Source organism: Cyanistes caeruleus, chromosome 21, assembly GCF_971803275.1.
Source record: "Cyanistes caeruleus chromosome 21, bCyaCae1.hap1.1, whole genome shotgun sequence".
NCBI lineage: Eukaryota > Metazoa > Chordata > Aves > Passeriformes > Paridae > Cyanistes > Cyanistes caeruleus.
This window is the reverse complement of record NC_141721.1, coordinates 496,181-631,995: the sequence shown is the minus strand read 5'-3', so window position 1 is coordinate 631,995 and position 135,815 is coordinate 496,181. Positions and strand designations below refer to the sequence as shown.

General features: G+C 59.1%; 6 protein-coding genes and 1 long non-coding RNA gene across 39 annotated transcripts in view; 3 read left to right on the top strand and 4 right to left on the bottom strand.

The window, feature by feature from the left end:
* Positions 1–31,571, bottom strand: part of LOC111937628 (S-adenosyl-L-methionine-dependent tRNA 4-demethylwyosine synthase TYW1) — a 50,004-nt gene extending 18,433 nt beyond the window's left edge. For 2 of the 16 annotated variants that reach the window (XR_015278580.1, XM_086859992.1), the window contains exons 1-13: positions 31,063–31,534; positions 28,828–28,976; positions 28,082–28,222; positions 27,432–27,533; positions 26,658–26,852; positions 25,981–26,262; positions 25,143–25,250; positions 21,085–21,190; positions 13,898–13,950; positions 11,160–11,278; positions 9,368–9,477; positions 6,270–6,447; positions 2,500–2,635 (exon numbers count right to left, since the gene is read on the bottom strand). Coding sequence is in view for 13 of the 16 variants with exons in the window: in XM_086859992.1 (XP_086716118.1) it covers positions 2,500–2,635; positions 6,270–6,447; positions 9,368–9,477; positions 11,160–11,278; positions 13,898–13,950; positions 21,085–21,190; positions 25,143–25,250; positions 25,981–26,262; positions 26,658–26,852; positions 27,432–27,533; positions 28,082–28,222; positions 28,828–28,962 (1,665 nt within the window). In the remaining 3 variants the exon portion in view is untranslated. Of the gene's footprint in view, positions 1–2,499; positions 2,636–6,269; positions 6,448–9,367; positions 9,478–11,159; positions 11,279–13,897; positions 13,951–21,084; positions 21,191–21,359; positions 21,450–25,142; positions 25,251–25,980; positions 26,263–26,657; positions 26,853–27,431; positions 27,534–28,081; positions 28,223–28,827; positions 29,002–30,424; positions 30,494–30,665; positions 30,715–30,864 lie in introns of those variants that run through there. The other 14 variants (XR_015278581.1, XR_015278579.1, XM_086859986.1 and 11 more) reach the window with 14 other exon arrangements.
* On the top strand, positions 30,962–37,657 carry SBDS (SBDS ribosome maturation factor). Of its 3 annotated transcripts, XM_086860000.1 has the most exons (6): positions 31,433–31,587; positions 31,935–32,448; positions 32,588–33,083; positions 33,744–33,944; positions 34,483–34,647; positions 35,275–37,657. In XM_086860000.1, the coding sequence occupies exons 3-6, from the start codon at positions 32,751–32,753 to the stop codon at positions 35,401–35,403; spliced, it is 828 nt and encodes a 275-aa protein (XP_086716126.1). In that variant the 5' UTR covers positions 31,433–31,587; positions 31,935–32,448; positions 32,588–32,750; the 3' UTR covers positions 35,404–37,657. The 3 variants fall into 3 exon arrangements, with proteins under 3 accessions (XP_086716125.1, XP_086716126.1, XP_086716127.1); XM_086859999.1 differs by lacking the exons at positions 31,433–31,587; positions 31,935–32,448 and adding an exon at positions 30,962–31,152 and having other exon boundaries at positions 32,954–33,083; XM_086860001.1 differs by lacking the exon at positions 31,433–31,587 and having other exon boundaries at positions 31,639–32,347.
* Positions 37,658–37,995: 338 nt separating this feature from the next.
* LOC111943794 (coiled-coil domain-containing protein 183-like) lies at positions 37,996–43,548 on the top strand. 2 transcript variants are annotated; one of them, XM_086859997.1, is made up of 14 exons: positions 37,996–38,191; positions 38,275–38,396; positions 38,525–38,596; positions 39,283–39,450; positions 39,571–39,675; positions 39,816–39,923; positions 40,524–40,652; positions 41,091–41,148; positions 41,225–41,325; positions 41,582–41,742; positions 42,093–42,252; positions 42,355–42,474; positions 42,650–42,746; positions 43,346–43,548. In XM_086859997.1, exons 1-14 carry the CDS (start codon positions 38,092–38,094, stop codon positions 43,453–43,455), a joined length of 1,611 nt encoding a protein of 536 aa, XP_086716123.1. In that variant the 5' UTR covers positions 37,996–38,091; the 3' UTR covers positions 43,456–43,548. The 2 variants fall into 2 exon arrangements, with proteins under 2 accessions (XP_086716123.1, XP_086716124.1); XM_086859998.1 differs by having other exon boundaries at positions 38,030–38,191; positions 39,248–39,450.
* A 5,145-nt stretch (positions 43,549–48,693) lies between these two features.
* SEPTIN4 (septin 4) lies at positions 48,694–56,490 on the bottom strand. 3 transcript variants are annotated; one of them, XM_086858953.1, is made up of 12 exons: positions 56,363–56,490; positions 54,465–54,764; positions 54,153–54,246; positions 53,953–54,039; positions 53,072–53,195; positions 52,581–52,715; positions 52,388–52,505; positions 52,009–52,110; positions 51,551–51,647; positions 51,306–51,468; positions 49,099–49,198; positions 48,694–48,851 (listed from the first exon to the last, which is right to left on the bottom strand). In XM_086858953.1, exons 1-12 carry the CDS (start codon positions 56,396–56,398, stop codon positions 48,792–48,794), a joined length of 1,416 nt encoding a protein of 471 aa, XP_086715079.1. In that variant the 5' UTR covers positions 56,399–56,490; the 3' UTR covers positions 48,694–48,791. The 3 variants fall into 3 exon arrangements, with proteins under 3 accessions (XP_086715079.1, XP_086715078.1, XP_086715080.1); XM_086858952.1 differs by lacking the exon at positions 56,363–56,490 and adding an exon at positions 55,011–55,228; XM_086858954.1 differs by lacking the exon at positions 56,363–56,490 and having other exon boundaries at positions 54,465–55,291.
* Positions 56,491–64,881: 8,391 nt separating this feature from the next.
* On the bottom strand, positions 64,882–72,541 carry LIMK1 (LIM domain kinase 1). Its single transcript, XM_086858951.1, has 16 exons — positions 72,396–72,541; positions 71,464–71,560; positions 68,810–68,948; positions 68,327–68,436; positions 68,061–68,252; positions 67,508–67,613; positions 67,242–67,426; positions 66,987–67,170; positions 66,822–66,908; positions 66,511–66,642; positions 66,339–66,398; positions 66,175–66,240; positions 65,923–66,079; positions 65,773–65,828; positions 65,245–65,402; positions 64,882–65,153 (listed from the first exon to the last, which is right to left on the bottom strand). The coding sequence occupies exons 1-16, from the start codon at positions 72,451–72,453 to the stop codon at positions 65,003–65,005; spliced, it is 1,938 nt and encodes a 645-aa protein (XP_086715077.1). The 5' UTR covers positions 72,454–72,541; the 3' UTR covers positions 64,882–65,002.
* A 1,747-nt stretch (positions 72,542–74,288) lies between these two features.
* Positions 74,289–98,505, bottom strand: ELN (elastin). 13 transcript variants are annotated; one of them, XM_086859190.1, is made up of 40 exons: positions 98,303–98,503; positions 92,397–92,450; positions 91,994–92,020; positions 91,786–91,818; positions 90,417–90,461; positions 89,805–89,894; positions 89,456–89,515; positions 89,288–89,353; positions 89,161–89,208; positions 88,105–88,176; positions 87,888–87,914; positions 87,609–87,680; positions 84,858–84,884; positions 84,383–84,448; positions 84,137–84,181; positions 83,788–83,868; positions 83,377–83,436; positions 82,605–82,709; positions 82,480–82,521; positions 81,977–82,114; positions 81,852–81,893; positions 80,462–80,599; positions 80,337–80,378; positions 79,634–79,771; positions 79,509–79,550; positions 79,126–79,269; positions 78,985–79,041; positions 78,675–78,824; positions 78,542–78,589; positions 77,373–77,537; positions 77,126–77,179; positions 76,866–76,988; positions 76,653–76,700; positions 76,225–76,266; positions 75,996–76,034; positions 75,594–75,620; positions 75,155–75,196; positions 74,932–74,958; positions 74,800–74,850; positions 74,289–74,680 (listed from the first exon to the last, which is right to left on the bottom strand). In XM_086859190.1, exons 1-40 carry the CDS (start codon positions 98,379–98,381, stop codon positions 74,631–74,633), a joined length of 2,706 nt encoding a protein of 901 aa, XP_086715316.1. In that variant the 5' UTR covers positions 98,382–98,503; the 3' UTR covers positions 74,289–74,630. The 13 variants fall into 13 exon arrangements, 12 of the variants coding, with proteins under 12 accessions (XP_086715316.1, XP_086715317.1, XP_086715320.1 ...); XM_086859191.1 differs by lacking the exon at positions 75,594–75,620; XM_086859194.1 differs by lacking the exon at positions 84,383–84,448.
* A 393-nt stretch (positions 98,506–98,898) lies between these two features.
* LOC147649584 (uncharacterized) lies at positions 98,899–103,066 on the top strand. Its single transcript, XR_015278529.1, has 2 exons — positions 98,899–100,825; positions 102,772–103,066. It is a non-coding gene; the product is annotated as an uncharacterized LOC147649584 (long non-coding RNA).
* Positions 103,067–135,815: the final 32,749 nt, after the last annotated feature.

The window sequence follows — 135,815 nt, the reverse complement described above, 5'->3', positions numbered from 1 at the left end:
AGTGTGTGATATCCTAGCACAGGCACAGGGAACCATTTCCTTCCTTGATCTTTTTTAATAAGGGAAAAAGCCCAGGTGTCTGCTCCACCTCTCCCAGGGAGCCCTGACCCCGGTTCTCCAGGAAATCCTAATCCCCTTGAAGCAGAAGAAGAGTGAGGGCAAGGTTAGATGCCAGATCTGAAGCTGTGTTGTGTGTGATGTCCAAAGGCACAGTCTGAGCTCCTGGCAGTGCCCGTGAGCTGCTTCCTCTGCTTTGTGACCCTCCTGGAAGGACAGGAAGGACAAGCTTCTGCTCCATCATCAGCTGGCAGTGCCACACCACCCCCTGAACCTGCAGGGCTCATTCTGCTCCGTGCATGGCTCCAGACTGCTTGAGAGAACACTGGCACCTGGTCCCTGCAGGTCCAGCAGCTCAGCCTCTGGCAGCACAGCAAGTCCTGCCCAGCCAGCCCATGCACGGGACAGGATCCATCACGAGGCACTCAGGGAGCTGCAGACAGGGGAGCTGACGCCACTCCAGGGCTGGAAGATGTTCCTCAGAGCAGGAGTGACAGCAGGGACCTTCAGCCCAGAGCTCAGCAAGCCCATGGACATCCATGGACCAGCAGCCACCTGTTCAAGAGCTGTTTCCCCCTGCACAGGAGGCAGAACTGGTGCCCTGGGCACTGCCCAGCCCTGCCCAGGCTGCCCAGGGAGGGGCTGGAGTCTCCCTGAGCGGGGATATTCCCGAGCCCTCTGGACACGATGCGGTGCCCTGTGCTCTGGGCTGGCCCTGCCGGAGCAGGGAGGTGGCACCAGTGACGCTCTGTGCCCCTGCCAGCCCGGCCCAGCCTGGCCCAGCCCGGGGTCCTGGAAGGTGAAAAGGCCCCTCAGAGCTGCTGCCAAGGGATGTGAACCATGAACAGGACACGTGCTGCTCTGTCCATCACCATCCTCTATCCAGCTCTTTCCCCAGTGTAGAAATCCATGAGTACTTTGTCACACTGGGTCACTGCATCCCCATTCCGCTTCTCAGCAGCTTCCCCCAGAGCTCCTGCTGTCCCCACGTGTGATGCTGCCTTGTGCAGATGAGCAGGGCTGCCAGAGCAGGGTTTCACCAACTGGAACAACCATTAATTGGCTCTTGTGCTATCAGTGTTTCAAGGACCCTTCAAAGTGCAGTTGCTTGGAGGAGAAAATGCACCTGCTAGTGGAGCTGCTTCCTCCTCTCCTCTTCACCTTGACCAGGGTATTTTTAGCTGTATGGACAGACTTGCCAATACTTTCACCTTCAATTGTTTGCAAGGAAACTTCTCCCAGTAATGAACACTCAGGGTCAAGAGAGGCAGCAGGAAATAACTGGTGGGCAAAAGCAATTTCCCAAAAGGCTTTTTCAGTATTTTCTGCCCTCAGTATTTTAGCTCCCCTTCTTCCCACAGATTTCTCTGATGACAGAGAATTTAGTTTGCACTTGATTTTAATACCCTCAGAGTTTGGCCTGAGGTTTAGCACAAGAGTGCTGTACCTCCACACACAAAGCACCTGACCCCGCTGCCCACATGCCTTTGCAGCAGAAAGTGCCACTCAATTCCTCTGAGTCTCACAGATCCACTAATCTAAGTTCATTTGGCAGAGAATGGTCCAACACTGTCATCTGAGAAGGCAGGAAAACTCATTATTCCAACAAAAGCTCATTATTCAAAGGCAACCGTCTCTCTTGGCTGTTCATCCCAGCAGGTAAGGTGACAACGTCTGCCAGATCAGTAAACACAGCCCTGGCTTCCATCAGAGCCCAGGAGCAGGAACAAGAGAGGCAGACATGCCTGTGAGGCACTGCTCTTATCCATTCCTGTGCTGCTTCATTAATTACTCCAGAAGTCAGCAGTCACACAGAGCCTGAGCTGACACCAGCCCAGGGCCCTGCTCAGCTGAGCCCAACACACCCAGGGCACAGCCCCCCTGCTGCTGTGCTCAGATCCCCTGGGCTGGGTCAATCCTCCAGAAAAAAGCAGATTTCTCTGCAACAGGAGAGTGACAGGGCTACCAAACTCCAGCACACACATTTTAATGTCCTTTACATACTGCCATTTCAAGGGAACCTCTGAGAACCAGAGACAAGGAACATGGGATTTACAATTTCCCTGAATTTCCAGCTTTCCTTCATAGTGTAACCCCCTTGTTAGGAAATCTATTATTTGATAATCTCTTCATCCCTCACAGCACCTTTTATTCACAGCATTTCATTTACTGCCCCGTTTGACACACACATTCTGCTCTGGAAAACCACCCAAACCTGCTGCACTCCACACACCTGACAGCCCCAACCATGGAAATGTATTCCCAACACACCAGGACCCTCTCCGTGGTCCCTCTTAAAGCCTCTCAAGGCTTCCACTTCTGCAGAAAGTAGAAGCAGGTAAAGTGAGATGGAAAAAAAAAAGGTGTGGTGAGTCAGCAAAGTGTAGAAGGAAGGAAAAAGCCATTTAAAAGCCATTTAAAAGTCCATTCTTAAGTGTGTACCTTTTCAGCCAAGGCCTTTAAGCTGTCTAGAAACCTCTGCCAGAAGTCCTTGAAGAGGGGTCTGTCAATCCTCCTCAGGCTCTCCTTGGTGCTGGCATCCACACTGACATAGAGCTGGGTCACAGGCTCCAGCCTCCTGCGAAGGGAAAAGGGAACTGCTGCTGTCACAAAGCTGCTGCTGGAGTTTGTGCTCTCCTACAAAAGCAGGAACAGGAACTGGACACCATTTCCAGGGAAAGTTCATCTCTTGGGGATTGGGCACAGCTGGGACTGGATGATCCTGGAGGGATTTCCCAACCTCAGGGATTCTGTGATTAAATTCAGCCAGTTCCCACTGCTGGACATGCTGAACTCCCCTGGCCTGCAGCAGGATCACCAGTGACATTTTTGAAGGGATCTCAGAGCTGTTGAGAAAATAAACCCACACACAAACCAGCACCGTTTTCTCCTTCTGCTGCCAAGGCTCTTATTCCACAGGAATGCTGGACAGAGCCCTTCTGGTCACAAGAGCTGGTCCCAGCAGCTGGGAGGCCAACACTGGGAGCTGCTGAAGGGACCAAACCCCCTGTGCTGTGGGATGAGCCTCGCTGGAGTCTGACCCCTCCCATAAATGCCAAAGGAAGAAAGGAGAAGCAGCAACAACACAGCCCATCGGCAAAAGGATCTAAGGGATTGAGAAGAACCTAGAAAGGAGCTCCCTCAGAGTCCCAGGATCCCTGAGGCTGGAAAAGCCCAACCTGTGTCTGATCCCCACCTTGTCACCAGCCCAGGGCACCAAGTGCCACCTCCAGGGACAGGGACACCCCCCCAGGATGGAGACAAACCCTTCCCACTGGCAGGAGTGACGGAGGCAGGGAGTGTGACACAGCCACCCTCTGTGGCATCTCACCCCGGGGGCTGCAGCATCCACAAGCACATCCCAATGTACCACAGAGCTCTCAGCATTTGGGGGCAGCATTCTGGGAGTGCTCTGTGTGTTTGTAATGAGCAGGCACCAGTCCCAGCTTCATTTCACAGCTTCATCTCCTCTAGAGAAGATGACGAGAAGTCAGAAGCCATTGCTCAGCTGCCAAACAGTGCCACCTAAAAATACACTGTCACCCAAAGGTGACCTAGGGACAAGAACTGGCCAGAGTGAGACTGATCAGAGCTCTTTGAGTCCAGAAAATTCCACTTAATGTGGAATTCCACTCAGCCAACCATCACAACACATTCTCAGTGTGTGCATTTAAACAGCAAAGTGAAATAATCCAGAACAAACTGAATATTTCAGGTTAAAATCTCAGTTTTGTAAACAAGTTTGTCTGGACTGGCAGCCCAAAGCCACAGACTCCAAAATGACCAAATGTTCTGAGCCTAAGTGGATTGAAGTGCTCAGTTTCCAGGCACACTCAGCCAAACTCTTCCTTTACTCAGTGCTGTCTTTGCTTAATTAAAAGGGCCCTAGTGAAGATGGAGCAGGTGCTTCACAAAAGAGTTGCTGAGAAAAATCATCTCAAAGCTAGAGACAGGCAGGAGCCAGCCTCTGTCAGCTGGGGAAATGAAGGAATCAGAAGTGATCCCAGGGAGGGGTTTCAGCCCCAGACAGGAATGGTCCCCAGGGCTGGGAATCAGCCTGGATGAGCTGGGCACGTTCTGCCAGGGGGAACAAGGAGAGGGGGCAGCCATGGGTGCAGTGAGAACAACACTGCTGTTCCTGGGACACAGCTCCAGTGCAGGGTAACAGCAAATCCAGCCCTGTGCTACCAGGATGGATTTTTGGTGTCAATTTCCAAGCTAGCTCAGACACCTGAGATGAAATCCAGGAGACCAAATCCATGGCATTTACACATGGATCTGGATAGAAATCCTGAGCTGAAACCTTCAGCTGAGCTGTGCCACTCAAATAAATTGACTTCAGGCCTCCAGGCCTGAGGTGGCTTCACCAGGCAGGCAGGACAGAGCCCACGAGAACCAGGAATAGCAACATCAAAAATGAGCATTTGCTGGTGAGCATTAATAATCATTATTGGTATTATTATTGACCATAAACACAAACCCACCCATGAGGGGGTTTGTTCACAGCCACGGATCAGAGACAGGAGCCAGGTATGGGTTCAGTAGGAGCTCACCTGGTGTAAAACCTCCCTCAGTTCATTGTGAGTCTGTGGCAGGTGAAGCTGCAGCCCAAAGAGAGGAGGAGGAGGAGAGGAAGGCACAGGGGGCACCCCCTGGAGCCCCTGTCCTGAATCCAGCAACACTCCAGGCCATGCTGCCCTCTCCCAGAAGGGGTTGGGAGGGACCTGAAAGCTCATCCTGCCATGGCAGGAACATCTCCCACTGTCCCAGGAGCTCCCAGCCCTGTCCAGCCTGGCCTTGGGCACTGCCAGGGATCCAGGGGCAGCCCCAGCTGCTCTGGGCACCTGTGCCAGGCACTGCCCACCCTGCCAGGGAACAATTCCTGCCCCAAATCCCATCCAGCCCTGCCCTCTGACACTGGGAGCCGTTCCCTGGCTCCTGTCCCTCCATCCCTTGTCCCCTGTCCCTCTCAGCTCTCTTGCACCAGAGGTCACCCTGCCCATTGCAGGATGAACTTTTTGATGACAGTTTCTCTGCTGACAGCACAGAAGTGAGCTGGATGCCTACTTCAGTTCCCATATTAAGCAAATCATCTGCTTTGATGAGCCAAAGATCAGTTGCAATTTTTAAGACAGCAAGCCTAGCATTTTATCCCCTTCTTTTTTGTTTCTTTTTAAAAAGATTCAGCAGATCCGAAAAGTGCAGCTTCAAAATAGTGTGTGCTCTCTTTTTAAACTGCTATATTTAGGAAAGAGCAATTTCTATCTACCAGGCACATAATACATGACTTAAAGTAACTTGATTACACAATTATTCAATCATTTGGAATGCCTTTGTAGTGTGTAATTACTCACTCCCAAACTGCCTGCGCTCCCCCCTCAGTGCCAGGTTCAGACCACGAGGAGTGCAAAGGAAGCAGTCCCAGGAGCACTGAGAGGAGCTGGCATGGGCTGGGTGACACAGCAAGGCCACCCTGCCCACAGCTCCCACAGCTCCCACAGCTCCAGGCCTGGATTTGCTGCTCTTCTCAGCTGCTGGGATCGTGAGGAGCTGCATTTCCCCACGTGCTGCACTTCCTTGCCACACCGCTGCAGAGTTTGGAAACAGCAGCCTGAATGCTCCAAAACATCAGGAAAAGGGATTCTTTACCTTTGTAAAGACTCTGAAACAGTTCACTTAAGTGTTTGGAAGATTTCATTAAAGTCCCTCTGAGGGAGGTTAAGTGGATCTCACTTTGCTGATGAACACGTGCTTGTCCCCCCTCCTCATCCTCCTGGGGACACTGGGCTGGACAGAGCTTTGGGTCGAGCTTTACAGCTGCTCTTCTGGGCTCAGAACAAAGATCAGCCCCAAGAGGCAGCCTCTGAGCTCAGTGCCCTGCTCTGTGCCCTGCTCTGGCAGAAGGACAGAAGTTCTCCCTGCCCCAGGCACAACCTCTGCTCCCCTCCTGCCACACCTTCACAGGTGCCACATTCCAGCTCTTCACTCCACAAGCAATCAGCGTTTGTTTAGGAGGGACAGAAAAGAAAATCAAACTGAGGGGGAGAAAGGGATGAGAAGGAGCATGGGGAGATTGAGGTTAAAAGGGAGATTTTTCATTGCCAGAGCTCATGCTGAGCTGACTCTGAGGGGGCACTAAACGGGATCAGGACACAGGTCAGCACACCAATGTTCCAGCAGGAAGTTTAGCAGGAATTTCCTGCAGCTCCTACCTGATCTCCTCGGGGAACTGAGCGTTGGTGACCAGGAAGGTGGAGATGCCGTGCTGGTGCAAGAGCCTGACGAAGCGGTTGATGTGTGGGTACATGATGGGCTCCCCCACCAGGGACAGGGCACAGTGCTTCACTGCCAGGGCCTCCTCCAGGAGAGCTGCCTTCACTCCTGACACGCCTGGAAACGGGACAACAGCCTTGAACCATCAGTGGATGGGGCAAGCTGCTCTGGGGGAAGGTGGCCCTGCCCATGGCAGGGGCTGGAACAAGATGATTTTTAAGGTCCCTTCCAACCCAAACCCTTTTGTGCTTCTGTAACAAATCCCCCACCCAAACACCTGTATCCAAAACACACCCTGGCACAAGGAGGGCTGAGAAGAGCAGCTGGAGCCTCCCAAAGCAGAGGGGACACCAAGCCACAGCCAGGGAGCAGCTCTGCAGCACCCAGAGCCTGGGGCTGGCTGTGCCCTGGGCACTGCTGACAGACATTTATGGTAGCACCTGAGCCAAGGTTAAACATTTGAGCCAAGCTCTCCACTGCTGAATGCTGAGACACACACACACAGGACAGCTCCATGCCAGCCCAAGCAGGTGTGCTCAGCCATGGTCCCCAGAGAGAGCAGCTCCCCAGCACAGCGAGGGGCTGAGCCCAGCCTGGGAACACAGAACACGCAGCTCCACAGAGGATCAGAAGAAAAGCCAGCACATGGCACAGTCCTGAACAGGCAGAGACCTTTCAGAAGAGGAAAACATGCAGAGCTCAAGCACAGCATCCGTGTGAAAACACCAGCTGAGCCCCACTGCTGATGCCCACGGGAGGGAGGGAGGGAGGGGGAGCTGGATGCTCCTCCAGCCCACCACACCTGACCAGGTGCTCAGGAGCCCAGATGAAATCAGCTGCCTCCAAACAAGCTTTTGCTCCAAATCCATCACTTCACATTTCCCTGACATGCTTTGATGGACTGCAATCCTATCTGAGGCTTTAGATTGGGGGCTGGTTTGTTTTAAAGATAAAAAACAAAGCCTGGAGTGTGAATCCAGGTCCTCAGCTCCCCTCTCGCTGCCTTGACGCTGCAATACAGAAAATTACAGCTCAGCTGCAAAGCCCAGATAAAAGAGGTGTTTGTGGATATTGCTCCAGCCTCACGTAGCAAAGCTGGTTTGGAATCAGAGCAGGGCTCAGTGCAGCCAGGCTGTCCTGAGGAAGTGACAGGACTAATGGTTATTCCATAGAAACCTGACAGTACTAAATGAGAGCTTTTTTGGAGAAGAAAGCAGCATCTCCAGCACATGCTGAGATTAAAGGACTAAATTTCACATTCCTAAAACTACTGCAAGTCAGTTTTGGAATTAATTAATTTCTCTCTCTCAGCATTTTGCATCTGGACTCTCATAATTACCTTGCCAGCTTTATAAGCAGAAGAACAAAATGCCAACATCCCCTAAAGTTTGAGTGGAACTTTTCCCAAACAGTTTACACCAAACCTGGCAGATCCAGGCAGAGGAGGGAGTGGGTTTGTACACAACCATTTCAGCACACAAATCACCAGCCAGGCAGGGATAAACTGCCCAGGACTGCTGTATTCCAGGAGGGCAGGGACTCTCCTGAATCCCTATGGCCCTGATCCTCCCATCAGCTCCCAACAGAGCACATCTCCCTGGAAAAGCTGATTCCAGCTGCTCCACCAGCCTGGGAAAGGACAGCAGCAGCTGGCACAGCACCCTGGGGAGGCTGGGGCTGACCCTGGTACCCCTTGGAAGGACCTGAGCAGCACCACAAGAGCCTGGGGGACAGGGGGATGAGGGACCTGCTCTATCCATGCTGATCCATGGTTACTCCAAGGATTTCCTAGGACAGGCCACGCATTTCTCTTTGGGTTTTTTTCCCTACATTATCAGACTCCCACTCTCCCAGTCCTGAGTTATGTTTCCATCCTTTGCAAGGGCACAGGGATTTACAAGTCGCTTCCCAGAAAAATGTATCCATCAAATAAACTTCCCAGCCTCGCTCCCTATCAGTGAGGTGTCTCTCCATCATTTACCCACCAGAGAACTCTGGGGCTGTAATGGCTGTGCCCTCCAAACCCAGCACAAACTCTGCTAACACTACAGCACAAGATGATTTATCATCACCCACAGGCACCCAGAGTACAGAGGGCTATCCTGCAGGGTATCCTAAAGGAGAAAGGAACACAAAAATTCTGTTCCTGCAAAGGAAATCTCATTTTTACTGCAATGGGTTGAATGAATAAAGCACCAGATGAGCTCACCAGTTTCTGTGGCCCATGGAATGGGTGTGTTTCCAAAATGACAGCCAAGGCCAGGGCTCATCTTGCACGTTTTATGGCTGTTCCACTCCATTTGTGCTGCTCACAGGCAGCTGGGGAGAGCAGAACCCTGGAGCTGTCCTGCCAAGCTGGCCAGCCCTGCCAGCACACACAGCTGACCCTGGCACAGCAGCCAGATCATCACATTTGGGAAATAAAACCCCAGCCTTCTCTATAGTTATAGACACAGAATAGCCCCAGGGAATTGCTGTGGGAAGCAAGCTGCTTTCCAGAGGTGCTCTGGAAACTGCAGCTTCAGTCACAACCACGGGTACTGAATAATTCCTGAAAATCAAAATCCCCTGCTTGCTGCTGTTTCATTATTAATGAGACAAACACAGCCCAGAAGTTCCAGGGCCAACACAAAGCTGGGTATGAAGGCTAGCAGTGTATTTCCCGTCAGGTAAGAGCTGATTGCTTTTGCTTCCTACCCGGCCTCACTCTTCCAGAGGAGCCAGGATCCCTCATCCTCCAAGCTGGCTTTAACCACTGGGGAAGGCTCTGTGCACACCCAGGGAAAGGATTTGACAACTACCAGGATACACCAGAGGCAACTCCACTCTACTCCCTGCAGGCAGCAGCACACACTCAGCAGCTGAGACTCATTTCAGAAAACATCAAATGTGCCACAGCAGTTTCGTCTCCCCCTCTTCCCGATATCCTGAACCTCAGGCCTCCTTCCCAAGGGACCAGGGCATTCTCCCCTGCTCTGAAGATGTCACTGCTGGTTATCCTCTAACAGCATCGGGGTGGGGACAGAGGAGAAGTTACCTTTGAACTGCCTGATCATGTTCTGGTGTTTCTCCATGGCCTCCTGCAGGATCACCTCGGGCTGGTCCATCTTCCAGCGCCACTCGGTGCCCACGGGGTTCGTGTGGTGTCTGAGGGAACAGGGGACAGTCACTCCCTGCCACTTGGAACCCACCTGGAGAACTCACCTGCCACCTGGGCTAAACATCAGCTACAACCAGGAAAGGACACACCAAAGAGATCCCTGGAATTCCAGCCCCTGGAATTATGGGAGGAGGAAGAGGGAGACCACAAAAAAAGCTTGGCCAATGCACAAGCCAGCCTTGTTTAATGTTCCTGCTGGTACAATCTGAAACCTGACTGTACCTTTTCTTCTGCACATGCTGAGAGCAGCAGCAGGAGCCCAGCCTGGGCTGGGCACTGACCAGGACTGAGATATGGAACCTGAATGAAATGTTTTCCCTAGCATGGGTAAAGCCACCCTGGAGCAGGCTGGATAAACGGGCTGCCAGGATCACAGGGTGCCAGGGCTGGATATTAAGAGAAATTTCTTCATGGAAAGGGTGGTCACAGGGCAGTGGTGGAGAGGTTTAAAAGCCCCATGGATGTGGCACTTGAGGACAGGGTCTGGTGGCCTTGGCAGTACTGGGGAAACAACTGGACCCAGGGATATTAGAGAGCTTTTCCAACCAAAATAATTCTGTGACTCTCTTCCAATTGAAACCTTAACGATGGAAGATGCCCCATGCTGAAAAGCTCCTGCCAACTCTGAGATGCTCCTTTTTAAGAGCAGACTCTCCTGAAAGGCAGGCAATTCTCAGTGTCCTGTGCTTCTGTCCACCCACAGATTTGTTTTCAGTTTCTTCTTAATTTTTAAAATACCTTAAGTACTTCTCCTATGAGAGATTATTAATTTTTAATCTCTGTATTTCGCAGGGCTTACTGTGATGCCTGGCTTTTGGCCACCCACTGATTTCGTGTCTGAACACAACTTCAGTTGCTGTCTACAAGCACAAGCTGAAAACTCCAAGCACAGGTATAAGCATTAAAGTTACAGCAGAAGAAATACGAGCCAATTTCTTCACAGGATATTTTACTCTGTCTGATTTGCCTCCTCCTCAGATGCAAAAGTAATAAACCCTATTAATTTAAATCTTATTTAGCTGTTCCATCTCTCCACACTAATTGACTGGGCTTTGGACACTGAGCCAAAGACCCTCATCAGATCAGGTCTGCTGGGTGCCTGTGCTGCAGGGAGGTGTCACAGAGCTCCGAACCCACACTTGCTCTAATTGATTAAAAGATTTGCTCACTTGCACATTTCCATTTAGGCAATTTAGCCAAAGAGACACAGCCCCAGTGAGAGCAGCTGGGAGCGGGGATGGAGAGAGGCAGAGTCCCTTGGGGATGGGATTATGACTGGGGGTGCTGCAGTGATTCAGGTGTGGGGTGTCCCCCTCAATGTTTTAATGGAAAGGGGGATCGGGGGGCTCTTGTGGCTCTGCACAATCCCTGGCAGGAGGGGACAGCCGAGGGGATCAAGGACAGGGTGGGACTGGATGATCCTGAATGACTCCTCCTACCTCAGTGACTCTGGGATTTATCAGCTGCTGTTCTAGGAAGGCATCAGCTACTGAGTGATCACTCTTCACTCCTTCAGAGCAATGGTGGGAGTGCAGGTACCTCCAATATGGGAAACAATCCCATTTCCAAGGACACTGCTCAGGGGTTCACCCCACACAGGCAGCACAGCTGGCTCAGGAACAGCTGGCTGTGTCCCCCAGAGCCCCACCCTGCCCACAGGGTGCCTTACCTCCAGCAGAAGACACACTTGTTGGCACAGGCCAGGCTGGGGGTGGCCTCCATGCAGCGGTGGCTCTCGATGCCATAGAAGGTGTGCTTGTAACAGCCCCCACGGCCCCGCAGCATCGACTGAGGGCAGGGAACACAGCAGCAGGGTTACAACTCAGCTGGGGCCAAACTGAGGCTACACACACACCACGAGAGTTACAGACCCAGCTGGGGCCAAACTGAGGGTACACACACACCACGAGAGTTACAGACCCAGCTGGGGCCAAACTGAGGGTACACACACACACCACGAGAGTTACAAACACATCTGGGGCCAAACTGAGGGCACACACACACCAGGAGAGTTACAGACCCAGCTGGGGCCAAACTGAGGGTACATACACACACCAGGAGAGTTACAGACCCAGCTGGGGCCAAACTGAGGGTACACACACACCACGAGAGTTAAAATTCATCTGGGGCCAAACTGAGTGCACACACACACACAGGAGAGTTACAGACCCAGCTGGGACCAAACTGAGGGCACACACACACACCAGGAGAGTTACAGACCCAGCTGGGACCAAACTGAGTGCACACACACACACAGGAGAGTTACAGACCCAGCTGAGGATACACACTGAGTGTACACACACAACACACCACGAGAGTTAAAATTCATCTGGGGCCAAACTGAGTGCACTCACACACACAACACACACACACCAGGAGAGTTAAAACTCCCCATCTGAAGCCAAACTGAGGGCACAGCCATGGATCTGCTCCTTCAGCCACCTGTGAGCTCAGTTCCAGGCTCAAAGCCCCGAGCAGGGCTGAGGGACACCAGTGCCACCTGCCCTGAGAAATTCCCAGCTCCCTATAGAATGTGACCCTTCCCGTGCACTCTCGCAGCCTGACTGCATTCAGGAGGTCACACTCATCCCTGTGTAAGAGCAGAAAGAACTCTAAGCTGCTCAGTCCCTTCTCTGGCAGACCCCAACACAACAATGTGCTCTCCTGCAGCTTTTCAGACTCAGCCCAGAGCAGGTGAAGCCTCTTGAGCTGCAGGAAGTGTTCCTGGAAAAGCTCACTCAGGAGCAACAAGGATCCATTTCAAGGCTGTCCTACTGAACATTCCATTCTTTTCATTTATCTGGCAGAGTGTTTCTTGCAGCACTAAATTAAATAAATGCCCTGACCTTATAAACCCTCATTTACAGCCAGCAGTGGCTCCAGCAGGATGCTGCTCTTCCCTTCCCAGCACAGCCACAGCAGCTTTCCCAACAGGATTCAATTCCTATTTAACATGCAGGCTGCTTGCAGAAAAGGCTGTCTTTTATTAGCACAGTTAAATAAAAATAAATGAGAAAGAAACTTTACTACTCTCAAGAGAAAATCTGAAATATAACACAGCAGCTTTTAATCTGCCTTCCTCTTCCTGGAGAGTCCTGGTGATCCAGCAGAAAGAAGCAGCAGGGAAAAACCTACAGTTAATCCCTAGCTGGTTGTACAGGTGGAAGATTAAATGACATGGAAAATGCTGTTGATTCTACCCATTCTTCAAATTATAGAGACTTCAGGAGATTCACAAATTCAGAAGAGCGAGTCATATTTGGCTTTTCCTAAGGCAAACAGACTCTTCCTAAAACATCCAGGGTTTCTGGTTTTTTCTGCAGTTTGACAGAACCCAATCTCTTCCATCTGAGACACCTCTATGAAACTCTGCTTAATCCTGATCCTGCCAGCTCTGCTCCTGCTTTCCTCTGATACAAATCTCCACAAAGGCTCCTGAAGACTCTCCCACACTGGTGTGAACCTGAGGCAAAGCCACTGCCTGGAACCAATCTCAGCTCAATTTATTACAAGACTTTACATTCAATTCCTGCTTAAGCTAAAAATAGTGTGGGCCCATCTAAGCACACAGAGCTGCTATTTATTTTGTGAAATGGCTTTACAGTGCTGCATTAAAGTCTGGGTCTGTCATAAAAATAGGTTCTCTGGCTTTCTCTATCACAACACTGAGGTTTGGCAAGTTTTTCTTTAAACATTTCATGATCACGTCTGCCACTGAAATGACAGGAGAGAGAAATGGGTGTAAGAGTGACCAGCAGAGCAGCAGTGGAGTCAGTGCATCCCTGACAGCCCAGGGTGGGCTCTGTGCTGCTCAGGACAACGAGGCTCCTGATGAAACACCCATGGACACCAGGAGCTGCAATAAAAACCCCCTGCAGCCCACTCTGGGACGGCACCCTAAGGGCTCTTTCAAAAATAAACAAAGTTCATCACGTGCCAAAGGAGAGCTCAGACAGCAAGGACTGATCACTGCCACAGCACAGGAATTACAGATGAGCTGACATCTTAATGAGGTGCTGATTCCAGAGCTCCCATCCAGGGATGCTCAAGGGTGCAGGGTGGGTGAAGGGGCTGGAGCCCCAGGAGGGGCTGAGGGAGCTGGGAAGGGGCTCAGCCTGGAGCAAAGGAGGCTCAGGGGGCCCTTGTGGCTCTGCACAAGTCCCTGGCAGGAGGGGACAGCCGGGGGGGTTGGGCTGTGCTGCCAGGAACAGGGACAGGAGGAGAGGGAACGGCCTCAGGCTGGGCCAGGGGAGGCTCAGGGGGGATTTTGGGGAAATTCCTTCACTGAAGGGGTGGCCAGTTCCTGGCACAGCTGCCCAGGGCAGGGTGGAGTCCCCAGCCCTGGGGGGCTCAGCAGCCCTGTAGCCTCTTTGTATTTATGAAATGAGAAAAGGAAACAGAGCGTACCTTTGTCCATCGGCAGAGCTTCACTCCAGAATGGCTCCCAATGAGTTTATAACCTCAAAACAAAGCACAGATCATCAAACAATTGAGTTCAGCCTGCAAGAACTGACACACAAAGTACACTAAGTGGTACCCAGAGTGACTGACACCATGGACTCAACGCTGCTGTTCCCCACCAGCCCCAGGGTGACAGCACCAGCAGTGGCACCCCAGGACCTCGGCCAGCTGGAAATGGTTTCTTTTAGCAAGACGTGTGCTGATACTGCTGAGCCTGCTCTGAGCCAGGTGCCCAGGGGACTCCTGCACGGCCAGGACGGCAGAGCCTGTCCAAGCCAGGCTGTGAGAGCAGGACAGGGAACCAGGAGCATCTCCCTGGCCCCAGGCCATGCCCCAGAACCCGGGATCCTGGTCCCAGCCTGCAGGATGGGAGCTGATTCCCAGCACAGCTGCGAGGGCACAGGAAGGGAACACAACCAGGGCTCAGCCTGAACCCCACCTGAGCCTCAGCAGTGCCACCCTGCTGGTTCTGGGGCAGCCACGGTGAGGGAGCTGCTCCTCCACAGCCAAAGGAAAGCTGGGCTCAGATCAGCTCCTCATTCCCCAGCCAAGATAACACAATTCCATTCCAATGGGTCCAGCAGGATTAATTGCAAAACGTTTGTTAAGCACTAAGTGCTATTATTACCCAAACTGCTCAAGTGGGGTTATATTCCTCTTTGAGAAAACTGCTTAGAGGCCAATATGTCTGAAGGATTAAAAGTCCCTTCAGAATCAGCATAAAAATAAGAGGGATTTGAGACGCCTGGCTGTGTCCCTCACAGTGGCATTCACACGTCACTGGCCTGGCTGTCCCCAAACTCAGCACCTCTCAGCTTCCTATTGCACCCTGCTGCTCTTATTAACACTTTCAAGGGAAGGAAAAATATCAAATTTTAGCTATCAAGTCTTCTTCCTGCCAACCAGCACAAACTAAACAGGGAAAAAGCCCTCAGCACAGCAAACTGGCCTTCAGCTCCTCCACAGAGCAGCAGCACAAGAGCCCTGCCCTGCTCAGGTGTCCCTGAGCAGCTCTGGCACAGCAAGGTCCCAGCAAGAGCAACTGCATCCCAAAGTGCCTGACACCTGCAAGGACACGGAGCCAGCCAGGAGCAGCAGATGCCACAGCAGCTGCAGCAGGCAGAAATTCAGCTGTGCAGGCAGACAGGGCTGACAGGGAATCCAACCATGCTCTGCTCCTGCCACTCAAACCCAGCAGGGACCTGCCCAGGCTCCTCTGCCCACTCCACCTGATGGTGTTTGATCCATCCCCTCACACTGAATATTCAGGCACAGTGACCTCTGCAGTGAGAAGGGCTGGAGAGGGGCTGGGGACAAGGGATGGAGGGACAGGAGCCAGGGAATGGCTGCCAGTGCCAGAGGGCAGCGCTGGATGGGATTTTGGGCAGGAATTGTTCCCTGGCAGGGTGGGCAGGCCCTGGCACAGGGTGCCCAGAGCAGCTGGGGCTGCCCCTGGATCCCTGGCAGTGCCCAAGGCCAGGCTGGACACTGGGGCTGGAGCACCTGGGACAGGGGAAGTGTCCCTGCCCTTCCAGCCCAAACATCCAGGGATCCTGTGACAGCCCTGCTAAGACAGTCCCCAAAGCCACGTGCAGTCTTGGGGACACTTTCACCTCCGACTGGCTGAGAGCCAGAAGAGGCTGGTGCAGGTTCCAGGGGCACAGCCACACACACACAGCTGAACGTGGCTGGAGCCCAACACCTCCCTGCCCTGGCTCTGTCCTGCCTCTTTCTGCAGCTTTGCTCTGCAAACAGCTTGTCCAGCAAGGTCTAATCTCAGCTGAGAGCTCCCTGCCCTGCTAAACTGTGTGTGCTGACAGGATTTGTGGATGAGAGCTGAAAAGGTGCTGCATTCATCCTCCCTCTAACACAGCTGTCCAAGGCACACTCTGCTGCTGTCACCCAGCACAGCCCAGGCCTTATTTTCCCATTTCTCCAAATCCAGCACCAGCAGTCATATAAGATTATTTTCTCACAGATCACTCGTCAGTAACAGCAAAATGGCTGCTTTCAAATGGGTTCTGCAGAAAAATTACATTTGAAATAGGACATGCCCACCCAGATCTGCCACTGAGCTGTTCAAGGGAAGAGGCTGCAGCTGAACTGAGCAAGGTGCCAAGCTCCAGAGCTCCTGCATTTTCTCTTGAGCTCCTTACATCAACTTCCACCATGTGGAGCACCCACAGGTTCCTTTAAAGGCCAAGAAAACTGTACATGTTCAACATCAAAAGAGTCTTACAAACAGCAGGCAGCTGTGAGGATGAGAGGGGGGTTACTCATCTCTGTCACTGCCAGCTGTGGTGGCAGGAGGGAGCAGCAGAGGTGGGCACAACTCCTAAAGCCACAGAACTGGGAGATGTGTGGTCACCCAGCGCTGGCTGCTGGCCATGCCAAGCTTCTGACACTTGGGAATGAGAGGAAATACCAGAAACCGAGGCTGGACACTTGTTCCACCCCTGCTGCAGGGGAGCTGAGACTCTCCAGCACTGCAAAGCCTTGCTCCAGAGCAGTCTGGGCCAAAAGAAAGGACAAAAGGTTAAACAAGAAACTGGGAGTGTCCCAGAATCACAGAACTGCTCTGGGTGGGAAAGCCCTCTGAAGTGATGGAGCCCAACCATTGCCCAGCACTGAGCCCTGTCCCCAGGTGCCACATCCACAGGGCTGCCAAACCCCTCCAGGGGTGGGGACTCCATCCCTGCCCTGGGCAGCTGTGCCAGGGCTGGACAAACCTTTCAGTGAAGAAATGTTCCTCAATATCCAGCTCCCTCAGCCCCTCAATGTCCTCTCTGCAGTGAGGGCCCCAGTCTGAGCCCAGGACAGGCTGAGACCTCAGCAGTGCCAGCACGGGGGCACAGGCACATCCTCACTGCAATGTCACAAATGAAACGTGCAAAACTGTCACCAAAGCCAGCCTGAGGGGCTCCAGCCTCACGCCATGGCCATGGTGGAATAAGACGAGCTTTAACCTCTTTTCCATCCAAAGCCAGTCTGGGATTCTGAAATTCTTTATTCCCAGAAAAACTCAAGAAATCTGCAAGCACTTGGTGTTTTTAAGAGCTGCACCTCAGGGCCAGCTTTGGCTGGAGTCTGGAATGTTCTACCTGCACAAGTTTCCTCCTGACCCACCCAGAAGAAGCCCAAAGGTAACAGCCAGAACTGCTGGCTGCTGCGAGCTTCATCTCTTCTCTCTTTTCCTGAGACACTTTTCAGTCATTCAGGGCACATTCCCTTCTCCACATTTCCATTTGTCTGAACTGTCCCCTTGTGTGGGGTGAGTGTCACATTACGAAGATAGGACAGCAAATTTTACCCTTGCCTGAACATATCCTGTACTTTGTTCCAGCTTAGACTTAATTTCAAAGCCCAATACTCTCCAAAGCCCTGCCAAAACCTAAAACAAACCAGAAAAAAGGATTCACCTCAAATATAAATGTGTTTATTTTTATTTTCCTCTGTTATACATGGGGTTATTCTAGCAGCTCTGGTGACACATGAGAGAAGAATCAGCCCCCTAAATGTGATTTTGCCATCTCCTCTGCTCCTGCTCAGGTGCTACAGCTGTGCCAGCACATCAGAATTTCAGTCAGCTCTCCACCAGCTCCTGGCAGCTCTCACACAGTGGGGCTTAAGCATTTTCTTCTGCCTGGACTCCTTCCTTCTACCTGCATGTTTGCCCATTATTTACAGACATTTCCTAAGGAACTTTTCTGTGCCTGGGTTTGGTCACTGTATTTGTTCTGCTCACCACGAGTAATTTGTTAGTTAGCAAAGGAATTTTTAATCTGCCCACAGGCAGTATTTGATTTGTGTGGCACATTCTGGGGACTGCAGCAGTGTCAGCAATCCCAGGGCCAGCTGTGGGCTGCTGGTGCCACCTGGAGTTAAACAGCTCCTGCCAAAGCCTGCCAGACCCCAAACCCTGAGCTCAGAGCCTGCAAACTCCAGCCTGTGCCATGCCTTGGGATCCCATTTCCACACACTGAACACCCCAAAGGCTCAGCACAGGGAGCCAGGCTGAGCTGGGCACGAGAGCTGCAGGCACTGCGAACCTCAGCCCAGGAAGGGCCAGCAAAAGCCACCAAAGCTTTTAAAAACCTCAGCTCCAGCTTGGTGAGCACTTCAAAAGCCCAGCCTTCAGTATTTTCCTGAAGTCAGCCTCTTGCCTGCCCTTCCCCACTAAAAGGCACAGGCCAAAGCACAGCTTTAGCTGCAGCACAGAGTCAGAGCACAAGTGGCTGCTGAAGCCCAGGCTGTTTCAGATAAGAGCTGCCTCTTAATGCACCACTTGTCTTTGGAGACAAGTAAAATAGAGGTGTGCTGGGCACCCTGGGGCTAAATTGTAGCCTTCCTTAACCAGTAAGGACAGAACTAACTGGACTGCAGCAAAACTGTCCTTGTGGGACACAATAATTTATCCAATGTCAGCCAGGGTCAGCTTTTGGCATCATTAGCCCATTCCTGCTGTGCTGCCAGGCAGGGACAGCAGGGATTTGTTTGGTTCTGTTACAAGCAGGAGAGAGCAAAGCAAAGACCATGGCAGAAACACACTGTGAACAGCTTCAGAAATCTTGGAACCAGGGACTGGTCTGACCTGAAGGGACCCAAAGCCCATCCAGTGCCACACCTGCCATGGCAGGGACACCTCCCACTGTCTCAGGAGCTCCAAACCCCATCCAGCCTGGCCCTGGGCACTGCCAGGGATCCAGGGACAGCCCCAGCAGCACCCTGTGCCAGGGCCTCAGCACCCTCCCAGGGAACAAGCCCTTCTCACCCTGCCCTCTAGCATGAAGCTGCTCCCCCGTGGAGCCTCCTTGGCAAACACTCAGCTCTCAGGGCTTTGGGCTCGTTGCTCCTGTCCCATTCCTGCCCCACTGAGGGAAGTGCGTCAGCGCTGGCCTGGGGCTGCTGCACAGCCCCTGTGACACAGCAGAGCTGATGGAGGTGCCTGACACTGAGACACATCATGTCTGAGCTCCAAATAGCTCAGGCAGGCAGTGAACAATCCCTCTGCCAGCTGCCAGCATCCAGCAGGACGTGGTTGGCTTCAGCCAGACCATCAGCATCAATAAAACATTTGGCAAATCCAGGAGCAGCTGTGACTAATGATGGCACCAACCCCAGCAGGGCACAAAGTCATGGTCAGTCCCTGAGTCATGAACAGCCTGACTGGAAGGGACCACAGAGATCACCCAGCCCAGGCCCTGGCCCTGCAGACACCCCAACAATCCCACCCTGGGCGTCCTGAGAGCTCCTGCAGACACCCCAACAATCCCACCCTGGCCATCCTGAGAGCTCCTGCAGACACCCCAACAATCCCACCCTGGCCATCCTGAGAGCTCCTGCAGCTCTGGCAGCCTCGGGACCATTCCCTGGGCAGCCTGGGCAGTGCCAGCACCTCTGGGGGAAGAACCTTTCCCAAAATCCAACCTAACCCCCCCCTGACACACAGAAAGGTGTTTTGGCTGGGCACTGATGGAAATGGAATTATGTCTCTGGCTGGGACTTCCAAAAGCAGCTCTTGCTGAGTACCTGTTACCCAGGTATCTGCAGCTCCAAGGGCTCACACCTCTGCAGCCCAGCGGGGAGGCTGCTGAAGCCAACATGCAGTGCCAGGGCTACAATAAAAACCTTTGCCTAAGCACTGCTCCCTTTACCTCCAGGAAGGTAAATTGCTTTGAAGGTGAATCTCCAGTGAGCACCCACCATGGTCTGAGGAGATGCTGCTCCAAGGAAAACCTCTGTTATGCAACTGCAGGATCAAAGAACAGCTCTCCCTGAACCACTAATGCTCATCTTCCTTCTCTTGGGCTAATTATGCCCTCAGGGATACTCTTGAAAAGACACTGAGCCTACACCCAAAGAAACCAGTTGGTACAAAATAAATGAGATAATCTTTTGACTACACTGCACTTGTTATTTTAGGGGAAATGATGCTGAGGGAAGAAGGGAATTGTTTTATTTTTGTAGCCACAAAAGCCTTCCTGGTGTGTTATTTACAGGAAAAAAATGTTACATGACATAAAAAAAAAAAGCAATGCAGCTTCTCTTTTTCACAGCTGAGTGACCACTGAAGAATTTGGTGAGCAGCAGAGGGAGAGCTGAGAGAGGCAGCTGGGCTGTAACAGTTTAGAGTTTTTGAAAGTGCAGATTTATGGAAGCAGATCCTGCCAGTGGCTCCAATCCTGGCACGAGCATGAGCACTGCAAGAAGGGAGAAATGGGGACCCACTTGTCTGGATAATGAATTCCCATCCCTGGAGTGCCACCAGGAAATCAGAGCTCTCTGGGGAGCCTTTCTTGAGTCAAAAGAATTACACAGGAAGGTAACCTTCCCTCCAGCACTGCTTTATTTTCCAAGTGGCCACTTTGTATAAAAGCACGGTTCTATTCCCACCCAGAGCAGCAGGGAGTGGTGGGACTGAGCCAGGGGAAATGCTCCCAGCAGCACACACAGCACAGGGCCAGCACACACAGCACAGCACAGGGCCAGCACACAGAGCACAGGGCCAGCACACAGAGCAAAGGGCCAGCACACACAGCACAGGGCCAGCACACACAGCACAGGGCCAGCACACACAGCACAGGGCCAGCACACAGAGCACAGGGCCAGCACACACAGCACAGGGCCAGCACACACAGCACAGGGCCAGCACACAGAGCAAAGGGCCAGCACACACAGCACAGGGCCAGCACACACAGCACAGGGCCAGCACACAGAGCAAAGGGCCAGCACACAGAGCACAGGGCCAGCACACACAGCAAAGGGCCAGCACACAGAGCAAAGGGCCAGCACACACAGCACAGGGCCAGCACACAGCACTGCCCCATCCCCTGCTTTCTTCGGGAGTAACCAAATAAACAAAAACAAAAGGCTGCCACCTTAAACACAAAACCAAGTAAAAGATAAATAAAATACAGTCAAATACATGACAGAGTATCCCTCTGTGAGCACATCCCAACCCCCTTGGACACGTTCCTGTGCTGCCTGCTCTGGGGACTGGGGATGTCCAGAGGCCCTTCCAGCCCCAGCCATTCCTGCCTGATGGAAATTCCCCCCTCCCACCCCGAGCCCCTCTGCCAAGGGCAGCACCAGGGCTCTGAGCTGTGCCCCAGCTGCTCCGGGCAGAGCCTCACCTTGTTTTGTGAGTGCCTCCCTCAGGGCTGGGGTGATCATCTCTCTCCTCTCAGCCTCCTCCTTCCTCCAAGCTCCAGCAGCTCCTGCCTCCAGCTCCCGCTCTCTCTGTTGGAAGACAGGGAATTACAGCCAGTTCCAGGCAGGAATCAGCTGCTGGGCTGAACAGAGCCCAGGGCCCCACAGCAATTCCAGCTCCCCTGTAACCCTGCATCTCACCCCTCTCCCCATCAGTAACTCAGGACAGTAAACTGCAAAAGGAACACTCCCAGTGTACCAGATTTGTCCCACCAACACTGCAATAAAATTCCCAAGGATATTTTAACCAGTAGGGTGTGAAATCTCATCCAAGAGTGGCTCCACGTTTCAGGAGTGCTCAGTAACCAAACCAGGGTGTGCCTGGAGTGCCACTGTTAGCTCACAGAGACAGCAGCCACCTGCACCACCAAAATTCAGCCCCAGCAGGAAAGGGCTGCTCCCCCTGCCCCACAGCCCCCTCCAGCCCAGGGAAGTCTGGCTTCCAGCTGCTCCCACACTCAGCTAAGCCCTGGGCATGAGTTCCAGATACTGGGATAAAGTCATAGGCAGGAAAAGCAAACCCTGGCACGTAACAAGTGGTGACTCCCCTGCTGTGTGAGTGTCACTGCTGAGACTTTATGGGTATTTATTGTTTCATGTCTGCACAAAGAAGCATCAAAGTGGAAATAATTACTTGGATATTTCATGCAACTTGTAATCTGTCAGTCCTTTATGGCTTTTATGGAAGGAGTTATGGATAAACAACAAACAAAAACCAGCAGAGGACATTTTGTCTTGACAACACTGAGGCTATTTCACATCCAAGCCTCTCTTGTGCCAAAGCCATGGAAAAGTTAATGGAAATGCTTCCAGTTTGAGTCTCCCACCAACTGCCAGCATCACTAAGGAAACCAGTGCTCCTGACTTGCCAAACTGCTCTTCACAAACAGGGAGAGGAGTCTGGCTGCTGCTGCACATGAACAGACTGGCTCTGTACCTGAGCAACATCTCAGGAAATAAAAAGGGCCTCAAAAGAAAAATTCAAATATTAAAACACACACACACAGAGGTTCAAGGACAAAACAACTCCTAATAAACACTTGAGAAGGAAATTGGAGAGTGAAACATTTAGGAACAGAGATTATTACCTTCCCTACTCATTTTGGATAAAACTGTGCTCACAGTCTCAGGGATGTTGTTCAGAAATGTGTTTTTCAACAACCAGTATCACAACATGGTCCTTTCTAAGGGAGAAAGCTGTATCCACCTTCCACTTCCTTCCACTCCGCTTCCTGAGCCCTTAGACAGACTCCATTGGTTTCTGTAACACATTAAAACTCCCCTGGAAGCCTACATCTGATAATTAATTGTCATTTAACGGGTTTTAAAGCTCATTTCTTGAGCTTTGATCTTAATTTATCAGCAAGACTCCTCAACAGTAAAATATTAATATTGCTGGGAAAGCTTCATGCATAAGGAAGGAAGGAGATAATAGATGAAAACTTCGTGTTCCAAGTGTTAAACACAGCACTTGTCGTGCCACGAGCCATCACCTGCCCCAGGCCAGGTCACTCTGTTTTACCCTGCCCTGTGAGACCAGGACAAACTCCTGCTGGGGAATGGAATTCACTGCACAGGGACTTTTACTTCCTTGCTTCATAAACCTTTCAGATCTGCTATTGAGGGTTGGAGAGAAGGGAAAAACGTTAACTTTGCACAAAGCAAACTTCTCCAGTTGTGGTGATTTAGTAGAAAGCCCTGCAGTAAATCCAAGGCAAATCGTTGCCTTTCCATAACAAATCAAGCAAGCAGTGACAAGAGCCAGTTTTTCAGGCCCTTGAAATATTTCACTGCCAAAAACTGGAGGTGCAGCTCACAAAGGAGTGAGCCCAGAGATGAGGAAAACCTCTGGACCCACCCCAATTCCTTGGGAGGCTCAGCACAGATCCACTGCAGGCCAGAAGGGGCTGGTTCTGAATAGAGGCAGCTGAACCTCGGCTGTGATGCCCTGCTCTGCAGCTGAGGGGAAAAGGAATCCCTTCCCTTTCCCTCACACAGGCAGCACAACAGGCAGAGGCAGCACATTCCCAAGGCAAGGAAAACACAACTTCCATGGACCAACAGCCCCTGACACAAGTGAGGGCATCAGCATTCCCTGCCCCAGCACAAATCCCAGTGCCAGTGCTCCAAAGGGCTTCCTCCAAACCTGCCTTCCACCCCCAGGGGACCAGCAGGAGCTGCCACTGCCACTTGTCCCCCTCCCTGAAGTGCTTTCTGCAGAATGTCCAGGTGCCCGACAGCTCCCCGTGTTCCCCACTTCACCCATCACTCTTCAAACTCATCCTGCAGGGGGGAGGAAAATAAAAAAGGCACCAAAACTCCACACAAAGGCTGAGGAAGTTGGGGCTGCTCAGACTGAGGAAGAGGAGGCTGTGTGGAGACCTCACAGCACCTCCCAAGGTCTGGAAGGGCTACAGGGAAGGCAGAGAGGAATCCTGCATCAGGAACTGGAGTGACAGGACAAGGAGTAACAGGTTCAGTCTGACAGAAGGGAAATTAGGGTTACAGACTGAGGAGAAATTCTTCCCTGGCAGGGTGGGCAGGCCCTGGCACAGGTGCTCAGAGCAGCAGGTTTGGAGCAGCCTGGGACAGTGGAAGGTGTCCCTGTCCTTGGAACCAGATGAACTTTAAGGTCCTTTCAAAGCCAAACCACTCTAAGATTCTCTAAATTAACTTAATTTAGCACTTCTAGCCTCCTGGCTCTATTGACCCATGTGCCATGGCAGGGTAAAAAAAGCTCCCTCAAAAGCTTTTACTCTCAGAAAAAAATTTACACCCAATTATGCCTCAGCTTCTTTCCCACTTAACCTCCCAGTGGTCAGACAAAGGAAACCCTTGGCCTTGCCCTGATTTACAGCCTCATCCAGCTACAAGCTCCAGGATCTTTTCCCAGATGAAAAGCACAAGCATTAAGCAAACAGGAACACAGCAGGGCTGGAGCCAGCACTGACAGAACAGCACTGAGGGAACGCTGGCCAGGCTGTCAGGAAAAGCTGCCTGGCAGCAAGAAGGATTAGCAGCACTTCCCCAGGGGCTGGGGAATGAACTGTTAAAGTTCATGAATTACACGAAGAGGAGTTAAAGTTCAGGGAGCAGAGCTCTGGAGGCAATGCCCCAGGGACAGGACAGCAATGCTGGCAGCTCCCCTCACTCAGCCTTGTCTGCCAGGGGCACCTCTGACAAGAAACACGGGGGGATTTGGGGAGCTGATGGGACAGCAGGCTGCCCACAGGAATGGCATTCCTTTCCTTACAAAACACAAGGGGAAAAGGGAGCCCAGTGCCCCATTCACCCCTGAACACAAGCACAGCTGCTCAGTGTCCTGGCTGTCCCCATGTCACTCAGGGGTGCTCAGTGTCCTGGCTGTCCCCGTGTCACTCGGGAGTGCTCAGTGCCCTGGCTGTCCCCATGTCACTCAGGGGTGCTCAGTGCCCTGGCTGTCCCCGTGTCACTCGGGGGGTGCTCAGTGTCCTGGCTGTCCCCGTGTCACTCAGGGGTGCTCAGTGTCCTGGCTGTCCCCGTGTCACTCGGGGGTGCTCAGTGTCCTGGCTGTCCCCGTGTCACTCAGGGGTGCTCAGTGCCCTCCCTGGCTGTCCCCGTGTCACTCGGGGGTGCTCAGTGTCCTGGCTGTCCCCGTGTCCCGGCAGGGCTGGAGCAGTGCCCAGGAGCTGCTGCAGCAGCCGCCGTTCCCTTCTGCCCGCTGACCTCTAGTGGTGAGCACAGAGGACACAGCAACCATGTTCTCCACGAGCAACTGCGGTCCTTTCTCGCTCCAGAGGGAAGCCAGAAGGTTCCCCAGGCTTCCCTCACGAGTGGCAGCACACAGGCAGATCCCAGCTCCGGGACAGGTTCTTCAATAGCTCATATTTTACTCCCCCTCGAACCAAACCCTACAGATTCAAATCCAGCCAGTTCATTTGAATCAGTCCAGCTGCTCAGTGACCAGGACCTGGCCATTCCATACCCCCTCTAACAGCAGTACCTTTGCTTTCTTCATGTGGCCCATGATAGTGCCAAGATCTTCAACATCGATAACAGAATCTGTGCCTCCAGCTTCCTCCTCACCACTGCTTTCAAACAATTCCTCTGCCTGTGGGAGAGAGCAGAGAAAAAAACTAAGAATTTATCTCACTGTTAAATGTAAAACTAGGCTCACCAGTGAAATGAGCTCTCCTCATCAGTAAAGACCACTGAAAATAGACAATAGCCTACTAAAACCTGTAGGATGGATATGGAACCCTGAACCCCCTTAAAACCAAGTGTCTTGCTGACAGCAAGATTTATTCCTCCTGCAGCAGCCAGCACTCCCTAACCCAGCCAGAAGAACCACTTACTTTCCTATAAAATTCAACCCAGCAATAACTTCCAACCCACAGTTTGAGGGAGGATTAAAGTGCCATAGCAGCTGTGGATCCTGCACTGGAGAGCAATAGAGTTGATGTCTTAGTCAAAATCTGCAATCAATGAACGCTCCAGAAGAGAGAAATGATTACAGGCAGACACACAGAAAGGACATACAGGGCTTGCTCAGGTAACACGCCCCAGCTGCCTTTGGAAAACCCTGGGATGCTGGCAGAGCAGCTGAGCATCACCAGGTTAATGGCTCACAGGGAACTGAACACTCCCCTTGGCCTTGGTCCTGCTGAGAACCCAGCCTGGCTCCCTGGAGCATCTGTGCCCAGCCAGGATGAGACTCCCTCATCACACAAATGCCATTCAGCCTGGGTCTATCACTGATCCTTCCATCTGGACTGCAGGAGGAAGGGGAAGAGCCAAACAGTGCTCCAAATGAAATAAAGCCTCGAGGATTGTGGCTGTACCTCAGTATCCTCGTGTTCCGATGTCCCAGGTTCATGGTCCGAGCTTTCCTTGCTCTGCTTCCCTGAAGATTTGCACTTTCCTTTCTTGCACTTCCCACTGCAGGGCTTCTTTTCACCTTTGCAGAGCACCTGGAGCCGAGTGAGGAATTTGGCTTTCCAGGCCTCAAAGTCAGCCTCGATGCTGCCGTGCTTGCTCTGGGCCACGTTGCAGTCGCCCTCAGCCCGCGTCATGATCCTGCTGGCACCGAGCATCCACAGCCACCTGTCCATCCTCCTTCCAACCTAGAGCAGCAGGAAGGGCCAGAAAGGAAATCAAACCAGGCCCAAGTGCAAGCAGCCAGCCAGCACCAGGATCAGCCCTGGGAAGAGCCCGTGAGCTGCATGGCACTGCAGGGCTGGGGAGTCCCTCAGCACAGACACAGGGCAGCCTGAACAGCACCACACCACCTCAGACTCCAGTGGAAAATCCCCCTGCTGTCCCTGGGGTGAAGGGATGCGCTCAGGGAACAGACTGCTCTGTGTGGTGCTCGGTGGTCAGAATGGTGACATGTGTGACACACAGCCCCAGCTTTGCAGAAAGCTTTCAAAGCTGGGAAATGAACTCAGGGTCGAAGCACTTCATTCAGCTGAGGCTCTCAGGGAGCAGAAGCCAAGCAGGGAGCTCAGGGGACACTCACTGTGTTGTAGTGATCCACATAGGCCGAGTTCCCCAGCCCGAACACTGCGTATCTCAGGCCTTGCAGGAAGCTTTTCCCAACACGGAAATCACTGCCTGCCTCTTCCAGCCACTTGCAGAACCAGGCTGCGCTCTCCGGGGGCTGCCCCTCCGTGTAGGTGGCCACCAGGAACACACAGATGTTCCTGCTGCTTGTCTGGTCACACAAACAGGACAGGAGAGAAAAAAAACAAATCACTGCATTTTCCAGAACTTTCTTTTAAAGCAGAGTCACAACACCCAGGCAGCTGGGAGAAATCAGAACACAAGGCTGTCTCCTGTTGGGGCGGGATGGTTCAGGTGACAAAGCCAAGGGTGCTGAACAACCTGCACAGCACCTTAAATTGGCACAGACAGGTCAAGCTGAACAGGGATACAGTGACAGAGCAAAACTGGACATCCAGCCCCATCAGCAGCTTCCTGCTCTGGCTCTGAACCTCGCCCAGGGGTGCAGGACACTTGGGGCAGCCACTCTCACACAGCTCACCCGACTTACAGAACCGGCTCTTACAGAGTAACTGGCACAGCAAAACATCCAAGTGGTGCTTTGAAATGCTCAAAATGTAGTTTTTTTTCTGTTGAAGGCAGAATTTGCATACATTTGCATAGGTAGGGAAGCAATTCAACACAAAGCTTCAGGGATTTCCAGAACAACAGGAGGGAAATACAAGAGGGAAACAGCCTTGACAACCCCAGGAAATCTTGTACCTATTAGTGGTGTTTATGCCATACCCACCTCCTCTGCTAAGCCATCTTCTGGATCATAGTCTCCCATGTTAATGACTTCCACAGGCAAATTGAGGGACATGACAGCTTCAGCCAGAGCTTTGGCAAATCTCTGAATAAAGAAACACAGCAAGTTATCAATTACTTCAAGCCACACAAGCCCTGCTCAGCCACAAGACTTCTCCCAGCACGGGAAGAATAATGACACAGGAGGCCTGGACACCAGCACTGCAATTCCTCACATTAAAACAAAAATGGAATATATTGGCTGAGAGTTACAACATTATAATGACTAATACATTATATCACAGACTAACACATTAATTCACAGATACATACACAAATTACATTTCTTCTTGAGAAAGCACCAAAACCAGCACATCTCTCTATGAAGCCTAGCTAGAAAATTAAAATTATAGTGCAAGAGTGAAATTTTAGCTTTATAATCAATCTCCTCTGCATGCCTTGCTTAAAGGGAGGATGAAAATTGTTACTTTTATTTAATTTTTCACTTATTTTGCATGTTGGGCCATGATTGTAACAAGGTAATGAATGTGCAACTCCCAGATCTGTACCATGGGCAGTGTTCCAAGGCAAAGTTCTCAGATCCCAACAATATTTCAAAGCAACTTCACAGATGTCCAATAAAAGTACAGATACCTTTGCTGTGCCAGTCTGAGAGCCATAGAAAATCTTCACTCCAGCAACATGGACCTCCTGTGCCTGGGGGGTGGCACATCCATTTCCCAGTTTGTCTGCTGCTCCCTTGGGGGCAGAGGGATTCCCATGGGATTTCTCACTCTACAAAACAAGAACTGTGTCACACCCAGTCCCTTCTCCGAGGACTCAAAATTCACATCCTGGGGCCACTCTCAGCAATGTTAAAGCATTTTGTTTCCTCTCACACCCAGACAAACACAGCAGGACCTGTTTTCCTGACCCAGGCCATGCTACAATACCCACTTCTCTGGGAGGTAACAGGATCCAACCTCCCAAATGCTGTAGCAGATCTTTACCCACCTGCACAAGGAGGTTTTCAATTCCTGGATGGCCTAACCCCCTCCCATCCCAAAACCAGCCCAACCCTGTCATTAGCATCATGAAAACATGAAGGTGCTAACAACGGGCACAAGCAGAGGGGTTTGGTGACAGAGCAACCCATTCTCCCAGGAAGAGTGTGAGGAGTGTCCTGCTGAGCTCTGCCCCAGCATCAGAGCAACAAGAGCATTTAGTGACCCACAGACACAAACAATCCAGGCTGAGGATCATAACCAGATAACCAAACTACATTTGGGACTTGCAATACCCTCAGCAGGCCCCCAGCAGGTGCCTTTATCCAGTAACTACTGACTTCCACCCAGGTTTTTGGGGTTTTCTCAGAGAGAAGTGCTGACAGGCTCAGTTACCTTCCTTTTGATTCTGGTGGTGGTGAACTGAATGACAATCCAAAGGCTGATCCCAAAAGCAACAGCAGAATAGATGTAAAATCTGTGCAGCCATATGGACACCAGGCAAGTATGGAAGTAGCTCCACGCATCCATTGAGACATCTAAATCTGGAATGTCACAGATTCCTACAGACTGAATATGGAATGAGCACACAGAATAATCACACAGTACCCACAGCCCCACATCATCAGCTACTGCCATTCCAGAAAACAGCTTCTGGCTAAAGACAAGGCACTAGAACTGAATCAAGAATCCTCAGGTGTGTCAGCTGAGCTCCAAGCTAGCATTCCATGCTGTCAGAGGGAAACTGGGTTTTTCCCTGATAGAAAAAGCAGAAAAATACTTGTGCTGTCCAAATGCCTGAAAAGAAAAAGTCCTTGTGAAACATTCAGTGGATCATACTGGCTTTAGGTTTACACAAACCCAACAAACGCAGCTCTCTGGAATGAGAAAGCTGGAGTCCAAGGTGGAAACCACCTGCACAGAGCTTTCTGCTGAACACAACCCTTGCTTACACACGTTAGACATCACACTGACTACAAACAGAGTTTCAAGGGAACATTGAAACGTGGACTCAATTGGAAACACTTTCACAGAATTCTATGATGCAAGTGAAGTTTGACTTGGAACCACCAAGATGTTTCAGGTTGGTTCAGAACATTCATGGCACAGGGCACAGCCAGGAACATGTGGGAACATCTATTTCATATGGAATATTCAGGCACTCCAAAAAGGCTGGTTTGTGATACTCATTGACTGAGGAACACAGCTCACACCCTCCTACTGTCATCTGCAGCTTACATCTTGTTTTTACAGATATCAGCCAAGAGCACAGAATCCAAGTATTCCTCAGAATCCAAGTATTCCTCAGAATCCAAGTATTCCTCAGAATCCAAGTATTCCCAAGAGGCTGGAAACTCGTACTGGCTGTTACTCAAGTTACCAGAGCCAAGGCTTAAGGGGATGCACTTCACCCCTCCAGCAGCAACACTGAGACTCACAAAAGAGCCAAGAGTACTTGCCCAGTGTTCCCAGTTTTACCAAACCAGCTACAGGGATTCCCTTAACCTCTATACAATCTCCTCAAATGCAATAGATGCTACATCTATTCATGACAATTTCAGCTCCAGAACAGGCACACACACACTCGCTATTATCCCCTACAACAACTCCACACCCCCTTGTCAGTATCACCCCTACACACACATCCCATCCTCCTGGTTATTCCTCCTCTCAGGGTTAATTTAATGCCCCTCTTTCCCCAGACACCCACAGTTATTACCCCACCTTCTCCTGCCTCTCAGGGTTATCATTCCATCACCACGCAATACTGAACACCGGGTACCTCTGAGTTACAACCCTGTACACCGAGAGTTAATAAACACCCCACGGGCATTACCCTCACCTCCCTCCAAGCATCCTCTCACATTTATAACCGCACACTCAGGGTTATTATATTCACGGCTATCAGCCCCTACACACATTATTATCCCGCACACACGGTTATTATATCCCCCTTCACGGCTTTCAGCCCCTACACACACACAGTTATTACCCCGCACACACGGCTAGTCTGTTCCTGCATCCCGGCGCTCACACACACATAAACACACAAATAAATACACAAATAAACACACACACACACAAACACACAAATAAACACACACACACAAACACACAAATAAACACACACACACACAAACACACAAATAAACACACAAATAAACACACACACACGCACACAAATAAACACACACACACACAAACACAGCACCCCGGCTCCCCCCGGCACTGACCCGTTCCCCGTTCCCCGTTCCCCGCTCCCCTCACACCGCCATGTGTCGGTACCGGTACCGTTCCCCCGGCACTGACCCGTTCCCCGTTCCCCGCTCCCCTCACACCGCCATGTGTCGGTACCGGTACCGCTCCCCTCACCCCGCCATGTGTCGGTACCGGTACCGCTCCCCTCACACCGCCATGTGTCGGTACCGGTACCGCTCCCCTCACACCGCCATGTGTCGGTACCGGTACCGTTCCCCCGGCACTGACCCGTTCCCCGTTCCCCGCTCCCCTCACACCGCCATGTGTCGCCGTCGCTCCCGCCCCTTCCGGAGCGGCCGCCATCCGCTGCCGGGGCGGAGCGGGCGCCGCCACCATGTCCATTTTCACCCCCACCAACCAGATCCGCCTCACCAATGTGGCCGTGGTGCGGGCACGGCGCGCCGGGAAGCGCTTCGAGATCGCCTGTTACCGCAACAAGGTCATGGGCTGGCGCAGCGGAGCGTGAGTTCCCGGGGAGCCGGCGGGGAGGCGGCTCGGGCCCGGCGTGGGGCCCGGGGCAGGGCCCGTGCGGGGACCCGGCTGCGGACGGCTCGTTCCTCGTACCCGAGGGGAGCCCGTGCGAGGGTCGGCAGGGCCCGGCTGTGGGACAGGGGTCGGCAGGGCCGGGCTGCGGGACGGGGGTCGGCAGGGCCGGGCTGTGGGACGGGGGTCGGCAGGGCCGGGCTGTGGGACGGGGGTCGGCAGGGCCGGGCTGTGGGACGGGGGTCGGCAGGGCCGGGCTGTGGGACGGGGGTCGGCAGGGCCCGTGCGGGACCCGCTGTGGGTTCGGGAATCGTGCGCGGCCCCGGTCCCCAGCCCTGACCCCGGGAGGAGGCGCCGGGCCCGTAACGGGAGCACCGGGCCCAGGCCGGGGCAGCGACAGCTCTGTCCTGGACGGTTCCAGCTCTGTCCTGGACGGTTCCAGCTGTGCTGGAAGGTTCCAGCTCTGTCCTGGACGGTTCCAGCTCTGTCCTGGACGGTTCCAGCTCTGTCCTGGAAGGTTCCAGCTGTGCTGGACGGTTCCAGCTCTGTCCTGGACGGTTCCAGCTCTGTCCTGGACGGTTCCAGCTGTGCTGGACGGTTCCAGCTCTGTCCTGGATGGTTCCAGCTCTGTCCTGGACGGTTCCAGCTGTGCTGGACGGTTCCAGCTCTGTCCTGGACGGTTCCAGCTCTGTCCTGGACGGTTCCAGCTGTGCTGGACGGTTCCAGCTCTGTCCTGGACGGTTCCAGCTCTGTCCTGGAAGGTTCCAGCTGTGCTGGACGGTTCCAGCTCTGTCCTGGACGGTTCCAGCTCTGTACTGGACGGTTCCAGCTGTGCTGGACGGTTCCAGCTCTGTCCTGGACGGTTCCAGCTGTGCTGGACGGTTCCAGCTGTGCTGGACGGTTCCAGCTCTGTCCTGGATGGTTCCAGCTCTGTCCTGGACGGTTCCAGCTGTGCTGGACGGTTCCAGCTCTGTCCTGGACGGTTCCAGCTCTGTCCTGGACGGTTCCAGCTGTGCTGGACGGTTCCAGCTCTGTCCTGGATGGTTCCAGCTCTGTCCTGGACGGTTCCAGCTGTGCTGGACGGTTCCAGCTCTGTCCTGGACGGTTCCAGCTGTGCTGGAAGGTTCCAGCTCTGTCCTGGATGGTTCCAGCTCTGTCCTGGACGGTTCCAGCTGTGCTGGAAGGTTCCAGCTCTGTCCTGGACGGTTCCAGCTGTGCTGGACGGTTCCAGCTCTGTCCTGGACGGTTCCAGCTCTGTCCTGGATGGTTCCAGCTGTGCTGGAAGGTTACAGCTCTGTCCTGGACGGTTCCAGCTGTCCTGGAAGGTTCTAGCTCTGTCCTGGATGGTTCCAGCTCTGTCCTGGAAGGTTCCAGCTCTGTCCTGGACGGTTCCAGCTGTGCTGGACGGTTCCAGCTGTGCTGGTTCAGCCCAGCTGTGGCACCAGGAGCTGTTTGTTCTCCTCTCTGAACACAGCTTTGCTCCTGGCATTGCTGCTTTGCTGGGGGGGGACCTTGGACAAGGCATGGAGTGCCACAGCAAGGGCCAGTGGTTTCAAACTGCCAGAGGACAGGGATAGATGGAATATGGGGAAGGAATTGTTCCCTGGCAGGGTGGGGGGCCTGGCACAGGGTGTCCAGAGCAGCTGTGGTTCTCTCTGGATCCCTGGCAGTGCCCAAGGCCAGGCTGGACATTGGGGTTTGGAGCAGCCTGGGACAGTGGAAGGTGTCCTTGCCCATTCTGGGATTTTTCTGAGTTTTTTACATTTGTCTCTATTTCTAGGGAGAAAGATCTCGATGAGGTTCTGCAAACACACACAGTGTTTGTCAATGTCTCCAAAGGCCAGGTGGCAAAGAAGGAAGATCTGGTTAAAGCATTTGGGACAGATGACCAAACAGAAATCTGTAAGATGGTAAGTTTCACACACTGCTTTATAAAACATGTGAGAAGATCTAGTCATGCAGTTAGGTCAGTTTCTACTGAAGGGTGTTTGTAGAATGCTGCTATAGGTGAAAGTGGTATTTAAGAAATGGGTAAAAAGGAGCAGGAGCTGTGTTTTATAGTTTTAAATTTGGCATATGCATGTGGCTGGAAAGAATTCTGTCTAAGACACAACTTTGCATGCACCAATGTGTCTGGACACAGCCAGGCACAGTGAAGAGTTTTTCACAAAAGATAAGTTATTAAGAATGCAGAGAAACCAAGGGGACAGCTGTTTAACTTTGGAGAGTTCACTTAGGTGTTAGTGACAGATCTCATTTCTTGGACCTTACTCACGGGATATGAACTGTGAACTTGCTGTGGGTGATGAAATTTCAGTAAATCTCTTGAGTCAGCATTGCCGTGGCAGCCAGGAGGGACATCCCTCTCCTGTGTTTCTGTGGTGAGGTTTTTTTGTCTGAAGCCTTTCCAGTGCTGTGTGTTGTAATGATTCACATTATTAATTTGGTTATTGTTTGCTGCATTTCAAGTCTCACCCAACCTATCAAGCAGCTGTCAAACTTAACAAAGTTACTCGACTTGTCACTCTTCAAATGCACGATGTTCATTACCCAATCTCTGTGTTTTGCAGATTTTATCCAAAGGGGAGCTGCAGGTGTCGGACAAGGAGCGGCACACCCAGCTGGAGCAGATGTTCCGGGACATCGCCACCATCGTGGCTGACAAGTGCGTGAACCCCGAGACAAAGCGGCCCTACACGGTGATCCTGATCGAAAGGGCCATGAAGGACATTCACTACTCTGTCAAACCCAACAAGAGCACGAAGCAGCAGGTGAGACCAGCTCCTGCTCTGGGGTGGTGCTGCCCAGTGTAATTCCTCAGCTCTCAGCCACAGAGGGATCAGCAGAGCCCCAGGATCTGAAGCCTGCACAGGGATTACTGTAGCCATCTGGTGCTGCAGAGAAGCAGCTCCTGAAACTCAGGCAATTTGTTTGCTGAGATTTCAGGGAAGGAAGGAAGAAAGAAAGGAAAAAAGCCAACAGTGATACACTTAGAACAGAAATAAAAGGTTTATGATTTATGCTCATTGAGGTGGTATATCAGGTTTACATGTGGGCCACATGGGTTTGTGGTGTTCTGCAGTATAGCTATTTAATTTTATTTCAGACAGCTTTTAAGTGTTCAAAATGATCACAAACAAGAAGTCTGCCTTTTCTTGTTAATCTGTCAAAGGAGCATGATAGCAACCTCCCTGCAGCAGAGTGGCAGTGACCAGAACTGAGGGATGGCTCTGAAGCTGGGGAAAAGGTTCGAGATTCGGGTGCTGGGTTTTAAGCAGGTCTGTAAATGCTCTTTTTATTGTCCAACAGGCCCTGGAAGTGATCAGGCAGCTGAAGGAGACCATGCAGATTGAACGTGCTCACATGAGGCTGAGGTTTATCCTGCCAGCAAAGGAGGGCAAGAAGCTGAAAGAGAAGCTCAAGCCACTGATTAAAGTTACTGAGAGTGAAGATTTCCAGGAACAGCTGGAAATTGTAAGCAAAAAGCAGTCCCTGGGGTTCAGGTTTGATTTGAACTACACATACGTATTTTACTGGGAGATTAGGTCATGGATGGAAGTTGTTTAGATACTGCAGGCTTTCCAGAGATCCTGAATCAGAGCTGCAGTTGGGAATTTTGAATTTCACACAATCCTAGTGATGTGGGCATGAAGCAGCCTTTGGTATCCAGAGATTGCTGCTCCAAGCTGAGGAGTGCACAGTGCAGTTCCTCTTAGCAGTAACCATCCTGCAACACTGATAAGATTTTCTCCTATGTGGAATGTTACTATTATTTATTTGGTGGCTTGGGTTGGGATTTTAAGAGTGGTTAATTTTTTTTTAAGAAGTTGGTGTGAGGTAAAGCAAAATTTGGTATTAAAATCTTCATATGAGCAGATTAGAATCCAGCAATCCCAACTGGCAGAAGCCATGTCCAGCATGGGGAGCTGGAACTGTAGAGCTCTGTGGAAAGATTGTTGCCATACAGAGCTGGTGAACTCTTCAGAGTCCTCCTCAGAAACTAACCAAGATTGTTTTAATGAGAGTGAATGTTAGGCCTTGGGCTGGGGCTGATGGAATTCCAACATTCTTGGCTGACTGATGAAATGTGGAACATTCCAGGTGTGCCTTATCGACCCAGGCTGCTTCAGGGAGATCGACGAGCTGATCCGCAGCGAGACCAAGGGAAAAGGATCCCTGGAAGTGCTCAGTCTGAAGGATGTGGAGGAAGGAGATGAAAAGCTTGAATAACAAAACCTTCCTGCAGCAGATCTGCTTCAACAGCCTCCCTGCAGTGACTGCTGTAGCCACTCTTCTGTTAGGCCTTCATGGTTTTTTCCAATCTCCTGCTGCCAAATATTTCCTGATACTAATCCTTTGGGATTTTTCCATGCAGTGTGGGTTGGGTTTTTTTTATGGTTTTACACTTGCTTGGTTTACAGATGTCTTTGCCCGTAAGAAGATTTTGTGTCAGAGTTGCACTAATGAGGACTCAGTTAGGGTGTGGTAGGAGGTTACTCTGGCTGTGCTTTAGTTTCAGGGTTGCTGCTGAAGAGTGTTGGAGTGATTTGGTGCCAATTGTTTGTACCTTCAGGTTGTCAGTGTTGAGTGGGAGATTGCACTGGTCACCCAGGAGTGGCTTTGTATGTGAGGAGAGGGACCTTGAGAAAAGAGAGCTGCATTTTCACTTCTAAACAGGTGCAAAGTGTGGCTCATGTCTAAAAGTCATTCTCTTGGCAGCATGAAAACTGACTTAGGCTTCCATAATTGGCTGCTTGATAATTAAAAGTACTTCAAAGGACCATTCATAAAGAATTCCTTCACTGGCTATAACAGCACTTGCTGACATAGAGATGATGTTCTCCAAATAACTTATTTGTAGAATATATTTAGCTACATTAGTAAAAACAAATTATCATCTATTTATATATTAGAGATACAGAAATAAATAAGATACTTATTTTTGTTAACAGTAGATGAGATATCCCTGTGGCAAATGCTTTTGTAGGAGGAGGGAGTAGCCTGTGCTTGGGAGCTGCTGCTTTCACATGATAAAATGAATCTCAAACAGGCAGTGGTGGCCTCTGGCCATGGAGCCAGACAGGCTTTTGTTGGACAGTAATTCCCAGCAGGAATTGTTTGTGTGTGCCCCTTTGCTTTCTAGTGCAACAGAACAATTCTGGCAGCTGTCCTTTATCCTCTGTCCTTTTTTTTTGCTGCTCTCTAATCCATGCACGGAATTTCCAGCCAGCTCCTGAGGCATGGGATATAGTTCTTGCTAATTCTGTTAAATCTTGCTGCAGCTGTGTTAAACAAATGATTTGAAGTTAGACTAGGGTATTTCAAATAAAAGGGGAAGAGAGGACAACAACGGGGGAAGGAGATACTAAAAATACAAACCAGCAGGCAAAGCAGATATGGTTCAGTGACTAAAAGCTAAATCAGCAGGAATTTGAGGAGCCTGTAACATGCCATTCCTGTTTCCATCACATGGCAGGCAGCAGGTGAGGAGCTGTGGGCCAGCCAGGGAGATCTCTCCCAGGTGAGCACGCTGCTCTTCGGTGGCTGTTGCCTTCACAAGACTCCCAGGATGTGTCAGTTAAACAGAGCTGGCTTTGTGCTGCTGACCTTTCCTCTGCACCTTTAACTCGTGGTGAATTTCCTGCAGTTCCATCAGGGAGAGTGGAAATGGGCTGGAGGAGGGGAGGTTTGGCTGCAGGGCTGGAGCCTCAGTCCAGGGCTGCCCCTTGGGAGTGGATTTCTGCAGAGCCGATGTGTGTGCACTCGTGCAAGGCCAGGATCAATTCTTTCAGCAGTATTTTGGGAGGATCTGCCTCTCTAGAGCCCGAGTTTTGCTGAGGGCAGGTGAAACAGAGATTCTTGAGCCACTTTATCCATTTTAAAATGCTTTTGTGTGTTCCCAGGGGTTTGAGAGCTGCCTGGGAAGCGCAGGGGTGAGGTGACTGGATGTGCCATGTGGCCAGGGCTCGGTGAGGGAGCTCTGTGTGCACAGGCAGCTCCCCTGGTACCATCCTGGGCTGCTGCCTTCACCTGCCCCTCTCAGCCTTGCTTTGGGAAGCACTGAGGATGATCATGTTGATATTTAGCTTGTCACTGGCAATTAGCACTAACATGCAATTCACAAATACGCAAATGAGATGCTGAGCAAGAGCCCCAGAGGATGCTGTGTCAGTAATACCTGATTTCACAATGCTTTCATTTCTTGGTTTGCTGTGGTTTAACACCTTGAGCACAACAGGATGGCAGCAGGTTAAAGCTCTGGACTTCCAGAACCTGAATCTAAGCTGATTCATGAGCTGGGTGCTAGGAAGGCAATTTCTTTATAAAGTCTTTTTCTGCAAATGCAAACATTAAGGATTTTCTCTGGTAGAGGGAGCTTGAGTTTATTTCTGGACAAGTAATGATACGTGCTGGCATTTCTTGTTATGTTTGTAGTTCAGCAAGAACGTATGGTGAGCATCAGAATAAAGCTCAGGATTGGTAACTGCTTTGTGTTTGCCCATTCCAACGAGACCATAACTCCCTGCACAACGCTTTCCTGGCTAATAAACTGAATTTCCAAATAGCTGGGCATTTCCAGGAGAGCATTGCTGGTGTGTTTGGGTGCACATGCACAAGTGTTTGCCCTGAAATTGTCCTGTTCCTGGTGGGACTCAGAGTGGTCCCTGACAGCTGCCACTGCCACAGTGGAAGACAAAGCTGGAATGCTCCTCTGCCCCCCTCCTAGAGCTCATTAATCAGTTGTTAATGAAGCTGTTCCCTGCAGAAGTGTGGCTGGCCATGGCTGAGCAGTTGTGTGTGGCTGGTGGCAGTTGGCAGTGCCGTGGTGACAGTTCCACGGTGGAACCCTGCGCTCACAGCCCCGTGGCACCTCCCCGGGGCAGCAGGGCCTGGGCTGCTCTCCAGAGGGATCTGGGCATGGTGGGCCGAGGGATGGAGGCCCCCGGCAGCACTCGGGGCCCCAAGGCCGACCTGAGCCAGCGCAGCCAGGAGATGCGTGTCCTCGTGGACCTGCAAGGTGCTGCCTCGGGCTGCTCGGGGACAGGGGGGTCACAGCCCCCTCCTCCCCTGCGCTGCCATGGGCTGCCTGATGTCCCCCAGAGCAAGGCAGGAAGATTTTCAGTCAGTCCTGCGAGGAGACGCTCCGTCAGAACAGGGAGCTGCTCCCCAGCCTGCAGACGGCTTTGCAAGAGGATTCCAGCGTCCTGAAATTTGTCCTGAAGGTACCAGCAAGTACCTCCTGCTGCAGCCCTGCCTGCTGCCAGCCCTGCACCCCCAGCTCCTCCAGGAGCACAAGGGTGTGCCATTGCCAGGCTGACAGTGCCCATGTCTGTCCCTCCCCTGCCCACAGTACAACAAACTGCCCGTTAAGGATGATTTTGGAGAGGGCCGGGAGCTCGTTTCAGCCACTGAGAGCCTGGAGGTAACAGCAGGGCCGGGAGCAGCAGCTGCTGGCAGGGGCTGGGCTCTGGGGACACTGGGAAGAGCAGTGCATGGCAGAGGGACATGGGGCCAGCACCAGGACACGGGGCTGTGTGGGGACATGGGGTGTTCACATCTGGTCCTGTGGGTCCCCTCCTGCCATGGGACCCATCCACGCAGCCCCTTTGTCCCACCAGACCTGGCTGTCCCACCCCAGTGTCCCTGGCACTGCCCGGGCTCCTACAGTGTCCAGTCACATCCCTGGCAGAGAGAGGCTGTCCCTGCCCTTCACTGCCTGTCCCAAGGTTGTGTCCTGGTTATAAACCCATGGAGATTGAGCCTCTGTGCCCATGGAGCTGCCTTTGCCCAGAGGCCTCTTGGACAGAGCAGTGTGGCCGCTCTCTGACAACATCCCCATCTGAGCCCTGATGGATTTTATTGATCCCCAGCCCTGCTCCCTGCTATGCAGAGCCCCTAAGCCCAGCCCAGCCCTGCCATCAGCAGTTCCCACCTCTGCCTTACCCCAGCCAGCCCCCAGAGCAAAGCTCTCCCAGACCCCCTCCTGTCAAACCAGTGACAGCATCCTGCAGTATCTCAGTGTCCCCAGCTCTGCCTTGTGGGGTTTTCTGGGCAGCACCCCCTTCTCCTGCAGCATCCAGCCTGGGACATGGTCTCATGCCCATCCAGGTGGCCATAAAGAAGATGGAGGCCAAAGTCCATGAGCAGGTGAAGGTATGTGACGTGCTGCTGCACCAGCTGAAGCAGTGGAGCCAGGCCAGGGATGAGCGCCAGAGGCGCCTGCAGGAGCTGCAGGAAGCTGAGACAGATCCCAAGTGGCAAGAGCCACAGCTGCAGGTAGCCAGGAGCCCTTCCTGGTGTGCCAACAGCCATGGGAGGCTTTAACCCAGCCCCTGCACCCCCAGCTGGGCACTGGGCATGGCACACATAGTGTCACACACTTCGTGTCTGCCCCAGACCATTCGCCAGCTGGGCAATGACATCGAGAAGATGCTCATGAAAATCCAGAGTGGGGAGATCATGACCAAGCTGTACCTGCAGCTGCAGGAGGTCCTGAGGAGGGTGAGCTCCCCCTCACTGCTCTGCTGTCTCACCTGCTCTCCCTGCAAAGGAGCAGGGTGCCCAAGGGACTGTGTCCCTGCTGGTCCCCTCTGTCCTGTCCTGGACCCCGGTGGGTGACATGCTGTGGCTCCCTGTGCCAGGAGCTGGTGTACCTGCCTCAATACCTGGACCTCCTGTGTGGCATGACTGTGATGTACCACGAGGAGCTCACGGCCCGGAGTAGCCTCAAAGCCAACGAAGCCATCAGGGTGAGATAATCTGGGCCCTTTCCCACCCTCCAGTGCCCACAGGCTGAGAGCCTTCCTTCAGCAAGGGGCAAGAGATGGAGCTGAGCTTGCCCACAGCACCCAGAGGTTTCCATAGGTTTTCCCAGGTCTCTCTCTTGTCCCCTGGGGCTGGGGTCAGCCTGTCTGAAGTACCAGCCATGGCAAAGGCAGTGTGTCCCACACCCCAGCCCACCTTGCCAAGCTTCCTTCACAGCCGGTTTGCACGGACTGGGGTCACTTTTTACACCAAGCATCAAATCACCAATCTCAAATCACAGATTCATGGAATGGTTTGGGTTAGCAGGGACCTTAAAGCTCATTTCATTCCATTTCATTCAAGGCAGGGACACCTTCCTCTCTCCCAGGCTGCACCAAGCCCTGTCCAACCTGATCTTGGACATTTGCAGGGATCCAGGGGCAGCCCCAGCTGCTCTGGGCACCCTGAGCCAGGGTGTCACCACCCTCACAGGGAAGAATTTCTTCCTTTTCTCAATCTAAACCAATACTTGAACCTAATAACCAATCTGTAGAAAGCTCCAACTGACTTCGGCAGCAACCCCTCCCTTCTCTGTTGTGCTCCAGAAACTCATGGCCGAGGCAGGACCACAGGTCCGTGTGGAGAAACATCTCAGGGACCAGTCCCTGGCTGAGCAGAGGAAGCACATCGAGAGCCTGCGGCGCCAGGAGGAGAGCGAAAGGCAGCAGAGGCAGGTGGGATGTGGGGCAGGGGGGCTGTGGGGCAGGTGGGATGTGGGGCAGGTGGGATGTGGGGCAGGGGGCTGGGGCAGGGGGGCTGGGGCAGGGGGCTGGGGCAGGGGGCTGGGGCAGGGGGCTGGGGCAGGTGGGATGTGGGGCAGGGGGGCTGTGGGGCAGGGGGGCTGTGGGGCAGGGGGCTGGGGCAGGTGGGATGTGGGGCAGGGGGGCTGTGGGGCAGGGGGGCTGTGGGGCAGGGGGACTGTGGGGCAGGGGGCAGGGGGCTGGGGCAGGGGGGCTGGGGCAGGGGGGCTGTGGGGCAGGGGGGATGTGGGGCAGGGGGGATGGGGCAGGGGGCTGGGGCAGGGGGCTGGGGCAGGGGGCTGGGGCAGGGGGCTGGGCCAGGGGACAGCCTGCAGCGCTGAGCCCCAGGGGTGACAGTGACTGTCCTTGCAGCAAGCTGTGTCCATGCTCTCCGCAGAGCACGACCAGAGCTCCTCGGACGTGCTGGCAGGTGAGTGCCTGGCCGGGGGCAGGGTGGGGGGATGTGGGCACAGCCATCCTGCCCTGCTCCTTCCCTGCCACCCCAGGTGCTGACATGAAGGCTGCCATGGCCAGGATGGAGCGCGAGGCCTTTGTGACCGACAAGATGGAGAAGGCAAAGACTGCCCTGCAGTGCTCCTGCCTCTGGGTAATGGCAAACCCATCCCTGCTGGAACCTGGGGCTGCTGGAGCACCGGGGAGCTGCCACCTCTCTGCTCCCCCATTCCCCGTGGAGTAAACTGCTCTCCTCTCCCTGGAGCCACACAAAGCCCCTCTGCAGCCGGACACAGAGCTGCCCTTCTCCACCAGCAGAGACTGCAGAGCTCGCTGGTGCTGTAGCCCCTCCGAGGCTCTGCTCCCAGCAGGAGCATCCTGGGCTGAGCCCTTGTGTCCCCCTTGGCCAGGACATCCCCAGCAGCATCCAGGCCCAGAGGAAATCCCTGCTCAGCCTGCAGCAGCACATCGATGAGTGCAGCGAGAGGAAGAAGGAGCTGAAGAAGACGCTGCAGGAGCTGGAGTTGAAGCAGGCTAAAGTGAAGTTTAACCAGCCCGTCAGCACCACCAGGTGCTGCTGGCCTGGCACACTTGTGCCAACCAGGCCACCACCCCTGGGGGGGACACGGGCACCCCGACCTCCTCCCCACTGCAGCCACGCGCTCCTCCCGCTCGGGGAGGGTTCCTGAGCTCCCAGCTCTGCTGCTGGCAGAGCACCCACAGCTCCCACCGGGGTCCCCCAGCTCCCACCGGGGTCCCCCAGCTCCCACCGGGGTCCCCCAGCTCCCTTCTCCTTGCCTGCCATGGGAAGTGCTGCCAGCAGCATGGAGTGGGCTGCAGGTGGGGTGGGGGAACCCAAACAGCTTTTGGAGCAGCTCTGGGGTGTCCCTGCACCCCTGGGTGATGGGAGTGTGGCTCCAGGCTGCGAGAGGAGGAGCTGAGGGAGAACCTGAAGCAGGAAGAGGCCCGGCTGGAGCAGATGCAAGCCCAGATGTTGAAGAACCAGCAGCGCCTGATCGAGTTTGAGAACATCATTGACAACCTGTTCCTCCGCCTGCAGGGCATCGTCATCCCCGGCCAGGTAGCACCGGGGAGCAGGGCCATGCGGGCAGGGCAGCACAGGGACACCTGTACAGCCCCCAGGGCCTGGCTGTGCCTGCCAAGGTGCTTCTGTCTCCCCCAGGAGGACTCTGCTCCCGTGGTGGGGCTGGAGGAGAAGCTGCAGCACTGTGAGAAGAAGATGCAGTTCCTGAAGGAGAAGTTGGCAGCCCGGCCCGAGGACAGCACTGACGAGCGCAGTGAGGTACAGGGGACACACACAGGGCCCTCACAGGTGCCCACCCGAGCCATCCTCCTCAGCAAGGCCACAGGGAAGGGCTCAGCCCAGGGTGGCACTGGGCACCCATGGGGTACCTCGTGTGGCACCCTTGGGTTGTGACACCCACCTGCCCTCCAGCACTTAACCCAGGCTCTCTCAGACTTTTGCCAAGGTCAGGAACCTTCTGGAGAAAAGAACTGCAGGTGAAACACAGAACCTGAAGATTTCCTTCAAGGATGAAGGCGCTATGGAAGATGGTAGGAGAGCACAGTGGGGACATGTCCCAGCCCCTGCCCCCTGGGATTTTTGGGAGTCCTTGTCTGTCTCCCACTGGCCCAGCAGACACCAACCATGAATTGCTTCCAGGTCCTGAGGCTGGCCTTGGCTGTTGCCAAGGCTGCAGTGATGGGTGGTGGTTTCAGGCAGGGATGTGGGAGAGCGAAGGCACGCGGTGGCACGATGAGCACCAAGCCACTGCAGGAACAAGGGGAGATGCTGTGGGGCAGGAGGGAACACCCTCATCTTCAAAATCACCTGGTTGTGAAGGAAAATCGGTGCTTGGTTCTGCCTGTGGATGCTTCTCAAAGAGGCAAAGAGCTTTTGGCAGCTCAGCAGCTTTCCTTAGCAAAGCAGGAGCTGTGCCCACCACACTCCAGACCTTCACAGGAATCCCAGCAGCGCTGCAGATGAGCCACAGTGGTGGCATCAGCAGGTCCCAGGGGTCACCCTGGGATGCTGGGCTGGAAAAGCCCACAAGGACTCCCCCGGATCCCACGAGCCCAACAAAATGTGCCAGCTGTCCCAGGGACACGGGCACAGCAGAGCCTCCAGCCCCTCCTCTCCATCTCCCCTCCAGACACCTTGGACTTTGACGATGAAGACCATGACTACGTCCCCAGCCGGGAGGACATCAAGAAGCAGGGGCTGCAGCTGATCAGAATGAAGACCAGACGCCGCAAGAAGTAGTGGTTTCTCCACATGAGCTTTGAGGTTCCCAGGCCACCCTTTGTACCCTTTTCCCAGCAGGTTTAATAAATCTGATCTTCTTCATTCCTCTCAGTTCCTTGCTAAGGTGGTCCTGGGTAATTTCTGTCACTCAGAACATGCTGGGGTCCATCCTGAGGGGTTCTGAGCTGGGTTTGGAAGTGGGGCTGGGCTGGGTTAGGAACAGCTTCAGCCCCTGGAGCAAAGGTGGGGCCTGCCTGGCTTTCTCCTCCTTGGTGCTGTGGGGCCAACCCCTTCCCAGGACCTCTGATGTCCCAGGAGTGGGTGATGGGGAGATGTGGGGAATGGCTGAGCCCTGTGGGGCCCTCAGGGTGGTGTCCTCACGTCCATGCATGGAAGGGCAGAGACTCCCAGGACAGAGAGACCCAAAGCTGAGCTGAGCCCCAGCCTGGAGCCTCTCCCCTCCCTGCTCCCCCATCCTGCAGCTCCTGGCCTGGCCTTGGAGCGAGCCCCAGGTGTCACCTGTGGGCTGCAGGAGGCTCTGGTGGTCAGGAATGTCCTGGTGTGAGCCAGGACAGCACAGGCTGCTGCTCCAGGGGGGATCCCCTGTCCTGCTGAGGGGCACAGCCCCCGAGGCCACCCTGTCCCCTCTCCTCTGCTGCTGCAAACAGATGGTGCTGTTTGTCCAAGAACAGCCGGCACCGAGGGGCTCTGCCTGTGCTCCTGGACACAGCCAGGACAGGGACCCCTTGTCCCCTTGCCCAGGGCAATCTCGGTGTCTGAGCAGCCTTTCCCTGCCTGTTCTGCTCGCTCCCTGTGCTCTGCTGGCATCAGCAATGATAGCACCACCGAGGGGGGCTGCTGCTCCCCAGCCTCCCAGCACCGCTCCTGCTGGGTCTCGTGGGAGGGGCATCATCTTCACAAAACACAGCACAACCTGAGGTTTTTCAGGGAAACTCCAGAAATAACATCACGTGTCAGTAAAGGCTTCTCACAGAGCTTCCCAGAATCCACAGCCACAGGTGGGCTCCTCTGCAAGTAACGACCAGGCTGCAAATGCACATCCATCTGCTCATGTCGTGTTCTTGAGGCCCAGCACAGCCTCACCACCCTCACAGGGAAGGGTTTCTCCCCAATATCCCTGCCAATATCTATCTTCCCAATATCCCTGCCAATATCTATCTTCCCAATCTCCCATCCATTCCTGCCCTCTGGCACTGGGAGCCATCCCCTGGCTCCTGTCCCTCCATCCCTTGTCCCCAGTCCCTCCCCAGCTCTCCTGGAGCCCCTTTAGACCATGGAAGGTGCTCTGAGGTCTCCTGGAGCCTTCTCCAAGTGAACACCCCCAGCTCTCCCACCTGAGAAATGTGTCAAGCTCTTGCTCTGGCCTTTCTACTCTGGCTGTGGGGAACAGGGAAGGAGGAAAAGGTGGAAGAGCTGGAGCTGGCTGGAGGCGCCAGCCTGTGGCCCATTTTCAATAATAATTCAATAATTCAATAATTCAACTGCTTTTATGTGAGGGGCAGAGCAGCAAGGGGGTTTCACCTCTCTGAGCTCCTCCTGCCCTGAGCAGGGGATCCAAGGACTACCTGCTCCATCAGGAGCATCCACTGGATGTGTTCAGACACCGCATCCCAAACCCCCATCACAGCTGCCAGGAGAGGGGAAGGGCTGTCACCCCCAGCCAGCAGCTCCCAGGCACACAGACAGGGCTGGGTGCAATCAGAGTGACTGCTCCTGCTCCCCTGGATCCGGGAGAGAGCTGGGTGCAATTGGAATGACTGCTCCTGGATCCAGGAGAGACAGAGCTGGGAATGGATGTGACAAGTGGAGAAGAGGTACGAGGTGAGGGGGAAGAGCTGGAGGCAGTGCCTTGGTTTCTGGATTTGAAAAGATGGGATGAGATGGGGCTGCAGGGGCTCTCCCGTAAGGGAAAATATGAATTATATAAAGAACAAATGAATAAGTAAGGAAGAGAAAGGGAAAAGGGAAAAGGGAAAAGGGAAAAGGGAAAAGGGAAACAACAGGACTGATGCCACCTGCAGTCTCATTAGGTGTCAGATGTGGGTGGCACAGCCCAGGGAAGGAGATGAGAGATTTCCTTTTCTGCCCCAAAAAACCTTTACTCACTTCCTCCGAGCTCGGCTGGAGCACCAGCACAGATGCTGCAACCAGTGCCAGGATTGGTGAGAAACCAAAAATAGGACACTGGGGAATTGCATGGAAGCATTTGCCATGTGGAAATATCAATCTCTGCCTTGGGAAGGCTGGGTTTGAGTGGGTTTGGGGCATTTTATTTTTAAAGGTGTGATGAAAATCACATGGAATGGATTGCAGGGAAGGGTGAGCACAGCTGGGGCTGTCACTGGAGCATCAGTGCTGGGGTTTATCCCCTGGGAAAAGGGGAAAAGGGGAAATCAGCCAGTCTGGGGCCAAAAGCAGAGGCTCTATTGGCTCTTCTGGGGAGGAGAATCACCCAGGGGATCCTCTGTGGAGCTGCAGTGGTGGGATGTGGGAGGTTTCTGTATCCCAGCCCTTGGCTGAGAGCTGCTCCCAGCCAAGGAAGCACCAACATTTTCCATTCCCTTGTTGCTAAGAGGGTGCATGGTGGGATGGGGGGTCTGGCCTGGAGAAGAGCAGGAATTGGCATCAGTCACAGTGGGGCTCAGCACCCTGGGCCAAGCAAGGTGGGGCTGAGGCAGTGCTGGTAAAGGAGGGAAGGAGCCCAAGGACGTGGGGTCCATGCTCTGGCCCTCAGCAAGGGGAGCAGTGGCTGCAGCAGAGCGCTGAGGGGCTGGCAGGTCCCACGAGGCAGCTTTCCTCCACAGCAGAGACCATGGACCACCTCAGACCACTTTGGTCTCTCCTCTGGGCCTGCTCCACCAGCTCCATGGCTGTGCTGGGATGGACACAGCTCCAGAGGGGTCTCAGGAGAGCAGAGCATCCATCCATCCATCCATCCATCCATCCATCCATCCATCCATCCATCCATCATCCATCATCCATCCATCCATCATCCATCCATCCATCCATCCATCCATCCATCCATCCATTATCCATCCATCCATCATCCATCCATCATCCATCCATCCATCATCCATCCATCCATCCATCATCCATCATCCATCCATCCATCCATCCATCCATCCATCATCCATCCATCATCCATCCATCATCCATCCATCCATCCATCCATCATCCATCCATCCATCCATCATCCATCATCCATCCATCCATCCATCCATCCATCCATCCATCCATCATCCATCCATCATCCATCCATCATCCATCCATCCATCCATCCATCATCCATCCATCCATCCATCCATCCATCATCCATCCATCCATCCATCATCCATCCATCCATCCCAGAGCTCCCAAGGGGCTCTTCCACCACACCCCATGCTGGGCTGTGAGTGCAGCACAACCCCCCAAGATCCATTTTGAGCCTTTTCCAAGGGAACAGGAACTGGGATCAGGAGGTCACAGGGCGGGGCATCACCGGCCTCGGAACATGGGTGCCCAGGGCTGAGGGATGCCCAGGGCTGAGGGATGCCCCTTTGGGATTCCATGTGGGATTCCATTCGGTGGAAGCCACAAGGGGTTGCAGACAAGCTGGGTCAGCCGTATTTATTGAGAACAGTTGTGGAGGGATAAAAATATTTCCACTACTCTATAAGAATTTATAAACCTATACTCTCTGATCTGTTAATAAACTCCTCTAGGACCATCATGCCAGGGGAGGGGCTTCTGTAAGAAAATAGCGAGATTAAAAAAAGGAAAGCGCTAAATATTCCCTGCGGGGCCCTGCCCGGGGGGCCCTGCCCACGGGAACACGGTGGGCACGGCCCGGGGGCTGCCCTGGCACCCTGCAGCCCCCACCTGGGCACAGCCCCTGCCAGCCACGCCCCACCCGGGACCCGGCCTCGGGGGACCGTGATGGGGACAGGGCACATCCCCACGGCAGAGAGCTCCCAGTGCTGCTCCCACTCATCCCAGTGCTCCCAGTCCTGCCTGCATCCTCGCCAGACCCTCTGGCCTTTCCCACAGCCGGGGGGGGCTTGGATCCACCTCCCCAGGGGTGCTGCGAGAGGTGGACATCATCCCAGGGGACACAGGGACGTTACACAGAGCCCTGCAGGGTGGTGACACGGCTGGGGACATCCCGGGGGACACAGGGACATTACACAGAGCCCTGCAGGGTGGTGACACGGCTGGGGACATCCTGGGGGACACAGGGACATTACACAGAGCCCTGCAGGGTGGGGACACGGCTGGGGACATCCTGGGGGACACAGGGATGCAACATAGCTCTGTGGGAAAGCAACACAGATGGGGCAGTCCTGGGGGGGACAAGCTGCAGTGCTCTGTAGGGCAGCAACAGCAACCAGGACAGGCTGGGGACCGTGGGGACACCATGGGGACACCATGGGGACACCATGGGGACAAGGGGACACACAGCACTGCTTCACTGGGAAGCAGCACAGACGAGGATATCCTTGGAGAACACGCAGGGCTGCTGTGCCAAGGAGCAGCAGGGACAGGGACATCCTGGGCACACGGGGACACCACAGACAAGCAAGAGGCAGCAGGGGCCGGAATTCCAGCCGGGGCCGGTGCTGTTGCCATGGGGTGAGAGGTGCCACGGGCACAGGACACTCATTATTGCTTTACAGGGCCAACATCACGGCGGGCTGGGGTGCCCAGCCTCTGATTTGGGGTTCAAGGGGTTTTCCCTGGGGACACTGGTTCCCTTTGCTCCCCATGCCAGAGCCCTGCTGTCACTCAGTGGGGACAGGGTGAGGACACAGGGCTGGACGCTGACAGCTTCAGTCCCCCTGCACTGGTGCTGGCACGGAGCAGGATGGTGGCTGTCCCTCTGTCCCCTGTGGTCCCCAGGAGCCGAGGCCAGGGGAACAGCCCTGTCCCCCAGAGGGGGGCAGCTGGGGGGTGGCACCAGTGCCCCCCTTTCCTCTTAGGCCAGGGCCAAGCTGAGCATAAAGGCTGTAAGCAGGGAGCCCGGGGTGACACGGGGACAAGGGACACACTGTGGGGACCAGGCTGGCCAGGGCCCTCCCCAGAGCTGTGGAGAAACGGGAAACCAAAGCTCGGGGGACCAAGCTGTTGCCAGTGAGGGCAGGGGACCCCGGGTTGGGTGCTCTGTCCCCTCGTGTCCCCTCGTGTCCCCTCGTGTCCCCTCGTGTCCCCGCGGGCACTGGGCTGTTGGATAAGGCGATGCCACAGCTTAAGGTGGTGGGTGGGTGTTGGTACCGAGTCTGGCAGCGGGGCCGGGCGGGTGGAGCGTGATGTAAACATTTCTGATCGGGGCCAGGAGGAGGAGGAGGAGGAGGGACGGGCTAGTGCGAGTCCTTCATCTGCTTCTGGATCTTCTGGAGCATCTCCTGCATCCGCCGCAGCTGGAAGGGAGCAGAGCCGGGATCGCGGATGGTGCCAAGCCCCAGCCACGCACCTCCCGTGCTGAGCATCCCGGACAAACCGGGATGGCCAGGAGCTGGGGCAGCGGCTACCCCTGCGTGCAGCTCCAGCCCCTGCTGGTTGGGATGCTGCAGGAAGGCTGTGCCATCACATCCCGACGGCTGTGCTATCACACACAGCCGGGGCTGGAGGGAGCGGGGCTGGGGGCTCAGCCCGCCCCACACTCACCTCCTCATCCTTCTCCCGGATCAGCTTCTCCGTCTCCATGTCCGGCACCGGGGGGATCACGGGGATGGGGAAGTCTGTCCCGCTCTCCCGGGTCAGCTTGCTGCGGGCAGAGAGAGGAGGTGAGGGTGCCGGGGATGTTCCCCCGCGGATGTCCCGAGCCCTGCAGTCCCCGGCACCCCCTGCACAGCCCCTGGGCCCTATGGCCACCACCAGAGCGGCTTTTCCCTGGCAAGGGACATGCGAGCAGTACCAGGCACCCCCCAAACCTCAGCACCCTCAACCTGCCATGCACCAGCCAAGGGGGGACCCAGGCCCTCCCGTTTTGGGGAGAATCCCACTGGAGCTGGGCTTTCCTGGGCCAGTATTTGCCCTGCTGCTTTAAAACACCAAAACCTCGGCATTTCCCCTCTGTCCCCCTGTCTCAGGACGAGCTCTCCAGGCGTTCCCTGCCCTGCGAGCCCCGGGGATGCTGCACCCCCTTTTCCCGAGCTCTGCCCGCATTCGAGGCCATTCGTGCTGGGGAGAGCCGCGAGCATCCCCCGGAGCCCCGGGCACGGCGCGGGTCGATGGCAGCTCCGTGCCCGCGGCCCTGGGAGGAACCAGCTCTGCGGGTCCCCGCGGATGCCACGTGCCACCCCAGCGGGTGACAGGGCCGGGACAGCGCCAGCCCCCGCGGGGACACGAGTGCTGCCCCGTGCCGCGGCCAGCGCGGCCCCTGCGGGCCAGGGGCGATGGGCACGGGTGGGCACGGGCAGGACAGCCCATCCATCCCTGCCAGCCCATCCATCCCTGCCAGCCCATCCTGCCAGCCCATCCTGACAGCCCATCCATCCCTGCCAGCCCATCCTGACAGCCCAGCCATCGCCCCCAGCCCAGCCATCGCCCCCAGCCCAGCCATCGCCCCCAGCCCAGCCCTGCCCCGCCGTGCCGGGCTTTGGGAGCCGCTCAGGGAGGTCAGAGCTGCTTCTCTGGGCTCTGACCGTGGGGGAAGCACGTGGAGCTCCTGCCAGCCCTGGCAGCCACACCAGGCTGGAGCCGGGCACCAGCAATGGGGTGAGCAGCAGAGGCTCTCAGCACCCCAAAACCGCATCCCCGGGAGGGCAGCACGACCCCTTCCCTTGGGCAGCCTTGGGGGCTCAGTGCCACCAAACAGTGACATCCTCCAAACCTGGCTGAGCCGGGGTGACCCCGGGGTGACACACGGTGTCCTTCGACACCCAAAGGGGAGCCTGTGCGGGACACTAGTGGGTGGCCACAGGGCCGGAGTGGGTGGCCACGGGGCTGGCTCGCCCCAGGAGCCGCTGCCTGGCCCTTGAGCAGGCACAGAAGGACCAAGACAGCGTTGGGTACCAACAAACACTTTATAGAGGGGCCGGGGGCGGCAGGGGGGGCAGGTCCCGGCTCAGTCGGCAGAGCAGTCCCCGCAGCACAGCCTCAGCACGGAGGGATGGCTCCTGGCCCGGGGCACACAGGGACAGACGCTCAGAGGTGCCTGGAGAGGTGCCTACAGCCACAGGCAGCCCCCCAGAGCACGGCTCCAGCCCCCCGGGACCCACAGAGCCTCCACTCACTCCCACACTGCTCCGACCCCCGACTGGAGGGTCCCACCCGGGACCCTGCCTAGGGGAGCTGCCCCAGCACCTCGGGGTGGCTAAAGGGGATTTGGGGGCCTTTAATTCGGCTGATCCACGAGCAGAGCCCCAGCACCGGCTTTTGCTGGGCTCCTGCTGTGGCACCTGAGCCTGCAGGGATGCAAGGACCCCCTCCGTGTTGGGGCATCCCCCAGACACACCCAGCTCAGAGGGGACACAGGGTCCCCCTTGCTGCCAGAGCACACCCCGGGCCCCAGCCCCAGCCCTGGGGACACACGGGGTCCCCGTCACTGCTGGAACACACCCCTCAAACCAACCCCAGCCCTGGGGAGATGCAGGGTCCCCCTCTGGTGAGTGCCCCCATCCACCCCGGGGTCACAGGGTGCCCCTCACTGCTGGAGCACCCCCAGGCACTCCCAGCCCAGGGGCACAGGAAGGACCCCCCAGCCCAGCGGGGCTCCCCAGCACGGAGCCTGGCACAGCCCTGAGCCGCTCGCTGTGCCTGGGGTCACCCCAAGGCGAGGAGCCCCCGCCCAGCCCGGCCCCAGCCCGGCCCCAGCCCGGCCCCAGCCCGGCCCCAGCCCGGCCCCAGCCCGGCCCCAGCCCGGCCCGTACTTGCGGTTGCGCTCCTTGACCACCATGCGGGTCATGCTCTGGATGCACTGCGTGCGGTAATTCTCGTAGTGCGTCTCCCGGGTCACGTCCTTCAGGTCCTGCATGTGCGTCCTCACCAGCATCGTGCGCAGCTTCACGAAGTCGCAGTGGGACGGGTTCTCCACTGCGGGGAGGGGGTCAGGGGTCAGGGGGCCGGGGGGTCCGGGGGCTGCCGGGGGACACCATGTCCCTGTCCCCAGCCTTACCTTCCACGATGCCCCAGGGGTAGAGGCGCCCGCGGACGCGCCGGCCCTTGGCCTCCACCACCGTGTTGCTGCCAATGACGGCGAAGGGGATGCTCTCCTGCAAGGGCGGGGGGTGAGCAGGGCCCTGCCGTGACCCCCACCCACCCCCATCCCTCCATGTGCCCTCCTCGCTGTGTCCAGCACCCGTTGGCCAAGATACCCCACAGGCCCAGCTGTGGAGAGCCCCAGTGGGACAGTGGAGGTCGTGGCATGGGTTTCTCCACCCAAGCTCCATCCCAAGCTGCAGGTGTCACCCGTGGGACCTTGGTGACGTGTCTGGGTAGTGAGATATGTGCCAGCCCCTCCATGCTGGAGAGCTTGTGTGGCCCCAAGAGTCCTGCAGGTTCCCTAGGGTGACATGTCCTCCCAGCCATGGGGCTCTGCCCCTCCAGTGATGGAGCTGGGGGAGCCAGACCCACCTTCAGCGCCTGGTCCTGCAGCTTGAACTCCTCATCCTCGTCCGAGTCGCACTCAGGGAATTGGTAGATGCGGATTCCGTAGTGGTCGATCTCCTCCCGGATCTGGAGGCAAACAGCCCCTGAGGGCGTGGGAGGCACCACACAGGGCCAATGGCCCCCAAAAGCCTGTTCCCCCCACACCAGATGTCATGGACACCCCCCGTCCTTCCAGCCCTCAGCTGAGCCCCTGGCAAGTGTGTCCTTGGTGGCCATGGGGACAACATGGTCCTCTACAGTGCTGCGAGCCTGGAAAACGCTCCAGGACAAATTCCAGGCAGGAGATGGATGGAGACCCAGGGCACCCCCGTGCCCAGGGACCTGCTGGGACAGCTCTCCTCACCTTATTCTTCATGCGCTCCACCTCGGCGGGGGTGAGGGTGTCAGCTTTGGCCAGCACGGGCACGATGTTCACGCGCTGGTGCAGGGCTCTCATGAACTCCACATCCAGGGGCCGCAGCCTGCGGGGGGAGCGGGGTGAGCCCTGTCCCTCTCAGCCCCTGGCCAGCCCCTGGCAGCGCGGGCAGGGCCCGTACCCGTGGCCGAAGGGCGAGATGAAGTAGATGCAGCAGTGCACTCGGTTGTCCTGGATGTTTTTCCGGTTGAGGCCGCTTTCGTCACGGAAATACTGCTCGAACTGCTGGTCGATGTAGTCAGCCACCGGCTTCCAGCTGCAGGGACAGCGAGGTGACACCGAGTCCTCTGGGGAGCCCCAGCTCAACGCCTCCCACGGCTCAGCACCTAAGCCCAGTGAACCATGGGCATCCCACCCACCACGGGGTGCCCGCCCTGGGGAGACACCTGCCCCATGGCACTCACCATCCCAGCCCCTGGGGACAGTCCCCACCCCATGGCACTCACCATCCAGACCCTGGGGATAGTCCCCACCCCATGGTACTCACCATCCCAGCCCCTGGGGACAGTCCCCACCCCATGGCACTCACCATCCCAGCCCCTGGGGACAGTCCCCACCCCATGGCACTCACCATCCAGACCCTGGGGACAGTCCCCACCCCATGGCACTCACCACTCGGTGTTGTTGACGGCGTCCCCAAAGCCCGGCGTGTCCACGATGGTCAGGCGCAGCTTGACCCCCTTCTCCTCGATGTCCACCACGTGCTTGGTGATCTCCACCGTCTGCGTGATGCGCTCTGTGGGGAGGGACGCGTTACCGGGGGGCACCAGGAAGGGTGGAGGTGACATGGGGACACGCTGTGACCCCCAGGTGTCATCCCTCACCCTGGGGGCTGGGTGACCCAGCTGGAGCAGCCCTGCCACACGCCTTGCTGCAGCCCAGGAGGGGATGCTCCATGCTCTGGTCCCCATGGATGTCCACCCGTCCCATGGCTGTGCCACGGCCACTCCAGGACCCCAGCTCAGCTCAGGGCCCTGCTGGGGCTGGGTCTTGCTGCAGGAGCATTTCAGGTGACCCCACAGCTCCAGCCTGCACGTGCCCCTTCACCCCAGGACCCTCCATGTCCCTGCAGCCCCGAGGATGCTCCTGCTGTGTTATGTGTTTTGGCTTTCACTCCAAGCAGTAGAAACAAATAAAAAAACACAAACTCGAACTCCTGGGGATTTGGGCAAGTTTGGCCCATTTTTATTCAAAAACTGGCTGCAGCTGAACTGGCACTGTGCCCCAAGCCTTGACTGTCCCCAGCCTCCCAGAAATGCTGCAGCTCCAGCCAAGCCAGGGCTTGTTTTCCCTGTGGAAATAAAGTCCCCATGGGGGGTTCCCATCCCGGGCAGGGGGCTCACCACTGCCAGCAGCTGGCAACACAGCACGTGTTGTTCCAGGGCAGCCTGGCTGGGCAGGGAGAGGGGCTGCAGCCCTCAGGAGCATCCCTGCGCTCTGCCACTCCCCAGGTCCCCCAGGCCACCCCTCCGGGCCGTGAGTGCCCCCCTGACCTTCAGCGTTGAGCAGCTTGCGGTCCCTGTACATGTCCGTCAGGAAGAGGCTGTTGACCAGGGTGGATTTGCCCAGCCCGGATTCCCCTGAGAAAGCAGGACAAAGATGAGGGGGGCAGCCAGTGTTCCCCCGTCCCCAGTCCAGGGTGTTTGGGATCCAGAGTGGGGTCAGCACCCCCAGGCCGGCTGGACCCCCGTACCTGCCACCATGAGGGTGAAGTCGAAGCCCTTCTTCACCGACTTGCGATGCACCTGGTTGGGCAGCGTGGCAAAGCCCACGTACTCCTTGTCATCCTGCAGAGGGCAGAGGGGACGTGGGACAGGGCCACCGCCAGCCCACTTCCCACCCTGGAAAGCCCCCCTTAATCCCGCAAAGGGATTCCCAGGGCTGCAGTTCCAAGGGGTGAGCAGTGCCTGCCCAAACCTTTGCGTTCACGAGATGGGAACGTCCTCAGTCCCGCAGCCCCTCGCCCCACGTGTGTGTCCCCCCTCCCCACGGCCACATCCCGCACCTCGGAGGAGTCGTAGGGGTCCAGCTGCCCCCAGGGGCTCCGCGGGCGGTTGGGGCTGGGGGGTGGGGGGGCGGCGATGTGCTGCTGGAAATCCGAGGGCCGGGAGCGGGAGAAGATCCTGCTGTCCCTGTCGTCACTGCCTTCGTCCGGGGGGACCCTGGCCACACTGCCCAGGGGGTGGCCAGGCTCCCGCCGGCTCTCGGCAGCCTCCACCTTCCTGGAGCTGTCAGCTGGCGGGCAGTCCCGGAGGAACTGGGTCAGCTCAGCCTCGTCCGAGTCCTCCTTCAGGAAACGCTTTATCTGGGGACCAAGGGAGGAGGTGACAGTGGTGGTGGCAGTGCCAGCCCGAGATGGCACCGCCCGGCTCAGCCTCGCAAGCCCCCGAGCCGCAGCAGCCAGACACATGCAGCCTAGAGGTGGCAGGGATGGGAGAAGAGACGGGACACGGCCACCCCAGGGGACCAGCCACCAGCCCGGGGACAGCCGGGGGACAGCCGGGGGATGGCAGTGGGGACAGCCGTGGTTCCTCGCAGCTCGGGCGCTTACGACTTGCGGCGTGGGGACGGCAGGCAGCTCCTGGCACTCCGGGGGACAGGGGTGGGCACCTTCCCCCTGGGCACCCCGCCGCTCCTCGGGGTCTTCTGGGGCAGCCAGGACCCCCCCGCGCCCCATGGCCTGCCAGGAGGACAGGGAGGGGGCCGGGACGAGGCAGAGACACCAAGAAGAGATGAAGAGCAGTTGGGGGGTGACCTGAGCTGGGCAGCAGCCAGGGGAAGGCAGATGGTGGGCAGGGGTCCCCAGATGCCCGTGCCCCCTCCCGCTGCCCGTTCACAGGGTGCCAGCACGGGCCATGGGGGCTCCCCTCGGTCCCAGGAGACAGCCAGGGCAGGGGACCCTGCCGAGGACCCCGACACCTCCCGGCAGGGGCCGGGGACGACAGGCACAGCTGCCCCCGAGCACCGGCGGGTGGCGGGGCTGGGGCAGGGTCGGGGCCGCCGGGGTTGGGATGGCTCCACATCCCGTTCGAGGAGACGCGTTCCCGAGGGCACGTCCGGCAGCGGCTCCCGTGCTACCAAGCCCAGCTCTCAGCAGGGTCCCCAAGGTCCCAGGGCAACCGCCAGGCGACCCCAGCCCCACGGGCAGTGAGACCCCAAAGGAGAGGGGCCGGGGGAGCCCGTCACCCTGCAGGCTCGCGGCTCGGGTCGGTGTCCCCCCAGCCGGGGGCTCGAGGCGACATCCCCCCGTGGGGACATGGGGACACGTGTCCTCCCTCCCCTGCGCCGTGTCCCCCGCTCGCTGCCGGCCGAGATGCGCGGAATTAACGGGCTGGAAACAAGGTCACGGCGCTGCCGGGGCTGAGCGCTCGCACTCCCGGCCCCGCTGCCCCGCGGCCACCGGCACCGGCACCACGGGGCCAGGCTGGGGGACAGCTGGGGGACAGCTGGGGAACAGCTGGGGGACCCCCGTGCTCCCCTCTGCCCCAGGGTCCGGTGTGTCCGGTGCTCTGTGTGACCGCAGCATCCTCTTCCTCACCGCCCTTGACCTGGGGGACCTCGGGGCAGCACAGCCCGGCCGGGGACACCCGGGGATGGGAGGTGATGCCACCACCAGCGGCGAGCGCTTCCAGCCCTGCTGCCGCTCCGTCCCTTGGGGCTCCAGCATTCTGGGGCTCGCCCTCGCCCCCCACCCCCGGCGAAGCCGATGACCTCGGCAGCGCCGCGGCACCGAGGTTTGCGCCGCATCCTTGGGGGTCCTGCAGCAAGTGCAGCCCCCGACAGGGCTGTCCCAGGGACGGAGGGTCAGCTGTGGCAGCTGATCCGCAGAACCGGGATGCTCCGTGCCCCCCGCCCCCTCTGCCCCGTCTCAGGCCCCGCCGGGGACGGGCGCTGCCCCCGTACCTCTTGCCCAGGCTGCAGCTCGGGGCAGGTGGCCATGGCACAGCCGGTGTCGCCCGTGGCCAGCAGAAGATGCCGAGTGGCACCGGCTGTGCCGAGGGCTGGGGAGCAGCATTAGCATAACTCCACCCTGGGCAGGCTCCAGCAGCCAGGCACGGCCCCCGCGAGGGGCACGGGAGGGGACAGGGACCCCCGGGCACAGCCAAACCCAGCTCCCATCTCCCGGCTGTGGAGATTTCAAGGATCAGCCATCATTGCTCAAGGAGGTCCTGGGGGGGCTGCAGGACCACCAGCAGCAGCAGCACCACCGGCACCCCTGGCCTGAACACGCAGACTGGCTGCAGCCCAGGAGGATGCTCGGTCCTTGGAAACACCTCTGGCCCAGGACAAAAACCATCCCGGGACAAAACTCCCTCCGTCCCGGGACTGAATGGCCCTCCAGCCCAGCGCACACCACATCTACTCCCGATGTCCACCTGGAGCATCCCCCAGCAGGGCTCCAGAGCCTCTTTGAGGTCAGAAATGCAGTTTTCCCCCACTTTTGCACCTGACAAAGATTCCCCGCGTGGCTCCAAGCTTTTGCTCGAGCTGGGCCTGGCTGGGAAGGACCCAGCCCTGGACTGGGAGCAGCAGGGACGCTGCCCACCACAGGCATCCCAGGCAGAAGCTCCAGCATTCCCTCCCCGGCTTTCCCGGCCCATCCCCGGGAGGCGAAGGGTTAACAGTGCCCCAGGAGGAGCCGTGGGTGGTGGCCAGGGTTCCCCAGCTGTCACTTCGAGGTCACCAGGGACGGTGATTCACCTCGATGCGTGTCGAGATGCATCAGAGCAGCTCAGGAGCGATCCAGGGTCGCTCGGCCGCTTTCCAAGCGCCCGGGCTCGGCAATCCCGGCAGCAGCGGGGATTGACGGGGCGAGAGCCCGGGGCTGTGCCGGTGCCCCGGTAAGCAGATTACACTGGGTGAGTGCCCTCACAGCCGGGCGCCACTCGCGCTGTCACCGCGCATCGCACGTCCCCTCTCGGGGACAGCCCGGGGGGACACGGGGGCGGAGGGCACAGCCTGACCTCGGAAAGGCAGCGCCTGCCCCTGAGCATCGTTCCGCGGGTCCCGCATCGCCACGGGAGGTGTTCTCCCAGCCTGCTCTGCAGGGAAAGGACGGGAACGTCCCGGAGAGGTGTTGTCTCTCTCGCCTGCCTGACAGAGGCGTTCCCAAGCCCTCTAAAGGTGACAGCCACGATGCCACCCTCGGCACAGCCGCTGTGTCACTGTGGCTGAGCATCCCAGGCACAAACGCTGTGCCAAAGGCACGAACTCCAGGCAGGACGAGCCCCCGGCGAGGCCGAGCGCTGCCAGGAGCAGGCCAGCTCGTTCCCAGGGATACAGGACCTGGGCTGTGCCTGCTCGGCCCCGCCTCTGGATGAACGGGATGCTCCGGCCGGAGAATCAGGGTACCCCCAGCTCTGCCACCCCACCCATCAGCAGCATTCCAGATGGGAAACTGAGTCTGCCGGCAGCTCCAAGAGCAGCAGGCTGCCGGGTGGGAGGCAGGCCGTGGTGTGGGTCCCTGCTCTGGGCAGGGGACAGGCAGCTGAGCACGGGGGATGGGAGCCACAGCCCGCGGTGCAGCAGCTCCAGTCCCCCTCCCGCAGGGAATTCTCCAGCTTGAAGCACCTGAGTGGGGAGCCCAGGATGGGACCATGAGCAGCGGCTCCCTGTGAGCCGGGACATGAGAGCGAGGCCTGTTCAGGCTGGAAACCAGGCGGCATCTCGGCTCGTGGGGCTGGGCAAGATCTGACCCACTCACAGTGGGGTGGGCGGAGGGTGGGGAGCGCTCACGCTGCTCCTCCGGGCCAGCTGGGAACTGCTCTGGGGACAGAGGGATGTGGTGTTTGCGGCAGGGGCACCGGCTCTGCCTCTGTGTGTCCTTGTGGAGCACCTCCAGCCCCAGCTCAGCCCACGTGCAGGGCGAGGGAGCGCAGCTGTCCCCGGTCCCCAGCTGTGACCGCTGTCCCCCCCGCGATGTTTCCGAGGCTGCTGTGTGCATCCCAAACCCACAGCCTGGAGCCTGTCGGGAAGGCGCTCCGTTGCGACACGCTCCGCCAGCCGCCCTCCTCTCTGGTTTCACTGCGTCCAGCTCCGGAGGAATGTGCCGGGCTGGTTCCCACGGCGGCTGCCGGGGCAGCGCGGCCGCAGCGCTCCCCGCCGGGGCCGCTTGTCCCAGCGGCCACAACCCGGTGCCACGCGAGCCGCGGCCCCCTCCGTCCTCATCCCCAGCCTGGACACAGCCCGAGGTCCCCGCGGAGTCGTGGCCCGGCCGAGCGGCTCCTGGGGACCTGCCACCACCGCGGGGGAGCGAGGCCGAACGGGAGATGCAGAACGGGAGATGCAGAACGGGAGATGCAGAACGGGAGATGCAGAACGGGAGATGCAGAACGGGAGATGCAGAACGAGCCGTCGCGGGCTGGGAATGCCAGTGGAGGCTCTGGACCTTGCCGGTGAGTACAGAACCGGCTCGGTGCGTGTGACGGTCCCGGCCCAGGGCCCGGCCAGGCTGGCAGTGCCACCAGCGCCGCAGCCCGGGGACCTGCCAAGAGCTGGGGACCGATGCTCGGCACGGAGCCGCGCCAGAGTAGCTCCCGCCGCACACGCACGGACACAGAGAGGGAGCGCAGGACAGGGGGACACGCAGGTGACGCTCCCGGCTCTGCCCTCCCCGCTGAAGGGCCCGTGGCCCCCCCGCGTGCCCCGGGGCTGCCGCCGGCCGAGGCCCGGCAGGTGCTGCCCCACCGCCCGTGTCCCCCCCGCGCTCCGCTGCGGCACCGGCGGCCCCGCTCCGCTCCGCCCCCGCGCACCGTCACCTTCACCGAGGGCAGCGGGCCCGGGGCTGCGGGAGCGGGCCCGTGCCGCCGTGCGGGGCAGCCCGGGCCGGGCCGGTCCCACGGCCGCGCCGGCCTTACCATGGCTGCGGCGCCGGGCGCCGTCCGGGAGCGGCGGCTGCCGATGAGCACGGCCGGGCCCCGCCGCGGATTAGCAGAAATAGCAGCGGCGGGGGCGGGGGCGGCCCCGGGGCGGGGCGGGCGGGGGGACGGGCGGGGCGGCCGCTCGGCATCACCGACAGCGGCACCGGGCACCGGCACCGGCATCGGCATCAGTGCCCGGCACCGGCATCGGCGGCCGGCACCGCGCACGGGCACCGGCAGCGGGGCCGAGGATCGTACACCGGGCACCGGCAGCAGCAGCGGGCACCCGGCAGCAGCACCAGACACCGCACACCACGCACTGGCACCACGCACTGGGCACCAGCGCCGGGCACTGGGCACCAGCATCCACTGGCGTTCGGCGCTGCCATCAATACCTGGCACCGGCCCCAGGCACTCGCTCCGGCAGCTGGCACCGGGCACCGGGGCCGGGCACCGGCTCTGGCCGCTCTCAGCGGGCACCAGGAACCGCACCGTGGTGGTGGCACAGGGCAGGAGCACCAGGCACAGGCTCCAGCACCAGGAACAAGATGCTGCAGCAGGGAGAGGGTGCACGGGGTGCAGGGCACCAGTACTGGGCACTGGGCACTGGGCACTGGGCACTGGGCACTGGGCACTGGGCACTGGGCACTGGGCACTGGGCACTGGCAGGCAGCGGCTGTAAGGCCCCAGAGCCCGTCACTGGTGCAAGTGAGGGGGAATGGCCCCTGTGACGGTGAGTGACCTCCTGGCAGTGCCACCAGCACCGGGCATTGCCCTGCAGGTATTGCACAGGAGGCACTGGGCTCCACACCAGCCACTGGCTCTTGGGTGCACCGGGCACCACTCAGGGGGTGCTCGGTCCTGGGAAAACACCCCGGCACCACACATCCCTCATCAGCTGCTGGGCACCAGGGACCGGCAGCTGCACTGGCTCACCCAACCCCAGCCTGTCTCCCCCTCCCGAAGGTTTCCGGGGTGCTGCTGGGCCATGCTGCCCCTGGCTGGTGGGCTGCCAAAGGACCCCGGACACGCGGCTGGCTGTGCCCCTGTCCCCATCCCACCCCAGGGATGGCAGCGCCTTCCCGGGATGCCCCCGAGCCCACGTGAGTGGCAGTGGCACGCGGCTGTGTCCCCGTGTCCCCGGGGCAGGGAGGATGCTGGCACCGCGCTCGTGTTCCGGCCGTGAAAGGGGCAGGGGAAGCCTTGGCCGCGGTGGCCGCTCCCCGTGGCGAGCAGCTGGCAGAGCTCAGCCCTCGCCAAACTTCAGTGTCGCGGCCCAGCTGCTCCTCAGGACTGTCCTTGTCCCACCTCAGGCTCTCTCCAAGCCAGGGAGATGGCGAGGTCACATGCGTTCCCTCTCATGGGCTTCTCCTCCCTTGCCTCAGTTTCCCTGCCCATGAAAAACCCCAGGGGTAACTCCCCAGGAGGAAAAGACGGATCCAACCCCAGTCAGGCTCTGACTGAAGCTGTGTGGCTCCACAAGAAGCGTCTCAGCCTTGTCCCCAACCTTGTCACTGCCTGGAATCTCTTTCCCTCCGTCGTTATAGATCCAGGCTGTGTCCAGATGGCTCCGCATTCTCTTTATTCCAATAAATAACCACAACATGCTCAGCACAGCCTCAGAGAGCACCGGGAGCCAGCTCGACCGTGTCCGGGCTCCGGCAGAGATCCTGCTCTCCCAGCACCTCGTCTTGGCCGGCTGGAGGGAGCGGGCAGAGGGCAGGCGGGGGCAGGCAGGGGCAGGCAGGTGAGGGTGGCTGTTTACATCCCTAATCCCCCCAGGCAGCGCTTTCCTCCAGGATTACCGGGGATTAGGGGCTCGGGGGCTCCAGGAGCTGGGCCCGGGCTGGCCCTGCCCTTCAAGGAGCGCACGGAGCCCCGCGGGGCGGGCGGGCACTGCCGGGCTCAGCCGGGCACTGCCCCCGGGAGCCGCCTGTTCCCAGCCCGCAGCAGCCACCCCGCTTGCCACGGGCTCGCTCCGGTAGCCCAGTGCCCATCGAGGAGCTGCAACCTGGGCTTGAGAGAGCATTAAAAGCTGAAGGGATCAGCCGCGGAGCGGGAGAGGACACGGGGGCCGCACGTTCTGTCTGGAGGTGACGCACGGGGAGCGATGGAGATGCCCAGGGAGGGTGGCACGGCTGGAGAGGTCCCCAAGGTCCCCGAGGCACAGCGGGGCTCCTCGGGCCGGCAGCAGCAGATCCCCGGCCCCGGCCCGGCTGGGAAGTCTCCGCTCACTACCGGGGCCCAGAGCTCTGTAATTACCATGGGAGGCTGAGTTATTTTGGGAAGCGGCTTTGCTGCTGCCAAAGCTTTTATTCCTCCAAACCAAAACAAGATGGAAAGAGCCCAGCCCAGGATGCTGCATCCGGTGGGCGTGGGGAGCTTAACCTCTTCTCTGCCTGCCCGCTGCCCCTGCCCCCAGCCGGCATCGGGACAGGCCTGGGGCTCCGGCTGCCCTGCAGGGCTCCAAGGAGGGGCAGGGATGAAGATTTGGGGTCACGGAGACCACAGGGTGTCAGCCAGGCATGGGATGGAGCTGGGGGTCCGTCCTGTCCTCGACTGCTGGCAGGTCAGAGGTCACATGTTTGGATGCTTCCCTGCACCCACCGTGAGAACCTTTATTCTGAGCTCTTTCTCTTGCAACAGGTCCCGTTCTGGGGCCCTCCCGGCGCTGTGGCTGGGCCGAGGATCACCTTGAGTGGAGCAGTGCCCCTCGCTGCTGCTCCCAGTGACACATCCCAGGGGACAAACCCCAGGGGTCCATCCCCAAAGCCACCAGAGCACAAGTTCTGCTCTCCACTCTCCAAAGCAGCCACGCTCCAAGCTCAGAATAAACTCATTTTTCACACTGTGGAAAGGATAAACCACATCAGGCACCCTATGGTGCTCCCCAAGATCTGCTCCAGATAGGGATGAGTGGGTTAGGGGGTCTCTGTTCAGGGTGGACCCTGAAAACCTGGGGTGTAACTCCTGCCTTTGGCCTCTTCCCCTTGGTCTGAGCCCAGAAGGGCTGTTCATGCCTGGGCTGCTCCCTGTGCTTGTTTCACAGGGCAGCCAGTAGCCCCAAACCCACCATCTGGGGTCCCCCAAACCCAAAATCCACATGCCAGGGTCTTCCAGCTCCCCAAACCCAAGCACAGGGGTTCCCTAGACTCACACATCAGGGTCCCACAACTCCCCAAGCCTCCCTGGGCTGTCTCTGCAGGGAGCTCTGGCTCAGAGTAGGGGGGCCTGGGGGTTCTGAGGGTCCTCATTGCCCATGTCCAGGCAGTGCCAGCCCCTCGGAGGGGTTTGGACATGGGAACAGTGTCACAGAGGTGGGGACGGTGCCACAGCCATCCAAACCCATGAGCCCAGGTGTGTTTGGATGGCTGAGACACCCTGCCCACACGAGGTCCCCTCCCCTCCTGGGACTGAACCTTCCCACAGCTCCTCAGGTGTCACTCACCTCACAAAGATACCTCACAAAGGACTCACCAGTCGATGCTGCCCATCCCTGGTCCTGCCTGGGGCCCTGCTGGCACTGGGCAATCACTCACCCATCACTTACCTGCCCCTCTGGAGCCCCACCCAGCAGCTGTGTCAGGGATGTCCCCGTGTCCCCAGCTGGCAGAGAGGGGCAGGAAGGCAGACCCACATTCCCAGGGCTGTGTTTATAAATGCCACATCTATAAATTTACAAAAATTGCTGGCAAATGAGGTGGGAACTGTGTCCCATGGGATTTTCTTGCCTTTCTGGAGGATTTGGCCAGCCTCACCTGTCAGGTGACAGAGGTCACCAGAGTGGGGACAGGAGCTGCAGTGCCAGCCCTTCACATCCTCATGTCCCACAGCCCATTCCAGCTATGGGGGAACTTGAGGCAGACAGGTACTGACCCCCCAGCATTGGCCTCAGAGTTCCACCAGGGTTTTGGGCTTCTGCAGGTTCCCCATGGAGCCACCAGGTGACACGTGTGACCCAAGGAGGTGGCTCCTATCCCAGCCCAGGTGCAGAGGGGAGCTGTGACAGCGACACCAAATCACGGAGGGAGGGCTCAGGCTGCTCCAGGACCACACAAAGCCCCTGTTCCTGAGCCAGAGGGAGGGATCCTGTACCCAGGGGACACAAATGGCTCTGGGGACAGGGTCAACCACCGCAGACACCCTGCAGAGCCACGTGCCAGATGCAGGAGGGAGCATCACCAGGATTTTTCCTGTCCAGCCTCTGGCTCAAAAGAGGGATGAGCTGAGGTGGAAAGGGTTCCAGAAGATCCCAAATGGATCCCAGATTCCATTGCCTGCATTGGAAAATCCTCATGTGGGATGAGTCTTGCTGTGGCCAGGGATGGGGAGCAGAGCCCAGGTCCCCATGGAGCTGGACACCCCTGTGACCTCTGCAGCTCCACACATCCCTATGGAGCTCGGTGCCTTGGGGGGATCCCAGGAATCCTTTTCCATCTCAGCACATCCCTGTGGAGGCTGGCTGTCCTGACCGCTCCCCAGCACGGGCACTGTTCCCCGGGCTGGCTTTACACCGAAGGCAAAGCAGCTCCAGGGCACCGATCTCCTGCACGGCTCCGTCACCTGCCTGTCGCCACCCTGGTGTGCCAGCGGCCACCGGGGGACACAGGGCTTGGGGACCCTGGTGACACAGGCAGGGATGGCACCAGTCCCAGGGCTGCGGGTACCCACGGTGGGGTGGGGACAGCACAAAGGGTGACTACAGCACTGTCCCCACGGGGGTGAGCGAGCTGGTGGGTGCCACCACAGCCAGTGCCACAGCCTCACCCTGGCCAGAGAGACCGTCCCCTCCTGCCTCAGTTTCCCCAGGAGCTCCCAGCCCCCCCGGGGGAGGCGAGCGATGGCCAACAGGCTGGGCAGCGAGCGGGGAAGGATTTATTGACTCACGGCTCGGGGTACATCACAGTTTGAGCTCCCTTCCCGCCTCCGCAGAGGACGTTGCCTTGGACTTCCCGGGCAAAAGTGCACGGAGAGACTTCACAGTTTGATCCCTTTGGGAAAGCAGAACCGAGGCAGTGACAAATGGCAAACGCTACGTTGTATGAAAAAATAATACAAACTCTTCTCTTTAAATATCTTACAGAAAAATGAACCTGAATAAAGAGCATGAAAAGCACCGCGTGGCGCAACCCCCTGGGCCCCCCGGGGCAGGGGGACCGGGATGAGCCACAGCCCCACGTCCCTCTGGAGCCATCCCAGGGCTGCATAGTCGGGGCAGCAGAGGCGTGGGGGCAGCAGGGACCCCGTGCCCGTCCCCGCACCACGGGGGTGTCCCCCAGGACCCCTCTCTCGGCCGGGGGTGCCGCAGGAGCAGCTCAGGGGCCGGCCGAGGGCGGGGGTGTCGCTACGAGGGTGCCGCAGGGTCCCTCCCGTGCGCAGTGCAAGTTCACCGAAAGCCAAGGCACCGCGGCTCTGGCCGGGCAGCCCCGCTGTGCAAAGGGGAGCTGAGCCTTTGGGGTGCGGGCACGGGGACGCTCCCCGCGGTGCCCGGGCTGGTCCCGGCGGTCAGAGCTACAGCGTGCGGGTGCCCAGGGCCATGCGGCCCCGGGGAGAGCCGGCTCCCCGGGGTGGGCAGCAGGGTGGGGGCCCGGGGGTCCAGCCCCGGGCTGGGGCAGCCCCAGGAGCGGCTGGCGGCGGGCACAGCTCCTTCTCCCGTGAGTGCCGGGGGCCGCGGGCCGGGGCTCTACCGCGGGGGCGCGGGCGGGCCCCCCTCCCGCCGGTGCGCCTCCCCGAAGGCTCGGTCCAGCTGCTCCAGCTGCGAGCTCAGCGGCAGGTGGATCTCCAGATGCATGCGCAGCGTCTCCAGCCACTGCTCCAGCTTGGCGAAGGACGGCCTGAGTGACGAGGGGGACACGTGGCAGCTCTGCCGGCTCTGTCCCCCCCCCGTCCCCTGCCCCACGGACCCCGGGGGGCTCCATCACCCACCGCTTCTCGGCGTCCAGGTCGCAGCAGCAGACGGCGATGGGGAAGAAGCTGGGGGGGCAGGCAGGGGGGCAGTAGCGCTCCAGGAAGCCCCGGACGTTGAGGCCGAAGTCGGTGGTGCGGGGCAGGTAATCGGGGTCAGCGCTCACCCGGCCAATGATCTGCGGGCAGCAGGGCGGGCTCGGCACCAAGGGGACACCTCAGCCCTCAACCGGGACCCCAAAGCACCGAGGGGGACATGTCCAAGCCCCAGGAGGGAGCTCAAACAAAATCAAGAAATCCCAACCCCAAGGGGGAGACCCCAGTGGGGAGACCCTTAACCAAAGGGGAGAGGCCCCAACTGCAAGGGCGAGAACTTTAACCTGGAGGGGAACCCAAACACAACGAGGACTCCAAGCCCAAGGGAACAGACTCCAACCCTACGGTGGAGAGTAAACAACCCAACCCCAAGAGGGACACCCCAACCTTGGGGGAGTGACCCCAAACACCATGAGGACCCCGGCCCCCATGTCAGACCCCAGCGGCACTTGCCTCGCACAGGACGATGCCGAAGGAGAAGATGTCCACCTTCTCATCGTAGCTCCTCCCTGCAGACACAGGGCCATGTCACACGTCCTGGCCCTGCCCCACCAAGCATCCCCTGCCTGGGGACAGAGCCCTGGCTGCCCACATTCCCCTCACCATTGATCATCTCGGGGGCCATCCAGTAGGGGTTCCCCACCACCGTGTAGCGTTTCTTGCGGTCCGGTTTCTTCAGGTTCTTGAGATGTTCGGGCTGGTTCTTCTCGTCCACCATCAGCCGAGCCAGCCCAAAGTCAGCCACCACCACACTCTTGTTCTGGGGGGCACAGGAAGGGGTGAGGCCCGAGGGAGCACCAGGGGACCGAGAGCCCCAGCCAGGCCAGGGGAGGCCAGCACCAAGGTGGGACTCACCTCCCGCACGAGGCAGTTGTGAGAGTTGAGGTCACGGTGGATGATGTTCATGGAGTGGAGGTAGGCCTGTGGGAAGGGTGGGCTGAGAGCAGGGGCACCCCCACGCCGTGGTCCCCCCACCCACCAGCACCTGTCCCATCCACCCATGCCATGGTGGCACCCACCATGCCAGCAGCGATGTCCTTGGCGAAGCTGACCCGCTGGCTCCAGGGGTAGTGGCTGTCCTGGGGGACAGGAGGGGGAATTTGCCAGGGAATGGAAAAGGAAGAGGGGTCCCCCAGCCCCACTGGGGCTGTGGGGTGGTGAGGGACCAAGCTGCCCCCCGCCAGTGCTCACCATGCTCTTGATGAGGCTCCTCAAGGTGCCCCCTTTGATGTACTCTGTGATGAAGTTGAGCCTCTTCTCCTTGTAGAGCACCCCGATGAACTTGAGCACATTGGGGTGCTCCAGGCAGCGCATCACCTTCACCTGCAGGAGACCCCCCAGCCCCGTCCGTGACACCCCACGGCTCCCACACCCCCTGGACAGAGCTGCACCCACGGGGCTCAGTCACCCATATCAAGGGGTTGTGCCCAGGTGGGGCCAGGACCAGACAGACCCATCCCTCGTGTCCCCCCAGCCTGGGGGATTAAGGATGGGGACCTCACCTCTTTGAGGAAGGTCCTCTGAGTCTCCTCGTCAAAGCGGATCAGCTCCTTCATCACCATCACCTCGCCCGTCTCCCGATGCGTCACCTGGCCGGGAGCGCAGGGACTCAGCCACCCCCTCCATCCTGGGGAGCCGAGACCCCCACGCCCGTGCCCCCGTCCCACCTTGATGGCCTGGCCGAAGCAGCCCTTGCCCAGCACCTCTCCGTGGATGAGGTCGGAGGGGCGGAAGATGCGGTGGGCGCGGGACACGACGCGCAGGGACTCGGAGCGCCCGATGTCCTTGCGCTGGGACGCGGGGGAGCCCACGGAGCCCGAGCCCGGGGACTTGTCCGTGCTGCAGCTCCTCCTGCGGGACGGAGGGACACAGGTGAGCGTGTGGGGGAGCCCAGCGGGAGCAGGGGCAGGGGGTGGCCTTACGTGACAGCGCGCTGGCGCATGGCAGCGGGGTCCCCGCAGGGCACGGGAGCTGGCGAGCGCAGGGGGCTGCACGGGGCGGGCAGGGGGCTGCCCGCCAGCCCTGGCTCCCGGCCCAGGGGCTCGTGGGGGTCATGCTCGATGGTCAGCTGCAGCAGGCGGCTCGTTTCCTGGATCAGCAGGTCGATCTGCAGAAGGAAGTGACGGTGGGGTGGGTTTGGGGACATGGTGGCAGCGGGGCTGGCTGGGGTGTGGCGGGGGGACCCTACCTCGTCCAGGGGGACGTGGCCGATGGGGGTCCCGTTGATCTCCAGGATGCGGTCACCAACGTGGATGGAGTTCTTCATGTCAGGGCTGATGCAGTCCGGGTCCACCCTGGGGACAGTGGGGTCAGACCCCCAACACTGTCACCATCAGGGGGGTGTGCTGGGACACTCCCAACAGCTGTGTCAGACCCCACTGTCACCCTCCATCATGGACAGGGACGTGATGGCACAGTCTCCACAAGCCACCCCAACCACACGGGGACACACAGGGACACGCAGGGACACACGGGGACACACGGGGACACACAGGGACACACAGGGACACACAGGGACACACAGCCCACTGGCAAACGAGGCAATGCCAGCATGGGACACACCAGCACAGCCCCCACAAACCCCCTGCAGTGCCACCACGGTCCCAACAGGCCACCCCAGGACAATGGGGACAGCCCAGCCCCACCGCTCCTCCTCCCACTCCTAAAGGGTCTGTGGGACAGATCCCAGGGGCAGAAGGGGCGCGGGATGTCCCAGCCCTGGGGAGGGGACAGGGACGCACTCTCGGACGCGCACGGTGCGGGGATGCTCGCTGCCGCAGCCCTGGTCGATGGAGACGGAGAAGCCGCGCTTGCCGTCGGAGCAGGCGGGGATGGACACGAGGGTGACGGTGTGAGGGATGCGGGAGGCCGGCGAGTCGGGCAGGATCTGCTCGATCACCGGGGTCACCACCATCTGGTAGTAGCAGTGGCCGCTGTGGGGAGCGGAGCAGGAGGTGGGTGGGGGTACCGGGGGACGTGTCCCCCCAGCCCCCCAGAGCTGACGTACCAGTAGAGCTTGGAGCGCTCCACCAGCGCGTAGGTGTCCCCGTCCCCGATGAAGGCGCGGCAGTTGAGGCAGCTGAAGCACTCGGGGTGGTACTTCTGCTCCCCGGCCACCTGTGGGCAATGCCATCAGCCCCAGGACCCCCTGTCCAGGCACCGAGGGCAGGGCCGGGGCTCGGAAGGGGCTGGGAGCACCCACGGGTGCACCGGGGCCGTGGGAAGGGCAGGCAGAGCCATGGGATGGTGGGGACAGAAGTGCCACCAAACTGGGGGTGGCTGTAAAAACACCTCCCACCATCCTGAGCTTCTGCCCTGCATCCCCCAACCCCAACATGGCTCTCCAGGGTCCCCTAAAATGTAGAGGACACCCCAGCCAAACCCAGTGGTGCTGGAGGTCTGCACCCCTTCCCCACCTCCCCTGCTCCCCAGGAGCTCAGCCAGGGGACAAGGCTCCGTGTCCCACCCCTGGGGACCCCGTGGTGCTCACCATGACCAGCCCCTTGGTGATCTGCTCGGAGCAGCCATGGCACAGCTCCCCAAAGCGTGCCCAGTAATCCTTCTTGCAGTACAGGCGCCCATCCTTCTCGTAGTACTGGTGGGACAGGGAGGCCCCGCACTCACAGCACCTGTGGCAGCAACCAGGAGCCCCCTGTCACCTCGTCCCCAGTGTCACCCTGGGCCACAGCCAGAGCTCACCCACTCCACAGCTCTCTGGGCAAGCTGCTTCTCCCACTTCCTCCGCAGCTGCAGGGCCACTGCACCAATGTGTCACCAGTCCCAGGGTGACAGCAGGCGATTCTGGGGGTGACAGTGCAGGGTGGGGCTGCAGGGACATTTGGGGACGCTGGGGTGGACAGAGGAGGGGATGTGGGGCAGGGAGAGGCATGAGGAGGGATGTGCCAGCCCTGCATGGATGTGGCAGCCTGGACAATGACACACAGAGCGATGCAGCAGACTGGTGACAGACATGCCACCCCGGTAACAGATGTGCCAGCCTGGCACAGACTCACAGAGAGATGAGACAGGCTGGTCACAGGCGTGGGTGGCAGCCTGGTCATGAGAGGGACATCCCACCCTGGTGACAGACACACAGAAGGCCATGTCTCTCTATCCATGACTAGGGTGACATGCCAGCCTGGTCACAGGTCTGTCACAGATCTGTCACAGTTCACAGATGTGACAGCCTGCTCATGTTCAAGAGGAACATGTCACCCTAACATGGACAGAGGGATGTCCCACCCTGGTGACAGATGTGCCAGCCTTGGGACATGCCAGCCTTGGGACAATCCACAAGGGGCACTGGGGCTGGGGGAGGCTGCTGGAGGGTGGCAGGGGGTGACAGCAGCAGGGTGTGCCCGGGGGTGCAGAGGGGCCTGCCAGTTTTGGGGTACAGCAGCAGGGGTGCACATCAGACTGTGCAGGGGGGCACAAAAGGGATTTGTGGGGGGTGTGGGAGTGGCTGGGGGGTGCAGAGAGGGGCTACAGAGGCTTTTCTATATGGGACTGCAGGGAGGGGTGCAGGGGGCTGCAAGGTGGGCAATCCTCTTGGGGAGGGGTTGAAGGGGTGCAGGGGGAGCTGTAGGGGATCTCTGTAGGGGATTTGCAGTACGGGGATGCTGTAGGGGATCTCTGTAGGGGATTTGCAGTACGGGGATGCTGTAGGGGATCTCTGTAGGGGATTTGCAGTACGGGGATGCTGTAGGGGATCTCTGTAGGGGATTTGCAGTACGGGGATGCTGTAGGGGATCTCTGTAGGGGATTTGCAGTACAGGGATGCTGTAGGGGATCTCTGTAGGGGATTTGCAGTACGGGGATGCTGTAGGGTGTGGGGTTGCTGCAGGACACTCTGCAGGGTGTCCCCACGGGGTGCCCGGGGACTGTCGCAGTCCCCACCCGCCCCCGGCCATGCAGGTGGAATACCAACCAGCGGTGACGTCACGGCGCGGAGTTTCCCCACCCCATGACGTCACCGCGCGAGGACTCCCCCACCCCATGGCGAAGCACAAAACCTCCCTTGGGCTGGGGGCGGGGGAGGAAAGGAGGAGGAGGAGGGGGAGGAAGAGCAGCAGGGAAGAAGGAGAGAGAAAAGGAGGGGAAGCAGAGGAGAAGGGAAGGGGAGGGGGAGAAGAGGAGGAAGAGCAGGAGCAGAAGCAGGAGGGATTTCAGCGAGCCCAGCGCCGCCGGAAGCCGCTCACCCATGGGGGGACCGGATCCAGCTGTGGCCCTGCAGCGGCTTCGCTCTGGCTGACGGCCCAAAGAGGGGGAGCCAAGCATGGGGGACACAGGAGCCCCCCCCCGGGGCTCCCCAGAGCCCACCCTGACCCGCTCCCTCCTCAATCCCATTCCCACTGACCTGGCTCCGGTGCTCAGGACGCGGCTCTTCCTCAGCACCGCCGCCAGCATCCTCCACCAGACAGGGACACACCCCGGGGACAAGCCTGGCCACCCCCAGCCCCCACCCCTGTGCCCCCCGAGCCAGGCCCTTTCTCCTCCTGCTTGGGGCTCCAACCACTGGAGCTGCCGGGAGGGCTCAAGTGAAAGAGGAAACGGAGGGAGGGGGGCGGGTGACATCAGCCACACGCACCCCGTCACCCAGCAGGAGGGGACAGCGAGGGACAGGCAGCAGATCCCTGTGCCAGGCCTGGCCTCAGCTGGGGCACCCCCAGGGGCGCCAGGAGCCACAGCCACGCTCCAGTGAGTGACACCGTGATGGCCTGATGCGTGTCCCTGCCATGGGCAGAGTGGGAGGGAGCACTGTCCCTGTCCCTGCAGAGCATCCCAGTGTCCCCGAGGCCATCCCGGTGTCCCCGAGGCCATCCCGGTGTCCCTGATGCCATCCCGGTGTCCCCGAGGCCATCCCGGTGTCCCTGAGGCCATCCCGGTGTCCCTGATGCCATCCCGGTGTCCCTGAGGCCATCCCGGTGTCCCCGAGGCCATCCCGGTGTCCCTGATGCCATCCCGGTGTCCCCGAGGCCATCCCGGTGTCCCTGATGCCATCCCGGTGTCCCCGAGGCCATCCCGGTGTCCCTGATGCCATCCCGGTGTCCCTGAGGCCATCCCGGTGTCCCCGAGGCCATCCCGGTGTCCCTGAGGCCATCCCGGTGTCCCTGATGCCATCCCGGTGTCCCTGGCAGGTCCCACCTGAAGCAGTCGGCGTGCCAGTCAGCCTTCAGTGCCTGCAGGTACTGCCCATCGTAGATGCCCTGCCCGCAGCTCGCACACACTGGCAGGTCGGTCCCTGCAGCCAGGGGAACACAAGGGGACAGGGCTGTCACCCCAGCCAGCCCCGGCCACCCACAGCAGCAGCCAGGATTAAATCCCTCTGCCCGGGGTGGTGAATTCCATCCCCCAGCCATTGATCCCACAGCGGGTCAAGGTCGTGGCATCCATGGCTCCAGGGCTGGCACCATGGGGGGCACAGGGTGGCTGCAGGAGGGGGGCAGAGGGGCAGGGAGGGTGGAGAGGGGCGGGATGGGTGCCCCAAGGGATCCAGGGAGGATGGCAGGCTGTGGGATGGGTGCTGGGGGCAGGGGGGGATGGCAGGATGAGTGCTGGGGGGTCCTGGGGAATCAACGGGGGACACACAGAGGGGTGCAGGGTGGCTGCAGAGGTCCTGGGGGTGCAGGACGGACACGTGGGGTGTGCAGGGGGAGATCGGGAGGTGTGAGGATGCAGGGGGGATGTGGAGGTGCAGGAAGGGATGCAGGAAGGGATGCAGGCAGGGATGCAGGAAGGGATGCAGGCAGGGATGCAGGCAGGGATGCACAGAGGAAAAGTTCTTGACAAGGAGGACGGAGGAGATTTGGGGGTGCGGTGTGGAACGCAGGCTGGGTGTCAGTACAAGGGTGAGGAACGGAGGCTGAATTAGGGGTACAGGGAAGATGTGGGGGTGCAGAGGAGGATGCAGGGGCACGGGGACAGTGGGAAGGGTGAGGCTGGCTGGGGGATGCGGGGCAGGATGCGGGGGGCTGCAGGCCGGCAGGAGGCTCCGCACGAACCGGGCTGGGGGGTCCCGGGGCCCGAGCGGCGGCGGAAGCGCTGAGTCAGGCGGGGGGGCTCGGGGGGTCACGCACCTTCGTCCTCTCCCATAGGCTCGTCCCTCCAGGTGCAGCACAGCAGCATCAACCTCATGCAGGCTCGCTGGCCGGCGGCGCGCCGGGCCGGGCCTGTGGCGGTGCTGCTGGCGGTCCCCGAGCGGCCGCAGCCCCGGTCGGGCCCCCCCGGCCCTGCCGCTGCCGCTGCGGCTCCGGGCGGGACCGCGGCGCCTCCACCGCGCCTGCGCGGCCGCGGGGGGCGGGGCCTCGGGGGCACGGGGCGGGGCCAGCGCGGGCGGGGCACGGGCGTGGTCGGTGCGGTGGGCGGGGCCTGCAGGGCGCGGTCGGGGCCGGGGGCGAGGCTCGGGGGGCACAATCGGCCCGGGGGGATGCGGAGCTCACGGGACGATGGGGCCGTGCTCACCGACCCCTGACCAGCACGGGTGTCCCCACACAGCTTGGTGTCCCCACACAGCTTGGTGTCCCCACACAGCCTGGTGTCCCCACACAGCTTGGTGACCCCACACAGCCTGGTGACCCCGCACAGCCTGCTGTCCCCACACAGCCTGCTGTCCCCACACAGCCTGCTGTCCCCACACAGCTTGGTGTCCCCACACAGCCTGGTGTCCCCGCACAGCCTGCTGTCCCCACACAGCCTGCTGTCCCCACACAGCTTGGTGTCCCCACACAGCTTGGTGTCCCCACACAGCCTGCTGTCCCCACACAGCCTGCTGTCCCCACACAGCTTGGTGACCCCGCACAGCCTGGTGACCCCACACAGCCTGCTGTCCCCACACAGCTTGGTGTCCCCACACAGCTTGGTGTCCCCACACAGCTTGGTGTCCCCACACAGCTTGGTGTCCCCACACAGCCTGCTGTCCCCACACAGCTTGGTGACCCCGCACAGCCTGGTGTCCCCACACAGCTTGGTGACCCCACACAGCTTGGTGTCCCCACACAGCTTGGTGTCCCCAGCTATGCCAGGCCAGCCCCAGGGGCAGGGCGTGTCGCCACATCCACACCCACTACACATCCATCACGTGTGTAGCCCACCGTGGTCAGGCACAGGTGTCCTCATTCGCCCTGGGGTGTCACCATCAGTGTCCCTCTCATTCCCCACGTTGTCACCACGGGATAGAGCACAGATATCTCCCTGCGTCCCCAGGCCACCACCACTGTGAGGGCACGGACCTCATCCTGGGTCCCCGGCCTGTCACTGTGGGATAGGGTGTGGATGTCCCCCTCATTCCTCGCACTGTTTCCATGGGACAGCACATGGATGTCACCCCTGGGCTGTCACCAAGGGCAGGCACAGCCCCGTTGGTCCTTAAGCTGTCACCGGGTCACAAGGCACGAACATCTTCCGGCACCCGCAGGCCCCAGTGTGAGTCAGAGCAGAGACCTTTCCCAAGCCTGTCACACTGGGACAGGACAGAGATGTCCCCGACACCTCAGGCCAGGGCACAGACCTCCCTCTGGGACCCTGGCTTGTGACTGTGGGAAAAGGCAGGGTAACCCCTAGGGTCCCCGGCTGTCCCCCCACCCCTCCCGTGTGTCCCAGGGCTGTGACCATGCAGTGGGACAAGTGACATTGAAGCAAGGACCCAAGTTTCCAGGCTTGTGCAGTGCCACGGGGTGGGGCGCGTTATACCCCCGCATTATTGCCACCACCACGGGGAGGGGTCAGGGACACAGGACGGAGCCAGAATCCTTTAAAAACTTGTCCTTTATTAGTCTGTCAGAAGCGAGTCCCTCTGTATAGGGCGTCCCACCCAGTTATAGCAAAGTGAGCAACGTGAAGGGACCGAGCCCCTCCTGCCCGCGGCCCCCCCAGAGCGGGGGGAGCGCGGGGACCGGGCCAGGCTGCCGGGGCCACCCCCACCCGCACAGCCCCCGCCGCCGGCATCCCCTTCCCTCCCTCCCTCCCTCCCTCCGCCCGTCCCTCCGATGCGGGGAGCCCCCCATCCTGTGTGCCCCCGGGGGTCAGCGCTGGGGCTGCGGAGGGCCCCCCAAATCCCGCAGAGAGCGATAGCACCAAGGGGGACGGCTGCTCCCCGCACTTCATTCCGCGCTCCCTGCCGGGACCGAGGCCGGGGGGCCCCGGACGCTCCGGGGATCGCGGGGTCCCCCCGTGGAACGCGGGGCCGGGCACGGCCCCGGCATGGACGGGGAGGGCTCCGGGGCTTGAGGAGGGGGTGTCTCAGCTTTGCTTCGGATTTACATTCTGGACCATGCAGTAGCACCAAAGTTCATGAGGTGATCGGTGACGGAGCGTTACTTTCGCTTCCTCCCGCAGTATTTCCCTGCCGCGCAGCCCGCGCCGCCTGCACCGAACGCGGGGTGAGCGCTGCCCGCACCCCGCACGGCCGGGGGGGCACGGAGGGGGCACGGAGGGGGTACGGAGGGGGCACAACCCGCCCTGCCAGCCGGGGAACGCGCTCACCTCTAAAGCCCAGGGCTCCCAGGGCTCCTCCGTAGGGCTTGGGGGGCTTCCCTGCAGGGGGAAGGCGGAGCGGAATGAGCAGGACCCGCGCACCCCACCCCGAAACGCCGTGCCGGGGGGATGGATACTCACCGCCAAATCCCAGGCCGCCGGCCCCACCTGAAACGAGAGCGAAGCCCTCAGCACGCACCAGGCACCCCAATTTGTCTGTCCCACGCCCCCCGGCCCCGGGGGTCTCTCCCCAGCCCCGAGGGTCTCTCCCCGGCCCCGGGGGTCCCTCCCCAGCCCCCATGAACCGGCCAGGACCCGGCACAGGTCCCGGCTGTGCGCGGAGGTGCCGAGCTGGCGGTGGTACCTGGGAATATCGGTGAGACGCCGAAGCCGGGAACTCCAACCCCTGGGGAAAAAGCAACAGCCGGTGACAGCCAGTGACAGCAGTGCCACCCTCCCGTGGAACGGGGACAGCTCGGCTGGGATCCCTCGCTTACTCCAGGGGCAGGCGCTGATGCCAAAGCTGCCGTCCCCACCCTGGCACCCCTCTGGCTTCCCAGCGCTCTCCCAGGCAGCCGTGTGCCAGCAGGGAATGGCAGCAAGCGGGGACCGCTGTGGCAGGGCAGGGGACACGCTCCCACACCAGCCCCAAACTGCAGCACTCACCTGGCTGCAGCCCCCCAGCACCAAAAGCTGCAGGTGGGTGAGCCTCAGTGAGGGTGGGGAGCGTGAGCACAGCCGTGGGAATGTGGATGGGAGCAGGGGCTGGAGTCACTCCTCCAGCCCCTCTGCCTGTCCCTTACCTGGCTTGGGAGGTTTCCCAGCGGCTCCTGGATACAAGAGTGCTGTGTCAGAGTGGGGTACCAGTGCACCCCAGGGCCACAGCCAGACCCCTCAGGAGGGGCCCAGAGCGTCCCAGGAGGGACCTGAATCTCCACGCACTGGGGACATGGTACTGTACCATCCCCTGTTCCCACGGCATGGGCAAGGCTGGTGCTGTGGCCCTCAGTCCCTGCCCAGCAGTGGCAATCCCTGGGAGCACGGCAGGTGGCACAAGGCACGGTGTGGGGTGGGATTGTACTGTGAGGCTGGGAGGGGACAGGAGTGACCCACAGACTCCCTTTGCTTTCCATCGCTCTGCCAGCTCTCTGCTGCTGCTGCTGCTCCCTGCAGCTCAGCCCTGGCACCCAGAACCAGTCACTCACCGAGGCCACCAGCTCCGAGCCCACCGACTCCTAGGCCACCTAGGAGGAGTAGCCCGGGTAAGCACCAGCAGGGACAGACAGTGGGGCAGTGTCTGATCCTCTCCTCACCCAGTCCCAAGCGTGCCCGTCCTTCCTGGGGCACCCCGCTCTCCCCGTGCCCAGGGGAAGCATTCCTCCAGCTCCACCCCCCAGGGAAGCATTCCTGCACATCCCCACTGCCAGCACTCACCTGGGAGGCCACCAACTCCTGGGACTCCAACCCCAGGAACACCTGCCAGAGAGACACCGTTAACGCCTGTCCCCCCACAGCCTGTCCCCCCAGCCCGGAGCGCCCCCCACCCCCACCCAACCTGCCAGGCTGGCCTTGCCCCCCATGCTGGGAGTCCCCAGCACCCATCTCACAGCACCCAGAGGGGCTGCAGCCCCTGCGTGACTCATGAAGGGGAAAACTGTCCCCAGCACGTCCAGGGCAGGGGTACAGGTGGCACTTTGCATCCACGGGTGACAGCACACCACTTCCCACGCCTTGGGGCCATCGGGGCGCCGTGGGCACACAGGGGACAGGAGGAGAGGTCAGCACCCCGATGGCCACGGGAGGAGAGTGCCCGGGGACAGTCCGAGGCGGCCCTGGGGCAGGGGCACGGCAGGGGTACGTACCGAATTTGGGAGGTTTAGCACCAGGCTGCACCCCTACTTGGGGGATGCCTGCAAAGGGAGCGAGGACACCACAGTTAGGACGGTCACCCCCCCACCACGCTCATGAGCCACCGCCCTCCATTCCACACACATCCCTCCCTGCCACCCCTTCATGTGGCTTTTAGCATTCCCAGCCACCACTGTCCCCAAGCAGGGGGGGACAAAGCGTTGTACCTGCCCCGGGAAGGATTCCAGTTCCAGGTACTCCCACCCCTGGCACCAAGCCGGGCACGCCACCAACGCCGGGGGTCACTCCGGGCACTCCGCCCACACCGGGCACCCCTCCAACCCCAGCACCTGCAGAGAGAGGGGTGAGGCAGCAGGTGTGATCCCCTGCTCGTGTGGGATGATGTGCCAGGCCCGGGTGCCCATCCCCTGCACCGCTCAATGCCTCTCCAGGGCTGGCAGGGAGACTGAGACCCGGACTGACTCACCAAATTTGGCTGCCTTGGCTGCTGCTTTGGCTGCTGCTGCTGGACCTCCAACACCTGGGCAGAGACAGCAAGGGGAGATCAGCGACCCTGGGGAGGCCTCACAACAAACCTGGGCAGAGCCCATCCCTCAGGCCTTGTCTGCATCCCCCCAGGGGAGACTGCTGAGGTTCTCCTCAAGCCTGTCCTGCCCCCAGGACTGCCCCCACACCAGCCAGGCTGCCCCCACCCTTGCCTTCCTCCTCCTCACCTGGGACACCTCCAACGCCGGGAACCAGGCCACCTACTCCAGGAACCAGGCCACCCACGCCGGGAGCCAGGCCACCCACGCCGGGAGCCAGGCCACCCACGCCGGGAGCCAGGCCACCCACGCCGGGAGCCAGGCCACCCACGCCGGGAGCCAGGCCACCTGCTCCTGCAAGGAGAAACAGGAGGGCTGGGGCTTCAGCTCAGGAGGAAAAGTGGTAGAAGGAGTTGGATGAGAGGGCATGGCAGGCCGTGGGGGCAGGGGGGAGATGTGTGGATGGATTATGAGATGGGCATCCAGCTGGATGAGAAGTGGTTGAAATGATGGTAGGATGGATGAATGGCTGGATGGATGGTGAGATGGATACGTGGATGGTGGGATGGTGAGATGGACAGATGGATGGAGGGGTGGTGAGATGGATGGATGGATGGATGGAGGGATGGATGGATGGATGGATGGATGGATGGATGGATGGATGGATGGATGGATGGATGGATGGAGGGGTGGTGAGATGGATGGATGGATGGATGGATGGATGGATGGATGGATGGATGGATGGATGGAGGGGTGGTGAGATGGATGGATGGATGGAGGAGTGGTGAGATGGACGGATGGATGGAGGGGTGGTGAGATGGACAGATGGATGGAGGGGTGGTGAGATGGATGGATGGATGGATGGATGGATGGATGGATGGATGGATGGATGGATGGAGGGGTGGTGAGATGGACAGATGGATGGAGGGGTGGTGAGATGGACAGATGGATGGAGGGGTGGTGAGATGGATATGTGGATACATGGATGGGTATGTGGGTGGATGTGGAGTGACTGAATAGATGAATGGAGGAGGTGCAGATGGATGGACAGAGAAGGGGACAGACGGACACTGAGGTGGTGGTGGTGGTGTGGCTGGCTGGGCAGAACAGGGTGCAGATGAGTCAATGTACAAGGTGGTGTTTGGATGGTGAACTTGGACACTCCACAAGGCTCAGCTCTGTGAGAGCAGCCATTACCCAGCCAGAACCTCCTCCCACATTCAGCCCTTCGGGGACCCCATCCCTCACCCCAAGGAGCCCAGGCACTGCTGGGCCTCAGCGCTGGCAGGGGAGCAGCCTGGGCTGGGGATGGCCAGGAGACAGGACATGAGGCACAACCCAGAGACATCCCAGCTTACCGTACTTGGCTGCTTTGGCGGCTGCTTTGGCAGCGGCTGCCGGACCTCCTGGGGGACAGGGAGTGACAGGGTCAGGAATGCGCGTGGCCAGCACTGCTGGGGACATCCGAGCATCCCTTGGGCACCATCTCACCTGGAACACCGATCCCGGGCACCAAACCGGGCACGCCGGCACCAGGCACACCCACTCCAGGCACACCCACTCCAGGCACACGCACGCCGGGCACGCCAACGCCGGGCACGCCAACGCCGGGCACGCCAACGCCGGGCACGCGTCCTGCTCCTGCAGAGAGGTTCAGGGATGTGTCCGAGGGGACAGACTGCACAGCAGGAATCCCACTGACCTCCACAGCACCGGGGTGTCCCCGACTCCCCTGTGTGCCAACACACCTCCTCCCTCCCTGGGACAGCCGGTGGTGACGGTGCTGACAGTGGTGACTCACCGATCGCCGCTGCTTTTGCCGCAGCCTTGGCTGCAGCCGCTGCTGCCGGGCCACCCACTGTGGGGACACGAGGGACACAGTCAGGGCACTGCCCAGGCCAGCATGCCCCCAGCAGCAGCTGCTCACAGCCCATCTGCTCACCTCCAACACCGGGCACAGCACCAGGAACCCCAGGCACGCCAGGAACTCCAGGAACACCAGGAACACCAGGAACACCAGGAACACCAGGAACACCAGGAACTCCAGGAACACCAGGAACGCCAGCAATGCCAGGAACACCAGCTCCTGCAGGGAGGAGATGGGAGAAGTCAGATCTCACTGCAGCAACAGTGAAAGCTTGGGCCTCTTCCGGCTCTGTCTTTTCATCGTGGCCTGGAGAGCGGAGCATCCACAACCACTTCAGGAGAGCCCCGAGCGGGGCAGGACAAGGATCAGTTCTGTGTCCTGATAGAAACTGTGGGATGTGTTTCACGATCCCACCAGGTTTTGCAGGGCGGTGACCATGGGTCCCACACAGCACGTACCATACTTAGCTGCCTTTGCTGCTGCTGCTGCCGATGGCACTCCTGGGGACAAGCGAGACAGGGACCCTCAGCCACCATGGCCCCACAGAGCCGGGCCATGGGGACAGGGCTCCTGGAACAGTCACCTGCCACCCCGGGGACACCTCCGACACCAGGCACCGCCCCGGGGACACCTCCAACGCCAGGAACCAAGCCAGGGACACCTCCGACTCCGGGCACCAGGCCGGGGACACCGCCCACACCGACACCGGGAACGGCGGCGCCTGCCGGGAGCAAGAGGGGACAAATCAGAGCTGGCTGCAGCAGGAGCTCAAAGGTGGGACCTGCCAGGGCTGTCTCATCATTGTGCCCAGGAGAGCAGAGCATCCACGGCCTCATCCAGGAGAGACCCCAGCGGGGCAGGACAGGGATTGATGGATCCAGTTGCATGTGCTTCTGAAGCCCAGCAAGTTTTTGGAGGATGGCGACCCTGGGCAGGGCCCCTCTGCCAGGAATCTCTGCCCTAATGGCAGCAGCATCGAGTCCTTGGGAACCAGATCCTGCAACAGATCAGCTGCCAGAAATGGATTTGATACAAAATCCATGAATCCAGTTAAATCTAAAGACATCAGTTGGGGCTCATCACTCACTTCCACAAGACAGCCTGGAGAAACCCCAGAGAGGGAGAAGGTCCTGCCCTGCAGATGGAGCCAGGCCCAGATGGGAGAGGCAGGAGCTGGGCTGAGCATTCCCCATTCCCCCTCAGGAGTGATCCAGGGACACCCCGTGCCCCCCCAGTGTGTCAGGGTGGGCAGGGGTCCCAGGGCTGGGGTCCCACACAGCACGTACCATACTTAGCTGCCTTTGCTGCTGCTGCTGCCGATGGCACTCCTGGGGACAAGGGAGACAGGGACCCTCAGCCACCATGGCCCCACAGAGCCGGGCCATGGGGACAGGGCTCCTGGAACAGTCACCTGCCACCCCAGGGACACCTCCGACACCAGGCACCGCCCCGGGGACACCTCCAACGCCAGGAACCAAGCCAGGGACACCTCCGACTCCGGGCACCAGGCCGGGGACACCGCCCACACCGACACCGGGAACGGCGGCGCCTGCCGGGAGCAAGAGGGGACAAATCAGAGCTGGCTGCAGCAGGAGCTCAAAGGTGGGACCTGCCAAGGCTCTGTCTCATCATTGTGCCCAGGAGAGCAGAGCATCCACGGCCTCATCCAGGAGAGACCCCAGCGGGGATCGGCCGCGTGACTCTGCCAGCGATTGCCGGGAAGTTGCTGGCCCCAGCAGGGGACCGCAGTGACCCTCATCCTCACAAGGGCCCAAGGTGCTCCCAGGTGCTCCTTGTCATGGGGACATCACGCCTGGCAGCCGGACAGGCCGCGGAGAGGTGGCTGTGTCCCCCCAGCAGGTGACTGGGAGCACTGGGACAGGGCACAGGTCACACTGGGGAGCTGCCCAGGGCACCGACAGCCGGGACCTGCTGGCACACACAGCACCACACGGACAAGCACAGGTCACTTCTGCAAGGGAAGCATTAGAGAGCCTTCTCCTCATGGGACACTGCTCAGCAGGAGCAGCCACTGACGAGTTCCTTCCCAAATTCCTCAATCCCATCCTTCCCTGGGCATGTGGAGGGATTTTTCCTACAAAATGTTGAAGAGAAATGGAAGAGGGGGGGACATCCGTGGTTTTACCCTCAAAGGAGAGCTACCATTGACCATGGCTCCTCCTGGGGACTCCCAGGGCTCTGCAGTGGAGGAGAAAGTCCTGGGACTTGGCCAGGCACCAACCTGGCTCTGCTCTTTGGAGCAGCACGTGCGAGTCAGTCCTGCATGGAACCCCAGGGCCAGTTCTGCCTCCTCCCTGGGCCCAGGCTCCAGATTGCCCTGCTCTTTGGCCACGTCCCTCATCTCCACTGAGCTCTTTGGGGGTGATTATACCTGATGGATCCCACCATCCCACCAATTCCAACACAGTTTGGAGGGCAGTGACCCTGGGCGAGGGCCCCTCTGCCAGGAATCTCTGCCCTACTGGCAGCAACACTGAACCCTTGAGCACCAGATCTTGTGCCAGGTCTGCTGCTGGAAAACAGATTTTGCACAAAATCCAGGAATTCAGATGAGTCCAAAGCTATGAATTGGGGCTCAACTTCCACAAGACAGCCTGGAGAAACCCCAGAGAGGGAGAAGGTCCTGCCCGGGAGATGGAGCCAGGCCCAGCTGGGAGCAAACAGGAGCTGGGCTGAGCATTCCCCATTCCCCCTCAGGAGTGATCCAGGGACACCCCGTGCCCCCCCAGTGTGTCAGGGTGGGCAGGGGTCCCAGGGCTGGGGTCCCACACAGCACGTACCATACTTAGCTGCCTTTGCTGCTGCTGCTGCCGATGGCACTCCTGGGGACAAGAGAGACAGGGACCCTCAGCCACCATGGCCCCACAGAGCCGGGCCATGGGGACAGGGCTCCTGGAACAGTCACCTGCCACCCCAGGGACACCTCCGACACCAGGCACCGCCCCGGGGACACCTCCAACGCCAGGAACCAAGCCAGGGACACCTCCAACTCCGGGCACCAGGCCGGGGACACCGCCCACACCGACACCAGGAACGGCGGCGCCTGCCGGGAACAAGAGGGGACAAATCAGAGCTGGCTGCAGCAGGAGCTCAAAGGTGGGACCTGCCAGGGCTCTGTCTCGTCATTGTGCCCAGGAGAGCAGAGCATCCATGGCCTCATCCAGGAGAGACCCCAGCAGAGAATTCAGATGAGTCCAAAGCCATGAATTGGGGCTCAATGCTCACTTCCACAAGACAGCCTGGAGAAACCCCAGAGAGGGAGAAGGTCCTGCCCTGCAGATGGAGCCAGGCCCAGCTGGGAGAGGCAGGAGCTGGGCTGAGCATTCCCCATTCCCCCTCAGGGGACACCCTGTGCCCCCCAGTGTGTCAGGGTGGGCAGGGGTCCCAGGGCTGGGACACAGCACGTACCATACTTAGCTGCCTTTGCTGCTGCTGCTGCCGATGGCACTCCTGGGGACAAGAGAGACAGGGACCCTCAGCCACCATGGCCCCACAGAGCCAGGCCATGGGGACAGGGCTCCTGGAACAGTCACCTGCCACCCCGGGGACACCTCCGACACCAGGCACCGCCCCGGGGACACCTCCAACGCCAGGAACCAAGCCAGGGACACCTCCGACTCCGGGCACGGCCCCTGGACCTGGAGGGAAGCAGAATGGTCAGACACCCCACAAACACCCCTCTCTGCCAGCCCTGGGGACATGGTCTGCCCTGGTCACAGGAGTCTCTTGGGTACTGGCTTTGTGGTGGGCTCCTCACTCATCCTAAAGCAGATTCACAGGGACCCTGGGATGCACCCGGGAATTTGATTCTCAGCTCTCTGCAGCCATCAGGGGCTTGGCCACCCTGGATGTTTGGGATTTCCAGTGTCCCCCAGTCTGTGGCTGTACAGCCAGAGCTGGCACGTGTTCCCTGCATTCTCCAGGGTGTGATTTGCTCCTCACTTTTCTCCCACGGAAGAGCCAAGGAGGAGAGCAGTGGAGATCTGCATCACCAGGAGCATCCCTCAGTGGGGAAGGACAGCTCAGCACAGACACCGTGTCCCCGGTCACCCCGCTGGCATCTGGCAAACCCGCATCTCCTGGAGACACCGTGTGTGACGGGCATGCTGTGCCCCATCCCAGCTGCTGCGTCCCCAGGGGCCCCTCAGCCCCTCATCACTCCTGGGAAAGCTCCTGGAGCCGGGGCAGGGGGCAGGGAGAGCACCCCGAGGATGGGCCCGGGGCTGCTGGGGCAGCTGTGGAGCCACACAGCCCCTGGTGTCGATGCTCGGCTCTTCCCCGAGCCAAGAGATCACCCGAGCTCACCGAAAGCTCCTGCCTTTGCCGCTGCCTTTGCCGCCGCTGCCGCCGCTGCCGGTCCCCCAACTGCCGGGACAGCAGGGCAGGGTCAGGATAAGGGAACGGGACCCCCCGAGCCCCAGGGCAGGGTCAGGAAAAGGGAACGGGACCCCCCGAGCCCCAGGGCAGGGTCAGGAAAAGGGAACGGGACCCCCCCGAGCCCCAGGGCAGGGTCAGGAAAAGGGAACGGGACCCCCCGAGCCCCAGGGCAGGGTGAGGAAAAGGGAACGGGACCCCCGAGCCCCAGGGCAGGGTCAGGATGCGGGATAAGGGAAGGAGACCCTCCCCGAGCCCCAGGGCAGGGTGAGGATGCGGGATAAGGGATAAGGGAAGGAGACCCTCCCCGAGCCCCAGGGCAGAGCCCTCTCATCGCCTCACCTCCAACTCCTGGGACTCCGCCGACGCCAACACCGGGCGCGACTCCCGGGATGCCACCGACCCCGGGCAGGAGAGCGGCTCCTGCGGCAGAACAGCTCTGTCAGCCGATGTGTGGGGACACGGGGACACACACGGGGACACGGGGACACGGGGACACAGCCAGCGTTCCCGGGGCTGCGAGGGAGGGAGGGAGGGAGGGAGGGAGGGAGGGAGGGAGGGAGGGAGGGAGGGAGGGAGGGAGGGAGGGAGGGAGGGAGGGAGGGAGGGAGGGAGGGAGGGAGGGAGGGAGGGAGGGAGCAGCTCCCTGCCGGGGAGATGGGTGCTGTTTGTGCCACCCAGGGCAACTCACCGAGTTTTGCTGCTGCCTTCGCTGCTGCCGCCTGTGCTCCGACACCTGCGGAGGGACAGGGACACTGGGGCACTGAGGCACTGAGGCCAGTCCCACCTCAGCTCCCCCACCCCACAGGGACCCCGGGCACTCCTGTGGGAGGTGTCCCTGCAGTCCCCAGACAGCCGGACAGGGGCCAGCAAGGTGGCAGGGTCCCCTGTCATGCCCGTCCAGTCCCCACCCTGGGGCCGTGGGGTCCCCGTGTACCTGTCCCGGTGGGGTATCCTGCCTTCCCTGCCAGGAGCCCGGCTCCTATCCCGCCGGGCCTGAGGCCTGCAATCACAACACAGGGCACAGCCAGGTCAGGCACCGGCCGGGGGGAGGACACGAGACAGACGGAGGGATCCCCTGGATCTCCTTCCCCTGGCGCCAGAGGATGCGCGGGGATGCCAAAGGCAGCTCCTCCCCACTCGAGATCCCAGTTCAAACATCCCTGTCCGGAGCTGGAGTGGCTCAGGGTGTATCCTGTGGATTAACAGCTCCCAGGGATGCCGGGAGGGCTGAGTTCCCAGGCTGGTCCACAGCCACCACGGGCACGGCACGAGGTGCCCAAGGGAGCACCTCACCCTGGGAGCAGGATATCCCTCACACCACCCTGAGGGTCGGTGGCTATGGGGTGACAGTGGCAGCCAGTGGAGCCACAAGGAGTGGGGACACGAGCACTCAGCACAGGGCAGCTTACCATTGGTGTAGGGCAGTCCATAGCCACCTGGGGATGAGAGGAGAGAAGGAGGGGTTAGCACCTGGCTGCTGCTGGCCCTGTCCCCTCTGCCCCACGGCGTGGCCCCGCTCTGCCAGGGCTGTGCCCCAGCCCAGGGGCTCCGTCCATCGTGACAGTGAATCCTCCAGGATACAAACCCCTGCGGTGGAGCTGGGCCAGGAGGTGCTGCTCTGCCTCACCTTGGAAGCGGTGACTGAAAGAGCCACCCCCTCTGAGCCCTGGCCGAGGGCTGTGGCGCCTGAAGCTGGTTCTGCAGGAGCCTCCCCTGAGCCCGTTCCAGAGGGGTCCCTCGGGAGCTCCACGGCAAGAGCTGTACCCAGCCCACTGCACCCTGGCCAGCTCCAAAGGAAAGGTTTTAATTGGAATCAGGGCTTGGGAGCCTGGGCTGAATCACAACCTCATTAGGAGGTCAGTGCGAAGGGATGGGGAGGGATTATGAGCTGGAACATCACGGCCAGGGAAATGTCTCCTTTGGAAAGAGCCGGATCCCAGCGCTGGGAATGGCGCAGGGATGCCCCTGGCCCAGCACGGACCGTGGAGCAGCCAGCAGCTCCCAGCTGCCATCACTGCTGCCAGCAGCCCAGGCCATGGGCTGCCACGTTCCGGGGGGACACCTCGAGCTGCAGGCGGCGTGCAGAGCGCCTCCAGCAAGGGGGCCGTGGGCAGGGATGTGGCTGCCTGCAGCCAGGACACAATTACTCATGGCACAGCATCTCCTCAGAGCTGGATGAGGAGCCATCCCCTCCTGGCAGCCAGCATGTGGGGACCAGATTTCCCTCCATCCTGCCGGGTGTCCCACGGTGTCCCACTGCAGCACACTGGTGCTGGTGAGCAGAGGCTGGTGAGCCTCACCTTGAGGTGTCCCTCGCCTTGAGGTGTCCCTTGCCTTGAGGTGTCCCTCACCTTGAGGTGTCCCTTGCCTTGAGGTGTCCCTCGCCTTGAGGTGTCCCTCACCTTGAGGTGTCCCTTGCCTTGAGGTGTCCCTCACCTTGAGGTGTCCCTCACCTTGAGGTGTCCCTTGCCTTGAGGTGTCCCTCGCCTTGAGGTGTCCCTCACCTTGAGGTGTCCCTTGCCTTGAGGTGTCCCTCACCTTGAGGTGTCCCTTGCCTTGAGGTGTCCCTCGCCTTGAGGGCCACCCTTTCCCATCCAGGGACACCTTATCAGCACCTTGCTCACCCTAAAGCTGAGAAAGGGGTGACACACATAGAGGTGACTCCAAGGGCCAGAAGTCCAAGCCTGGGGTCTCCAAGGGTTTTGCCGGGCCCAAGTCCAGCTCCCCACCACCAGGATGGGAAGGCAGCCCCTGCCCTGGGGCTGTGCCCATGGGAATGTCAGCAGAGCTGCCGGGGGGCACTGCAAGGGCTCTGCACAGACCGATGTCACCCGAGCACAGCTGGACACTGGGGAGGGGTCCCCATCCCTGCAGCATCAATGGGACCCTGACCTCAGCCTCGGCGAGGTGGATGACCTCAGAGCCACCTCCTGACTGGGGACAGCACAGGAGCACGTCATCTAAAGAGATGGCTTTCCACTGAAAACGTTATTTGTCCCATTGTCCCCTCATCCCCTCCCAGCCTGGATCTCCTGCAGTGGGGACAGTGCAGGGGACGCCCCACGTGTGACAGCCCCGGATCCACCTGCAGCACCAAGAGAGGAGCCTCCACAGCCAGCAGCACAGTCTGTCCTTGCACTGCCAGCCCCGAGCCCCCAGAGGTGACAAACTGGCATCCCCCAGCACCCCAGGAAGGTCTGGAGACACCCCCACTGTCCTGGTCCCTATCCTGGGGCTGGGACCCAGTCAGGGCGTGCTGGCAGCAGGGCTGGGTCTCCACAGAGATCATAACTCTGCTCCAGTGCAGGAAACCAGAGCGAGCTGGGGATCCCTGCCACGGGCCCTGCTGGGGCTGGAGCTGGGCTGGGATGTCCTGCCTGGGGGGGCTTCTCCCACCGAGGCTCTCCTGCCTCCAGAAACTTGTTTGGGTGCATGGGGAAATGCCCACAGATCTCCAGTGCACTGCCCAGCTCCCCAGGGATGGGGACCCTGCCCAGATGTGGCTGCCCCATCCTCAGGATGCACTGAGGTGGCAGCATGGCCCCTGGAGGGCACAGAACCTGCCACTGTCCCTGCCACTGTCTGCCCAGGGACAGGCAGAGCTGGCACCCGGCCCAGGGCTGGCAGGGGAAGGTGTCCAGAGCAGCCCAGGCTGGGAAAGAGGTGCTGAGCTCCCCCAGGCTGACCTGGGCTGGGGCTGAGCCCTGGCCAGGTGGGCAGTGGGGAGGAACACCTGCCTGAAACCCCCAGGTGGCCCCAGCTACAGCTCCTTGAGCCAGGACACCTGGCCCAGGTGAATGCCCAAGCCCAGGAGCCACAGACCGTCCCTGCAAGGGCTGTGCCTTGTGCCAGCAGGGACATCCCAGGGTGGCCTGGTGAGAGCGTGTCCCCAGAACACGTCCCTTCCTACCTTACAACAGCAGGGGCGAGGCACAGCACCGTCCTCATGTCCTGGGGGCAGGAGCGGCTGCAGCAGCCCAGCAGCTGCCCCAGGCAGGGCACAGCAGAGCCCCTGGCTCTGTCCTGCTGGCCCAGGGCCAGCACAGGTCCTGGGGACCTGTGGGCACCGTACCTGAGCCCCGGGGCACGGCGGGTCCTTCTCCTGCCTCTGCTGGGGATCCTGCACCCGCAGTGAGGCCGCTGCTGGCTGTGGAGCTTACCTGGCAGCTTAGGAGCTTTGATGGGATACCCCAGAGGGACACCAGGCTGCTGACCTCCAAAACCTCCCAGTCCTGCAAACCAACAGCAGACTCTCACCTGGAGCCCGCGCCACGGCTGCCACCAGTCCTGGAGGGAGGGGAGCGCCCCAGGGCACCCCAGCAGAGCAGAGTGGGGGGCTTGGGAAGCCCTGAGGCATCTTCTGGTGTGGGGAGACCACAGCTGTGAGGAACAGGCTCAGGAAGGAAGAGAAAGACAGGCAAGAGAGACGGGACACTCACCAGGGATTCCTCCAAAGGCTCCAGCTCCTAAAATGAAACACAAAGACAACTGTGTGAGCCCTGGGCTGCTCCTGGAGGCCCAAATTAACCCAAGTGAATTCAGCCTTAGGATGGCCAAGCGTCCTGTAGGGCTGTGATCCCAAAGGATGGGCTGGGGTGCCAAGCTGGAGCCAGCCCTGAACCCACCCCAGAGTTCCAAGAGGATTGAGGGACCTACCTGGGGCTTTAGGCTTGACTCCAGCTCCAGTGGGGACTCCGGGCAGCACCCCTACGCCAGGGAAGCGAACACCTGGAGCACAGACCAGCGGGGTGAGCTGGGGCCTCGGGATGTTACCGGCACCCAAGACCCCCACACCCAGCTTCCAAAGCCCTGTCCCCCATCTCTCGTTGGGACCGCCCTGTGCCAGCTGCCTCCACCTGGAGCTGCCAGGAGGGGTTTGCTGCAGGCCTGGAGCTGCCTGTGGAACAGACTGGGAGCTGCAGGGAACACCCAGGAGGGGTTTGGTGACAGCAAAGCTCCAGCCAGGCCTGGCCAGTGCTCCCTGCCCCAGCGATGCTCGGTGGCCTGGGGCCAGACAGGGCTCTCCAGCCCTCAGGGGTGGCAGACAGTGTTTTGGCCTCGCAGTCATTTGGGTTGGATTTTTGGGTTTTGAATTTCCTTTTGGTTTGGGGTTCTTTTTCCCCTCTTACAAATGTCTTTCATTATAACTGGAGCATTTTCAGACATGGAAAAGACATTCCTGACCAGCAACACACTTCGGACAGTGTCGAAACATCTTGTTTTCACAAGTTTTCCTCCCCCAAATTACTTTGCACTGAGGAATTCCTCTCTCCCTCCACCTCCTCCCCTTCCTTCCCACACCGCCAGCCCTGGCAGCTGTGCCAGCTCCTCTGCAGTGCTGGTGCTGTCTGCTCCCGCCAGGCTTGGCACGGGATGGAGGTGCCGGGTCCCCCCATGCCTCTGGCACGGTGGAAATGTCACTGGCACCTCAGCCAAGGGGTTTGGAAGCTGCAGGGAGCAGCGGGAGGCAGGGCAGGGTGCTGTCCCCACGGGGGGTGCTGGCATGGGATAGGGACCCCTCGGAGCTGGGGTGCTGCTGGCAGGAGTGGGATCCCCTTCAAAGGTTGGGGTGCTGCTGGTGGGATCCCCTTCAAAGGTTGGGGTGCTGCTGGCAGGAGTGGGATCCCCTCGGAGGTTGGGGTGCTGCTGGCAGGAGTGGGATCCCCTTCAAAGGTTGGGGTGCTGACAGCAGGGTGGGCACCCCCAGCTCACCTGCGCCAGGGAGCACGCCGCCCGGAAAAGCTCCAGGAATCCCAGCACCTGCAGACAAAAGAAATTCAGGGATGAGGGGCCAGGTGGAATCGCTCCCCGCCCCGGCCCTGCCGGGGCCATCACCTACCTGGTATTTTAGGGGGTTTCCCTGCGGCAGCCAGGCCGGGCTGCACCGCGCCCGGCACCACGGCACCTGCGGGCAGCACAGACCCCTGAGCCCTGCCCGGCTCCTGCCCACCCCAGGGACAGCTCTGCCCCCGGCTTGGCTCTGCCGGGAGCGAGGGGCGTTTCCTACCTGTGGAGACCCCGAGGCCACCGGGACCACCAATTCCACCCACGCCTCCAATGCCAGCACCTGGGGGCGTTGGGAAGAGGGGTGTACCAGGGCCACAGAGAAGGGACAAGCTCAGGATGGCCCTGGGGGGTGACCAGGTCCCCCTTACTGGGCACAGGGACCGGGCAGCTCTCTGCCCTCTGCACGATGCCCCCGTGCCAGGGTCCCCCCGAGTCACTGTGACAGCATCAGCTCCTGCCCGCAGCCCCGGCTCCAGGGGAAACGTGTCCTGGCCCAGACACCCAGGGGACACCGGGGGTCCCTGGGGGCTGCCCCGGGCCCACCTTGCCCAGACCCCCCCAGCACTCACCAGCTTTTGCAGCAGCCTTGAGCGCCGCGGCCGAGGCGGCTCCGGGGAACGCAGCCCCGGGGAAGCCAGCTCCGGGGAACAGACCCGCACCTGTGGGGAGAACAACCGGCATCAGCATCCCTAAAAACCCCTGGAGCCCGGCTGTCCTGCCCCGGCGGTGGGCACGGCGGTGCTGAGCGGGGGGGGCTGCGTGGCAGTGCCAGGGCTGGCGGTGTTAGCGGGCACTGCCCTGTCCATCCCCCGAACTGCTGCTCCCATCCACGTCCCACCTGGCACACACAACACCTGCCAGCCCTGGAGCTCCTGGCTGACACCCCTGGAGCTCCTGGCTGACACCCCTGGAGCTCCTGGCTGACCCCTGCATCACTGCCCCTCTGCTGCTGGCCCTGCAGGGACCCCAGGGGCCTCCTGTCCTGCAGGGTCACCCCCCTGTGGGAGATGTCATCCTGCCTGCTGGGTGTCTGCGTCCCTCTGGGAAGGGCACCCAGCCCAGGTGGGAGCCGCCCAGCACACTCTGGAGAGCTGTGGAGATGGGGACGAGCGCTGTGCTGTCCCCAGGGTGGCTCTCTGGGGACATCGCCTGGAGCAGGGGGGACAGTGGTCAGTGCTCACCTGGCTGCAGGCCAAGGGGGCCGAGTCCCCCAAGTCCTCCGAGGCCTGGAAAGAGAAGCGGGGTGAGGGGGGGGTGGCCAGGCCCGGAGGGCAGAGGAGCCCCTGTGGCACCGTGGGGACGGGAGAACAGCCCAGGGACGGCCACAGGGACGGGTGACAAATGTCCTTGCCAGCACTTGGGTCCTCCCTCCTGTCCCCCGTGCCTCACACACCTCCCACCCTGCCGGGCCACACGGGGATGGGAGCAGAATGTTTATGGCTGAGGAATGAGTCCCTCGCTCTCTGGCCAGCGCTGCCTTCCAACATCTGGGGCTCATCAGCCCTCGCTCCCTCCAGGCGCAAATTCCAGTGCTGCTGGCTCTGGGCGCGGACACTGCTCTGGCTGGGCCGCCCCGCGTTTGGTTTTAATTATGCCGAAATAAAGGGCCTTGTTTTTCTTTCCACGAGCTGAAATCTGAGCAAACGGAGGCTGCCGGCCCCAGCTCGGGCTGCGGCTCCCACTGCGGCTCAGGGGGCCGGAGGTGCGGGGTGTCCCTGCCCCGGGCACGGCGGGACCCCAGCACCTCTCCATGGGGATCAGCAGGGCAGAGGGTGCCAGGACAAGGGACAGGGCTTTGAACCAAAAGAGGAGAGATTTAGACTCAATGTTAGGAGGAAATTCTCTGCTCTGGAGGTGGGCAGGCCCTGGCACAGGGTGTCCAGAGCAGCTGGGGCTGCCCCTGGATCCCTGGCAGTGCCCTTGAGGCTGGACAGGGCTGGGAGCAGCAGTGGGAGGTGTCCCTGCCATGGCAGGGGGTGGAACTGGAGGAGTTTTAAGGTCCCTTCCCGCTCGGGCCGTTCTGTGATTCCATCATTTCTCTTGGCCCCAGCAGAGGCACATTCAGTCCCTGCTGCCCCAGGCTCGGTGCCCTCCAGCTGTGCCTTCTCCAGCTGTGCATCCTCCTGCCAGCATCCTCCCTCTCCCCCGCTGCTGTCCCCTCTCCCCAGCGCTCCCGGGCCAGGCAAAGCCCAGCGTGGGCTGCAGGAGCCTCTGCAAAAGCTGCTCGGCCCCGATGGCAGGCAGCCGGAGGCGCTGCCAGCTCCCCAGCGGGACACTGGCTCCCGGCTTTGCATCTCCTCCAGCAGCTCGGGCACAGCTTTACAGGCAGCAAGAACCCCCAAAGGCTGGTTTGGGGGGACTGGGGGTGGAGGACAGCGCCGAAGCGGGGCAGGGGAGGGGGTCCTGTGGAGGCTGTGGCAGGATTAGTGTGGCAGGGCAGCGCTGGGGGTGCCTTGGCCAGCGGGGGAGCAGCCTGAGGGCAGCAGGGGCTGGAAAATGTCCCGGCCACTGGCGTGCTTGGAGGTGGTGAGAGCCAGGAAAAGCTCTTACCTGGTTTGGGAGGTTTTCCTGCAGCCCCGAGTCCTAGGGGAGAGGAGAGGGGTCAGAGCCATCCTCCCTCTGAGCATCCCCGGGCAGGGGGACACGTGGGACAGGGCCAGCCTGGTGGCAGCCCCCCTGCCCAAACAAGGCAGATCTGCTGGGCATCCTGCCCCTCTCCCCAGCCCAGCACAGCCTGGCAGGGGTTCCCAGCACTCACCTGCTCCCAAACCTCCAACTCCAGCACCTGTGAGCAAGGGCACAGTGTGAGCACTGCTCCCGGGGGCACCCAGCACCCACCCAGGCTCCCGGGGTCCCTGCGGAGGCTCACACGGGTCTCAGAGGACGGGAACCCCCCTGGGATGTCCCCAGGATTTTGGCTGAAGCTCTGGGGACAGGCTGTGACCTCTGAGCACCTCCTGTGGCCAGGGCTGGGTAAGCCTGGCACTGGCACCGGCACCCAGCGGTGTCCCCACACCGTGGGGCTGAGTCCATGCTCAGCAGCCGGACAGGGTGTCCCCATGTCACCTGATCCTGGCTGGCAGGTCCCCAGCCTTCCCTGGTGCTTCAAAGGAACCCCCAGACACCTGCCCATCCTTGCAGACAGGGTGATGTCCCCTTACCTGGGAAAAAGCCTCCTCCTGGGACTCCCCCTCCCGGGATAGCACCAGGAACCCCTGCAAGAGAAGAGACCCTCGTTAAATCCCCCAGAGGCAGGGGCAGGGCGTTCCTCCTGCTGCTCCCTGCAGAGGAGCTGGGATGTGGAGCAGGTCCCTGCCTTTCCTTGCATTCCTGCTTGCCCAGGGGGACAGGGGGACAGGGGGACAGGGCTCAGAGGTGCCCCAGCTGGCACCCAGGCGTGGCAGCTCGGAGGAGGAGTCAGCAGGACCTGGCCCCGCCTGGGAAGGAGGGAGGGACATGGGGCTGGCTCCTGTCCAGCTCTGCTTCCCGGCTCCTGCCCCATCCAACAGCCAGGGCTGCTCCATCAGCCCCAGCTGCACCGGGGGTGGCTCCAGGCACGGCCACCACTGAGGGGCTGTCCCTGTCCATCCCCAGCCATCCTGGTGCCCCACATTGGGTGCCAGATGTCTCTGATGGACACGATGCACTGAGGGTTCTCCACCTGACACACAGCTGAAGAAAAGCTTTCATGTCAGGATTTTCTCAGCCCTTATAAAGATCCTCTGACCAGGTTATCCTGACTGGTAGAAGGAACAAGACCCCCTTTGGTCCCATTGGTGGGACCAGAGAAAACACACCAAGAACGTGTGTCCAGTATTGTTTTGAGAAATATTATCTATTTACAACGACACAATCCTGGAGAGAAAACTGTTCCCAGGAACTTTTCCCCTGGGAACAGATGAGCCCCTGAGAGGCTGAAATTGTCTCAGGGTCAGAGAATCGTGTCCACAGTCCCTTCCACCTTGGGCACCTGCAGGGACTGTCCCCACCCCGGAGGGGGTGCTCAGCCCCCATCACACCCACCAGCCTCAGTGCCCCAAAAGGAGGCAAGGTCCTGGTGCTGGGGTGACAGTGGGGACCCAGACTGACCTCCCCTACCCCTCTGTCACCTGTGCCAGTGCTGCTGGATGGAGACTCCCAGGGAAGCTGGCACAAGGATTTCTCCCTGCAGCGTGGGCAGCACAGAAATGTCCAGGTGTCACCTGCCCACAGCCACAGCTGCCAAACTCAGCCCTTTATCATCATCACCACCCTCCTGGGGCACTGGGGGTCCTGCCAGGGGGGTCCCTCTGTGGTGACACTGTCACTGCCCCCTCCCCAGGCACCATCCCAGAGACCCAGCTCTGGACACATTTGGGAGGGTTGCAGAGGCTGAGCTGTTCTACCTGCCTTGCCCGGGTCAGGGAGGGCAGCAAGGCCTGGCAGGAGGAGGGATGGCCTGGAGGCAATGGGGTGGGTGACTGGGTGCTGGTGCCAAGTGGCTTTGTGGGGACAAACCTTTCCCTCCAGAGCCCTTCCTGACCAGCTCTGCTGCCAGGCACAGCTGGACCCGCACTGCCCTGGATCCTCACAAGCTGCTCCCCCAGAGCCCAGCTCAGGGCTGTTCCCTGCTGCAGGCACTGCCAGGGGCTCGCTCCAGATCCCCCAACATCTCCAGTCCCTTCCCCTGTACAGCACGGGTGTTGGTGACAGCCCACACACTGGTGGCAGCCTGACCACACTGGGCTCTGACCATGGCTCTCTGGCCACCTCTATCCTTGCCCAGGGCCAGCAGCTCCCAGCTCACTTTGGGGTCTGTGTGCTCCAATTTGTCCTCTCCACCCATTCCCTTGGCACGTCAGGGAAGGGGAGACTGAGTCAGCAGCTTCCCAGTGCTGAGGGAGCTCTGTGCTGCCTCTGCTCTGAGCCTGCCAGGACCCTGGGAAGGGGATTTTCCTGGGCTCCCAGCCTGTCTCCTGGGCTGGGCTGGTTGTGAGCCTGCATCCCACCCCAGGGATGGCTCCTCAATCCGGGGGCCAGGGAATTTGCAGCCACTTGTGCAGCCCCAGCTGTGTCAGGGTGTGAGCCACGGAGGTGCTCACGATCTGTGTGGAGTCCCCTTGTTTATGGGACTGGGACATTCTCTCCCCACAGCTCCATCCACAGGTGTGGATATCCATGCTGCTCTGCTGCCAGAGCTGCTTCCGATCCCCTTTGGATCAGCTGCACCATTTCTATCTGCACCACCTCCTGCAGCTCCCTTCACAAGCCAGAAATGCACAGGATTTCTCTATTCCATAGGTTTTGAAACCGAGACCGGGATGGAGAATCCACCACAGGACACCCTGATGAATCCCCCCTCTGTGCACCCGTGGGCACCCGCTCCCGGAGGAGCCCCGCTGTGAAACCACCACCACTTCCCCTCTTCCCTCCTTGCGCTGTTTTCTTTTCCTTGGGAGAAAGTTATGGAAACATTCAGTCTCCAAGCGACTTTGAAGCTGTGATGCGTCCCGGGCCGAGCTCACTGGTAGCAGCTCGGGGGGAGCGGGGGGGCTGCTGCTGGGGCCTGGCTCCTCTCCAGCCCCCCTGAAGCTCCAGCTTTCATCTCTGAGCGCTGGAGGACGAGCTGCACCCTGCCAGTGGTGAGGGGAGGGAGCAGCCCCGGCAGGCCGGGCTCCAGCTGGGAAGGGGAGATGCCATCCCAGCCTCACCTGGGGACCCCGGCTGTCCTCGGAGGGTCCCCACAGCCCCAGGCTGGGTGCCAGCACACCCAGTGCCTGCTGAGCACTCACCCAAGCTGCTCCCGAGAGCCTGCAAGGCTGGGACCTCCCTGCCATCCCCCTTGTCCCTCCTGGGGGTGTCACTGCCAGGGGATCCCCTGTGCTCCACACGGGAAGCACTGAGGGATGGAGGATGGATGGATGGATGGATGGATGGATGGATGGATGGATGATGGATGGATGATGGATGGATGGATGGATGGATGGATGGATGGTTGGATGATGGATGGATGGATGGATGGATGGATGGATGGATGGATGGATGGATGGATGATGGATGGATGATGGATGGATGATGGATGGATGATGGATGGATGGATGGATGGATGATGGATGGATGGAGGATGGATGGATGGATGGATGGATGGAAGGATGGATGATGGATGGATGATGGATGGATGGATGGATGGATGGATGGATGGATGGATGGATGGATGGATGATGGATGATGGATGGATGGATGGATGATGGATGGATGGATGGATGGATGATGGATGGATGGATGATGGATGGATGGATGGATGGATGGATGATGGATGGATGATGGATGGATGATGGATGGATGGATGGATGGATGATGGATGGATGGAGGATGGATGGATGGATGGATGGAAGGATGGATGATGGATGGATGGATGGATGGATGATGGATGGATGGATGATGGATGGATGATGGATGGAGGGATGGATGGATGGAGGATGGATGGATGGATGGATGGATGGATGGATGATGGATGGATGGATGGATGATGGATGGAGGATGGATGGATGGATGGATGGATGGATGGATGGATGGATGGATGATGGATGGAGGGATGATGGATGGATGGATGGATGGATGATGGATGGATGGATGGATGGATGGATGATGGATGGATGGATGGATCATGGATGGATGGATGGATGGATGGATGATGGATGATGGATGGATGGATGATGGATGGATGGATGATGGATGGATGGATGGATGGATGGATGATGGATGGATGATGGATGGATGGATGATGGATGGATGGATGGATGGATGATGGATGGATGGATGATGGATGGATGATGGATGGATGGATGGATGGATGGATGGATGGATGGATGATGGATGGATGATGGATGGATGGATGGATGGATGGATGATGGATGGATGGATGGATGGATGGATGATGGATGGATGGATGATGGATGGATGGATGGATGGATGGATGGATGGAAGCACTGAGGGATGGATGCCCTGCTCCAGGTGCTGGGATAGGCGGCACTCGGCACGTTCAGGGAATCACGGCACTTTCCCCCTGCAGTGTCCTGTGTCCTGCTGTGCAGGTCCCCACAGTGCCAGCACAGCTCTGCTCCCCAGGACTGATCCCCTGGAACTGATCCCCACCTGCTGCTGGGGCTGTCATCAGTGCTGCCAGCTCAGCCCCTTGCTCTGAGGTGACAGTCTGGGTATGAGCCCCTCAGCCCTGGAATATCTCAGGGTTCCCTCTCCTGCCAGGCTGATTTGGAGCTGCAGTGGCAGCCGGTGCTGGAGGACACGGCCCTGACCGTGTCCAGCCCCTGGGATCCCCTCTCAGCATTGTCACCGTGCCTCTGTGCCAGCTCTGTTCCTGAGAGCTGCTGCACCAGGAGCAGGGCTGACACACCAGGCTGCAGACACACTGCCCAGCCATGGGAGAGCCTTCTCCTGTGTCCCACCAGCACTGGGACCATCTCCAGTCAGGTCACCTCCTCTGGGAGCTGCACCCCTGGGGACTGAGCCGGGGTCTGAAGTGGGGTCAGCTGAACTGAACTGCTCGGGAACTGCAGCAGGGTCTCGCCTGGGCTCCAAAGTCCTCCAGAGACTGTCCCAGCTGGCCACAGCTCGCAGGGTCAGAGCAAAGGCAGCCTGGATCAGCAAGCCACATCTCCCTCACTGCCAGGGATGGACAGTGGCCGGGACTGAGCACATCGCAGCCAGCACCCTGAGCAGGATCAGGCACCGACAATCCGAGCAGCTCCCAGGCAGCCCCCGGCTCTGGGGTCCCACTGCCCGCACAGCCAGCCCCGGCTCGGGGTCCCGTGAGCTGCAGATGGAGCTGCTCAGGGCTCTGTCCTTGGGGACAGGTGGCCCAGACGGTGCCCACCCAGCCCTCCACGGTGTCCGTCCCCCTCTCGTCCTCTGCTCCTCAATCCTCTCTGTCCGACAAGCCCCGGCACGGACCCTGTGGCCGATGGTGGCTGTGCCCATCACACGCTCTCCCTGGCACAGCCCCCGGCTCTCCGGAGGTGACTGTCCCTCCCTGGCGGTGCTGTCGCCTCCTCAGAGCCCTCTGCCCGGTTTGGGGGTGAATCTGTGCCTGGGTGGGAGCTCAGCCCGCAGTGCGACCCCGAGACAGGGCCGGTCCCCCAGCGGCTGCGCTGGCCGGGGCTGACACAGCCGGGACCCAGAGCCCTGCGCTGGCTGTCCCCTCCCGGCCCGGGGTGTCGCACCTGCCGGGCTGGCCTGTCACACAGCCTGGGGCCGCAGGGACCCGACGCTGGTGGCACAAGGGCAGTGAGGGCGGTGTGAGGGGCCCCGGCACCCCCAGCCTGCGGTTGGGGTGGGTCGAGCTCCGCAGCTGCAGCAGCCCCGGGGCTGTCACGGCCACACACCGGGCAGCGGCTGCTGCCAGCCACCCACCGCCCCCGGTGCCGCTGCCATCGCCCCTCTGCCATCGCCCCCGCTGCCATCGCTCCGCGGGGTGACAGCTGCCACTGCCCCCGGGCCAAGCACTTCTAAGCACACTTAAGGCGCACTTTTAAGCGGGAGTTTGGTGGCCACCCCTGGTGTTCTGCCTGAGTGTTCCTTAGCCTCTCATGTCCCCAAACCTCTCGTGTCCCCAAACCTCTCGTGTCCCCAAGCCTCTCGTGTCCCCAAACCTCTCGTGTCCCCAAGCCTCTCAGGTCCCCAAGCCTCTCGTGTCCCCAAACCTCTCGTGTCCCCAGACCTCTCGTGTCCCCAAGCTTCTCTCCAGGACACCCCTCGCAGCCTCCCCCTGACAAGCGCTTGGCGCAGCGGTGCCGTCACCGACTGCCCGGTGTCACCACCCTCGGTGACATGCCACCCCAGCCGGGCTCGGCACAAACCTCCCGGCGGTGCGGGGAGCACGGAGCCCAGGCGGAGGGGGCAGCGGGGGCCTGCCCGCCCACCCTGGGGGATGTCCCCGGGGCAGGGCAGGGCGGGTGACTGTCCCCGCTCGGGGTGCCCGGAGGATGCGGGTGCCGCAGCCCCGCTGCCCGCTCCGAAGGGCCGGAGCGAGGCGCTGGCCGGGCTCGGGAAGGAGGATTTCGTTCCTTACCTCCTTGCCGAGTAGCCGGGAGGATGGAGAGCAGGAGGAGGACTCCGGGGAGGAGGGGTGCAGCTGCCTGCCTTGCCATCTCTTGAAGCAATGCCCCAGTGCTCCCGCGGGCTGTGTGTTTTATCCCAGAGCTGCTTAATTGTTGCTTCCAAGGATGCGAGGGGAAGGGGAGGGGGGGGTGAGGAGGGAGGGGAAAAGGAGAAGGAGAGGGGGGAGAGGCACAGGACACTACGTCATGAGGAAAGGCCAAACACACACGAGCCTCTCCCGCCGATTGGGCTGCCTGCTCGGGGAGGGGTTTTTTTCCTTCCCCCCCCCACTTTTATTTTTTTTTTTCCCAATTCCTCGCTGCTCTCTCCAAGCCGGCTCCGCTCTGCCAAAAAAGCTGGAAGAGGGGGGAGCTGCCAAGGCAGGCGGTGGGGGAGGAAGGGGGGGCTGCTCCCACCGGCATGGGTACCAGGGGGTTTAGGGTGATGGGTGTGTGCCGCACCTGAGGGGTCCCGCATCCCGGGTGTCCCCAGAGGGGATGGGGAGGCAGGTGGGTGAGGGGATGGGGGTGTCGGGGGTGCAGGAGGGAATTCGGGGGTGCTGCTCCAGCCGCGGGGCCTGAGGGAAGGGATCGGCCCCACGGCCGGTACCGTGCCCAGAGCCAGTGCCCCGTGCACTGAGTCCGGATCCCGGTACCGGTGTGCAGTGCCCGGATCCCCATGGCAGTGCCCCGGTACCGGTACCGGTGTGCAGTGCTCAGATCCCCATGGCAGTGCCCGGTACCGGTACCGGTGTGCAATGCCCGGGTCCCCATGGCAGTGTCCCGGTACCGGTACCGGTGTGCAGTGCCCGGGTCCCCATGGCAGTGTCCCGGTACCGGTACCGGTGTGCAATGCCCGGGTCCCCATGGCAGTGCCCGGTACCGGTACCGGTGTGCAGTGCCCGGATCCCCATGGCAGTGCCCGGTACCGGTGTGCAGTGCCCGGATCCCCATGGCAGTGCCCGGTACCGGTACCGGTGTGCAGTGCCCGGATCCCCATGGCAGTGTCCCGGTACCGGTGTGCAATGCCCGGGTCCCCATGGCAGTGCCCGGTACCGGTACCGGTGTGCAATGCCCGGGTCCCCATGGCAGTGCCCGGTACCGGTACCGGTGTGCAGTGCCCGGATCCCCATGGCAGTGCCCGGTACCGGTGTGCAATGCTCAGATCCCCATGGCAGTGCTCCGGTACCGGTACCGGTGCCGGTGGCCCCGGCGGTGGCCGTTAGGTGGCGGGCGCGGGGTGTGCGGCCGCCGGCAGCAAGGGAAAACCGGGAATTCTGCAGGAAAACGTGCTGCCGGGCCCTGGGGTCCCCTCCCGGCCAGGGGTGCCCTGGGGACACGCAGCGCCCGGTCCGGCCGGGGCTGGTGATGGACACGCGGCCCCCGCGACCCCCAGAGCCGGGGATGAGGGGGGGGTCTGGCAGCTGGGCCACTTCCAGCCCCAGCCCCTTCAGGGGCTCCAGGTTCCATCAGCCCCGAGCCCAGAGCCGGACCCTGCGTGTCCCCACTGAACTCCTCACCCCCCTTTTCGGGCGTCTCTGGACAGGGCTCGGGGAGCGCTGGGGCAGCAGTGAGTTCATGTGGGATCAGTCACAGGATCATGGGATGGTTTGAGTTGGAAGGGAACTTCAAGCCCATCCCGTTCTCTGAGGTCTCCCTGGAGCTTTCTGGGTGAGCACCCCCAGCTCTCCCAGCCTGGCTCCAGAGCAGAGGGGCTCCAGCCCTGGGAGGATCTCTGTGGACTCCAGAGGTGGACAGAACACTGCAGGTGGGCCAGAATGGAAGGGGAGAATCTGTGTGGATGTGAATGAGAATCTGATGTATGGATGAAGGGCAAAGAATGCAAACCCGCCCTCTCCGCAGCAGGTCCAACACTGCCCTTCCCCACGAGCCGAGGGTTTGAGATGCTGCTTGTCCCAGTTCGTGACTCCTCGTGGCCCCAAAGTGCTGGGAGTGTGAGCACGGATGGCCCTGCCTGCACCCCCTTCCCGCAGGGCTCCCTGTCCCCATTGTCCCCATTCCCCCGCTCCTTCCACCGCTGCGGAAATCGGCAGCCGGTTATCAACAAATGCAGCCGGTTCCTCTCCAGCTGCGCCAGGTGTGAAGGCCCGACCTGGCCGCCCACTTAAAGACGCGTGAGCTCAGTCCCCGCTAGGGACCGGCCCTCGGGAGCCCGCATGTCTGATCTCAGCTCACACTTTATTTTAGGGAAAGCGCTGATGGCTACGGCCGCAGGAATTCCGGGAGCTGGGAATTCCAGAGCGTTCTGCCCTCCTCACCCGGCGCTGGGACACGCCAAGGAGATGGGGAGGGGGCGCCGTGCATGAGCCCCTCGGTGGGCTCTGCATGGAGGCGGATTTTCTATTCACCCGCACAGGGCAAAGGGCTGCGGGCTGGGGACACGGGGCACGACACGGGGAACGAGCAGGGACAGCGCAGCCGGGCTGGCCCCGTCCGTCCGTCCGTCCGTCCGTCCGTCCCGCTGGCGTTGCCAGGTGATGTAATGCTTAAGCGAAAAAGCTCAAATTCCACACGGTCGTTGAACGCGGTCGTTAAACACGAGCTCCCCGCTCCAGAGGGAGCCGATGGATGCGGGGACCGGCAGCTCTGCAGCGGCTCCAGCGGCTCCGGGGTTGTGATGGGGCCCGCGGGATGCGGCCCCGGGCCGGGCTGGGCGGGTGGTGCATCCTCGATGCGAACATGCAGAGAGCAGGGCCGGGGGAGCCAGAGCTGGGGCAGCCGACCTGCTCCGATCAGCTGCCAGCCCCTGCCAGAGAAACGGCTCTGACTGGAAATGCGTATTTTGTACCTAGAAAGAACAGATGGGAGCGAGATCTCCCCGCCCCTGGCACTCGCGCCGGGGAACGGGATCCAAACCCTTTGCGATCTGGCCGGAGCCGCCCGCGGGGATGGGCTGGGAGTGTCCCGGGGCTGGCGGAGGGTCCCGGGGAAGGCACAGACACCGGCACACTCCGACGAGAAAGGGACAAGGCACAAAACACTTCCCACAGCGGGTGGGTGCAATATCGGGGTGAGAAAACACACACCAGGTCTGCAGCAAGAACATCTGCAGCCACAGCTGGGCACAGGGGGGTCCTGGCAGCTCCGGGGAGAATGGATGGATGATGGATGGATGGATGGATGGATGGATGGATGGATGGATGGATGATGGATGGATGATGGATGGATGGATGATGCATGATGGATGATGGATGGATGGATGGATGGATGATGGATGGATGGATGGATGGATGGATGGATGGATGGATGATGGATGGATGATGGATGGATGATGGATGGATGGATGGATGGATGGATGGATGGATGATGGATGGATGGATGGATGGATGGATGGATGGATGATGGATGGATGATGGATGGATGGATGGATGGATGATGGATGGATGGATGGATGATGGATGGATGGATGGATGATGGATGGATGGATGGATGGATGGATGGATGATGGATGGATGATGGATGGATGGATGATGGATGGATGATGGATGGATGGATGGATGGATGGATGGATGATGGATGGATGGATGATGGATGGATGATGGATGGATGGATGATGGATGATGGATGGATGGATGGATGGATGGATGGATGGATGGATGATGGATGGATGGATGGATGATGGATGGATGGATGAGAGCCATAGGCTGCTGTGCCAGGAGCGGGGAGCTCCTGGGGGTTCACCGATGTGCAAAGCACAGCCCTTTGCCACAGCCACGGGGAGCTTCACACCTGCCCGGCCCCGAGCCCGCTCCGAGCGCTGTTAACGGCGTTGTCATGGGAAACGGCACTGCTGGAATATATATGGGATAATATGGGATATACCGGGGTGTACCGAGGTGTACCAGGGTGTACCGGGGTGTACCAGGATATACTGGGATGTACCGGGGTGTACCGAGGTGTACCGGGGTGTACCGGGATGTACCGGGATGTGAGGCTGGAAGCCACCAGTGTACTCCAGTGTCATGGGCAGGATCCCAGAATGGTTCTGGTTCTGCCCCGCTTTGGCTCCCTAAATCTCTCCTGTATCCATGACCCCTCCCTGCAGGCCACGCTTGGCTGCAGACCCTTTTGCAGCTCTCCTTGGTCACAGTAATGCTCGTGGCTGTGCCTTCCCTGCAGGCTCTGCCTGTCTCACCCTCTGCTATTCCCTCATGGATAACCAGCTCTCCATGGGCCGGGAAGAGCCGTGGATGTGGCCAGTGAGGTTGGGATTGTGTTGGAAGTGGTGCAGCCGCAGGACAGCAGCGCTGGGATCCCCGTCCTTGGACGTGTTCAAAACGTGCCTGGACGTGGCCCTGAGCAGCCTGACCCAGCTTTGGAGTGTTCAGTTGCTCCGGGGCTGGGCTGGGGACCTCCAGGCGTCCCTTCCAGCCTAAATCCTTCTATGATTTATATCGAATTCTCTCCGGTATTTCTGCAGTTCTGGGAAGCCTTCAGTGATGTATGGTGGAACAGCTCTGATCGACGCTGGCCAAGGAGGGATTTAGTGGTCCTGGCTCCTTCCATCTCATTCACATTGTCCTTCTCAAGGACAGCTGAACATCTGCTGCCCATAGGTGACTCCAGGCCGCCGCTCCCCGCCTGGGTGTGAAACCTCTGCCTGCCTCCATCCCCGGCTCTGACCTGCCCTCGGAGCTCTCAAGTGATTGTTTTCATCCTGCTCCCGCTGTCTGGAGCTTTCCAAGTGTTGATTAAAAGGTACCATCGCTGCAAAATGTGCTGTCCCTGAGTGGCTGTAGCTTTCAGCAAGGGAGATTCAGTGTTTACTGGAACGGTCAGCACCGATTCCCTGCCAGATGTCAGCTCTGACCCCCAGCAGTTTCGGCAGCAGATCCGAAACGGGAAGATTGTTTTGTATTCTCGAAAGCGAGGGAAAAAAGCAGGGCATGTTTATCGTGGAGATATTACTTTCCACTGCCTGTGTGCTCTGCGATGGCCAAAGTGTGTTCAAAGAGACTCTCAAACCTCCTTTGTGCAGGGAGTGGGGCTGGAAAATCTCAACCCAGGGGGGGAAAACCGAAGCAAATCGTGGGCAACAGAGATGTAACTGGTTACACTCAGCCAGAACATGAACTTTAGACACTGCCTGTGCTCCAGTTTGTGTCTGCAGCACCGAGGGGCCCTGAGGAAAAGGCGGTGGAGCTCTGTTTTCTCACAGCCAGATCCTTGTGGTGCTGAAGGGAACACAGAGCAGGCAGGGCTGAGCTGCCTCCCTCCCCTCCCAGTGCACCCTGCAAATGCCAGGTGATGGCTCCCAGAGCCCTGATAATTCTGACCATGACTCAGAGAACAAAAATCAAGAACAGAACCTCAAATTAAGAATTATTAAAAAAAAAAAAAAAAAAGCAGCACTTGCTGGGTACATATTTTTGTGTTCTGCTTTTCAAGCCATAAGGTTTATGCCTCTGGCTTTTCTGTGCATCCTGAGGGGCTCAGAGTTTGCCTTTCAGAAATGTGAAATATGAGCTTCCCTCAGGCATAGGACTCTGGGAGATGGGGATTACAGAGCCTGAGAGGCGAGTGATGCATTTGCTGATGGCAACAGCGCCGTGGATCCACAGAGGATGTTCTCCACCCAAAAGTGCCTTGCAGGGAGCTGTAACTCCCCACACAGGTTGGGGGACACCAGCCTGTCCTGCTTTGAGCTGACGTGGAGGTTGGAAGGGAGCAGCTCAGCCATGGGGTGACCTTGAGATGAGCTCCCTGTGCCAAAACACTTGTCAAGGTGGGGATCTGACAGAGCAGAGGAGGTGGGGAGGCTCCTGCTTTCATCCCAGCACCAGCCAGGATTCCCTCACACCTCCTGGTGCTCCTCCAGAGCTGCACCCCTGCAGGGTTCTGCCGGTGCATTCCTGGCCACCTCTGGGCCATTTCTCTCAAGTCAATGCTGTTCTCCAATCTTCCTCCCTGAGCAGCAGCAGCAGCAGCAGATCCTCCCTCAGACGGGCTCTGCCCAGCCCTGGCTGCCTCTCCCCATGGCTGTGGGGCCGCTGTTCAGCGCTGCCTGTGCTGGGAACATCTCCAGCCTGTGCTCCCTCTGAGGGGCGGCGTGGGAAGGGGAGCCGGCTCCCCGCACCTCTCCAGACCAGCAGGGATCACGAGAAGCTGCCTCTGTCTCTCCCCCGAGGGTGTGTAAGGGATGATCCAGAGCCTCTTGTTGCTCCATCCCTCTGGAGCTTGAGAGAAACGCTGCTGGAGGAGAGAAGCCCCTTGGTTTGCAGCGACGGGCAGCGCTTTGGGGCTGTTTCGCTGAGTTCCTTCTCTCTCTCTCCACCAAGCCCCGCTCCAGCTCTCAGCTTCCCGGGGCAGCCGTGACTCTGTCGGTGTGCTGGGGCTTGGCTGGGCTCCGAGCAGCCCTGGGGTGCCGGTTCCCGGCGGGGCTGAGCCCCGGGCCCGGCCGCGCTCCCTGGCAGCGGCCCCGGCACAAGCGCGGCGCTGGCGCTTCCTCCCGGCGGCGCGGCCAGGAGGGGTCGGCTGAGGACACGAGCAGCCCGGGGGTGCCGGAGGGCTGGGGTCGCTGCTGGCCCGTGCCAAACTGGGAATTGCTGCCGTGCCTCGTCTCTTCCGCCGGGTTTCGGGTGTTTCTGGTCCCGTTCTTTGCCGGCGTCCATCAGCGCCGGGAGTTTGGGGCTTTTCCCTGATGTCAGAACTCCCTCTCTTGCCACACACAAACAACACCTCCAAACTGTCCTTCTTGCACAAGTGCTGCTAAATTTTCCTCCCAGCTGCCAAGTCTCACCTGTTGTCTCAAGCGATGTCATCTCCATCCCCCAAGTCCCCGATTCCCTGGGATAACGGAGGCTTCACGGTTCTCCTCTCCTTTATTCCCGGGAGATTCCTCAAACCGCCCGCGGATGGTTGAAGCTGCTGCTCACCATGGCGTGAGTGCCCTGGCATCAGCCGTGTGCCAAAATCTGCCCCAGGGATGGGCAGGGATGGAAGGTTTCGAAGCTTTCGGGTTCACCCCTGCGCTGCCACCCAGATCCCATTGCCCACGGTGATGTTTTGGCTCAGCTCGGCCAGTTCAGACGTCATTTGTAACTAGCACATGGATAATATTTCAATTTAATTAATTCAATTAATCTTTGACTGCAGAATGTTGCCTCGGGCCAGGTGAGCTGCACGCTGAAGAGTGCAGACAGAGCATTAATGAAATATTTCACCATTTCAAAGGAAAATTTGGGAGATTTTTTTGTTCCAGCATGGGAATGCATTTTATTTCAGGGCTGAACACATAAAGAGAACCCAACCATTGCACTTCAGGCTGAAGCAGGCTTTTTTCACTTCAAATCCCAATTATTAGTTATTTAGCTTTGGTTTCAGGGGTAGGAATCACAGAGATCCTGGGTTTAGGTAGAACTGACAAGCATCAGGCTTCTAGGTCCATTGGAACTGCTTAGGGAAGGTGTTTCCCAGTCCCAGAGGTGCTGATCTGGGGAGCTCCAGCCTGATCAGGTGAGAGAGCTGGGAGTTCTTAACCTTAACCCAGGGGGATGCGAAAAGCAGCCAAGCACACGGACAAAGAGCGAGATGAGACTGAGGGAGAAGCAGCGGCCGTGAGAGCTCCCCTGGGGGTGCTGCACGATCCCATCCTCGGGATCAGCATCACTCGAAGGAGACAGCGGCTTTCGGGTGGTGTTTGCGAGGGGAAATGTTCCCGCAGGGAGAGGAGCCGGGGCGCCGGGAGCGGGCAGTGCCCGGGGGAGCCTGGGCACAGCGGGGCTGCTCCGCTCACAGCCCCTGCCATCCCTGCTGGAGCTGCTTCTCCTCGCAGCACTTCACAACTCAGCACTCTCCAGTTAATTAGAGAACCATCTGCCCCCTTCTCGCACATCATAAAAGCGTGTTTAAAGCGGGGCGATAAAAGGGAGCTGGGCTGGGGCACTGCGCGCTCCGAGCCCCGCAGCGCTCCCTGGCCCGCTCTCAGACCAGGTGCGAGGGATGTTTGAGTCCATCTGAGCTTGCTCTGCTGCCAGCTTCCTCGAGAGACTCCCAAGCATTTCACAGCTCGCTCCCAGGCACGCTTTGTTCTCTAACAGTCTCCTACAGCCTGTCCCTGCTTAACTCTCCTGGCTCCCTCTCGCTCCCGGTGCTGAGTTCTTGTTTTCCAAAGGAAACTTGGAACCTCACCCGGTGCCAGCTCCTGGTGGTGGCCACCAGGTCTGACCCTGGCTTGGTCTTCAGATGGCTCTAGACCTTTCCAGGTGGCCGTGGACAGAGCCTGTCCCCTTCCTGAGCATGCAGGCTGCAGGACACATCCTGAAATGGCTTTGGGCACATCCTGGGGGACACGGGACACTGAGCACACAGGGACAGCTGCTCCAGCTGCACTCGTGCCCGTCACTAAATACCGAGAGAGCTCCTCTTCCCTCACTTCTGCCTGGAGGACAAGTTTCCCTCCCGTCCTGGTGTGCAGGGCAGAACAACTCGCCAGATGTTTCATGTTAAAAACTCCCTCTTCCTCCTTTCTGCTTTCTTTAAGGAGTCTCAGACGGGGAGGTGAGGACCCTGTCTGCTCTGCTGAGGACCACCTAATCTGATCAGGTCCCTTCTGGCACGAGGCACATCCAGGCTGCCATCAACCCCACATTTGAATATTGAGATGGAGTGCAGCCCCGGGCACAGGGCCACGGAGCAAATCGGGTCAGCAGAGAGCTGTGAAGCTGCAGAACCAGAGCCTGCAGCATCCTGCAAACCCACGGGGCTGTTTGCAGGAGTTCAGCGCTGTGGAGAGTCACCAGTGTTGTGGGACCGTGTGGCCTGAGGAGGTCACTGGGAATGGGGACCTGCTGACCATCTGCACAGGGGTCTAAACTGAGACAAAAATCCCTCCAGATGCTCCCCAAAGAAACGTGTTCCAGCCAGCTGAACAGACCTTGGGGAGGGTCCACCACACGGCCTCCGTGTCCTCAGCACAGAAGGATGGAGAGATAGGAACACCCTGCTGGTCAGTGCTCCAGGACCCTGGGATTGGAGAAGGGAGATGGCTCTGAGAAGATGTTCAGAGGCTGAAGAGAGGAACAGTCACTGAATCACAGACTGGCTGAGGCTGGCCAGGACTCTGCAGGTCACCTCCAGGCCCCTGCTCGAGCAGGGACACCTGGAGCCAGTCACCCATGGATCCATGGTGTCCATTGACTGTGTCCATGGCTCAGAACAGGTCCAGGGCCCATTGTAAGATGGATACAAGGGAGGAGCTGTACCCTGGGACACTTCAGGAAGGTCAGGACACTCTGGTGGACCCAATCCTCCTGGTCCTGTGTGGGGCTCACAGCAGCTCTCCCTCCTGCACACCTGTGGCACCGTGACTTCCCTTTCCTGGAGCACCAGGATCACCACCAGTGTCAGGAAGAACATCCCCAGTTCTTCCCCAGTTCCCCAGTCTGCTGGGGAGGCTCTGGGCAGGGGGACCTCAGCCCTGCTCTCCAGGGATGGGGAATGGGAGAGGAATGAGGAACAAGCAGACCCCCAGCACCTTCCTGGTGTTCTTGCAGCCCCTTCTGACGTGGGTTTCAGGATCTGCAGGGCCACGGGTGTCCCAAGCCCCAGCACAGCCGAGGAGGCTTGGGGAGAACTGAACACTGTGTCCCTGTGGGCTGGCACGGCCCCTGGCTCTGGGACAGCCCTGGCTGGTTGTGCCTGCCCAGATGCCTGGACCTGGCTGTCCCAAAGGATGCTGAGCTGTGAGCAGCAGGCCCTGGGCTATTTTTACTGTGCCCAGGCCTTGCTCCGCATTCCTCTGCCCTTGGGCTATGTTTAGACAATTTTGCAGGACACACTCCTACTCCAAACCCATTTTTCCTGCATGACTGAATTCCCACAAGAGAGAGGAGCAGGTGAAAGCCAAGGCAAGGCCACGGGCTCTGTGTGCCTGGGCCAGGTGGGTGGCACAAGCAATGTTGGTGTTGGGCTTCCCTGGATTTAGCAGGGTCCACTTGCTCCTCTCCCAGTGGATTGAGGAGCATTGGGGTGGCATTGCCAGGGCTTGGGGCATCCTATCATGGATGGAGCTCTGCAGGAGGACAGGGAGACTCTGGCCACCCCCTGTCCCTTGCTCTTGATCCACTCTTGCACGAGCTCGATGGAGAGCTCATGGACATGTCTCTCCCAGGCACTGCAGAGCTCTTGTCTCCTCCTTGGACATCACTATGGCTTCCCAGGCAGATGTCCAGCTCTCTGTGCTCCTGAGGCCTGGGAAAGTGGGTCACCTTTCAGGGGGACAAGTGTTAAACATTGTCCTCCCTCCCCGGGCTCTGGCACGGCTCATCTCTGCGGTGCCTGAGTGGGGAGCTTATTAAGTGAGTATGAACATCCTTGAGTGTAATCCACACGCAAATGCTAAGTTAAATTGAAACCAGAAGATCCCGTTAGCAGCACGGTTTATTGCCATTAACCCTTGGGTGACACCAGCTGGACTTCCCCTGCTGTGCCAGGAGGAAATGGCCCACGAGAAGCTCCAGCCCTGGCCTGGAGTCTGGGCATGGACAGCTGTGGCCACAGCTGGTGCCTGTGGTGCATCTCCAGCGGCCAAGCCCCAATCCAAACCCAGGAGTGCACCAGGAGAAGGTCAGGAGCGCACAGCTGCAGGTCAGCAGCATCCCAAACGGGAGGTGTCCCTCCCAGTCCAGGAGAACACCTGGAATGGTCCCCTGGCACACCCAGAAGGGCTCCCCGCTGCCCTGCACCCACCGGAGCCCCTCAGAGGCCTCTTTGGAGGAGCTGTGAGGGAAACACCTGCCCCAGACAGAAGCCCCACCACACCTTGCTCCAAACATTTTGAGGGATGCACAGGGGATGCCCAGAGGTTCTGCTGCTCTCTCCAGCCTGCCCGTGCCAGGTGCTGCAGCTCAGAGGCCACATTTCAGACATGGGGCCACATTTCACCAGGGGGGTGCAGAGTCCCCACAGGGACAGGGAGAGGATGGACAAGACAAACTGCCAAGTGGCCATGGAGCAAGGGGAGAGGGCCGAGGAGAGGAGATGGATCTTGGGCTGTGGTGAGCGAGGGCAGAGCACTGAGCTGTGCCCAAGGAGGGAGCAGGGGACAGCCCTTTGTTTGCAGTGTTAGGGCAGGGCCACAGCAGCCTGTGCTCATCCACCTGCTGCCTGTTCCCCTGCTGTGATCTCGTCCTCCCCTGCAGTCCCTGCCCTCTGCTCTCTCAATTGCTCCATCCCTGGTTTCTCCACTCATCCCTTCCCCAGGTCACCCCGGCCCTGTCACCAGAGCCAAGCTGGGACCGTGCCATGGGGTTTTCCCCCTCCTGCTCTGTGCAAACCCCTCTTTGCATCCCAAAACCCTGCCTGGGGATGGGACATGTGTGAGGCTCCGAGCTCTCCCTGCCCGCAGTGCCAGCAGCTGCACGGGATGTTGGCAGCAGGCACGGTGACCTCAGCGACGCGGAGCTGCTCCGAGCTCCCCCGTTCCAGGGAGCACAGGCAGCTGCCAGCGGGAGCCAAGGTGCACGAGGGGAAGGCTTAGGACATGGTTGGCAGGGCCACGGCCACCCCTGCTCCAAGAACCACAGAAATATGTAAATGAGAAACTCGGCCCCTTATTTATGAGACTCCGCAATTCATTTTTCATTTGGGGAATGCTAACGAATGAAAATATGAAATATTTCTCCAATGACACAGTTTCCACCCAAGAAAGCACATTCCTTGGAGGCGATGTGCATGTGGAAGAATGGACACAGGACCAGACCTGGGCCCTGGGGCAAACTGGGCCAGCAGTGAAAGTCTTGGTGAACTGGAAATCCCTTCTGGAGTGCTGGAAGGGCCAGAACCAAGGACAGGGGACAGAGCTCAGCTGGTCCAAGAAGGGAGGAGGAGGTTGCACCTCATTTTACAAGCAGAGCAGGGATCCATCTCCCTTCTGCCCACTGAGAACAGATCCTCTCCTCCCAACATCTACGAAATGCTCACTCTGGTAAGGCCTGGATTTCCCAAGGATGTCCAAGTGTTCCCATTTATTGCCTTAACAGCTAAAATTCATTACTCAGCTGGCTCCTTCAGGACGGTCGGTGTTTCCATGTCCTTCACGAGCCCCAGAGGGAAAATCCACACTAATAAATCTATGGATTCAGTATCCACACAATGTCCTGGGCCAGACCTCGCTGCCCCCAGCAGCGTTAGTACCACAGACCAAGCACACTCCACGTTATGGTCCTGCTTATTTCCACACTTCATTCCTGGAAGGTTTGTTCCAGCCCTTACCTTCCCCTGGTCCTGAGGCACCAGAGGTGTTCTCCACCAGCCTGAATCCCTCTGTGCCTCTTCCAGCAGACCCTCACACGTGGGACCCCCAGCTCTGCAGGAGCTCCTCCAGTCCCCTGAGTTAGGGCCAGGAGACTCCCTGGGCTCCCAGGAGACCTGTCCCAGTGCTGGTGGTGTCCCACTCCTGCTGGCCCTCCCCAGTCCATGCTGACTTATTCCCATGGGAGCCATGCTGAACTGGAGCCAGTTCCTCTAGGAACTGGGGTGGGTGGGTGGGCTGAGACCATCACAGGGTTTGATTTTCCTGATGTACTTAGGGTGTATTTAGGGCCCATTCCAAGATCACCTTTAATCTCCACTCTTCTCCCCTCACACCGACCCCCTTCCGTTTCCTGACCCAGCCACAGAGTCTGTCACTATTTGCACCTTCCCAAGGTCCAGCTCAGCTTGAATTCTGGCAGTTCTCATTTCCACTGGGCACTTCCAGCTCCTCAGACAGACTTTTCCCTGAAGATCTGCCTGGTCTCTTTAAGCTCTGCTCATTCTCACTGTGGTTTTAATGGGCAATCCTCTGTTGTGAGATGTACCACCAAGTTTTGTACCTTTGCCTTGAGAATCCTGTCATCCCCGAGCACCTTCAGCCTCTGGGCTCTTCTTGACTTGAATCCCTAAAAATCTCCCAATATGGGAAAGAGGAATCCTCTACCTGCACTGCTGATCTGGCAGGGGTTGTTCTTCAGTCTGCTCTAGATGAATCCTACGTGGCCAACGTGCACATTCCACAACTGGCTTCTCCATCGTGTTCCCCCGACGGCAAAGACCAAGTCTAAAATAGTAAATTCTGGAGCCATCTATCAGCTGCCACATCCCAGAATAGCCACTAGTGTTTGCTCTCCAATCTATATCTGGAAGTGAAAGGCTCCCTCAGTGACAGCAGGATTTATGAGCAGTTGTGATCAAGGGACATGTACAGACTGCCTGCTCTGGGACCTAGAGAGGACTCGGGCACAACCAGTGGGAAAGCCCCTGGGAACTGTGCTGAGCTCCTGCTCCACAGCCCCCTGAGCCCAGGACATCCCTCTGCAGGGTTTCTCCACCCCAGCTCCCTGAGGGATGGGGACAAACCTCATCCCACCCATCACTTTTCACCCATGATGTCTTCAGAGACTCCAGCAGCCTCCAAGCAGACTTGAGCATCACCAGGAACTTCTGAGCACAGCCTCCTAAATAGAAAAAGATTGGTTTTCTGCATGCATTCCCCATCCCAGGGGTCATCCCATGCTCTCACTCACATTACCAGGTGTCCTGTGAGGAGCTCCATGGGCTCCTGCACACACCTCTCTTCATGGCTTGGCCTCAGTCACGTTTCCTCATGGGCCCTGTGCTCCCCTAAGCCCAGCCCTGTGTCCCCTTGAGCTGGGTCCTTTGTTGACCATGCTGGAACCTGGGGGTGACTCCAGCCACAGCCACTTTTGCCCTCACACATTTGTCCCATGCCCAGATCTACTCCTGATGGGACTTTGGGTGGGGATGGCCATAAAAAGTGACATGCTGGGGTGGGTCCCATCCTCCTGCTGGATGGGAAGGGACTGGAGCACATGGTGCCTGGGGGAAAATGAGAGATTAATCAGTAAGGGACTCTCTAATTGCTGTTTTCAGCTGCCTAATGAGTTACAAAGACAGAGCCAGACTCTTCTCAGGGGTGTGAGAAGCATCCAGGGGCCGCCAGTACAAGTTTTGATGAGAGAAAATCCAGCACGAGGTGAAGAAAAAGAAAGATTTGCACAGCAAGGGTGAAAATCCTCTTTGGAGATGTTCACAACTGGCCTGGACAAAACCCAAAGCCACCTGGTCTCTCCTTGGAGCTGGCTCTGCTCGGAGGCAGCGATCCCTCCCCTCCTGCAGCTCCGTGCCATACTACGATGTCCTGCAACACATGGTCCTGGCTTTTGTTCCAATTGAGGGAACTTTATTCCCCAAATATAAACAGTCTGCTCCTTTCAGGGAAATCTGCTGGCCTCTCTTCAGAGCCAGGGAGCCACATCGCCGGTGAGAGCCCGGCCATTGATTTATTGGCGTGACCACGGCCAAGTTGGACAGCGCTGCCGTGCCGAGATCCAGCATCCTCAAAAGGCAGGAGAAACCCAGGCTATCAGCTTGTCCATCTCCTGCTAATCCATCCTAGGGCCTTCACAACCATCAGCATAATCAGCTCACAGATGAAAGCCACTGGGGGAGTGCATCCATCATTGTTAGGCTGATTAGAGCTAATTCACAACATGTCTGTTTTCGAGAGATTGTGTCTTTTCTCTGCCTCGCTTCCTGTTTGCAAGCAGACTGCAGCAGTCTTTAATTAATTGTGGCTTCAAATTATGCCGGCACTTCTCAGGGAATAAATAAATCTTCCCTGAGTGAACGGGGCATTCTGCAGGGAAGGCAGGAGGGGAGCGAGGGACATCTCCGTGCGCAGGGCTGTGCCTCTGTCCCAAAGCCTCGCCCTGTGCCAGGGCCCAGGGCTGACCTCCATCCCTTTGGAGCTGAGTTCTCCTGTTCCTTGGCCGTTCCAAGGGCTGGTCCCTCTCGTGAACGGCCTGTACAAAGCATCTGCAGCCCACTCCTGATCTGCCCAAGGAATGCAAGGGAATTTTCCTTGGGAATTACTTTCACTACTTGCTCCGCTATTGCTGTCAAAGGGCCATGAGAAGTGATTGCCATAATGATGGTTGAAATCCAGTTTCCCTTCTAAGCCTTTTTTCATGTTATTTAGAGCTCAAATCAACTCTTTTTTGGTTGAAAGTTTCCACTCTTGGGTTCAAGCCAAAAGCGGATTTTTCAAGAAATTGGAACCGACTGGGTTCAGTCATTTCTGAGTCACACACATGGAAAAATACACATTTCCCCCTCGTGCTCCACGGAGACACTTTGGACATGTACAACTCAAAACCAGCTGGAACAAGAAACTTCAGACTTGGCTTGTTTGAGAGTCCACACCGAGGTGTAAAAATCACGCCAGGTTTGGAGAAGCTCACGTTGGCATTTTCACACTTCCCTCCCCAAAAGAGCTGTTGAGTGGTGTGCAGTGGGCAAGAAGACACTCTGTTCTCTCCCCCGTTGCTTTACATCGCTCTCTCCAATGGGATAATCCCAGGGGATTAGCATTTAAAGTAATGAATGTTTAAAGTTAGCAAGAGAAGAATTCCAGCAATGTTCAATTCTTCCTAAGCCCCTTAAATGGAGCCGAGCTGAGGGGGCCTCGAGCAGGGAGACATCAGTCAGCTCCTGAGGTCCAACAGAGTAAACACAGGGCATGGGCCCTTCCTCGGCCCAGGGCAGGCACAGGGACTGTCACCCCGAGTGGCCCAGCAGCTGGGACCGTGCTGTGCCATCACCCCAAGGGGCGAGGAGCTCCATGGTTTGCTCCATGGCAATTCCGAGGGTTCCGTGTGACATCCTGGGACTGAAGCGTGGCAGAGGCAGGGACAGAAGCCAAGTTTCAGTCACCAAACCTTTAACCACAACCCACTTCTTTCTTCCCTAAATGAATTGTGTCAAGACCACATGAATCTCACTGCTGGAATTTTCTGCTTTCCTCTCCTCGAGGCAGGGAATGGGCATGGAATGAGGAGTCTCCACAAGACACTCCTGGGAAAAATGAGCACGTTTGGCCAGATGGGTGGTGTGTGTTTGCCCCCAAACCTGCCCCTTTTGTGCCCAAAATATCAGCTGGGGGAATCAGTTTTCACCCCAGCCCACAGCTGTAGGGGTTTCCCTAAGGAGATGTCCGAGGAAGACTCTAGCTTTGAGGATTTCCCAAAAAGCCAATTTTTCAAACCAGGTTCTCGGGCTCAGGGTACCCAGGATGCCCAAGGCGCTCCAGGTGCTCAGGATGCCCAGAGTGCCCAGAGAGCAGCAGGAAGGCTGTGGTCAGATGAGCCCCATGGCCTGCCCAATCCCCCATCCCTGTGGGGTGGGTGGTGTGGGGCAGGGAGGCGCCTGCCCGGGACAAGCACTGCAATCCCTGGGGAGCAGGGCTGCGATAAATTGGGTATTTCACACCCTTCCCTGCCAAGGAAGGGGATGGAAGTGGGAGGGAGAGGCCAGGAGGTGCAGAAGGGGCTGGGAGAGGAAACCAGCAGCATGAGTCATTGCAGCTGATGGGCAGGATACCCACAGGAAACGCCTTTTCCCCTGGATAAGGTGCGAGGAACGAGCTGGCACCAGCCCCCGGGCACAGGTTGTCCCCAGCTGGGTGCAGGGCACATGTAGGAGCTGTCAGGACTGTCACCCCGAGTGGCCCAGCCCCAATCTAAACCCTGTTCTCTGTCAATTTGAACCTATTCCCCCTCGTCTTATCACTCCAGGCCCTTGTAAATAGCCTCTCTCCACTTTTTCTGTAAATTCCCTTCAGAAACTGGAAGGGCACAACCAGATCACCCTGAACCCTTCTCTTCTCCAGGCTGAACAATCCCAATTCTCTCAGCCTTTCCTCACAGCAAGCTGCTCCATCCCTCTGACACCAGCTTGGTGCCTCTTCTGCTCCAACAGCTCCGTGTCCCTCCCTCTGTCCTTCCCAGCAGACAGGAAGGACGGTGTCCCTGAGTTCCCCCAAACACCTGCTATAAAGTGATGGAGCTGGTGTTTCGGAGCACATTGTGGAAATCCTGCCCAGGGGGTGGCTCGAGGCTCATCCCTAAACAAGCCCTGGAGAACAGCACAAGGCAGTTCCGTGTGGAAGGAGAGCAGATGATGCTGCCCATCACCTCTGTCTGGGAAGGGTGATAGAACAGAAATGTGGGCACAGCAGAGATCAGGGGAAGAAGCAGCTGGCCCAGGCTGGGACTGGAGCAGAGCTGGTGCCCACACCAATGTCCAGGGATGCCCAGAGGATTCAGGAGGAATGGCACAGGGTCCAGAGGCTCGTGGGTGCTCTGCCATCCCACCCTGCCCCAGCCCTGGGCCTGGGCATTTCCACAGAGGCAGAGCTGCTCCGGCTGCTTTGCTCTCACTGCTTTGCTCTCACTGCTTTTCCCTGTTTAACTTACTTTCCCCCACTAAAGCCCATTTGATATCCTGTCTGCCACGAGAGGAGAACAGTCTGTTCCTTCCCCTCTGGAGCTGTTTTACGTCTTTGAAAGGACCGGCAGGGCTGCCCTTGCCAAGGCTCTGTGAGCGCCATCCTGATCTCCAGAGCGCTGTCCATCATCCATCCCCTGGACAATGGCCTTTTCCCTGTTCTCCCTGCCCTGCCACGAGCAGAGGCAGCAGGGGCAGCGTGGGCAGGGCCCTGGCACTCGCCCCACGGTGCAGCCTCACTGCCACACGCGTGTGTCACCGCAGCAGGGCCTGGCACGGCTGCTCGGAGTCCCACACACACCGCAGGGAGGGCACAGAGGGCACGTGCTGGAGAACAGACCAAAGCTTGGCATTAATGGCACAGAATGGTTCAAACTCCCCACGGCTGCCAGGCTGGGCTGGGAACGTGTGTGTGCTGTGAGCAGCCAAAACCTCCGGTCCCTGCAGGCACAGAGCAGCACCCGGCACCGCGGGGATGTGGGGAGAGACCCGGGGCAGTGATGCTGAACCAAAGGGTGTGGGGAGGGACCAGGGACAGTGATGATGAACCAAAGGGTGTGGGGAGGGACCCGGGGCAGTGATGCTGAACCAAAGGGTGTGGGGAGGGACCCGGGGCAGTGATGCTGAACCAAAGGGTGTGGGGAGGGACCCGGGGCAGTGATGATGAACCAAAGAGCCAGCCAGGAGCAGCCCTGGACACAACAGCTCTCCTGGAATGGTGTTGGAGCTCTGGGTGAGGGCTGGAGCTGGGCACAGCCAGGGATGTCCCCGTGCCACCACAGCGATGTCCCCCTGCCACCACAGGGATGTCCCCATGCCACCACAGGGATGTCCCCATGCCACCACAGCGATGTCTCTGTGCCACCACAGGGATGTCCCCCTGCCACCACAGGGATGTCCCCATGCCACCACAGCGATGTCCCCGTGCCACCACAGCGATGTCCCCGTGCCACCACAGGGATGTCCCCCTGCCACCACAGCGATGTCCCCGTGCCCCTGGCTGCAGCCCTGCTCGCTGGCCTCCCTGCAGAGTGCCAGGGGACAGGGCTGGGGCCAGGCAGGGGAAATGCAGGCACCGTCCTTACAGCTTTTGGTCTTTTTCCACCAAAGGGTTTTGGGGTGGGGGGTGGTTTATATCTCGATTTTTTTGGAAGGGTTTTGGTTTGATTTCCTCCTCCGCCAAGCACTAAGCAATCGCTCTTTCCCCCCTTGGCAGGAGCTGCCTGTCTCGTGGTGTTGACCTTGGCAGGGTTTTCTCTGCGGCTGGAGCAGACTCACACCATAAATTCCCTGTCTTCTAGGAATCCAGCATGGGAAAGAAAAGAAACACAAAAGAGAAACGTGGATTAAAATATTTTGCATCTTAACACATAATGAAGAGGGGTTGGCATCGAGCAGCAGATGACTTCCTGGAGCTGAGAGGTGTTACATGGCACCCCCGGCAGGTCTGGGTGTGGGCAGTGCCAGCACCTCGTGTCTGTCACAGGTGTGTGGGGACAGGAGCTGCCCTGTCCTGAGAGAGCCATGGCAGGGTGGCACACACAGAGATGAGCATCCAGGACTCCTGCCTCCCCCACCACGTGCCCTGCTGCTGTTTGGGCAGCAGGAGAAGCTGCTCCAGGTGCCTGGGGTGGGAGGGGGGCCCAGAAGAGAGGCTGAGGTTCTGTAGGAGAGGGAAGCGCTGCTGGAGCAGGGTTTGGGGTTAGAGGTGGGTTAAGGTTAGGACTGTGCCCATTGCCCAGAGCACAGCAGTGCTGGCAGTGTCCCCTGGCCAGTTCTCCCACAGCTCCCAGGGTGGTCAAAGCCACCTCGGGCAGTGTTCCCAGAGCATCCTGGGCCCAGGGTGGTTGAAACCAAAGTGATTGCTTTAAGTGACTGCTCTCCCGAGCAGGTGAGGCCAGCACAGCCCTAACTGGATCCAGCTGAATCACCTGGGGCAGATAAAACAGCAGTGACTCAGACTCTGAGCAAGCACAGCCAGCTCAGTGCCCGAGGGGATGAATTTGCAGCACCCTGGAGTGTGGGAACAGCCCCAGGATATGGAGGAGACAGAACTCTTTCTGGGACAAGCTCTGAGCCTGGGATGTGCAGGGTTCTGCTGGGTGTGCAGGAGCCCAGAGGAGCTGGGGACACGTGAGCAGTGAGTGCTGCAGCACAGGGCACCCACCAGTGGCTCTGCCAAAGCCCTGAATGGAGCCTGAGGGGTTTGAGGCCAGGTCACGGTGCCTGAGCAACCTGGAGCAAGGTGTCCCCAAGGGTGACTGTGTCCCCTGCATGGAGAGCCAGCAGTCCTGCACCCTGCCAGGGCTTGCAGTGGAAGCTTGGTGCCTCAAAAACCCAGCTGTGAGCCCTGCCCTGTGACCCTGCTCCCCACTGGATGTTGGCTGAGTACATCCAGCAGGGAGAGGACAGGGACACCTGAAGGTCATGGCCACAGGCTGTGGGCAGCTTGAGAGCTGGCAGGAGATAAAATCCATATTTCCACACAGGGGAGAGAGGCTTTTAGTGTGTCAGGGTAAACCCTGTGCCTGAGAACTCTGCAGAGCTGTGAAGGCAGCACAGGCAGGCCCAAAGTGAGGAGGGGTCCCAGGGGGCTGAGCCATGACGTGGGGAGAGGAGTGGTGCTGTGCTCGGGGAGCAGCTTTACATCTCCTGTGCGCTGGGAATGCCAAAGCACCGTGTCTCTGACACTGGAAAAGGGCCCCATTTCCCAGAACTGTAACCTGCTCTAAGCCCAAGCAGCTGGATTGAGGCCCTGAGTCCCCCGAGCGTGAGCGATGCTTCTCATCTCTCTTCAAACACTCCACAGCAGCCATCCCCGCTGCCCAGCCTCGGCACAGCTCCTTCCCAGAGCTTCCCGGGACGGGGAGACCTGGAGAACTGAACAAAGCCTCCAAACGGGCTGGGAGGAAAGAGGAAATTGATAAGGAATGTGAAGCAAAAGGGTCTCACGGAAAAATCTGTGGGTAGCAAATCATGGAATCACAGAATGGTTTCTGCTGGGGGGAACTTAAATCCCATCTCAAACCACCCCCTGCCATGGGCAGGGGCACCTCCAAGCCCTGTCCAGCCCGGCCTTGGACACTGCCAGGGATTATGGGGCAGCCACAGCTGCTCTGGGAGACCTAAACACAGAATGTCCTGGGTTGGAAGGGGACCACAAGGACCAAGTCCAACTCCTGTCCTGCACAGGAGGCTGGGTGGGAATTCCCTTGGGAGCACATCACGAGAGGGAACAACAAGGAATGGTGTTGGAAGCTCCTTCCCTGGGGCCTGCAGGTGCAAACAGCTACGCTGGGTGTGCAGGTTGTGTCACAAATTCTGCAGCCCCTGTCAGGGGTTACTCTCACCAAGGCTTTTATCCATGTCCCACCAGAACGTGGCTGTGGTGGGAGGAGAGGAAAGGAGAATGTGGAATGGGGAAAGCAGGCCTGGGAAAAGGGGTGAACGTGACCGGGTGGCACCAGGGACCCCCAGACACTGGCAGGGCTGCTGAGGGAGCCCCTGGGCTGGGGACACTGAGGGACAGGAGGACAGGTTTGATCCCAGACCGTGCAGGGAAGGAAAATGGGGTAGAAGAGGCTCTGGGCTCTGCAAAGCAAGGATGGGAGGGGAGGTGGAGGATTAAATGGCACCAAGGAGAGCGGGAATGATATGAACAGTGCCCTTGAGCATCACCCTCACACAGCCCTGCAGAGACCCTCCTGCAGCATCACCTCAGCACGGCTGGGACTCACAGAGTGATGAATTCCCTGTGGGCTCCCCAGGATGATCCCCAAGGGGTCTCTCTGTGGCAGAGGAGCAGGGCTGGCAGCACAGGAGGGAGCAGAGAGGTCCTGCAGGAGGGTGTCCGTGGCCTGGTCTCCAGGCTGCAGCCACAGGTCGAATGCTGGCCTGGGAAGTGCTCCTGAGGGACCCATTCCCATTCCAGCTACCACAGGCACCCGCCCGCCTAAATCCTCCCCATAAATTTTTCAAGCTCCATCTTGAAACCAGTCGGGCTATTTGCAGTGCTGGCCACGTGCCAGGGTCTGTAGTTCACCAGAAATGTCGTGTTTGTTTGTTTTTTCAGTCTGGGCCGGGGCCAAGCTGGATCCACACCAGGGTTTTTTGAAGTTTGCTGTGCACCGCAGCCTTCCCAGCCCCACGGAGAATTGAAGCCCTCAGCTCCTTCCCAGCTCACAGCAGCTGATGTGACCTCAGCTGTGACAGCACCCAGGGCTGCCCCAGGTGGCTCTCCCCAGGCCCCACCGAGGGGATCCATGGTGACACGGAGGTGCTGAAGCCTCTGGAGGTGGTTTTTGACAGCTGGGCCGTGGTTTTTGGTTCAGTGCAGGTTTTGGCCCTCGCTGACCCCAGCAGAGGCTGTCCCAGGGCTGCCTTTAGCAAGGGGGGGATGGCTCCTCTCTCTGCAGCATGACCACACTCACGCCAGCTGATAGCCATCTGCTCCTCTGCCAGCATGCTCCTCCAGCCTAAATAGCTCTGATCCCTCCTGCTGTTTACTCCCAGATGTATTTATAGAGCAGCTCTCTCCCAGCCTTCATTTTCCTAGACTAAACAAGCCCAGCATTTTCATGCTTCTCTCCCAAAGCCAGCTCCCCTTCCACCCACCTGTCCCTCTGCCCATGGAGCCCCTCACGGTGCCGGTGGCTGAGCAGGGCTGGGGCAAGGCCAGCTGTGGCAGTGTCCCCTCCACAGCGTGGGGATGGGCCAGTGCCCACTGTGGCCACCCTGCCAACAGGGATTGTCCTTCAGGAGGCCAAGGTGGTGACTGCTGTGTTCCCACACTGCTCCTCTGCTCCTGTTTCACCTCCTGTGGGCACCTCTGGGGGTACTGTGCAGATCTCTGACTTTGTTCAGCTCCCAGCCCAGCCCTGCCAGGCTATTCTGATGGTTCTGTGTGCCTGTGATGTGTCAAAGGCAGCAGGAGCAGGGCAGGGCCTGTCCCCCTGTGCTGGCTCCAGTCCCGTGTCCAGTCCAGGGCCCCCAGGACAGGACAGACCCCGAGGGGCTGGAGCGTGTCCAGGGCAGGGAACACTGCAGATACCTTGTCACTCCAGGGGAGAGGGACAGGCATCCTCAAAGCACCACAGGAGAGCCTCCACACCACAGCTCCTCACAGGGCACCAGAGGGTCTCCCTGCTGCCTGGGGCTCACCAAAAACCAGTTCATTTCTGATAAGAAAAGGTTTGTGCCCAGCACGAGGTGCTGACAGTGTGAACTTCACAGGAACAGCAGAAATGAGGCCCTGGCCTGGCCTGGGAGGCTGCAGCAGCCTGAGGCACAAACGTGGTTCAGGGGAGTTCACTGTGAGCAGGAGGGATGAGGGATACTGCCCCAACCAGTGACGGTGCTTTCTGCGCTCAGGAAGAGCCAGTTTCCTAAATCTGAGAACAATTACGACCAAGATTGTCTTGGAGGAAGAATTTAAACAGAACAAAATGGGAACTGTGGCTGGGAACCATTCAGAAATACTTTCCAACGAGCCCAAGTGTTGGCTGGAGGCAGCGGAGCCTGGACGATTGCGAGACCCAGCAGCCACCCTGGGCTGGCAGCTCATCCCTGTCCCCCTGACAGAGAGCTCAGCAGTGCTGCTCACACCGTGTCCCTGTGCATTGTGTACTTCACAGTGTTCCTGTGCATCAGGGTGTCCCTGTACACCATGGTGTCCCTGTGTATCACAGTGTCCCTGTGCATCCCAGTGTCCCTGTACACCATGGTGTCCCTGTGTATCACAGTGTCCCTGTGCATCAGTGTCCCTGTGTATCACAGTGTCCCTGTGTATCACAGTGTCCCTGTACATCAGTGTCCCTGTGCATCAGTGTCCCTGTACATCAGTGTCCCTGTGCATCAGTGTCCCTGTGCATCAGTGTCCCTGTACATCACAGTGTCCCTGTACATCACAGTGTCCCCGTGTATCACAGTGTCCCTGTACATCCCAGTGTCCCTGTGTATCCCAGTGTCCCTGTGCGTCAGTGTCCCTGTACATCACAGTGTCCCTGTGCACCATGGTGTCCCTGTGTATCACAGTGTTCCTGTGCATCAGGGTGTCCCTGTGTATCACAGTGTCCCTGTACATCAGTGTCCCTGTACATCAGTGTCCCTGTACATCACAGTGTCCCTGTACATCAGTGTCCCTGTGCATCAGTGTCCCTGTGTATCACAGTGTCCCTGTACATCAGTGTCCCTGTACATCACAGTGTCCCTGTGCATCACAGTGTCCCTGTACATCAGTGTCCCTGTACATCACAGTGTCCCTGTACATCAGTGTCCCTGTGTATCACAGTGTCCCTGTACATCAGTGTCCCTGTACATCACAGTGTCCCTGTACATCAGTGTCCCTGTGTATCACAGTGTCCCTGTACATCACAGTGTCCCTGTACATCAGTGTCCCTGTGTATCACAGTGTCCCTGTACATCACAGTGTCCCCGTGTATCACAGTGTCCCTGTACATCAGTGTCCCTGTACATCACAGTGTCCCTGTGTATCACAGTGTCCCTGTACATCAGTGTCCCTGTACATCACAGTGTCCCTGTGTATCACAGTGTCCCTGTACATCAGTGTCCCTGTACATCACAGTGTCCCTGTACATCAGTGTCCCTGTACATCACAGTGTCCCTGTGCACTATGTACATCAGTGTCCCTGTACATCACACTGTCCCTGTACATCACAGTGTCCCTGTACATCACAGTGTCCCTGTGCACTATGTACATCAGTGTCCCTGTACATCACAGCGTCCCTGTGTATCACAGTGTCCCTGTGCATCAGTGTCCCTGTACATCAGTGTCCCTGTACATCAGTGTCCCTGTACATCCCAGTGTCCCTGTGTATCCCAGTGTCCCTGTACACCATGGTGTCCCTGTGTATCACAGTGTCCCTGTGCATCAGTGTCCCTGTGTATCACAGTGTCCCTGTGCATCACAGTGTCCCTGTACATCAGTGTCCCTGTACATCAGGGTGTCCCTGTACATCAGTGTCCCTGTACGTCAGTGTCCCTGTACATCACAGTGTCCCTGTGTATCACAGTGTCCCTGTACATCACAGTGTCCCTGTGTATCACAGTGTCCCTGTACATCAGTGTCCCTGTACATCCCAGTGTCCCTGTACATCTCTGCTTTCTGCCAAGAGCGGCTCCGAGCAGCAGCAGCCAGCAGCTTTGCCCCAGGGCCCACTGAATTGTCTGCCTGACTCCCCGGGCAGCTCTGAAGGGACAGTGGAGCTCTGCCCAGCCCTCCCTCTGTGCCCTCAGCCTTGGGCAAAGTCCTGCTCCTCATTAGGAGGAGCAGCCACAGCAGGGGATTTGTTTCCTCCTGTGTTTTGCTCTCCTTTTTCTCTGCCCTGAGTCGTGTCCGTGCTCCATTCCAGAGCCCTCCACCTCCCGGGCCACAGCTTGAGTCTGGGACAGCAGGGCTGCCCAGGGTGTCCCACCCGAGCAGAGCTGCTCAGCTCCCAGGGACACCTGGCAGCCACTTGGTGTCACCTTTGTTTGCAGAAAGCCCAGCCCTCCTGGATGCTCCTGGGATGGACATCACCCAAGCAACGGGAACCGGCTCCTGTCCGAGCTGGACACACATGCAGCAAACGCAGGTCCTGGGACAGGTGGGAAAAGAGACATTTTTACCTGTCAGCACCTTGTGCCGGAGGGAAGACAAGGAGAGACACCAGGCCTGTGCTGGATGGTGAGGATTCTGCTCAGCCAGACCCAGCTGGGCCGTGGCACCATGGAGAGGCCACAGTGGGCTCTGGGAAGGATGAAAGCTTTCTGCACTTCATTTCTGCCCCCACTAAGCTGAGTCTGGGTTATTCCCTTCCTGGGAGAAGCAGGGGCAACGCAGTGGGCATCCAGCTGCAGTTCCTGGGGACAGGGGCTGTTCCAGGCAGAGCTTAGACAGGAAACACTCATTTGCTTTGCCAAAAATGTTTATTTTGTTAGGAAAGAGACAGAATGTCTTAACTTCACTAATGCAATATAAGAGTTTTGCTCATAAAATTGAATTAATTTCTCTTAGGAAACCCTGCATCTGCTGCTCTCCGTGGCAGCAGCCACATTCTCACATCCAGCTCTTCCACCCATCACTGCTGCTGGATTTGGATACAGCCAGGTTCCCCTGTAGGGAGGGGGAGCTGGAGGAGCTCCAGGTGCAGTGGTGAAGGCCAAACATTTCCCTCCCAGTGACGGTGCTGAGGCACCAGGATGGGCACAGGGAGCTGCAGGTGCTGCTCCAAGGAAGTCGATGGTGGCTTCCAGCACTGCAACATTGTCCCTTGCTCCTGGGAACAGCTCTGGGTGCTTCCTGACCATCCATCAGCACTTCCCAGCACTTCAGGGAAACTCAAACAGCTCAAAGGCTGGTGGGATCCAGGCAGGGGTGCTGGGGGTAGCTCTGTGCTCAGCCTGGCTATGGCAAAGGGGCTCCAGAGCATCTGCTCTCTACCTGTCCATGAGGACAGCAGTGCTGGCACCTGCACCTGCGAGTCTTTCCCCAGGAGCTGGAGCAGGAATTGTGCAGCTGCAGCATTTGGTGCCCATGTGTGCTCCTCTGAGCCTCGTCCTCTGCACACGTGGACCAGACACTCACAGGGAGAGGGAGAGACACCAGAACAGATGTCAACAGGAAGGGAAGCTGCAAAGATCTCTCACTCAGCTGCTCCCCAGCGAGTGATTTATTTTGGGTACCCAAAAGCAGGTCAGCATTCCGATGACATGAGGTTAATCCCAGCCAAAGGCTCCCTGTGCTGGTGCCGAGCGCTGCTGTGTCCCAGCAGATCGATGCTCTTGGGCCAATGTCCAGCCCAGCCCAGGGAGGTCAGCAGGTCTGACCTGAGCCCCTCTGTGCCTGGCTCCACTTGCCGTGCTCTGCACGCAGGTCCTGCTTGGAAAGCAGAACTCTGCTGCTCCTGGGGAGTGCCAGGTGTGCAGAGTGATCCTCCTGCTCTTGGCCAGACCCCGAGTCTGAGCCCTCCGAAGCGACAGGTCGTGCACTGCAGTCAGAAACAGCTCCCCACCACCGGGCCTGTTTGTCCTGATCTCCACAAACACCTCCCCGTTACTTGCAGCTTTGAAGTTTCCAGACAGGAATATCCACCCATTATTCTTTTCTTCCCCTCTACTTTTCAGGGCCATAAAAATCCAGTGTGTCTAGGATATGTATTCATTGCACTTTTCCATTTCCACCCGCAGCTTTCCAAACCTCTTCACCTCTGGAAGAGCTACAGAAGCAGCAAAAGGAAAACTGAAACCCAGGAACGCACCACAGCGGGGCCGTGCCAAGTGTAAGGACTTTGAGAGGATCAGCGGGACAGAGGAAAAAGCCTCTTCAGAGTTGTTTGGAGAGAAACAGATCCTCTTCCCCACAAGGATCAGCTGTGTGATGCTGATGTGCAGCCAGATCGAGCCCTTGGCCCCGCAGCCTGAGGATGCTGATCCCCTGAGCCTTTCCCTGGGGCAGTGGGAGCTGTGGAATCCTGCCAGGAGCCCCTGTTTTTAGAGGGGTGGCTGCTCACCTCACTCCCAGCTGTGTGTCCAGCAGGACTGGTGTGGGCAGGAGCTGTGGGTGGATGGGATCTCCCCAGACTGGCACTGGAGTGTTGTGGGGATGAAGGGGGAGGGAAAAGCAGGGAGAGCTCCCTGTGCCTGGAAGTGAACACTGGAAAAGAGAAGGGGACAGAGAACACTGCCCTTCTTCCCTGGATCTGAGCTGGCACTGAGCACCACTCTGCACCCCCTGAAGCCACACTCCTCGAGCCCAGGGGTGTCCCTGGAGGATCCCATTCCCGTGCTGAGCCATCCCCACGGTGCTCCTGCTCTCCTGGACTGCTGGTGCTGTGCTGCAGGCAGGGATGGCTCAGTGCTGCACGCAGGGCAGGTGCACCGCAGAGCTGGGACACCTGGGCAGGACCTGGAGACACACCTGGGCACAGCTGGGGGCCAGGGAGGGCTGTGGGAGCAGGGAGAGGGGCCGGCACTCCCGTGCTGCGCTCAGGCTGAGCGTGGTGGAGCCACAGGAACCTCATGGCATGTTCTGCACATGGCCCAGCCCCAGGCTCAACACGAGCCATCTGGACTTGCATCAGCACCGAGGGCTCTTCAAAGAGCGTCCCGTTCACAGCAACCAGCCTGCAGGCTGATGTTCTCCAGATGACACTGTTGTCTTTGGAAAGCCTCCTAAACACTTGAGAAACACCTTCAGCCATACTCCGACGCAGCCGAGCGGGACCGAGATTAGAAAATGCACTTGACAGTGCTCGATCTGTCCAGTGGGACTAAAACCAGATCCAGTTCACGTCTCTGCAATTACACACCTCCCTTCCATAGGCACAGGGCTTTCTCTTTCATCTGACATCAGGGTGTGCACTTTTTATCCCTGCTTAAGCCTCAGCTGAAGGGCTCTTGAAAATGTTTCAGTGCAATCTCGAACTGTTCTGGACAGATGTTTCAAAACACAAACTGGTTTCACAACAGTGGTGGTCCCGACCACGACAGCCCAGACTTTAATGGGGTTGGATTCTGGGATCCTACTGAGGATTTTGACCTCTGCTGCACCAAATCCACGAAGGCAGTGCTGAAAATGCTGTGCTTGTGTCAATACAGCAAGAGAAAACACCTCCCAGGGAAAATGGGAGCCCTTAGAGTGACCCAAGGCAGCACTGGGGGGTGTTCGGGGCTCTAATCGGGCCCAGGAATTAATGAGGATCCCAAAATCAAAGCTGATACAGATGGCTGGGGATTCCTCATTTAACACCCACAAAGCCAGTCTGCTTCTGCCATCCTGGAGATCACACCTGGGGGGAAACATCGGGGAGGGAAGGGGAGGGAAGGAAAAAGAAAAAGAAAAAGAAAAAGAAAAAGAAAAAGAAAAAGAAAAAGAAAAAGAAAAAGAAAAAGAAAAAGAAAAAGAAAAAGAAAAAGAAAAAGAAAAAGAAAAAGAAAAAGAAAAAGAAAAAGAAAAAAGAAAAAGACTCCTTGGAGAGAGGAAAATCTCTCAGTGCAGGATTCCCTGCGGGCACACAAGCAATGGCACACGTAGGGGCTGGAAAATCCCCTTGGTGACCATTGATGCAGGCTTGGAAAAGCTGCTGAAAGGAGCTTTTGGAAAAAACTCCTCGTGTTGAGCACAACCACGTCAGAGCTGGATGTAGGGTGATCCTGCAGCATGGGACACAGAGGCAGCATGGAAAAGATCCTGCTGGAGGCTGTTTTGGGAAACATTTCGGGGGGAGAATAGAGCAGATGGCAGCGTGGGACCGTGCTGACCTTCAGATGGGTACAGAGATCTGGGGGGAACCCACCTCAGCTGCCCCCTCCATGCCTGGACCTGGCTCCAGTGCCCTCCTTGGGAGGAGAGGACAGGGCTGGGGAAGCTTAGGAAATAATGGCTCATGTGTAATTTTAGAAAATCATGTTGTCCTTTCATAAGAGCAGCTAAAAATGTCCCTCTGGCACTGCAGCAGTTCCGACAGAGGAACCATCTGGCAGCAGGGAGACAGAGATAGCAAAGCCCTGCAGAGCCACTCTGTGCAAAGGAGAAGGAAACTCTTCAGTCTGGGATTGAGTTTGGTGTGAAAACGGCTTGTTCTGCTCTGCCTGCCAGGGAAAGGGTTTGGAGCAAGTGGCAGAGGTCAGATGTTCCCATGTTTTCATCTGGATCCTCCCCAGTACTGCTGGACAAAGCCCAACCTTCCTGCATTTGTGCTCCTAATAATCTAGGAGGTGCTTCCTGGGACTCCCTGGGGCTGGGCTGTGCATCCAAAATATTTCACAAAAAGATACTGCAAATATTTGGGATGCTGAAGGCAGTGGAGTTCACAGGGATCATATCGTACTACAGGGAAAAAAGCCAGAAGAACAGAACCAAAGTCCTGAAAAGCTTTAGGAGGGACTTAAAGCAGACAAATCCTACAGATGAAAGAAATAAAATAAATAGTTGAGGGGAGGTTGAGGCTCAGCCCCCTGGGAGCTGCCTGAGCTGCCCACCCAGACCTGCTGCCCTGGTGGCATCACTTGGTGTCCCACCCACACACCAGTGCAAGCCAGCAATGCTCCCTGAACCTGCTGGCTCATCCCACACCAGATTCAGTTCATTCCCATTGGAAATGGATGGAAATGGATGGAAATGTTCCCTGGGATCACCCCCAGCAGGGGCTGCTCCCTGCAGGGATCAGCCACTGCCACCTCCTCCCCCTGCAGCCACACTGGGACCTTTGGGACTGGGGCTACTTGAACAATCCAGGGGGCACAGGCGAAGAAAGCGAGCTGGGAAAGCCTCTGTGCTGGCTGCTCCTCCCTTCAGAGCCATCAGAAGCCGAGAGAGAGAGAAGGGAGCTGCAGGGGGATGTGTTCCCTGGCATGGGCACAGCGCCCTGTGGCAGCAGAGCCCCCGCACAGGTGAACCCCTGGTAACTCCAGATGAGAATTCTCATGGGTGGGAGCCCTTCCAGGCACCCCAGGCTGGCTCTGCTTGGGATCAGGATAGGGGACGTGCACATCCACCCACCCATTGCCCCCAAATCACCATGCCTGTGGAATGAAATGGCAAATAATGCAAGAGCTCGAGTGCTAGGAGCTGTCAAACCAAACAAACGAGGACAGTAGTTCCAGAAATTAGAGACACAATCCAGCGCTGGCATCAAGTCATTTGTATCATTAATGACAGACTAGCTCTCAATTAGCACTGCTGCAATCCAGAAATTGTGTTATTAGAGACTGCAGCACCCGGCCCTGTAATGGCACATAAAGAGCTGCACTCTGAGCCGTGAGCCACCTCCTGTGCTGGCCACAAAGAACAGCCCAGAACTCCCGGCAGGAGCTCCTGTGGAGAGCAGCCTAATGAGCCTCAGCCTAATGAGCTCACGGAAAACACTGTCAAATGCTTGAGTGGAGGCTTGACATTCCTTCAGGTACCTGAGCCCTCTCGTCCGGCTCCTGTTCAGCTCTGCTGAATTCCTGGAGAGCTGCCCTGAAACTGCAGCCCTCACCTAGAGAGGCTCAGAAACCTGAGCTGCTTCCAAAACCTTCCCTGCCAAAATCTGGGGAGCCCCACAAACCCCGCGGGAGGGGCAGCACCTGCAGGGGGGGGTCAGCCCTCCAGGGTCTGCAGACACCAGGGTGGGAAGCAGCAGGCAGGACACTGGTGGGTAACTCCCTGTGGCACCTGGGGGACAGGAGCCGTGCCCACATGGCTCGGGGTAGCCCAGGACTCTGTACCAGGAGCAGGAATCACAATCACAGAGTGGTTTGGGCTGGAAGGATCTTAAAGCCCGTCCAGTTCCTGCCATGGACAGGGACACACCTTCCAGCCAGGTGCTCCAGCTGAACACGTCCAGGGATGCACCAGTTCCTGCAGTGTCCTGCTTCAAGGGAAATGTCCCGCACTGGAAATTTTCCTGGTGCTGTGGTGGATTTCCATCCAATCCCTCCCAGCCTTTTTCCTCTGATGTTTGCAAATTGCTGTTAGATTAAAGGCTGCTCTGAGTTCCAGAGTTAATGAAGACAAATCCATTTCTCTGTGGGAATCCCCAGGGAATGTCCTGCCCTCCTCCCAGCTCCTGGGACAGCTCATTCTCCAAACCCTCTGTGGAAGAAGGCAGAGAGCCCTGTCTGCCCCAGCATTCCCAGAGCACAGGACACACTGCAGAAAGCAGAGGAGCAGGGACAGTGCCGGTGGGGACCTGGGAGGGACACAGCTGAGCAGCACCGGGGCTTCCAGGGCTTCCTGGCATGTCCTGGCACCGTCTCGGCTCCGTGGGAGCTCTGGTCCAGCCGTGGAGCCGGGATGGAGGCGCTGGAGGTGGCACCGAGTGGCGCAGGGCTGGCATCAGCCTCTCCTTGGCTCCGGCACTCGGGGCCATCGGGGCCTGTCGGGGGCCATGGAGGATGGGGGCTCCCGGGGCTGGGGGATCTGAGCCAGCCAGGGCCAGGATCAGCACTGGGAACAGGCACACCCCGCACTGTCACCCAGTGCCAGAGCACAGGGACAGAGCGGCCTCCCCTCCTCTTCAGAGGGAGCAGGGATGCGCACCCAGAGCCCCCGGCCCCCCATCCCGAGGCATTGGAGGAGTGAGGGTCCAGACAGACAGACAGACCAGACAGACCTGCAGCCCGGGGCCACCCGGACACATCTGGATCCCAGGGTCTGGGGCTCGCTCCGCCCGTGCCGCTGTCCCCGAGCGCTCCGGAGCTGTGCCAGGCGTGTCACCCACAGGGTGTTAAACCCTCATTATGTCTGCTTGTCTAAGTTTAATGGGTTGTGACGGAGTCCTTTGGAGATATCTAAATAATCTCTGCTAATGGATTCCATCTGTTGGTCTCGGAGCAGCAGAGCCAGCGCTGACAGCCCAGGCCGGCCTGGGCACCTGCCCAGCAGGCACTGGGTACCCCTTGGCAAGGGGGAGCTGTGCCATGTGCCCCTCCCCGGGCTTCCTCCCGCTCCTGGCACAGCCCAGACCTTGGCAGCAGCCAGGGGCTGTGCTGGAGGGAGGGAGGGAGGTCTGCATGGCTGAGCAGGGCTGCTCCGAGGAGTGCGGGGAAGGCTGATGGTTTCTCCATCACATCCCAGTTTCCCTTTTTTGCTCTGGTTCAGTTGTGCTGGGATCTCCCCAGGACTCCCCAGCATGAGCAGGAACTTGGGTGAAGGTCCATGCCCATGTCAAGGCTGGGAACACCTGGATGAGTCCTGGCCAGGGTGTGCAGGGACAGGATCAGCCTGCGGATGTGGCACAGCGGGGTCACAGGGAGACACAGCCTGTGCAAGTCCTGCCAAGGACCATCCCTCCTTGGTGGCAGAAGGGAGAAGGAGGTGACCTTCAGAGCAGAAAGCTTTCTAGAAGGACATGACAGCAAACACGGTGACTGCAAGTGTCCAAGGCCAGGTTGGATGAGGCTCGGAGCAGCCTGGGGTGAGGGAAGGTGTCCCTGCCCAGGGACAGGATGGGCTTTATGATCCCTTCTCACCCAACCCATTCCATGATTTCTGTCTGGCATTCCAGGGAAAGTTCCTCTGAAGCCAGGCTTCAGTGAGTTTTGGTAAGAGGTGGCAGAGCCTGCAGAAAAAATCGTTCCACTTCAATGCTGCAGAATCCCTGTGGGATGCAGGAGGGGAAAGAGGAGCACGTGCTGGATGTGAGCATGGCTGAGCATGGCAGTGCTGGATAAGAAGGGCAGCACCCATGGCATGAGCAGCAGAGCTCAGCAGGATGAGGTGTGAGCCCTGGCACCCAAAGGCTCCACAGGGAAGAGTGGGAGCTGCGTGTCCCTCCCTGCTGTCACAGCAGGGTTAACACCAGACACTGCACAGGGCTGTGACGGGCTGATCCCGCGAGTTTCCATTATCCAGCAGCCCTCTGTCACGTCGGAGCTATTCATGAGGATCTTCCCAAAGCGGTGCTTGCATGCTCTGGTCATAAATCACCAGAGATGATATCTGAGCATCAGCACCAGGCATGAGACCTCACCTCTGCCAAGTCCCAGCTGCAAGGAAGCCATTCCCTCCTCCCTGAACACATCCCCTGGCCGTGTGGATGTCCAGGGAACGGCTGTCCTGGTGCCTGCCAAGGTGGATGTGTCAGTGGAGCTGTTGTCCAGCAGTGTCCAGACACAGGCAACATCCCTCTCTTGAAGAGGACTCGGGACTTTGTGGACCTCTTGTGGAGGAGCTCTCCATGGTTTTGGGCACTTGCTGCACTTCCACAGGGGCAATCCTGGTGACCCCCAGTGGCAGCACCGAGCCCAGTGTCCTGCCCGTCCCCAGCCTTGTCCCTTGCTGTGGCAGTGGCTTGGCCTCTCCTGGCCCACTTGAGCAGAGCTGTGCTTCAGGAGCAGGGTTCCATGGTGCCAGGCTCCCAGCACAGGGCTGAGCCAGCCGTGGCATCTCCTGCCTGGCATGGGATGTGTCCATGGCCCTGGGGCAGCTGGAGGTGTGCTGGGGTCTGGGTAGGGGGCACTGGGAAGAACAGAACAGGCTCAGCAGAGCGCATCCTTCAGGCTGTGGGAGAGATGGGAGACCCCTGCCCCAGATGTGGGATTGGAAGACAGAGGTGTTGTTCCAGGTGCATCTCCTGAAGCTCCAAGAAGCATTCTGGCTGCAGGGATGGGGTGACTTCCAAAGCACCTGATCATGGCCTGGCCCCACCTCAGTAAACACCGGATCAGCTTCCTTCACCCCCACCCAAATCACATTGCCCCTTTCCAGGGCAGTGATGCCTCCTTCTCCTCCTTCTCCTTTTCTCTTAGCCCAGGACCTCATCTCCAGGGTCACCAGGAGATGGGCACTGCTGGGCACAGGTCAGTGCCACTGCTGGGCATGGGCCAGTGCCACCACCAGGGCCAAGGGCACCCACAGCTTGCCCTGTGCACAGTGCAGGCACTCAGAGGTGGGGACCTTGCCGTGGCCCCATGACAAGGCCATCATTCTGCAGAGCCAGAGCTCCCCAGCCCATCCCAGGCACCCTGGGAACACCAGCAGGGCTGTCCCAGCTGCTGCTCCAGCCCCTGCCCTGCCTGGAACTCCGGGGCTGGATTTCCACACTCTGCCTGCTCTGCTTCCCCGTGTCCAGGCTGGAAACCCCAACCATTGCAGCAGAGAGCGTAGGCTCCTTCCTGCCCAGCTCCACTTGGAGTCCAGCCCTCCCCTCTCCTCGGCCTTCCTCCAGCAAAGCACTTAAGTGCTCACTCCTCCCTAAGTGAAACCAGTGGGGCCACTCACGCCTTCAGTTCTGGGATCACCAGAATCACTGCCTTACAGATCTCTGCCAGAGCCCATGTCCTGCTTCTTGGACACAGACCCTTGAGGACTTGATTTGGTTTTATTTAATTTGTGCTTTGTCCAGACAGATGAGAACAAGGAGGGTGCAGGACCCAGCCCTGGGGCACAGCTCTGAGGAGCTCAGTACAGCTTCCCTGCTCAGGCCCACGTATCCCAAACCTACCTGCAGGGAAGCCTTGTTGGTTTCTGTGCTCTCCAGGTGGCTGCAGCTCTGCAAGGCTCACAGCTTCTCAGTATCCCCAGCACAGGGGGCCCTGCCTCATCACATTTGAGCTGAGCTTGTCCCCAGAGCTGCTCCCTCCCTGCATCTGCTGCCATTTGGGCCTGGGCTGTTGTGCCCCAGCACATGTTTTCCACACATGTGTTCCCATTCCCCTCGAAGCCGGTGAGGAAGGAGTGCCAAGACATTGCAGTCACAGCATCACTGAAGCCCATAAATATCACACTTGCCCTGCTCCCAACGTGGACAAGAAAGGAGCTGTGGCTTGGTCCAGCCCCATTTATCCTTCAGACACCCAGACAGTGCAACATGCTCCTACTTTCCACCAGATGTTCTGAGTTCTGCTCCTTTCATTGTTTATTTCTTGAGGCTCTGAGCTGGTCCCTGGCCGCGCGTCGGGCTCGGCCCAGCTCCTTGAAGCCCTTGAGTCGAGGATCTCAGATGCACTCGTTTGGAAAGCAAGAGAAAACGACTGCCCTTGAGATTACATCCTCGAGCAGAGCCCTTGGAGCGGGGTCAGGGCTGGTGTGTTTGCACAAGGCCTGGAGCTCGTGTCCTGCCGCAGCGTTGGGGCACCGCTGGCTGCGGGTGCAGCCAGGGAACGCCGCTGCTCCCAAAGGGAACATCCCTGTCCCCTGCGCCAGGGACAGCCAGCACCACCCTCGGGGACAGCGTTCCCAGCTCCAGCAAGGAGGAACTGAATTTGGAAACCTCTTTATTCCAGATGGAATGGAGGTGTTCTGAGTGAAAGGAGTTACTGGGATTTTAGCCCTGGGCAGTTTGGGGTGCTGCCCTTCTTCCCCGTGTTTTTCCTGCTCTCTCCATGCAGCCACTGCCTCACAGATGTCCCTGGGGCCTGTGTGGTGCTCAGAGCCTTTCCCTGCACATGGTGAGCAGGTGAACTCGAGACATCTGTGCAGCAGGAGCTGCTGTGGGGACTGTGCTGGGGACTTCTGGCTGCCAGGCAGCCCAAGGTTACCTCGCTCCTGGCCCTAAGGCCGTGCTGCTCTGAAGGATCTGCAGGGACAGAGGCTGCAGGGAGACTCTGGCTGCTGCTGCTGGACTCCAGCAGCACGGACTGCCTGTCTTCCCGAGGCTGCAGGCCTGGTTTGGATATGGGATGCATTAGGGGTGTCTCTGGATGTGGAACCATCCACCCACATTCCAGGGCAGCCAGTGCAGGAGCCCAGCATTGCCAGGAGGTCCCCAGGCTGCCAAACCTTTCCTCAGCACTGGCTCTCCTGTTGGCTGTGGGAAGGCTGCAGGTCCCCATCTCCTGAGCTGCTGGGTCTCCCTGGGGTCACAGCAGGATCACACTGCTGTCCATCAGAGGAGGAGGAAGAGCATCCCCACGCTGATGGGCACCAGCCTGGGGTGGCAGTGAGACAAGCTGCCCAGTGAGAGAGCCAGCACTGGGTGAGCAGGGTCCTGGTGCCAGCTGTGGTGCCTTGCTGGAGACCTGGAGAGCTCCAGAGGCTGAGTTACAACTTGTGAAAACTCAGGCTCACACAAGAGATGGAGACAAAGGGCTGGAGCAGCGTGGGAGGAGCGAGTCCACGGCTGCAACATCTGCACGTGGGCTTCCCAAACAATCAGTGCCTGATGCACACACAGGGCTGCCACGTGCAGCTGGGACTCCCCAGGAGCCACAAAACCAGGCTGGAGCCAGCTGAGCAGGTGATGCTGGTGAGGCTGATGGAGCCCTGGTCGGCACAGGATCCCCAACCTCTCTGCAGGACAGCACAGTGCAGAGCCCAGCCTGCACACAGTGTCTGGCAGAGGCACAGGGTGATTCATGTCCAGCCCTTCCCTAGTCTGGAAACATTCTTGGCACGTGGCAGCTCGCAGCCAGCCCTCTGGTTAACCCTGGTTTAGCCCAGTCTGGCAGGAGATGTGGCACACGTGGCCCCATCAGCCCTCTGGTGTATCCAGCTCCCAGAGCTCAGGCCAGACCCAGAGCCCTGCAATGCCCCCCAGAGCCCTCACCAGAGACCCCAGACCTCACCTCTGCGGCCCCCAGCTTGAGAAGGAGCAAGGGAGTCCTGTCACGGGTGAAAAACCAGGGGAAGGAGCTTTCCCAGCTCTCAGACATCCTGGGGGTGGCACAGGGGTGCTGCTGGTCCCCTCTGGGCTTGGGTGTGGGATAAAGCCATGGGAGGGGTGAGCAAGGGGGGATGTCCTGAGGGAGGGCAAATCTTACTTGGTCTGATTGCTCTGGGAAAATGCTACAAAACAGGCGGCTAGGCCCGTGCCTGGACTCCCAGCAGCTCCAACAGAACTCAGCGAGGCCAGCAGGAGCTGCACTGGTCACCAGCACCCACAGCCTCATCCTCTCACCCCACACCCGTGCTGGCCAGAGGGGACAACGACCCCGGGGTGAGGGGCTGCAGCACCCACGTCTGGCCAGCGCTCTGGGGTGACCTGCCCTGCCAGGGTGGCCCCGGCACGGGGAGCTGTGCCAGCCCCATGAACTCAGCCCTGAGAGGCGTTAGCTCATCTCCCCACCGCTCACAGGGCTTGGCAGACACCTTCCTTCCTGCCTGTTCGGCATCCAAAGGGATGACCCCAAGCCCAGGCTGGCCTTGCTCCACCCAGTCAAGGAGCACAAGCCCTGCTTGGCCCCCCATGCTCCCCTGGAAGGTTCCATGCCACGGGATCAGCGCACCTGCATGGAGGGAGAGGCTCCACCGTCCCTCTGGACACTGTCCTGGGATGAGAGCTCAGTCCCTGGACAGACACCTGTGCCCAGGGCAGAGCTGGACAGGAGCAGGCAGCACAGACACAGTGTCTGAGCCCAGGCAGAGCTGAAAGCAGAGTGTCCAGCAGTGCACAGACACCAGGTGACCGCTGTCCCCCCACAGCAGCCAGGCCAGGGTGGCCAGAGCAGAAGGGAGCAGCCAGAGCAGGAGGAATGTGCTGTTGCATGGGAGGGAGGAGATCACAGCAAAGGAATGTGCTGTGCCACGGCCAGGGCTGGGGGGAGCGAGAAAGAAAGCAGCAGGCAGGAAAAATAAACTCTGTCTCTCCCAGGGCTACAATCCTCTGGTCACAATTTTTTTCCCTTCTCCCTCTTAAATAAAAGTGACGTCAGCCATTGTTCTGGCTGTCCAAGGGCTGCCAAGAGCTTTGGCTGTTCCTCAGTGTCCTCCAAACTGTGCTCACCTCCCCAGGCCAGGACTGAGGACATGAGGCC

What these genes read in the sequence shown, in the direction of transcription:
- SBDS (XM_086860000.1), top strand. Translation starts at nt 32,751, where the DNA reads ATGGAATATGGGGAAGGAATTGTTCCCTGGCAGGGTGGGGGGCCTGGC. An exon ending in AAACAGAAATCTGTAAGATG is followed by an intron (nt 33,084 to 33,743) that starts GTAAGTTTCACA and finishes TGTGTTTTGCAG; the next exon opens with ATTTTATCCAAAGGGGAGCT. An exon ending in ACAAGAGCACGAAGCAGCAG is followed by an intron (nt 33,945 to 34,482) that starts GTGAGACCAGCT and finishes ATTGTCCAACAG; the next exon opens with GCCCTGGAAGTGATCAGGCA.
- LOC111943794 (XM_086859997.1), top strand. Translation starts at nt 38,092, where the DNA reads ATGGTGGGCCGAGGGATGGAGGCCCCCGGCAGCACTCGGGGCCCCAAG. An exon ending in TGTCCTCGTGGACCTGCAAG is followed by an intron (nt 38,192 to 38,274) that starts GTGCTGCCTCGG and finishes GATGTCCCCCAG; the next exon opens with AGCAAGGCAGGAAGATTTTC. An exon ending in GCGAAAGGCAGCAGAGGCAG is followed by an intron (nt 40,653 to 41,090) that starts GTGGGATGTGGG and finishes CTGTCCTTGCAG; the next exon opens with CAAGCTGTGTCCATGCTCTC.
- SEPTIN4 (XM_086858954.1), bottom strand. Translation starts at nt 55,136, where the DNA reads ATGGGGCGCGGGGGGGTCCTGGCTGCCCCAGAAGACCCCGAGGAGCGG. An exon ending in ACCCCTACGACTCCTCCGAG is followed by an intron (nt 54,247 to 54,464) that starts GTGCGGGATGTG and finishes TGCCCTCTGCAG; the next exon opens with GATGACAAGGAGTACGTGGG. An exon ending in GCCGTCAACAACACCGAGTG is followed by an intron (nt 52,716 to 53,071) that starts GTGAGTGCCATG and finishes CTGTCCCTGCAG; the next exon opens with CTGGAAGCCGGTGGCTGACT.
- LIMK1 (XM_086858951.1), bottom strand. Translation starts at nt 72,453, where the DNA reads ATGAGGTTGATGCTGCTGTGCTGCACCTGGAGGGACGAGCCTATGGGA. An exon ending in CGCACCGTGCGCGTCCGAGA is followed by an intron (nt 67,614 to 68,060) that starts GTGCGTCCCTGT and finishes CACTGTCCCCAG; the next exon opens with GGTGGACCCGGACTGCATCA. An exon ending in ATGCGCCAGCGCGCTGTCAC is followed by an intron (nt 67,171 to 67,241) that starts GTAAGGCCACCC and finishes TCCGTCCCGCAG; the next exon opens with GAGGAGCTGCAGCACGGACA.
- ELN (XM_086859190.1), bottom strand. Translation starts at nt 98,381, where the DNA reads ATGGCAAGGCAGGCAGCTGCACCCCTCCTCCCCGGAGTCCTCCTCCTG. An exon ending in CCCGGCTACTCGGCAAGGAG is followed by an intron (nt 92,451 to 98,302) that starts GTAAGGAACGAA and finishes CTTCTCTTGCAG; the next exon opens with GGGTTCCTGGTGCTATCCCG. An exon ending in AGGTGTCCCCGGGGTGGCAG is followed by an intron (nt 82,522 to 82,604) that starts GTGACTGTTCCA and finishes TCTTGTCCCCAG; the next exon opens with GAGTGCCATCGGCAGCAGCA.